General features: G+C 38.5%; 2 protein-coding genes across 2 annotated transcripts; one reads left to right on the top strand and one right to left on the bottom strand.

Annotated features, from left to right (window-relative positions):
* Positions 1–5,912: 5,912 nt before the first annotated feature.
* Positions 5,913–20,577, bottom strand: ZFAND5 (zinc finger AN1-type containing 5). The gene is made up of 6 exons (XM_066569544.1): positions 20,370–20,577; positions 17,276–17,433; positions 16,744–16,855; positions 16,250–16,347; positions 7,823–7,948; positions 5,913–7,569 (listed from the first exon to the last, which is right to left on the bottom strand). The coding sequence occupies exons 2-6, from the start codon at positions 17,424–17,426 to the stop codon at positions 7,421–7,423; spliced, it is 636 nt and encodes a 211-aa protein (XP_066425641.1). The 5' UTR covers positions 17,427–17,433; positions 20,370–20,577; the 3' UTR covers positions 5,913–7,420.
* Positions 20,578–83,903: 63,326 nt separating this feature from the next.
* On the top strand, positions 83,904–139,267 carry TMC1 (transmembrane channel like 1). Its single transcript, XM_066569537.1, has 20 exons — positions 83,904–83,937; positions 92,195–92,257; positions 92,392–92,761; positions 98,303–98,443; positions 111,190–111,280; positions 112,068–112,149; positions 115,033–115,139; positions 116,607–116,705; positions 120,261–120,403; positions 122,802–122,946; positions 124,921–125,115; positions 127,114–127,293; positions 127,508–127,660; positions 128,841–128,969; positions 131,899–131,966; positions 133,490–133,729; positions 136,192–136,317; positions 137,889–137,967; positions 138,062–138,197; positions 139,002–139,267. Exons 1-20 carry the CDS (start codon positions 83,904–83,906, stop codon positions 139,265–139,267), a joined length of 2,847 nt encoding a protein of 948 aa, XP_066425634.1.
* The last annotated feature ends 4,912 nt before the right edge of the window (positions 139,268–144,179 follow it).

The raw sequence follows: 144,179 nt of genomic DNA, 5'->3' as shown, positions 1-144,179 counted from the left end.
ACCTAGAACAGAACTGGGCAGCAAGCGTGTTTGAACAGACTTTTTAAAAACACAATGAGCAGGTTTGCAAAAACAGAGATTTCAAACAGAATTCTTTGTCTATACTCCACCTAACTGTGCTTAGTTAAAGCAACCCAAACATAAGTTAGCAACTTAACTGATGTTAGTAAATCATTCCCTAAAAAGAAGCATATTTAGCAGAAAGAGAAGTGGAAGTTACCCTGATTGCTTAGGACTTGCAGTCCATAGGGGCATTCTTGCTTTTTTCTTTTCTAAAAACAGTTCTACACTTGTATCCCAAACCAGAATACTACTTATACTGCAGGCTGTGCATATATTAACTTTCTTCAACACTAATAAGGATTGTTGCAAAGATATGTTCTCGGCATAACCTTTTAGTGGAGTTAAAAAACAACACAAACACATACACAGAAATCAGGTTTTCGAATTATGTGAACTGCCTTAAGAAATCAGACATGTTTACTTCAGACTGTTAAAGTGCTTTCACAAGTGGGGATGAAATGAAAGAGCAAAGGCCAGTCAAAGCTTGTGCAGGAGTTAAGTTACAGAGTAAGGGTAAGGCAGCAGAAGTGTATGGGTATTCTTGCCTATTGGTGCTTTTCTTGTTTGGCATTGGTGTGATACAATTGTTACCTGAGCTGAAGTGCTGGTGATTGGAGAATTTTGATAGCCTATGAGTACCAAGTGTGGTGCTGGGTGGATTTTAGCGTCCAGAGAACATGCTGGAGTTCACAAATCTTTTGGGGCAGTTTTTGCTCTAAGGTAAATGTAGAAATGACAGTTCTAGGCTTCATCTGGTTTTGCCCACCAATGTGAGATGGTGGAGTTGTGTCTTGAGTAGTGTCTGTTCAGGACCCAGCCAAGGGCCTGCTGCTCCTCCCCTGTACCACTCTGGAGCTTGGGAAAGCAGGTATGCCACAGTGACACTTGAAGAAGCAAGGAGAGCTGGGTCCAGAATATGGCACTGCTGCTTTTCCCAGACAGGGGCAGTTTAGAACTCAGATGTTGCACTCCTCTTATTGAAAGATGGCGTTTGTTGGAACTTGGGGTACTCCTAGGTGTTGTACCTCTGCTTCTGGTAGTGTAACTCACCCACCCTCCCTGAGATCTGTGATGTTGCTCTTTAAAATGTGGCTTTTTAACTTGGATCACTTCACCAAAACCAAATCAGGGAGCAATTGCAAGAGTTAGGGTAAAACTAATGCTGTAAGACAGTCAAGCAGCTGGTGGCAGTAGTCTGGTAATATGGCACAGCTGGAGCCAGAACTGCCGGACAGTGCCCTCACTGACCCCTTCCATGCTTTGTCCTCCCCTCTGTGCATGAGGACAGCAACCCTTACCCACCAGCATGAGGGGCTCTGGAAAACAAAGAGGCAGATTCAGTAAAAGTCCTGATGCTACTGTTCACTGATATAACCTTTGGCTTCCAGAAGGTATTGCAGAGTGAGTGTTACATGCCTCTATTTACTGAAGGCTGGCCAACACTGAGAAATGACTCTGTGCTGAACTGTGATTCAGCCTCAGCTGATGACAAACACAACCACCCCTGCTTAGGTGAAATGAGGAGCAAATTAACTTGAATCTCTAGGCCATTTCCTAACATAGTACAATTTCAAAACTCTAGCTTAGAAAATGTTGCTGAGAAGCCAGTGAACTGCTGCTCCCGTTGGACCTTTATCTATTGGCAGGTCCAGACATGTAATTACTAACTAGTTTCAGTGAAAGTATCCACTTAAATTTAAAGCTATCTCTGCAACCTGCAGGTTACTGGCTCACTCTCAGCTAGCAAACCTAAGTCACAATGGCAAATGCTAATCTTTGCATCACTGCTATGCTTGAAGCTACCAAACTGTTTCAGCACAGAGACTGAAACCGCGATTCCTCACCAGTGTGTGCAAGTCTGTGTGGTCTCACCTCTCCACCTGCCTGTGCATCATCCTCACACTAGACCCAGTACTCAGTGAACTTTCCTTGAGTTGATGTCGTGACTGAATTGACAACAAAACATCCAAGACTTTGGTCAGTCAGGAATTCTAACAGAAATCCACAAATCAGTAAGGGTATTATTCATCATATGAATCCAGCAATCAAAGGAACCAGCTCAGTCTCACTCTGAAGACTGAAACCATACTGAGAGGGATCAAGATTTTTCCAGGGTCATAAATCTACTTTCCCCTCATAAATCCCACGCTACTTAAAATACAACTAAGGAATATCTGCTTTAGCCTAATCCTGTTTAAACCCAATCTGACCTGGTCTCCCAGAAGTATTATCAAAGTCAAATAGTCCTGTGCACAAACTGTGTTTCACAGGCTTTCTTGGGAACTCAGGGGACAGACATCATGCACCCAACTTCTCCCTGATGCATTAAAGAAAATTCAATCACATCTAAAAATGTTTTCCACTCAAGGAAAACCCTAATCAAAAAATGGCAGAGGCTAGGTGGGTTTTAGACAATATATAAGTGCACTGTGGTAAAGAGTAGATGAACAAGAATAAGGGATAGTGAATTAAACTGATTTCCTTTTCCTCAGATTTGTGCTACAATCTCAATGATACTACCAAGTGAAGATTCACAGTGGGACTTTATTTTCTTTTGCTATATTTGAAAATATATTAAACAGGCAAAAATATTAGACACAGGTATTGTAGGTCTCCAAAAGTGAAAGGTCAGAGCTGTAGGTAGCATTTCTTCACCTCCACACTTGCCATGCAATAGCTCAGCAAATCTTTTCTGCTTTTAACACCTCTCACAAGATTATGCCAACAATGTAACAAAAGCTGTAAATATAATTATCCCATTTATTTTTTGTTTTCTCTTCATAGTGAATAAACCTCAGATTGTGATAAACAGGCTTACTGCTGCTTGAAATAAATGCTGGTGAACTAGTTGTAGATAAAGACAGAAAAGAAAGAGCATCACAAGGGGATTTAATGAAGACACAGATATCTCATCAAGGCAGTTTGAACTGAAGTAACACTCACCTGAGAAGCCCATCTTCCAATGCTGCTACAAATCTGGCCATGAGCTTACAACAGAAACACACACTGAAATTAAATAGGCATTAGAAAAAGGATTTGTCATCTGCATCTTACCATCTAGTACAAAAGACATGTACAAGACAACTTCTTCAGGAAGCTATGACACCAATAATTTCAATTATCAACCTTTTTTTTTTAATAGTAGATTCTACCTACACAAATAAAAGTCAAGCCAGTTTTTGATGACTATTGTAGATGTTGATTCTTCCATTTATTTCAGGACTCCCATCTTTACCCCTATTTTAATCTAATTTACATCAAATCACAGGCTGCTGATATTCTGCTAATTTGCCTCCTACAGAACTCAATTCTTCATAATATGAGTGATCCAGTCTTTGGTTTGGCTTTATTAGGCTGATGTGCCCTTTCAAGCAGAAATGGCCTCTGTATTTCCTTTGATGAAAAAAACCCTCCAAACTCCAACCCTGCTTCTTTGGCCATCACTAAATTACTTCAAAAACAAGCAACCTAAAGGCTGAAGCACTTTCTCCTAAGTGTTTACAGTAGATTAAGTGACAACACAGGTTTGCAAAATGGCATTTAAAACTCTCTGTGGTGATAACTCTCACTGCACTTACAGACAGAACTTTGTTCCTGCACTGTATTTCAGCATACAGTCACTCATTATTTTTCCAGCTGTAAAATAATTTCTAACTATTCATTTATTTTCTAACTATTCATGTTCGTCATATGTCAATTCCAATGCCATCCAGGTATGCTGCCAAAGCTCTTTATGTCCTAAATCAGAAAGCAGTCCATCAACATCCTGGGTATTTAATTACAGAAAAAGATCAAGGGAGCCAGTAATATGTTACTTGTGAGAAAACCTGTTATTTCTGGCTGACAGAGAAACTAATGAAAGAAGCAGAAAAATCACACATCTATACAGAGAGCAAAGTTCCATTTCTGACTGAGTCATAGCTACTTAACACACCTGGATACCTGAAACAAACCAATTCCTTATTTGCTGTACATTTCCTCCTTCAAGCAGATGCATCAGATGATACTGTAGAGCAGCTCAGGAACACGGGAAAAATGACATGCATTTTGACTCATCAGTGACATCAGACCTGAGTCAAATCCTTAAGTACCCTTTCAGTGACTCGAAGCATCTAAGACATTCCGTTACACCTGTGAATAATGACCTTCCAAAGCAGAGTCAGCAGTGATCAAGGGCACGGTTTCAAAGATCTAAGCACCATGTCAGGGGTGTTGGTAGTCAGGGGTTCCTGACCCCATGGCATCCTTATGCATCACAACCAACAATCAACCAAAGCATCTGGCAGCTCATCAGCATTGGAACCACCACAGGAAGGCAATCCTTACATTCCAAATTTCAGGTTTAACAGTAACAACTGTCAGTAAATTTGCCCAGAATCCTGTGGAACATAGTACTGCAGAGCCATAACACTTGGGGCTAGGCAAGCATTTCACAGATTGAAGATTATGAAATGATGACCTAGGTGTTTTCATTTATTCACGTTTACATAGCCCTTTTTGTTTCCCAACTAAAAAGTCACCGCCATCTAGTAATATTGTTTAGAACAGAGTAAGACTTTTCCCAGAATTTGTGTTTATGCAAGAGTTAAAAAGATCTCTGTCTAACAAGCAAATGTTAAGGAGGATCAGTGACACATGAAGCAATTATGTTTCTTTCTTGGAAAATGTACCAGGTGTTTGCACTTCAGTCTGAATAGTGTCCCCATCCACATACTTTGTCAATACCTGCTCTTTTCAAACAACCTTCCCCTCCTTTGTTTCGTGAGCATCAACAGAATCAGAGCTCAGGACATACACTATTAAAAGAACAAAGCACTGGCCAACTTGCTGACTTGAGGAGAGGCTCATACTCCACTTAAGTGTAATTTACATGACAGGGTTAATGATTTTACAAGAAAAAGAAGGGTTTTCATTCCATACTTTGCTGTACAGATGTACCAAGATCAAATTATTTCAACAAGTGTTTGCAAGTACAACCTTTGTACCAAAAAAAAATCAGACTGAGATTGAGACCACCATAATCATAAAACAACAATATCAGTACTAGTACCAGTCCTAAACCATTCTAGCCAAGCAAGTATCAAAACCAGACAGTTCTTCAAACACCCAGCTACAGGGCATTCTCAGGTAAAAAACAACAAAAAAAAGCCAACATCTTTATGCTGAAATGCAGTTGCAGATGTTGCTTTAATACAAAAGGTAGTAATACTGTTATTTTGGTGCTTTAAAGCAGTTCCATGGCAAAGTCCTGGAGCATGCCTGTGTTCCCTTACTAGAAGTACACACAGTGGCTGGAGTATTAACTTATCACGTTGACTATCAGCTGACTGGTGGAATACACATTATCCATTTCTGATATGAGCAATTTTTATGTATCATCCAGTATTGAAGATGTCTTTCTCCACTGCAACGTGTGCTGTGTACTGTATCCTTTTCCTTCCCACTGGAAAGGATAAACCAGGTGTATTTACCACCTGTATTGGGTTGCTGACACTAACTGATGAGGTCTGCTGGTGAAGATGTGGACAGAACAGTTTAGTCAGTGTTCTGGCTCTATCATGACAAATCTACTGGAAGTAAGTGAGACGTTCATTGCTAATACTTTTCTCCCTTTAAAGCACATTGTTATTTGCTGGCATTTTTGTCAGGTCATCAAGTAGCTACCTCTACCCCAGTTGCCCATGGCTATTTGTCTCAAAAAAGCTGGTATATCCAAGTAAGGACATAGGCAAGCTTACGCATAGGACAATATCTGTAAGAACTTGTATTAAACCTTGCACTCGCTCCTCTACAAGGTCATATTCTCATTACACCGAGAACTAAAACCAGTGAACTACCATAAAAGGAAGTATTTCCTTCTGTACATTATTTTTATTATTTACATAATACAATATAGCATAGATGCTGGGTAGCTTATGTGCAATACATAAATATGAACTATCTGTACATGTTTGCATATCTAATAACTCAGAAGAACAAAGTTAGAAGCGAAAACCTGATGCTTTTAATAGTGAAGTAAAAATCAAGACTGAACACTGGCAACAAAAATCAGGTAGGAGTAGTGCCTTGTGTATGTATGTAACTATTTACAAATGAGAACAGGCATTACCACAACACTAGTCTAAACCGTATTTGTTTATATAAAAAACACAAGTTTCATACATCACAAAAACCCCTTCCATTATAACACAGAAGTGATATATATTACCAGACAAGCATCAGTGAAGAATACTGCCTTTTCTAGAGTTGTTATTGTACAATGCCGTAGATAACGCAGCCCATGCAATACACCCAAGAACACTACAGTCCTATACCCAAGTACAATTAAAAATGATAAAGCAGCCCTCCAAGAGTGGTTCCAGCTACCATTTAAGTCTACAGCAGCCATGTTAGGTATGGTTTTCCATGCAGAACAGTGCAACTGTTACATTTAAAACTAGAAAAATTAATTTCTAATATTCTTTTGAACTTGGAACACACAGAACATAAGTAGTACATGAATAATAAACCGCTCTAGTATTTCAGCAACTTATTCAGACCTGTGTTGCTTGATAGAGATGCTGTGATATGTCTAGAAACATTTGTAACTGTGTTTTGAAAACCAATCTTACAATATTGTGCTACACAACATTTTTAGCTAGGCAAGGAAAAGCGGACAACTCTTTTGCAGGCCAGTTCTTAAGCTCCTAATGGGACACCTCCTTTGGGAACTTTTTTCAGGATTCTTAAGTTAATGTAATCTTTTTTCAAAACAATTTTCTTCTCATATGTATCTGATTTTTTTCCATTTTTCTCAGTGCAGTTGTTAAGTGACTTAAATACAGCAAAGACGCTCATCTTACTGTGATGGTAGACCCCTCAACACAGCTTGCATTCTGCTGGAAAACTAAAATGGGAGTGTGGCAACTAAAAGTAGAATGAGATTTTAAATGATAGAAGTAGACTGCCAACTGTTTTGATGTATCCTTCTCCAAAACAGGCATATAACATTAGCCAAACATTAAACACCTCATGCACATCTCAAAAGGCAGAGCTGCTGCACACATGCAGACCGCATACATCTGTTTGGCACATGTGAACTGGAGTCTGTCCTCTGTGCATGTGTATTCCTGTGCAGGTTTCTGATCATCCATCTATTCTGGGGAGGGCATATACATTTTCAAGGGCTGTATCTATCCAATTCTGCCTGTAACAAACACCCAAACATTTGAAATATCATTTAGAGAGACAGGACTAGAAGTAAAACTTTAGAAAACAAAGGAAAATGACCATGCACCTGCTCTTTTCATGGTTTTTAGGATGTATTGAAAAAAAAGCCCCACAAAAAGTCAGTCAGTCTTTTCACAAGCACATTAATTTATATTCTCTGAATTTTTTCAGCCACCACAACTGGATTCTCTTTTCTGATTTTTGCTGCAGCTTCTGCTTTGTAATCATATGGGCAGTTATGCTTGTCAGAATAACGGTGAAGTCCACAAAATAGGTTTCCACATCGACAGTCAAATCCTGTACACAGAAAAAGAAGAAACATAACTAGGAATTAGTTTTTAAGTAAGGTGTTAATTAAGGGTGCAGTTACTACAAAGGGGATATGTTTGTCTACTATGACATACACAGTAAGAAAAATAAATGGACTTACTAAGTTGTGTGAATTGTGAAAAAGCTGATAAATCGAATAAAACACAAATTTTGTCAAGTTTAATCTAGCAAGAGGTAACTAATCATGCAACTTTGTTTAAAATTGACAGTATTCTCATACCTGTAAGGCCAACCTTCTTCCTGCACATGAAACATCTGTTCTTCTTTGGTTTCGGCAGTTCAGCAGCTCTCTCCTCACTCTCTGAAGTACTAGGCTGAGAAACTGATGGGCTTGGTTGAGTAACAACTGTTAAAAGCACACAAAGGAAATAAGGGTTAAATTTGCTTTTCTTGACTTCATGAGGTATCCAATAGTATGCATACAGTAAGGATTAATTCAACCACTAAGATCCTGACACCTGTTGATTACAGTACTACGCTGAATAGTCTAAAAACATGAATCAGAAATAAGGATTTTTATCCACGCCTTCCGACTACTTGAGACACTCAGATTATTCCCCACATTTCAACCAGCTAGAAAATATATGGCACTACTCTATATATCTATACAGGCTTGAAAAGCGTGACAGAAATTCCATGTACACCTTTTATATTTAAATAAATCATATGATTAAGTAATACTTAATCTAAAATCTAAAAAGTAACAATAATGTCACAGCTAAAGTTGCTGAATACAGATACCTCTGTAGAAGATATAACTAACAGGAACATATTTTAGGAAAAAAAAAAAAAAAAAAGAAATTCAGTAATGTGTTCCTGCTGTAGTACTAGGTTGTTTTGCCACTTCTGCAGTGAAGTCAGGTATCTAAGGCAGTGCACCAAGACAGCAGCTAGGAAGCTGTTAATTCTATGACAGATCCAGACCACAGTTACAAAATACACAGTTCTAAAGAGCCCTCATTTAAATAACAAAGTGCAAATTTGCATTGCATATTTGTATTTTTTGCAATTTATTCAGTTTTGGTGTTCAAGCAGGTATAGTCAAAATGAATACTTTTTCAATTGCCTCTTTAGACATCTTTAGACATGGCTGTTTTATTGAAAAAAGTGTTTTATCCCAAGAATTTAATTTTTTTAATTTATATCATCTTCATATCCAAAACTGGAACTAAGGAAAGCTGAGAGATGCACTTGTACACAAGTGTAATACCTGCTCTTGGTACAAGTTTGCTGAACACTCTCAGACCATGATAACATCTATCATAACGTCTTTAAATTACAAAATGCATTTCACAATAAATGGAATACATAAGCCTCAAGGACGTATTTGCAGTCAACTTCATACAAATATGGTTTGTTAGACAAGATTCTTTTAAATAGTACTTGCTTTTTAAAATTGTGTTTGCATTGTCATAGAAAACTTCACAATTCACTGTGCAAGAAAGGCCCCAGGCAAGACTTCATAATCTAAATAAGACTTATAAGCAACAAATTCTCAGAAGTAACAGGGAACCTTCAGTGCTCATCGCCAAGAAATTTCATGCAGTAAAACAAATGACTGCTACCATTTTTTTATACCTCTACATCATAGCAACAGTGCTAATGAACAACCAAGGTCATTTACAACCTGGTTTGGTTTTTTTTGTCACATTGCAGATATTTTATAACCCTTTTTTGGTGAAAACTATTTGTTCTGATCAAGATTTTCTAGATGAACAAATATGACACTCTGAACCTGTCTTTAAATCCTAAGAAAATCAGTGTTCAGTACCAGTTTGTCTACTAGAGAGCCTGTGACCAAAAACTGGCCTAACAGCCAGCAACATCACAAACTGAGTATACCTGTTAGATGTTATGCGCCTTAGCTAAGAGCTGTCAGCTATGGCCTTAAAAAAAATACAAAGACTGAACACCTCCCCAAAAGTGCAGTCAAATCTCTTTTTAAGATTTGTTATATTGCTAGTTTGTTTCAAAATGAAATGCTACTGCAAGCCCAAACAGATGAAAAAGAGGAACCAGAAACACACACATTGCAATTTGGTGTGTAGTTAGTAAAGAGAAATCTTCATCTGTGTCAGAAGTAATTTAAAAATTTGAGCCCTGGGAGCATGCATGCTGTTTCAATCATATGCTAAAGAAAATATAGAGGGTGGCAAATCAACACTGACATAAAGTCACTCACAACATACACTAAGAAAAAATGAAAATGAGAAGAGAACCATTATATCACTGCCAAACACATGTCAACAAGGAAGCAAAAATTAAAACTTCCCAGGAATTACCAAGGCAAAAAGACAGCCTAGTAGATCACTCCACCACAAAACAAAGCCTCTGAGAACAAATTAATCTAGGGAAAATGTTACCAATTACTACAAGTATACTTCCATCTTTGCATCAAGAAACTGCAACAATGGCAGCCCACAACGTGTAAAGCGACGAAAGTGATTCTAAGAAACTGCAGCACCATGTTCCCTGAAAGGGCTGCTGAACAGGATCCTTCCCCCACAACTAACACATCTTCCAAGGAGGAAAAGCAGGACACAACATGCAGTAATAGTCACTAAAAGGTAACAAGCCAAGAGGGGACATAGCTCACTAAATTCAAACTAAAATGTTCCATTTATTACTCTCCAAGAATAAAGTATTCTGCTGTTATTTTATGCCAGCAGACTTTAGTCTTATTGGCTTTTACGATGTTAAATGTTCTTAAATGTGCTTCTGAGTAATGGTGAGGACAGACGAAAAAGCTGCCTGCCCTGTCCCCTAGAGCTCAGAACAAAATTCCTTTTTCATCAACCTGCAGATAAAAAATACTGAAAACTGCAGTTGTTCTGCCATGACATCAGGAGCCTATCTAAATCAAAATACTGTTCTTACAGTTTTTTGCCACAAAAGGCTTCCTTTAACACAAAAGACAAATCCAACTGGGCAAGTACAATTCCGGTCCTCAAGATATTAACTTAAATTCATGCCAGAAATCACAGCGTTAATCAAAGTGCTCAAAATGATTTATGTATCACCATAGAACAAGTAGCTGAAAAAGTGCCAAAAGCTGTAAAATAGTGGCTGCTGGTACCTGTCGAACTGCTTCCTCAGTAACAGCATTCAGATGAAGCAAACTCCTCACACTAAAACTTCTCACCACTGTAAAAGAGCTCTTACTGGTATGATGCACTTTTTCATCCTGATCTCCAAACTGGAGGAACATGGAATTGAAGGATGAACTAGGTGGATAAGGAATTGACTGGATGGACACAGCCAGAGAGGTGTGGTCAGTGGTTCTATGTCCAGGTGGAGACTGGTGATGAGTGGCATCCCTCAGGGCTCTGTCTTGGGAACCCTGCTCTTGCATATCTTAATCAGTTACACAGACAGGGATTAAGTGCATCCTCAGCATGAAGGAGGGGATGCCAGACAGGGAGATCTGGACAAACTTGAGAAATGGGCTCAAGACTTGTCCATCTACTCTGCTACTGTAGACCCCATCTGGAGTGCTGAATCCAGCTCTGGGGTCCTCAGCACAGGAAAGATGTAAATCTGCGGAGTTAACCAGAGGAGGGCCACAAAGATGATCAGGAGGCTGAAGCACCTCTCCTATGAAGCTGAGCTGAGAGAGATGGGGTTGTTCAGCATGGAGATGACAAGGCTCTAGGAATACCTTACTGAAACCTTTCCAAGTTTAGAGGGATAATAAAAAAATAATAAAAAAAAGAGGGATAGATTTATATGTGGGCAGATAGTGATAGGATCAGGGGAAACACTTTTAATTACAAGATAGATATATATTAGATGTTAGGCAGAAATTCTTTACTCTAAGAGTAGTGATGCCCAGGAACAGAGGACTTGGAACTAGATGATCTATAAAGCCCTTTCCAACCCAAATGGTTCCATGGTCCTGTGTAGCCCCCTCCATCACCCTGGTCATGTCCCCTCCTGTCTCTGGCTCAAGACCTGCAAAGATTTACTTCACTCAAATTTTACCAGATCAGTTCTCCTAGTACAATGCCAAAAACTTTAGGGACAACTGATTTTCAGAACTGGGTAGGCTTCTATTAACACTATTTTGGTCCTACATGATTGCCTGAAGGCACTCTAAATATGCATTACCATCATGAACAATGATGGTTATTATCCTAGCAAATTAAAGACTAACCTAATCCTATACTGGATGTGTCTGCCTGAAAAAGTCTACACAAATGCAGGCATTTCATCACGAATTTTGGAAAATTTTCTTCAAATGTAGCCTAAAGATAAGATGCATCCTTACAAAAGGAACAGCAAGGCCACTGATGGAACCAGTCAGCCACAGGACAAAGTACAACAGCTACTCAATCTACATGCAAAAAGGTTCTACGAACTGAAGAATAAAGTTCTTAGACTCATGGGAATGCCATTCGAAATTAAAAACCACTCTAAGAACACTCAAAGCTGTCAGTAGCTTTCTTATATAAAACAGTATAGCTACTTAAAAAAAAAACATGCATCATCAGTATCAGTATTACAGAGCTTTCACTCTGAAAAGGAATGAATCCAATATTTCAGTTGAAGAAAACACATTTTCATCAATCAGTACTATTTTCTAACATTCCCCATATCTAAAGTGACCAGAAAGGAATACAAAAGTAACAGAATAAAGTTTTTAGAAGCTTCTCTGACTGAAGAAAAATTCACCAAAATAAAATCTAAACACCTTAAACTTCAAGGATAACAGTGGCACAAATTCTTGAAACTGCAGGGAAAGAAATTGATTTAAAGAATGTGACTCAATGAAGCTAACTGCTAACTCCCAGCATCGAGGAAACAGAAAAAACAAAACAAGAGAGAGAAAAGGTCAAGTCAGAAGTAATCGAAAATACTTTAGATGCATTTCTGCAGCTATGGAGCTGAAGCAATAGTAGTAACAGTAGTACTAGACACAATACAATCCTTAGACTGCATATGAGCGCAACTGCCCTGGTTTCAGCTGGGATAGACTTATTTTATTCACAGTAGCTGGTACAGTGCTGCATTTTGGATTCAGTATGAGAATAATGCTGATATATTACTAGTGTCAAATAATAAAACTAGTGTTTTAAATATTGCTAAATAGTGCTTTTACTTTAAAACAGAGACTTCTCAGTTTCATGTGCTCGGCAAGCAAACAGGTGCACAAAAAGCCAGGAGAGAGAATCACTGGGACAGCTGACCTGAATGAACAAGCATTGCCTGCTGTCTCTAATACTGCTGATGCTGAATGAAAGGGTAAGTTACAGCATGGATGGAAGTTGACAGTATTTAAGTATTTTTAAAATATGTAACTTACACAATACCATTATCAGTTCAACTTCTGGTTTACTTTTTCATAAGCCATACTACTTACATATAACACTACACCCTAAATCAGAGCATTACTGCTTTAAAAAACCCAACCAAAAACAACCACAAAAAGTACTACACTTTTGAGCCAGTGCAGATACTGTGTCTGGAAACACTGACAGACCTAACCAGAAACTGATCATTTAGCAGAGTAATCACCTACAAAAGTCTAAGAAAATGCTAAAAATATGCTGTGCATTAAAACAATACAATTGTTGAAATAAACTTATTTTAAAAACCATTTATTTATAGCGGTGTATTGGTTTTGTATGGCCCGGTTTTGGTAGTGCAAGGCTACAGAGGTGGCTTCTATCAGAAGATGGTAGAAGCTTCTTCCATGTCTGGCAGAGCCGATCCCTGGTAGCTTCAAAGTGGGATGTGTCGCCTTCTGGCCAATCAGAAATGGTGGTAACACCTCTGTGGTAACATATTTAAGTAGAAAGAAATACAGAAGTTGTTGCACAGCATCAGCTGTAATCACTTGTGAGAAGAACGACTCTGCAGACATCAAGGTCAGTGAAAGAGGGGCAGGAGGTGCTCCAGGCATTGGAGCTGAGATTCCCCTGCAGCCTGTGGTACAGACCGTGGTGAAAAGCTGTGCCCCTGCAGCCATGGAGGTCTATGGGGATGCAGAGATCCATGTGCAGCCCAGGAAGGAGCCCCACACCAGAGCAGGGGGATACCTGAAGGGAAGCTGTGACCCCATGGGAGACCTGTGGAGAGAGGGGCTCTGCTTCCAGGCTGGAGCAGCCTGTCCTTGAAGACTGCACCCCCTGGAAAAGTGACCCACCCAGAAGCAGTTTGAGGGGTGCCACTGCCCATGGAATGGGCTCATATTGCAGCAGTTCTCAGGGACCTGCTGCTTGCGACATACACTCATGTTGGAGAAATTCATAGAGAGCTCTCCTCAGTGGGAGGGATCCCCACAGTGTAGCAAGAGAATGACTCCTCTCCCTCATCAGGAGGAGCCTTGGGTGATGAACTGACCACAAACCTGGCTCCTGGCCACCACTGGTGTAGGAGGCACAGAGGATGTGGGGGGGGGGAAGGTGTTTTTAAGGTCTGATTTTACTTCTCATTATCTTGCTCTGATCTTGTTAATGATAAACTCCACACCTCTATTTCAAGTCTGTTTTGCCTCTGACAGGTATCTGGGGAGGGATCTCTCTCCATCCTTATCTCAACCCATTAACCCCTCATTTTATTTTCTCTCCCCTGTCCGGCTGTGGAGGTGAGTGAGGCTTTGATGGGTGCCTGGAATTCAGTCAAGACTCAGAGCACTTCAACAAGTTACAAGAAAACAATCATGTGAGTTACAACGGAGTTACATCCACCATGCCTTTCTTCAGATGTTAAGGTACAATTGTCTTAGCACCAGCTTTGCTCTGAAGGCGAATCTAGGTTGCAACCTCAACCTGAGCAAAGAAAAAACAAAAAATCCCAACAAAATCAATAGAAACAAGCTTGTTAAACTTCATAGTTAATTTTTTTGTCAACTTCTCCACTTTCTAGTCAGTTGTTTCAATTCCAAAAGCAAAAAAGTATAATTTTACACTACAAGATTAAAAAAAAAAAAAGAATTACCAGATGTAATCCTTCTTTTAAACTTTCTGATTCGTAAGGGAAGCATACAAAATCTCTTTTGCTAATGAAAAGCTGGCAAAAGAGAATGTGACTTTATACTGTTGAAGATACAGCTCATGATCTAGTACTGTCTGGTTATGAAATTGTCTCTAGTGTCAGCCTATGCTTACAGCTACACAGTTATTTCATTAACAACTCCATGACTGCATTATTTTAGAGAATCATATCTCAAAGAAAGTATTAACTTTTGTTGCTATCAGGTGATGCAAATTATTTACAATTGTTCCAGTTTGTCTTCAAGAGACCAACACATAACAGATGCTACTGGAAAAAAGGAAGATAAAAAATCTGCCTAGTCCAGACACATCAGGAATTTTTAATAAAAAGTCTAGGCCAGCTTCTCTTGCCTGCAAGACACCGAGTAATGCACCGCTAAATATAGCCAATACTGTTAAATTAAGATGTCCAACAAACCCTAAGAATAGTATATAAGGACATTATCTTACACTGTCTAGAATCTATGCTAAACAATAACACTTAAAAGGGAACTTGGGCATCATAGCAGCTGAGGCTGCCTCATGAATTTACAGCTATGTTCTCTCAGAAGGCAGTTTTTTCAAGTTTTCAAGTTTTTCCAGAGCCATTTAAGTTCTCTGGTTGTATTTCCAGCCATCTCTACACAAGTTTGTGACAGCTTTTACTGAAAATGGTAAAAATCCTTTGTACAAATACTGAGCAAATTAACATCAAGTGTCAGACCAGTCTTTGTTGGCAAAGATATAACTAGATAAAACCCACTTTGATACAGGCTTAGTAGCATCTGATGCCATTTTTATCTCAATGACTTCAAAACTCGAGAAACAGATTTTACCTTCAGCTTGAGTAAATAGATTTCCTTACTACACATCAGTTTTTAGTTTTTAAAACTGTTTCAGAGCTGGTAAATTAAATAAAAAACTCTGGAATTGTTAAGAACAAAACAAGTGCATTAAGATATCCATTTGAACAAATTGGTACAAATTCAGTTGTTCACTAGTTAGGTTAAGCAAGCTGCCCTCCCTCCCTGCCTCACTACAAGAAATAGCTCAGTCATCGAAGTTTTACTACTCCAGCTACAACAATCCAGCATGAGAATAAAACTGTTAAACGGACAACAATTAGAGCTCCAACTACCCTACATCCCTGAAACAATGCATTGAGTATATCTACAGATTACTCAATTAGTTCAAGAACCCTAAGCAACTTCTGTTAATGGTTCTAAACCACCTATTCTCCCCACCCCAACAGCCTCACTTCTCTGTAGAATGGAATTTATTAAGGACTCTTCTCCAAACACAACAAGCCATTTTGACTGCCATGAGTCAGCTGGAATTTTTCTGCTAGATAACATACCAAATCCCAACAGTTCCACTTCAAAACAGAACACCTTGTCCTAATATGATTTTAGAGTGCCTCACCTTTAAAAACAAGTGTTAGGGATCTAAAAACACCCTCATAAGTGTAAATTCTTTTACTAACAATTAACATATATTTTAAAGCTGTTCTGGAACTAGTCCTTTTTCTTTATTCTGAGGAGACTGTATTCAAAAAGCATCCTAAACACATTTCTTAAGACCACCACCACAACAGGAGATGGCTACTCAGAAAGTAAACACACCCTGCACTCATGTTAAAACACTGGTTATGCCCAGTGCCGCTGAGAACATACCTGGCTCAGTCTCTGTTTTCGGTTTTAATTCTTCCTCTCTTGAAATGCTCATTTCTGTCATTTGCTGTGTTACAGGCAAAGCGGCAACAGGCACGTTTCTGTTTAAGCACAGCGAAACACAAAATTTACAACAGTTTTACATTAGTAATAAAAGCTTGAACTGTTCAGACCCATTAATGAACTACTGGTTCAGTCGCTATTGATACATTTTCCTGACCTATGCTTCTACTATCTTCAAAATACACTTCTTTATTCTATTTTAGATTCTCTAGAAAAAAAACAGGCAAGCCTGTAACAAATTAGTTCCGTAGAAAAAAAACCCATTCATTTTACTGCAGTACTACAACACCAAATATCTGAATGATTTTTCAATTTACATGGATTCATAGAGCCCTGTCAGGCCCATTTTCTTCTGCAGGCACTCACTGCAACAGGGCAGGCCTTCTAGCACACTCACAGCTCATTCAACCGTCACAGTACAACCTTAATTTTACCTTGTTTTTTCAGATGTGCTGCCAGCAGCACCTTCACAGTTGTTTAAGCTAGTGTCTGCTCTCTGTACAGATGCAGAGTCTGAGGTAGGAGTGTTTGAACCACTGGTTGTTCCTATGTAACAAGAATGTGACAAGTTATGAACAAAGCACAGAAAACACATTAATCAAATAGTCTCCTATACAGCTATGAACTGCCTGCATACAATTTTCAATGCTACTGCTTATTACTTTTTACTAAAAGACACTTTTACTTAATAACCAAAATAGAGATTGCATTAAAAAATGCTAACAGGAGTGGCTAAGTGGGAAAGCAAGTTATGATTGAATGCCAAGCAAACCAGAACACATTACACAGAAATTATTTTTAACTTTACTGTGCTTTTAAGTAGCATTTTCTTTGAATATTCATTCTTTTAGTTCAGCTTTCAGAAGTTCTCCAACAAAACGTTCTAATACTCCTTGTAATCCTCTGTATATTTCATTTCTACAGAAAGAGAGATACCCAATCCCAAACAATTCCCCACATCCTTACCCATTGGGCTGATTCTACCACTATTCTGCTGTCGCTGAAGATGTTCTTTGTAGCAAACTGAACACATCCCATTTGTCCTAGGATTTCCATAAAACCCACATCCTGTACTACACAGCATAGGCCCTGGGGTCTGGTTTGTCTCCTGAGTCATCTCGATGCTGTAAATAAAATCAAAAACTGCATTAGGAGCTGGCATGTCACCAAAATCAATTACAGGGTTAAACGTATTAAGAATTAAAAGAATTTTAAGTATGTCTGCTCACCCTGCCTCACCGAGTGATATCACCATTCTTAAAGAGGGTTATATGAACATTAATATACCATTCAAGACCGCAATTTATTGCTAAGTAACATCATTACGAACCTTTAAGACAAGGCAAAGTGTCATCATACTGAGAAATAATATACTTGTTGAGCACTGAAGCATGTGCAGGTTAATTGACAGCCAAAAAACCTCCTTAAGTGCCAGCTTCTGAGCTCCAACAGGGATATGCAGAATAAGTAAGACTAAGCTCATACCCACAAAACAGTTCTGGCAAATAACATAGCTTATTTTTCTGGATTCCAGCAGAAAAGCCCTGCTTTTTCAGCACTGATCTTACATCATTTTGAGGCTAATTTCACAATTACTCTCACAACACTCTTCCAAGGGAGATAACAATAACTCCAAACTATTGAGTATGATCTGTTGCATAGCTTACACATTTACAGAAGACAAAATTCCTTCTCTAATCAGGTTGTGTCAAGACTTCTAAGCCCTCCAGAACCAGTCAGTGCTAAGCATGTTAGAAATAATATCTTCACCTTCTCCGCCTGTTAACCTCTGAAAAGCAAGGTTAGTAGAAAAAGGCATAGCAGCCAAATCCTTGACTCCCAAGGGCAATAAAACTGGAACACAGTAATCATGCATTTGCTACAAATTCAAGTAATGTAATAATATTGCACTAAAATTTAAATTTAGTAGAAGCTGCGCATATGGCATCTGAAGACATTTTAGTATAAACTTTGGATTGCTGTTTTCCTATTCAGAAACTGTCACAGTAAGAGATATTTGACAGCTGAGATTTGCTAGAAGTCAAAAATGCCAAAAGTAAATTCGTTACAGCGTAAAGAAAAATGATTCTAATTAAGAGAGCTCACACGGCGAGTAGTACTTATGTTTCCCTAGTGCAACTGCAACTGACAGGTGCCTTTAGCTAAACTAAACTTATAGGATGACAGTAAGTAAAACCGGGAGAAAGTAAACAAGCAAAATTCATCCTGTCAGCTAGTGGTCACAGGACCTAATTTTCCAGGTATAAATAGCTGTACTATTTATAGGTGTGTAACACCTTCCAGGTATAAATAGCATTCTTTCTGGCTACAACATGACTTCACACTTTATCTGATACAGTTTTACAGCCAAACGCACGAGCAAAGGAGCTACAAGAAATCCCGACCTACCTACAGGAAATCTAAAAAAAATCTTGTCATCTTTGACAAGACACAGAACTATGTCTATATAACACAGAAAAATAATACTTCTGCCCTTTTGTTACTAGCCAGGTAAAATCAATATGCTATCAAACACACTGCCAACATCAACTGACCTGTTTAATTTCCGAGTTAGTGCCCTAAAATTTCACCACTTACTAAATGTTGCTTTAGGCACCAACTATAATATTCCAGCACAAACTCAGCAGCTCCTCTGGTCGGCAGAGTCTTACACTACTTGAAATGCACGCCCCTAACGGAACGATCAAGTCGTTGCTACCCAACGCTGAACAAACAAGTCATGCTTTTTTACAGGCTCCGGGAGACGGCCGGGGTTTCACCCGCGTTCATTTTCAAGGTGCCGCCCGACAAGGGGAACCCCGCTACGGCTGACGCCCCCCGACCGACCCCTTACCGCAGCTCCGGGCCGGGCCCTGCCCGCTCGGCGGTGCCGCTGCGGCGGGTCCGTCACATGGCGGACGAGCGCCTGCGCTTCCGCCTGTCAGGCGGCGGCGTGACGGGCCTGGGCCGCCCGCTGAAGTCAGCCCCTATTTATATCTCCCGCAGGCCGCCGGCTCCGGGAGGAGGCGCCGGTGAAACCCGACTGCCCTTCCCTTCCAGGGAGGAGCGGGGAGAGCGGGTGCTGACCTGCAGCCCAGAAAATGCGGCATTGCCAGCCCGCCGCCTCCCGCGATGGGCGCCCCAAAGCAACCATCGCCCCACCAATGCGCCCCGCAACCCGCGGCGAACAGGGTTACACCCAACCGCTCCACTTCGAGAGGAGGGAAAAAGATAATTGAAAAAGGTCTCCTTCCACCGGGACCACGCCGTCATCAGCCCAACTCGGAGAAAGAGGACGGCAAATCCCGTTAGCGGCCCCGGCCGCGCACCTCAGTCACCCCCTCGGCTCCGATGCCATGGCCGGGCTGCCGCCGTCCGGCCGGGCGATCCCACACTGGCGGCGTAACGACAAAAACGAGGGCCCCAACGCGCGCTGAAACCAGCCCGAAAACCTGGGCACTGCGTTAGCAACGGGCTCACTGACCTACATAGCGAATGGCCTTAACATCCTCCTTCCGAAGAGGGATCACGATAAACACGAGAAACAAAACAAAAGGAGGACGCACAAAGGCTGCGCGGGTCACTCGTCGCTCACTCGCGTTCGGCAGAGCCCAGTGTCGGTACCGGGGAACCGAACCGGAGCAGGGCGCTCGCCAGGCGGCTGCAGTCCGGCGGCTGACTCAGACAAAGCGGGGGCCCCGCCAAGCGCCCGCAGTGCCGCGCGTCTTAACTGCGTCTCCCACCCCCTCCGTCTCCCCCGACACCCGGACAGAAAAGACCCGCGAGGCTGCCGGGCTGAGCAGCGGCGGCAGCGGACGGGGGTCTCCGGCCCGGCGGCCCGGCCGCTCCTCGCAACCGCCTGAGTCACGGTCGGCCCCGCCGCCGGCAGGCCCCACGCCGCCGGCAGACACAGGAACCTCATTGTCTCGCCGCCTGCGCTGCCCCGCAGCGGCCCCGCCGAAGGCCGAACGCAACGCAGCCGGCCGAGAGGAGACCCGGGCACACCCCGCCGCGGTGAAGGCCCCGCGGAGCCGAGCCCAGCCTGCCACCCCTCACCCACCTGTTCCCGGCGGGGGCCACAAACCCCGCGGCCGGTGCCGTAGAAGGCGCCGCGGACAGCTCCGGGCGGCTGCGGGGGTTGCGGGGGGCGCCGGGCTGGCGGCCGCGCCGCCGCCGCTTCTCTCCTTTGTTCCCGCAGCGGCAGCGGCGGCCGTGTCGGCAGCGGCGCGAGGCGGGACCCGCCGTGCGTGGAAGGCGGGCGGCGGGAAAGCGCTGGAGGCGGGTGGGTGGAGAGGGGGAAGAAGAAGACGGCGACGAGGAGGAGGAGGAGGAGGAGGAGGAGGAGGAGGAGGAGGGAGGAGCCCAGCCCGCCCGGCGGACGCGGCTCCTCCCTCTGCCCACCCGCCGGTGCATGCGTGCTGCCGGGCCGCGCTCCGCCCGTTGCCGCTTTGGGGCAGGGCGCTCCCGGTACCCGCCCGCCGTTCTGTCCCCAAGCCACGTCACCGAGCGCGGGAGCCCCAGGCGGGGAAGGCTCCTCGCTGCCGGAGCGCCTGCTTACCGCTAGGTGTCCGAGGGACGGAGCGCCTCAGCGCCGGCACACTGCGGCACTCTTGGAGTCTTAGAGAACGTAGATTGCCTTTAAAACATATTTTTCTTGGGTATTTCTTTCTTTTTATTTCACCTAAATTTGCCTACAAGATTCAGCCGTCTTGTGAGATGGAATGCAAAAATGCAGGAGCATTGCATCGGAAGGGAAGAGAACGTCCAATTTAAACTGCCGATTATAAATTTAATTGCCAGTTGTCTGATAACAGTTCTTTCACTGCTCTGAAGAGCTGAGTTTCACAGGACAGAATGAATAAGGAAATAACTATACATTTTACTTAATCCAATGATAATAAGCTAGTTCCCATATACCATTTTGGACCGAATCTTATCCTCTAAGAGGTTACTACCTTCAAAAATACTGTGAGATTCACAAAAAACTGCCTTGGAGACCTTTTCTAACTTGTGATGTTTGGAATGTCAGGGACCCGTAAAAGGAGGACACCCCCAGGGTAACCCTATGATTTCATTACAAGGAGCAAAAGAATATGTGTATCCTTAGAACCCATAGCTTCAAACGACAATGATTTTGGACCTCCTGTTGTTTACTTAGCAGCATCACAAGCAAGCTGCCTTCTGAGGAAATAGGTGACTGGTTTGAAGGACACACTTTTAAAGAAGTCTTCTCTGATGGACATATTCATTGTAGAGGAGAAACATACTGCTTCCATTGTTTTAGAGCTGTTGTTTCTTGTTGCATGTTGTGAGTTCTTCAAGAATGTGGGTACCTAGAACTCAGCAGATGAGGCAAGCAGGAAATAAGTGGTTTGGGAATCTGAGCAGGGTTCCAGAAGCTCCTTTGAAACACTGTAAGCTCACCTCCTGATGAAGGGCATCTGCCCTCTGAAAAGACTTGAGGTGTAGCATTCCTGAAACGTTTTGGTGCAGATACATTGTTTTTAGATATTTATGGGGTGCAGTCCAACAGAGGACAGAGTGACCATCTTTCCCACCCATTCTTCTCTAAAATATGTTGGACTATTTTATGGTATATAATTTTAGGCTTTCACCTAAGAAGGACAGTAAAAGACTGCCAGTACTTTCTCCCTGCTACGTTGTTCTGTAATGCTGACATTTGAGTATCTCACCTCCGTTGTAGGGACTAAAATAAATTTAGAAGATGACTAGACTACAGGGTCCTCATGTTCTTTTTCTGTGTCCTACTGAAAATATTGTAAACTCCTGTTCCAAGGTACAACAAAATAATAGTTAATTATTTTTATAATTATACATATTATAATATTGGAATTATCATTACTATGGTGTAATTTAAGGCATGCTGAATTGTGAATCTCTGTGACTGTGGTGAATAAGTGCCTCAATGAAGCTGGCTGCGTTGATCCTGGCCAGTGCTTCTCAATTTCCCCTCCTTGTTGTGCCAGTGACACACCATTGTCCAGACTCATTTTAATCTTCAGAGTTTACTGTGCTCCCAAAAGTTGTGTCAGTTCATGGACTATTCTGCATAGTATTTTCTTTGTGCAAATGCTCACATTCTGCTCTCATAGCTTTAATTTTCAACTCTCAAGACCTCTTTTTAATATATGATACTTTTTGTACCTTGCTTTCTGATGGTCCTTTAAATAGTTTTTCATCAACTGATTACCCAGTGGCTGGGCCAGCTACTAGTTTAATTTCTCTAATGACTGAATTACTTTAAAACTGAAATCAATGCACAGAATATAATCCGTGGTTTGATAGTCTTTACTTGTGACTGGAAAACTATATCTGACCATAAGTAATAGAGGTTTCTCCATCCAACCCTTTTCTGCAACATTTTAAGAAAGAAGCCCACATGTTTGGATGTTTCTGACCTCCAAAGCACTGCAGTTGTTTAAGATACTTACATGATCTAAATCAGTGGTGTCCAAAGTGGCCCACATGAGACGATATGGGGTGCCAGAAGGAAATATTAGAACTTTAGTAATGTATGTATACAACTGATAAAATAAATATATGTACGCTAGGCGTGTGTGCTCAAAAATGCTTTTCTAATAGGGATGCACAAAAAAAGGTGAAGTTGTAGGAATCTTTTTATGTCACACAGAAATCTAAGTAATTGCTGTACCTTGATAAATTTATCAGTGGAGACCACTGATCTAAACTATGCCAGGTTTCTTTTGTTGTTGTTGTGGTTGGGGTTTTTTTTTTAATGCAATAAGAGGATAGATTATTTGCTTTACTTGGCCATGTATCTTCCTCTCAGTTATTTTCCTGAGAAAAATTGCAATGGTGTATATCTACTTCTCTTGATAATCCTGATTTCATTTTTTTTTTCCTTCCTACATTTAAATAGGAGTCAGATAGGGTCATTCAGACTGCAGGGAATTTCTGCCCAGTCTAGTACTTTATTTATGTATCTAACAATTAAAACCTAATTGTTGCCCTAATTTGCCTTGTTGGATTTCTCTGTATTTTTGAGCATCTTCTAAGCAAAGACCAAACTGTAGTTGTGTTGTGGTCCTGATACAAGGAATCTGCAAAGTGACCAGTTCTTAGTCCTGGAGAATCAACAAATGTGTTTTAATTTTTCACAAAAGAGATGAGCATTTGGAGGTGGATGTTGTAGCTGCAGTGTTGGTCGGTAGAGAGGTCGGAGGGGTGAGGTAGCAGAGAAGCTGCAACATGAAAGCAGGTGAATCTGCAGCACCTGTTTTTTCAATACAGGCGAGCAGTGTCCTTGTTCACATAATGCTCATGGTGGTGGCAACATTCTTTTGTCTGTGTAGCTGTACAGAGCCTGTTAAGCTACCCAGCTCTACCTGTGGACAGAGTGTGCCTTTCTTAGTACATTTCCTTATGCCTGATGTAATTGTAAACTGGGTTTTTTTGACTGATACAAGGACATATGTCATACAAAATATAAGCTTGTCAGGGCGCAGCAATCACTTGGATTTCTGTGTGACATAAAAGCATTCCTACAACTTGGAGCAGTTCACCTTTTTATCTTTTCAATGCTTTTGAGCAAATTTGGATCTGTGGATTATAATTTGCTTACCACAAATATGTAAACATTTGGCAGGATATTACAATAGTGGTCTATGAATGCCCTCATTAGGTCTAAGGAAAAACACCCAACCCCCCTCCAACTACCCCCAAAAAGCAGCATAAGTTTAACTCTCTCCTCATAGGAGTTTTCAGGACAATACTATTTTTGTTTTTAACTTCCTCAGAAAAATGTCTTCTCTCCCTTCCCTGTGTCCCAATACTTTCATATGGTGTTCTTTGGGAACCCCATAAATATTAGAGTATTGTGTCAAAACCAGCCTACAGTAAATTTCCTCAGAGAATGAAAATTGGTGAGAATTTCAGAGAATGAAATTCAGAGAATGAATTGGTGGAACCATAAAAGAAATTTACCTTTTTAAGCTGCTTAGGTCCTTCATACAAAAGAGCCCAAGGAATTCTTATGCCTTGAAGCTAAGACTGGATCAAGGACATAGAAAGGAATAAACTTTACATCTGGTGCAATATGGAGACTCATTAAATGCTAGCAACATTGTAATGAATGGGTTTACATGGTAAATATAAACCTGGTTTACATTTAGGTTTAGGGTATTGGGTGTAAAGGAACCAAAATTATTTTATGACAAGTATGGAATATTTTAAAGGATGGAATTTTAAGGGCATAACTGAAACTTGCATATCAGGACAAAAATGTTCCTCAGAACAGGAATAAGACAGCGTACTGCCAACTTCAGAAGACTAGAGCTAATATGAGGCATTACTCAGAGTTACTGGTCTTTTAAAATTTTCTTCTGTTTACTTTTTTAACAGACCTTAACTGAGCAGTAGGGTTTATGCTTACTTTTCACTGAAAGATGCCTTTTGTAGGAAAACTGATTGATAGCCCCTGATTCTAATAGTTATTTATATTATTGTATTGTTTTATAGCATTACTTAAATTGTGTATTATATGTTATTTATAGTTTTATTTGGATTTCATGGCTACATATGGATACCTAACAGTCCATGCAATTTGTGACTATAGGAAATAGTAATCATGACTTAAAAGAAGACTATTAAATACAGTTTGATTTCAAAGGAAAATAAACACACTGCAATAAATATATTCAGATGCTTTAGATGGACATACATTTTAATAGAAGGGCAGATTTTCCATTCTGATATACCCTTTTTCTTTTTTACATCTTTGCACTGAAGAGAGACTACCTCTGAGTACTGGAAGCTTAAAAGCAATTTGTTTGGTCTTTGGTTCAGTTCTCAGGGGTGTCCACAAATACCTGCATACCTGCAAAACTGGATAAAAATGGATCAGTACACAAATAATTTCTTTCTGCAAATTTAGTGGGTTTTATGTTAAAATGTTCTTCTGGGACAGTAAGGATTGATTGAAAATTTGATCTATATTATGTAAAGCATATCACCTTCAGACTGCACAAGTTGCTTGGTGAAGCATCCAAGACTCCCATCTAGCTAAAATTCTAACATGCTTCTGAGGTCTTGCTTATTTTCTGGATTTTTTAGATGTTCAGTGCCTATGGAATATGGAGTTATGGTATTTCAGTGTGCTGTAGTGCATGAATGTCCATGAAGGGGCATCGTGGCAGTTACTGCAATTTAAGAAGACATAAAGACACTGCTCTGTAATCACAGGTACTCATTAGCAGAATTTCATTAACCGATAACACCAAATTTCTATGTATCACTAGATTTGCAAGCACACCAGAAATCTCAAATATCTCCATTGCATCCCCTCGTTATTCTGCTGTAACTCACACAGAGGTTAACAATACATCCCTAGAGAAGCCAGCTGTCTGATGCATAGACAGTCTGAAACAGTCTTTAAGGAACATGCTTTGGCAAAGTTCCTGTAAGCTCCACCCTGAACAGAAGCCTAATGTGTCCTTCAAGGTGTCCAAGTTACAACACCTAGAGATCCATTTACCTAAAATTCTTAAAATCTTTTGAACGTCTTGATTTAAGTGACTTTTGAGAAGTATGTAGCAACTCAAGAAAACCAAGATGCACATTAGTCTGATTTCCATAATGACTTGTTTCATGTAGTGGCCAGTTTCGGCTTCTGCAAAGGGATTAATTGCATGCTAAACCAGTATTCTTGCTGTGGCAGCCTTAGATGATGTTTCCTCAATTTGTGAATGTAAAAACGTTAATGAAAAGCTTTCTCTCATTAGCCATTTGCATCAGACTCTTTTCAGAACTGTCCATGTTCTTGTTTTGGCAAGTCTTTAAATTCTCTGTAACACTGTATTTTAAAAGCCTTGTAAATGTGAACAAACACAGGTAATTTTGATTAAGATAGTAGTATTCATGTTTCATATCTAGAAGTAAGATACGTTTGGAAAAAAACATGCTGCCAACTGCTAAGAATGCAGTTTGAAACATAAAGAATATGCAGAATTACCAACTCTGAGAAAGCATTTACTTCATGGCCCTCCAAAGTCACCACAAGCCTTTATGTACCTGCTTATTCATTTCTCAGCAATTGAAGATTTGTCTGTGCATTCCTGACCCATTTTCATATACCTGCTGGCACCAGTTTCTATAGTTTCTACCTTCTGCTTGTCCCTTTGAAAGTCTTAATAAAAAAAAAAAAAAAGAGAGAGAGAGAGGGAGGGAGAATTAAATTATAAAAGAATAAGGGTAGTGTTTACCTAGAATATAGGATAATGGTGATACAGAAGGGAATGCAGATGGCAGCAGGGAGAACTGTCCATACACGTGCTCTTGCTAGAGTATCTTGCCATTTTGGGTAACTTGCATGCTATTTTAACCCGAATTAAAATGCAAAAAAATCCAATTATTGTAACATTGATTTATTATATTGATACATAAAACATGTAGCATTTTTCTTGCTGATCTCATTACATTTGCTGCTTCTTTTATAAAGCTCCCACTCTTAGCAGAAGATGCATTTCTCTCCTGGGATGAAGAGGGCCTGCTGTACTGGGATGAAAGTGGGAATTACGCTGAACCTTTCTAGAAATCAGATCAATACCTAAGTGTGGATTTATGTACAAACTTTCAAACATATTTATCTAATAGACTGGGACAAGAGCATGTGTGGTGACAGTGGAAGAATCAAAGGATCCTTGGTGCCCTGCCGTTTTTTTAATCCTTTGGAGACTACATCAGTGCTCACAGTACTCTCCTTGTTAAATATTAGCCCAGCCTGCCAAGCTAGTTCACAGACTCAGTTAAACCTGTTTCTAGACATACAGCCTGAGAAGCAAATTTACTGATGTGAATGTCTCCCCATGGCGTCTGATTGCTTTTTCTACTGTGCTGAAAGGTGGGATTGGCCAGTTTAGTTTGTTTTCTTCATGATCTGGAGGTTGAAGGCTGCAGAGGCAGGGAGAATCTCCAGTGAGAGTGGGCCCTCAATGTGACAGTATTAAGGGAGATTTCCAGGTGTATCATGAGCAACCCCAGGGGATACCGTCCTAGACAATTTGGCTTCGTTTATTGAGGCTCACCAGTGATCTTGCAAACTCAGTCACCATAGGTCTGAAAATCCCTATAATAGTCCTTTAATAAAATATGCATTAAAAAAATACAATATTATACAATATGATACAACACATTACCATATGATACAGCACAGTACAATACAGTATAATAAAATAATGTTATAAACATTTCTTAATCTGGGAAAATATATTTCTGTGTGGCATAGAAATTCTAAGTAAGTATTAATTCTTTCTTGCTTCTTTCTCCAGTATGCCTAAGCATGCTGTATGTCATATATATCTTTTCATCCTGTTAGATTTTCAGTACCTGGGCTTTATTTATTTGTTTTAAACACTTTTTAATTATTAGCATTATTCTTTCTGACGGGTTTCCATTGATAACCTTTCTATTATCCTCTGGTTTCAATATCATATTTTTTTCTTAAATCTCACAGTTTATGACTAAGGCAGATTTTAAAGTTAGGTAGTCATGGGGAAGTTTACAGAAAGTGTTCATATTGGACTGAATTTTTGGAGCTTTGGATTCTCAGTTCAGTGGAATTTGAAGTCCTTTCTTGTCCATCCAATTCTGTGTCCTCATGGTCACAGTAGTGGTATTTTCAGAACATTTACAAAAGATATTTTCTCTATCATCAGAATCCCATCAGAAAGAAGCTGTGCAAGGTTCTTTTGTACATGTTGAAGAAAGCCTTCTTTACAGTGTGTTCCAAAATTCACACGTAAGAGAAACTAATTATTTTTTTTCCTGAAAAGAAATGCAGTGGACAGCAGATACTTTTTTTTAAGCGGTCAGTTTTTAAGAAGTAATTGACTTTCACCTCATTAGCTTGGTCTTGTCCCTTCTTTCCCATGAGCCAGACTGTGATAGATGAGTAATGTGATGGCTGACTTTCACAATTAAAATGCAAATATCATGTATATATGTTAAGAGAAGTTTTCTAGACTTATGTTTTACCCCCCTTGCATTGTTATCATGGGGTGGTCTGGGTTTGGGACATTTGGGAGGGTCTGCTTCTTACTATGGCAGCACCTGACTTCCAATCAAGATTTAAGGAAGTGAACTCCACCACTGGACAGTGAAGAAGGAGTCAATGGACAGAACTTTGGGAGGAGCTGAAGGGCTAAAAGGCAAAACCTCCGTGGTGTGGATGAGCATATGGTGGGAAAAATCCTCTGCTCCCAGCACTGAAATATTTTCTCTATGCAGTCTTCTGTTGTATTTTTGATAAGGTTTTAATAAACCTTTTACATTTTTTGGAAGTTAGTAGCATTTCTCACTAAACTATTTGTTGAAGGAGTTTAGGTTTTGGTTTTAGACAAGTTACGGGAGTGCACAGTCTAAAGTGAATTACCTCCCCTGTAGTTTAGCCAATCCCTTTCCACCAGTAAGGGGAAGGAAATGTGAGTAGATGTAAGTGACAAAAGAACAGTTTACAAAAAACCCTCAGAACAACAGCAGGTGAAAAACATCAGTAACCGACACTAGTTACTAAGGTGCTGAAATCTCAGTGACCCCGGGCACAGAGTGACACTCAGCTGGCAGAGCGGCCCCACTGCCGAGGCTGTGGGAGGGCAGAGGGAAGCGGCGGCAGCCCTGCCCTCCCCGTCCATCTGTCAGGCGGCAGCAGCTCTGTCTGCGAGTGCTGCTGGCAGCTCTGGCGGCTGGTACTCGCTCAAGGGCTGGAACTCACGGAGGGATGATGTTCTACTGTCGGCAGCAGAGAGCAAGCAGCCGGCTTGGGCAAGTCAGACTGTGTCTCGCCTCCTCCTCCTGTGCTCCATACCTGTCAATGCTGCGGTTCACAGGGGTGTGTCGCAGGGGCAAAAACAAGCACTGAAAATGGTACACTCTGGCCGCTACTGCTGCAAATTCACTCTGAAACAGTTTTTGATTGTGAAATGCAGCTTCTTGGGTTGCTGCCGCTGCCAGTAGAGCCAAGAGGCAAGAAGCAAGAGAGGCGAGATGCAAGAGAGAGCCTAAGAGTTAAGCCAACAAACAGGAAAACTCAGCTTGGGCGGGTCTGACTTGTGTAAGAGACCAGCACACCCGTGCGCTGCCCGGTGGTTTAATTTCTGGCTGCAGGGTTTTGAAGAGACAGTAACAATTTTAAGCACAGGTAGATAAGAAATACAATAACATTGTATTGCTTTGGTTACCTCGAACTTTGGTTACCCCAAAAATGGTAACCCAAGGGGGGTTTATCTCACCCCTATTATTCAACTTCACTTGATTTATCTCTTCAACATTTGAAAAGCACAACAGAGCATAATTACACCTAAGAGTGTAGTTTAATATTGAAAACATTTATTTCCTTTGTTCAAAGGAGCTAGCTTTTGCAAGACAGAAGCAATATACCTATGAGCAGTGTTTTGACAAAAATGATTACTACAGCTAATAAAACACAAAACTGAGATATGGAGAATGGGAGAGCTTAATGAAGTCTGATTTCACTGGCAAAAAACTAATAATCTGAATTTATATTTGTGTAATCTTTGGTGGGGTTTTTGTTTGTTTGTTTGTTTGTTTGTTTTTTGTTTTAACTCGTAGCTTTATATTTGGGAAATTTTCCCTCTCCCAGTGCACAGAAAGTCATGCACACAGCCAGTGGGTATTTAAATAGACAGTCTGTTAATAATGTTCTGTAGGTACAACTGCTAATTTTGAAACCTTATTTTTTGACTGCCTCTTAGCCAAATTAGGAATTAGATAATTGTGATGCAAGTTTATTCAACAGATACATCTTGATGTTATCTCTGACTGAGTCTGTGCTACAGACTCTTCTGGTGCACACGCCTTTTAATGCCAAAACTGTGTTTTTGTACCTGTGGCTTTGTTCATCTGTAGGAGAAACAGGAAAGCAGATTTATTTTACTAATACCAGAAATATTTTGGTGGAACAGGAGTGATTTTTCAGTACAGTATAGCAGACTTGCTGTATTATGCTTTGTTTCCCTGGCAAGACAGAGCTACCTGTTTCCAGACTTAACTGTAGCACGGCATCTTGTAATCTGTTTTGATGCACTTGGCAATCTCAAACTTCTTCCCATATGCTCTGAAAATTAAGAAACCATTTGGGATCAAAAATGCTTTTCTAATGTCAATGAAAATGTGCAATTTTTGACAAAAAAGAGAGTTGAGAGTGGATGTGTAGGATGGGGTCACGGGGAGAAGGGACATCATACAGGGAACCAGGCATCTGTGTGCTACGGAGGCAGTGCAATGCATGAAGGCAGACGGGAAATCTACCAGTGAATGCACTAATTAAACATCTCTACTTGCCTAAATTCCAGCTAACAGGTCACAGGACTGTTTCTGTTTCTTCCACAGGACTGTTTGTCAATTACAAACTGGAACAATGCTGAGGCATGGGATTCAACCTGGCATTCCACATCACTTGAGGTATAACATGTATAGCCCAGTTAGTTGACCTACATACTCAGCAATATTGGAGCCATATTGAGAAAAGTGGAATTGAAGCCAGTTCTTGATAGGATCAAAGCCAGGGGTGAGGAAATTGGTGCGCTTAGGAAATTGGCTGAGTTACTCAAGGAACCAAAAGAAACATAACTGTGATTGACATCAGTCTCAAAATGATAACCTCAAAGTAGTTAAAATTATGTAGCTGAGAATAAGGAATAGTTATAAAAGGTGAGTCAACAGAGGAGCACAATTAGCCCTAATATATTATAACATATTTTACTCATGTCCTTTGATTATGAAACTCTAACTGTTTGTAATGGAACAAAATGTAAACAATATGAGCATTGCATACTTGCAATTAGGGCAACAGAATGAGGCCAAGGATGGAAAATTGTAGTAGTTACTAAGCATAACCTGAACCTTGTAGAAATACCTGTGGATGATACCAAATACCAGTTTTTCTCTTTTGGGGAAGCTGGTTTTATGGCAAATAGATAATCAAGATGAATATTTCTTCCCAAGGAAGGTACCAAGGATGTACAGGTGACAGAACATAGAAAATGGTTTCAGGGTATCAGGACAATTGAACCATGAAGAGAATATAGTTTGCATTTTTCCATTCTCTGTTTCTCTTTGCTATTCTTTGGGAAAAAATACCAGTGTTTTTTTTTTATATAGAAAAGAGCGTGTTTACCCTCTAGACTTCAGGCTGTCTATCCCAGAACATTTTAAATGTAGTCTAAGTGTCATTAGTGATAAAATTCCAAAATATTATGAAATAACGAAACTGGTAATGAGAGGAAAATACAAAAAATCTATGGAAATTCTGCCTACAGATTTTCTTCTTTGTGTCTTGCTTGTTGTTTCAGCCTCTCACAGGAATTCACCTGGAAACTATTGATGACTTTTCAGTCATGATACGTCACCATGTCCTGCAGACAGACACTTAGAAAATGTTGTGTCTGAACATTGGGTATTAATCCCTTCTCTCTGCATAGCAAAATTAACCTAGGTGTTATGTGCAATTTTATTGGCTTCTACAACTAAATAAGGTTCTGTGACTTTGCTCTGTAGCAGAAAGACAGGAGAGAGTGGCCAGGCCTTTCATTGGGTACAGGTAAGCCCTGATGTGAGCCAGGACACAAGCAGGGGTTGCCTGTGGGTGGTTAAGCTGTGAGTTAAGCAGTTCAGAGCAGCCTTTTGGTGATTACCTGCTGGAGATCTGATTTATACTACCAGCAAGACAATATTATAGGAGCAGGAGGGAAGGTCCTGAACTGTTCTTCCTCTGTGTTTGCTCAACGGCACAATGGGAAAACCTTAATCGTGTTTGTTTACCCACAGCCTAACCAGCTTAGCTGGCTTTGTTTCAGTTTAGACATCAGTGGTCTTTCAAACTGTACTGACTGAGCTACACTGAGTGGAAAATAATCTTGTTTTAGGTTTCTAGCCTGGGCCTAGATTTTTATAAGTCTAGTGCATAAGCAGTAGCAATGTGGTAAGTTAGGAGAAGTTTTAAAGATTTATACCAGTGGTATTTCTGTGGAGATTCTGAGAATGGCACAAGTGACTTGTGACCTCTCTATCTGGGAGTATACCAGAAGTTTTTCATTGATGTTTTATCATGGGATTTTTTAAGATGTCTCTCCCATAAGCTTTGCTGCAAACGGGAGCATGGAAAGGCAGTGGTGAGGTACAGCATGGCTCTGTTGTCTCTTTCACATGGTGGCTGGGGCCTGCCTAGGATTCTTGCCCACTAGCATGTGGTGACCAGAGCATTGCTTTCCCATTTTCTTCTTTTCTCATCCTCCCGAAAAGGATGCAAGCCTCCACAGTAGAGGGTCATGATGATTCTGTCCCTGTACTCCTCCTGTGACACAGAAATCACAACAACCCTGCTATTTAACTCACACATTTCATTCATGTCATTAGGAAGGCTTTCTACTTGGTCTTAGAGCAGCCCTGCAACCATTAGAAAATATATTGGAAAAAATTTTAAAAGCCCCACCAAAAAAAGGTGTCATAGCTTATGGCTTTGAAACTCAGCCTGGCACATCCACTGTTGAATTGATTTATTTTACCATTCTCTCTATAAAGAGAGAACTAGCACACACTCAAGCCCACCTCTGATTTTTGCTTTTCTCCAATTGCCTTTAAATATCCAGGAATGAGTGAACATTTCTAGCTTGACTTCTGGCTGAGCGGATGAATGTGAGTGCGCTGATTTTTGCTTTCCAGCTTGCAGCTGTCTTGTAGAAGTGCTAGTGTGTGCTCTAGGAAAAAAGCAGACAAAGAATTGGCTTGTCTGCATGCCGCTGTCTTGTCTTGTGCCCAGATTTGGGCAGGAGGGTGGTGGAAGGGTTTCTATGCTTTTGGCTCTCATCCCCCCTTTGTGCAAGGACTCTTCGCATTTCAACTGTGAAATTTGTCATTCTTTTAAATGCTTGTGCCAAACCAATGGTGACGTTAGGGAGGTTACAATCATGAACCCTGGCTTTTATTAAAGGATTTGAATGGATTGCTGGCTGCATACAGGCTCAAAACTGCAGAAAATAGGAATGGAGAGCCCATGGGCTGTATTTGTATACATTGATGTGTCATCTTCCCTGGTGCCAGGGTCTGGACATTCTGAATGTTCCTATTCCTCTCAAAATTTCAAATAAAAATTTATTATTTCTTATTGAAAAATTTCTTATTCAGAATTTATTATTTATTATTCAAAAATATTTCTTATGTGTAGGCAGTGGATTTTATATTTTTAGATTAATTTCTCCTCCTTGTGTTTTAACCATGGTTTATACGTTGGATGAGAGAAGCAACTCATTCCTCTTGGGTCTAAAATACCTTTTGGGAAGGCTTTTTGTGATCCCTTCCTTTTCTGTTCTTTAGCTATTGGTGTCAAGTCCCATCCCCATCCCACTGTAGTACAATTAATTATTTCTTCTTTTAACTCTGGCATGTAAAAATTCCTCTCTCTTTTCTTTCCTGTGGTCAAGGTAGTGTGAAATTACATCACATTAACAGGGTACCAGGGTGCATATGTGGGGCACAAGGAAAGCCAACCTGTTGTAAGGTAGTTAAGGGCTGACAAAAGGTCCAAGTGAGGCTGGGGTCACACCCTGTCAATTGAAGGAGTTACCTGGCAGCTCAGAGGAGCTGGTCGTAGAAATAATCCTGTGGACCATTTTTCTAGAAAACACGACATTATAAAAATGCACATTTAACTGAGTCTCTAAAGGGTGAAATGATAAGAACAAAACAGCTGCAAAGGTTTATATTAATCTTTGAGGTACTGTCTTATTGCAACATGTGGCATATGTAAAAGTTTTCTTAAGAAAGGATGTTCTTTGATGTTTGATCTTTGTATGCTTTCAAGCCTAATCAACAAGAAGGGAGATTTAATCTGTGAAACAGATAGCAGCTAACAAGCAAACTCTAAATGATGCCCATGTACCAGAAAAATAAATTCTTGTTTAAGTTTAGGGCATGACATGCTTCAATGATCTCAGATCTAGGGGGAGGTTTAACAAGGCTTGGGAAGAAACGATGTTTGCTAATATTGGACACAAAGAATGCAGAATTTATGTGACATCTGGTAGAACTCCCAAGATAAGGGAGAAACTAATAAAGCCAACTCAGCAACTGTGCTGAAATTAGCTCTGACTGGGTAAAAGGTAATTCCTGCAGGGGAACCTGAGACCACCAGCTCAGACCGCAAACCCAAGAAACCCACTGACTCAAGAGAAGAGTAAGAATGAGCAGATAGACGAATTAGCATGAGAAGCAAGAGAATCATTACCCAGTAGAAGATAGGACATTAATTAATAAGAACAATGTAACAAATTTGTATTGTGGCATTGTGGCAAATTCCTTTGTTTACTAAAAATGTATCAATACTAAACAGCTTTAATAGGTGAAATGTTTGATTTGTGGAATGCACCAGGCATCTAGGCTTGTGCAACCTTGAAATAAACAATCAATGTCCCTCTAGAGTGTAATTATTGGCTTGTTGCACACCACATAATGAATCAGTTTCTTTCGCAGAACAGTCTGTTAGTAAACAGTCTGTTGTCACTGAGCCACTGTATATGACTGCATGTCAAACAATGACTTTTTCTTTCCCTTTTTTTTTTTAAAAAAAAAGCTTATATTAATGATTTTCAGTGTATAGTACCACTTACATTACTGAAAATAAAATTTTAGGTAAAGTCTTACAGTATCTTGTAACTTTAGGAATCACAAGACCATTAATCCACACATCATTTCATGTCTGATATGATTTCTTACTGATTAGGAGAATTAACCGGAACTGTCTGTTAGTGTTTATCACTCACTGAAGAATCTTAGCATTTGCTAATAGAAATTTTGGTTTTTCTGAAAATTATCTGTGCACCATCTTCATCAATGTCCCTTTGCTCAGGAGGTCCAGCATTACACAGATCTTTTTCATCTGCTTTTTCTAAGGTCACATGAGCACTTCCTAATTTTCACACGTTTTCAGTTCCAGTTGATGGTGAAAGAAGAGCTGGAGATGTGCCCATGAATATATGTTTAGATGGTGTGTCACAAAGAATTACACATCTTTAGATTAGCAGATTGCTTTTGCTGAGCCTTGTGCATGCTCACCTTTTCAGAAAGGAGAAAAGCACTGTGAGGAACTTCTGCTGCTGTTGAGTGCTAGTGGCTTCATTCCTCAGCTCAGCAGAAGGTTGCAAGACAAGGCAAGAGGTCACAGGAGATGTTTTTGTACTCAAAATGCTGTGGTTTCAAGTAGCAATGATTAGCAGTGGTTAGGTTTGCAACTTAAGGACAGACAGTTAAGATGTAGTTTTCTTGTAAGAAGGTTTTGTGACTTTCAAAAGTCATTTTATGACTTTCAAAAGTGAGATCTAATTATTGTACCTTTCCATGGCCACTGTAACAAAAGCACTTTGCTCATCTTTAGGAACAGGGAGACTTCATTGAACTTTAAACTTTGCCAACTCATGTCAATTTTTGCTTTCTTTTATTTTTTCTTTTCCCCTGCTAAAATAAATTATAATATTTTTAAAATTAATATTTTTCAAGGTTGTCTTTGAAGGCCGGGTTTTACAAAAATTATCTTTTCCATAACCAGAAACAAAGCTTTCCATAAAGCTTTGTTAAGTGAATACTTGGTAGCCCAGAAGTTTCTGAGAAAGAAATATCAACTTTGTGAAATGTAGTGTTGGAAAGTCAAAGTTGCCAGGGTAGCCTTAGTTCAGGCCCTTTGAGGTATTAAGCATTATGATGCCAGCTTTAATGACATTGCTGCATACATTTTTTGCTACTTAAAATTTCATCTACTGTCATGCTAATGTTAATAAATCTTCCAGTGTTTGATTTTAATGGTCCCTTACCCTCCAACTCTGGCTGCTCTACATCCCAGGAATTCTCTATGGGCGTCCACCTTGATTGATGGGCTGTAAGCTCCCTTTGAGCTTATCAGAAATAGTGTTCCTTGGGAATTCTCCTGCCTAACCAACTGCTGTTGTCTAACTCCTTGGAATGTTATGTACCATTTGCCTTCATGAAACAATATGATATTTACTGGACTTCTGAGGAAAATTCCAACCCAGTCTATGGCCAAGGGGAGGACTGACAGACAGACTGACCCTAAGCAGCAGTCCTGAATGAGGCTCTTGGAGCTCTGCTGGGCCACAGTAGCTGCCCCAGCACCTCTGTCCCATTACAGCACCCCTTGGAATTCAGCAATTTTGCAATTTATAGCCCTCGGGCCACCAAAACCTGGCATTAGGGTCTGGGCTGATACTTCCTTCATCGAATCTCAACCCTCACCTGTTGAATGGTGCAAAGACATCCAAAATGAGTATTTCACTGAACTTGAGGTGAATTTTTAACAGGTATATACCTCTGTACATACTTCTTTGTGCTTATATGCATGCATGAATTGATTTAAATATAATTTCCCTTTGTATGTTTCATTCAGGTAATACAGTGAACCTTACATTGAATTTTGTTAAGTTATACTTTTGGAAATTTATATTTAACCTTTTTTTAACTGTGATGATGATTCTTTAAGTGACATAAATCACTCATTAATGACAGATGTGGAGAAAGCTGGAAAAGTAAGGACGTAACTCCTTGGGATTTTTAAAAAGGAAGCCACCCTTTAAACTAAATAATTGTCTTGAGATCTCCTGACCATCTTTCACATGGGTCTTTAGCAGAGATAAGGAGTGCTGACACTTTTCTCATTATTTGAATCAAAGGAGTGACTGGTGGTGGTAGAAGCTCAATTGACTTGAGTTTCCTAAAACACTAAACAACAAAACCACAGACATGTATTGCAGCTTGAGCTCCTGGCCTGTCTTCCCTGATGACATACAGCATACTCTCCTTTTCCTTTCCTTTTCCAGTCTGAGATGCTGAGTATTAAATGTGAAGGTGCTCAGAGAAGAATCTAAGTCCCAGGCCTATAGTACTGTATTTTTAATTTGGTTCTGCCAGCGAACACAGGCTTTGTTCTCGCAGCAGCTATTCATCTGCTTTTAAGATGGATGGGAATTGAAATCAGCCTTTTCCTGGTTCCTTCTCAGTGCTGTTTGTGGGATGCTGTCTTGGACCTCCCTTATGAGGAGCTAAGCACTCACACTTTTCAGGAGCTGCTCAATTTCTCAGAGGACACAGACCATGCAACAAATGACAGAGTATTTTTCTAATGAAAAGAATATGTTGGAGGACAAAATAAATTACTGCTTAAACAAGGCCTTTGAGTTTGTTCTTACAGAAACACAGACATTGGAAAAGAGGAACAATAAGAACATATTTTTTAAATCAAAATCTCATGGAAAAAGATCTTTGTGGTTGAGGGGATGGAATACAGACTCCAGTTTCACCAGCTCTAATTAAAACCATAAACTTCTGTTGTGATCTGATTAAAAAAAATATCTAGAAATCCTTATGTATGTCATTATTCAACCTCTTGGTGCACCACTGAAAGAGGGAGGAAAGCTCCAGTGTCACATGTTATTCCACATGGGCAACCTCCTTTACCTTCCATGAGTTCCACTAATATTAGTAATTAGTAGGGTAACATTGTTGTCTCAGATATGAGCTTGTTACCTGATGCATAGCACCAATTCACACACTGAGGTGAGGAATTTCTATCTTTTATTCTAAATTTTATTCTAAGTAGTGAGCTTGGTGGTAGCCCATGATATCCTGGCTCATGGATCACTAAAACTTTACACTATTCATGCATTTTAACAATGTATAAATCAGTATTCATTGGTTACAATTACATAACTTTTTCATTTTTTAATACTCAAACCCCTATTTATTAGTTATATCTCTTGTTTTCTATGCTTCTTAGTCTGTAGGTGCAGTTGTTCCCTTTGCTTGAATCTGGGGTCTGAATAGGTGGACAGTGGCTATGATGGCTCTCTGCTGGAATAATCTTTCCCCCAGTTTCTGCTTAGTTCTGCTGGCTTTACCCTGGTGGCTCTCATCCACACACCCCATTCACCTTGGGATTGCCATCAATTTCCCTTAAAACGAAGGATTAGCCAAGCATACAACATTCACAGTGCAATTGCTTAATCATAACTGTCTAGCTATAGCTACTGATTAACAAATAAAGCTTTGGTTCAAATTTTGAGATGCTTAAATCTTGCTGGGCTTGATATCAAGGTCTTAAAGGAAAATTACTGGCAGCTTTGGGGAGCATCAGTGCTTGGCTTGGTCTCTGCTTTTTAGTTTTATCAGCATGGATACATTGGCAGGATGATGGCAGCAGCACTAGGATGGGTTGGTGAGTCAAGCAGATGGAGGAGCTTTGCCCAGCCCAGCACCTGCAGTGTGTGATCTGCTGTGATCTGCTCTGTGCGTCACTAACACTGTGCAACATGGCTGTGTGGGCTTTGCCATGCATTCAGGGAGTTCAGCAGTGCTGGCTCTGTTCCCTAAAATTGTGCTTCAGCACAGCAGGGTCCTGGGTCTGCATCAGCCCATCTGCCATCCCCACCCAAGGTGTACCTGCCCATCCATACTGCTGTTTCAGTATGAAGGTGTCAAATATACAGACAGTGTCAAACCATGAGTAACTGCAGAGATTTCCCAGCATTTATGAAAGAATGCCTGTATATAATCAATAAGGATCCACCCTTTGAACTCTCTATCTGTGCAGGTAAGAGATATGTTATGAAAAGGGTACCCTTTTGGACCATTATAACTATAATTATGTCTTCTTTACCCTTCTCTTTTTTGAAAATACGTAGGCAGACATTGCCTCAAGAAAGAGAGAGACCAAGAGCAAAAAATGTCCAGTGAAAAGGGTTTTCTTTTCTTAACTTTCTGTCCATGAAAGAGTTCATTGTTCCACCTCCACACTTCATTGCTGCTGGTAAAGAAAGGAGCAAATTACTGAGTGCCAGCAGAGGAAAAGAATGGTATTGAACTGAGATGAACAGGGGGTTTCATCATGAAAAGTACAGGACAGATAAGAAATCAGTTGATTTGTGTCGATGGCTGATGTTATATTTTAATGTTCCAGTAGTGGCTGTGCTGTCTCTGATGCCTTTTGGAACTGTTTATACTTTGATTTAATCGAGAATTAAAGCTTTAAAGCAGATTCAGTAAGCCCCCGGGGAGAAGAGCTACTTGTCAGCTGTGATTACATTTAATTAGTGCAAGAGTGAAGTTTTGAAATACCATTTTTCCCCTTAATCTTAGCTCACTGAGACCTATTGAGTCTCTTTGGAGTTCCATATTCCCTTTTCAATGGATTCTGAGTTATGCTATACTACCATATTTCTGATGTGAAGTTTTTTAGCAATCCTTGTTGACACAGAAAAAGATATAAACCCAGCCAATATAAAAAAAAAAAATCATGTTGCGTGACCAGGTCATAGCAGAATGGGAAATATGATAAGGGAAAATTTATTTTGTGGACGAGTATTAATTGTATCTGGGACTTTTGTGCATGTTGAATTAACTTAGTAATAACCAAAGCTACATTGATATAGAGATCTGCATTTGGCAGTGTATTACTCTAGTTTAACATGATTGCCAGCAGCTATTTTGCTGGGGTCTTTTGTGCTTGGCTGTGCTATCAAGAAGTCTGAATGATTAGGATCAGAAAATTTACATTCAAAATGCACCAGAGCTTTCTTGGAACACTGCTGCTGAACATTACACAGTATCTGCAAACTGTTTGATATATTTATAACCTTTGTGAGTACAGGCAAATGGAAGGAAGAGGCTTGTCTTTGGAGGAGTTAGACATGGAGGACAACCAGCAAAGTAGCAGGCCAATCAGATGAAACCTGGGAATTGTTGAAGAAGGGAAATTGGTATATTCAGGGAGCTTTAAAGGTATTGCAGAAACAGATCTTATGGCTAACAAAGCATGCTGTCTTCCACTTTGGTGTCTGACTGCCTGTACATTAACCTGAAGTCACATCAGTGGCAGGCCCTGAAAACCCTGTGCATGAGGAACAGCTGCCCATAAGAATCTGTGACTCAGAAACTCCAACAACACTGCCTCAAAGGGAAGAAAAATTCAGGGCTGTATACAGATAGTCTTCATGGAGCTAGGCACTGGGAAGTGTCCAGCAAATTTAGGGGCTGGAGAGGAATTTCTTGCCACTCTGCAAAAGATCTGTACAAGGACTGGTGCTGCTGGGCAGAGAATTTTCTTTTGGCAGGCATGAATTATTATTCTGTTTCCTCCCAGAAACATGCCTTGAAGTGTCATAACCATTCAGCTAGAGATTTCTTTTGTAGTAAAAACAGTGACCCATGGAAACTGAGTTGCTTTGATTCTTCTGGAGGTGAAGGCGGTGCTTTATTAACTCCTTCAGCCTTCGGAGTTCCCAAGGGGGTTCCAAGATGTAAGAAACTTTGAATCCAAAAATTGAGATTTTCAAACCAAGATCTTACTGATACTACAGAGCCCGCACTATTTGCACAGCGTGTAAGCAGTTGCAGTTTAAGAGAGAGCTATTGTTTGTGCAAATGTAATTTAATTTTCTCGTTTTGCCCATTAAACCAAATGTTACTGCCCAGAAACAGCTGGAAAATACCATTTTACAAAGCATGAGGAGAAATTCCATGGACAGAAGTCTTTGAGTCAACAGGCCAAAATGTTTAAATAAAATGATGGCATGTGACTTCAATAAGACACACTGAAGGTGAAGCAAAAGTGTGCTCTCAGGAGACTTTAGCTAGTGGTTCACACCCCACAAACTAGGACACCTGACCCAATATGCTAGTCAAGGTTTCTTTTGCCAAATGGATGTCTTCATGTCTGTGTGAGATGTCTCTGACACCATATTCCTAGCAATTCTCCTTTAGGAAGTGGGACTTCCTTGTGCAATGAGACTTGCCTGGAAAATTGATGTCTTTCTCTTTCTGCAATGCATCCTGGACTGCTTCAGACAATTTTGGAGCCAGTATTTCAGAGCTGGATTCTGGGGTTGATATGACACATCAAGGATCACTTTTTCCCTAGAACATGCTTGTGGTTCCCCTGCATCTGTTTTGGTGACTGTTAGTTTCTGATGTAATCAAGTCTTCATCAGCTGTTGTAGATGGAAGAAAAGGAAGATTCAGAAGGCAGGAAAATACACACTGTCATCCATAAATTTTGTCAGCAGCTGTCTTGAGGACTGTTGGAGGGAAAACGGTGGCAATAACTAATTCAAGAGATGTGCTCACCTTTGTCATGAGTTCTGCTTGCCAGGCTATCAGCATTGTATTAATTAGCCCCTGCAGGCACCAGTTGAACATCATGAGCTTCCAGGTGCTCTAAGTGTTTGCAGGAGCTCTCCTATGTGTATGTCCCTGTCTCTGAAACTCACAGCTCTTTGTCTTCTGCAGCCATGCTCTCTTCTCCCTGATGATGTCTCTTTTCTTCTCCCTGATGATGTCTCTTTTCTGTTCCCAGAACCATTATGTGCTAAATGAAGCTATTCTGTGTTTTTCTTGCTGAACCAGGCTTCTCTTTTCTTGGTCTCATGCTTGTTCTCTTTCTTGTGAAGCTGCAGAGGACACAGAGTGTGACTTCCCATGTATCCCCAATCTGCTCACCAGCATGGCAGGATGAAAATCAGAAATCACTGTGTAAGCTCTGCTTGACAAGAAGAAAAATATCTCTCTATTACCAACCCTGTGTTCTACACAAATCCAAAACAGCCCCATGCCAGCCACTGTGAGGCAAATTAGCTCTACCCCAGCCAAAACCAGTGCAGGCCTCTAAAGCTGCTGTCACAGCTGCTGATTAGCACAATGCCTGGCTCGCAGACAGCTTGCAATGACCCTGGTACACACACCATGGGTGTAGTGCGTCTGCCTGACTATCAGACAAGTGTGGGTTGCCTTTCTGTGGTTGTGGCTGTCCACTGGCACTCGCTGTTTGAAGGAGTCAGATATGAGACAGCAGGAGAACATCCCAGGATTTTTCTTGTGCAATCTTAAGGTGGGGCATAGCATTTCTTAGTTGCTCCATGGCCTATGTCTGAATACTAGGAAAACGCCACTGGGGATGAAGGTCAGCACTATTACAAGCAAGTGAAACCATCAGAGGAAACCTGCTTTGTCTGAAAGCACCAACTCACTGCTGGAGTGCTGCCACTGTGTGCCTGCTCAGATGGTATACTCACCATGAAGTACATGACTTTGATATAACTCAAAGAAAGCAGAAAACCTCTAAACAATTTTCTGCGTTCAGTTGGCTTGTGTTGGTGTCACTAAAATAAATGGAGTTGCACAAGTGAGGTGTACATATTCGTTGCAACTGCTCTAGACTACTTTTTAGAGAATTTGTTTTCCTATTTTATATGATCCCCAAACTACAATAATTCTGATCATGACACTAGAACTTAGCTTCTCTTTAGAAAATAATATTATATAAGCATGTTCTATAGCAGTCTGGGCGTAGTCCTGCCTTTTTGCACCAAAGCTCCATTTATAAGCTGGTGGTGAAGTCCTTTAACATTACAAAAATATCTCAGAAAAAAAAATCAGTTACCAATCCTAGACTAATTATAAGTTGTGTTGTTGTCTCAGTTCTTCCAAGTTATGACCTAACTGCAAAATGGCAAGATTTCTATTCTATGTCATAAAATGCCATAGACCAGAGTTAGAGCCATGTCAGGGCGCAGAGTTTGAACTGCCAGGCTGGTTAACTCCACTGCTGTACTCAGAGATGCTGCTAGGTCAGCAGACTGCCAATATCCTGAATACTAATTCAAAAAGTCTGTAAGCAATTGGCTGGAAAATGCAGGATATTTATCTCACTGTTTCATTATTGCTTCACAAGTGTCACAATTCTTTTTCTTCATCAGTGGTGGTTGGCTGACCCTGGCTAGGTGCCAGGCACCCACCAAAGCAGCTCTCTCACTCCCCTCTGCAGGTGGACAGGGGAGAGATAATATAACAAAGTTATATTCACGAGGTGAGATAAGGACTGGGACAGATCAGTCGCCAAATACCATCACAGGCAAAACAGGCTAGATTTACAGATATTAATTTAATTTATTACTAACAAAATCAGAGCAGGATAATGAGAAGTAAAACAGACTTTAAAAACACCTTCCCCTCATGCCTCCCTCCTTCCCAGCTCTACCGCTCCCCCAGCAGCGCAGGGACACAGGGAATGGGAGTTATGCTCAGTTCATCCCATGTTGTTTCTCTCGCTGTTCGGGGTGAGGAGTCCTTCCCCAGCTCACCATGGCATCCCCCTCATAGGAAGCCGTTCTCCATGAACTTCTCTGATGTCCCTGTCCCACAGGCAACAGTCCCCCTCACGCTGCTGCAGGGTGGGTCGCTCTTCCATGGGGTGCAGTCTCCTCAAGGACAGGCTGCTCCAGCGTGTGCTCCTCTCTCCACAGGTCTCCCATGGGGTCACAACCTCCCTTCAGGCATCCCCCTGCTCTGGTGTGGGCCTCCTCTGGTGCCTGGAGCACCTCCTGCCCGTCCTTCCCACTGACCCTGGTGTCTGCAGGGCTGTTCCCATCACATGTTCTCCTTTCACTCTTTTCTGGCCATGATTACAATGGTGCAATTACTTTTTTTGTCGTTTGTAATTTCTGATCTGCCCAACCTTGGCCAGCAGCATGTTGGCCTTTGGAGCCGCTTGGCATTTGCTCTGCTGGGCATGGAGGAAGCCTCTGGCAGCTTCTCACAGAAGCCACCTTGGTGGCTTTTGTAGCCACCCTGCTACAAAATCTTGGCCATGCAAACCCAATACAAGTAGTTAAGTGAGGGAAATAATAATTTAAGGACATGGAAGTAGAACCAGACTGCCACTCTGGGCACTGATAGAGACAATGCTGAGATTATGGTAACAATGGGGAGCAAACTCCTTTCTTCTCTTCACAATTTTCTCATCTTCATTTCATTGTCCATCTTTCTTTGTAATGAAACCCAAAATTTAATGAAGAGCAGCTATATTTACTCAGTTGGACTATGTGAGATCAAATTACTTTTTGTCTTACAGTTAGCTGCTGCTTATTTATTTGCTGTACATTATGTAAGGCCACAATTTCAATACTCTCCCCAGCTGCATGAAAGAAGACTGTGTGTGTGCATGTGTGTGTTCAAACTGTCTTTTCTCTGTGTGTGGTGAATGGATGCCAAATACATTGTCCTCATTACCAAAATACAATTGAATAAAAATAATGCAGTACTCAATAATCTGTTTTTCATGTGCATGAGGTGTGCAGGCAGACCTATTTGGTGCAGCTTATCAGCCCAAGCTTTAAAGATTTACTCTGCAGTGTCTTGACACAAAGCTTTCTGTAAACTAGATTGCAGGCTGATGCCTTGTTATTGATTGGTGCAGAATATAAAGACACCAAGTATCTTTCTCATGTAACTCCCCGGGTAAGAGGAAGCAGGTGTAACTGCTATGGTCTTGCAGTAATGAGTATCTCCATTATGGGAATGGAGAGAAATACAGCAATCAGAAACTTGCTATATCTGGTTAATAATCCACCTTAGTCCTGTATCTGAAAATGATTGTTAATTTTTTAAAATCAGAACACATTTTCAAAGTTCAGGGCTCTTTACTGTCCTTCCTTGAACTGACAATATGAGAAAATAAAACCCTGGACAATTTTTGTCCTCCAAGGCTACTCTCTGTTTTCTCAGGAACACACAGCTTGCGTGGACTCTTAAAAGAAATGTTGTAAATATAAACAATTAAAGGTGGAGCCTAACCTACCAGCACTGTTTAACTCATGCTAATAGCTGAACATTTTTTACAACTGTCAGTGCAGTTCTTCTGTGACCCTCACCAGTACTCATAGTCCCTTAGGGAACTGTATTTTAAAACAAAAGCAGTACTTAACACTTGGAAAAGTGACAAGTCTCTGTGGAACCATAAAATTACAGGCAGTTTTGCACAAGTGTCTGAAAGGCAGCAGAGCATCCCTCCTTCTTCCATGCAAAACTGAGTAAAAAATTTCTGCCCATACCTCTTCCCTGCTTTTAAACTAGAACACCATGTGGTTTTCTCTCTCTTGAGTAAAATTTATGTTAAGAAGGTGTGCACATCAAGTTTGTGTGTCTGATGACTTGGAAAATATTTATACTTCTATTCAGAACATGTTGGAGTCCACTAAGAGGCATACACTGTGCATACTTTAGTATACATGAAAGGAACAAAATAGAAATGTATTTGGCATATGTCTAGATGTCATTTACTGCCGTTGAGCAAAGTAAACATAAAAAGTGCCAGACTACATTTCTGACAAGCATTTTTTAGAAAATGTGCCACAAAAGTGTGGTAATATCAAATTTCGGAGGAAATCAAGCTATTTTGCAAGCTGGCATTCCTCTTCAACAAAGTGAACAGGAAAATGTTTGAATCTCATGAAGATTTCCCCATCAATATTTAAGTGGAACAGTTACAGGATGTAATGCATACCTTTATCTCTCTTAAGTATGTGTACAATATTCTTTATATTATGTATAATTCAACATAGCAGTCGAAAAATTGACAGTAATACAGTAATATTTTAAGATATCTTGACGATTCCAATAGTTTATCCCTAGGTCCTTGAATTTCCTTTCTGAAGAATTTTGAAACTTTGGGTTGTTGGCAATATAAAAGAGTAAAAACTTGAAGATTCTTCATAAAACTGCCACTGCACAGTACTAGTGATGATTGCTTTATTGACAGAGCTCTGGTGCCAATTAGAGATAAGATATAACACTTCAGAGAAAGTGGAGGAAACTGATTTGAGACAGCTACAAACTAGAAAATATTGTTCAGCTGATCAGAGAGCATGGTGCTAATAATGCCAGGATGTGGGTTTGATCCCTGTACAGGCCATTCTGAAGAGCTGGACGTGATGATCCTTGTGGGTCCCTTCCAACTCAGATTATTCTGTGATTCTGTAATGTAGTGTTCTTGAGATTCATGGTGAAAATACTGTCTCACTTTCATATGTACAGTGAATTTGTTGATAGAGGATAGCTTAAGACTGGACAAAGAATATGTCTTTCCTATCTTCTATTTTTCTGATACTGTGAAACAATACCATGGGCTGTTAAGCTATGAAAATAAGCTTTGTGTGCTCACCTTCAATTTCCAGCTCTACGTTCAATAATTGCAAAATGTGGGGCATTACTCAGGCTCAGACTGCTGCCTGGCACTAGTGGGTGTAGTGTGACCTGACACAGTCAGAAAATGATCAGTCCTGATTCTGAGCCTCCCCCCAAGGCCATGCAATTTAGAAGGTACAATTGAGTAGTAAAATCTTCCTACCTTCCTTTTTGTCAGGTAAGGGCAACTTTTTTCATGAAGAAAGAAGATGGAGGCAGCTGAAGATTTCAGTTAAATCAAATGCTGAATCGCCTCAGGGCAAATGTTGAACCACACAAGTGCTTCAGATTTCTATGGCATCACCACCTTTGCAGTTTGCTACAAGGGGACCTTCCCTCACCTTTCTTTGGAGGAAAGAGGTTCAGGTAGGAAGAGAATCTAGAGTCTGGTTCTTGACACTGGGCTTCAGCGTACTGAGCAACTGGCATGGTCTAAGTGGCATAGTTTTTTCAGGGCATGCAATTTCATTTTTAACCACCAGTACAGATTGTAAGAGAAAATGCATTCTACAGGAAGCTACCTGTGTACTTGAAACCAACATATACAATTACCCATGGATGAAACTGACATTTTAAGAATGCAGAAGACTTGTCCAGTTACACAAATCTTTCAGTTTTCATTTTGTCTTTCATCTCATTTCATCTTTCATTTTCATTTCATCTTTCAGTAGAAAGGCTTAAACAGCAAGAGAAAACCTTAAATTTTGACTTATTGGGGGTTTTTAAATACATTGTTTTTAACATTTCATAAACAGACTGCACGAAATATAGAAGCATTCAGGAAAGCTCACTGTTCATCAGTAATGGTTCAGTCATGCCTCCACTAGCAGAAGTCTGTTGCTGCACTTTTGTATAATTCTGATTTCTTTTTAATAGCTGCTCACTAGCAGCCATTTGGTCGTATACAGAGGTGCTCAGAAAAATTTTGAGGATGCTAAAAAATGCTGCCTTTGCAAATATGCTCCTTTGCATTTGGCAGGAACAATGTGGCAAAAGTGAAAACAAACAGAAAGAGACTTAAAAGTATACCAAGGACAGGCCAAGGGGATAATGCCATGAAATTAAACAAAAGTTGCACTTTAGAAAGGGTTTTCTAACTGGGGAAGGGTCAGACTTGTGCATTGGCAAAGAATTGGTGGAAGTCTGTATGCACCTTTCATGAAAGGACTTGAAGGTAATGCTGAATGCAAGTGAGGGAATAAGAGTGGCCCGGGAGCAGAAGGATTGCATGAGTTAATAGATCCTTTCTGTCTTTAATGTCTGTCATTCACACTCTATCAGTCAACACATGGTAGGTATATGGAGAGAAAATGCGGTGCAGCCAAATTGGTTTTACAGATGAGATTGTTTTCAACAGTTATTTCACACCTGCCAAGAACCACTTGAGTAAAGTCCTCAAACCATCAAACATGGGCACATTTCAGCCTGCAGGGCTCATTGACACTAAGGGAAAAAGAAATCCACCTTTTTGTGAACTCACTGCTTTCCTTCTTGAGGGATGGTTCTGCCCTTTGCATGCAAAATGGTTGTGCCAGCCCTGTAGTGTTGACTTGCATTTAAAAATCAAAAAGACCTCTAAGTAATGGCACAACTGTAATATACTTTGGCTTCCTTGAATGTTTATTCTAGCTTTAAACTCTAAAAGTGTTTACACTTTTATTATTTTTCTTCCTCAGGAAAAAAGCTAATCTCTTTCAGAAAATCAGGGATCTCTGTAATAAGTGCATACACCAGGAACTAAATATCCATCATTATATCAGACATGACTGTGAGTTGCACAGTTCACTTACCTGCATGAACAAACATTTTACTTATGGGTAAAACAAGACTCCTGGTGTAGACTTCTGCATGATTTAGGAATGCAGAATAGAATTTTACTTTTGAACATGGACCATTTCAGTCCATATTATTTTAACCTGTGCTGATGGCAAGGAACAGCATTATTCTGGAGCCCCAGAGCCCACCAGGGGATTGGGAAGAAAGAATTAAGTCACAGCATGGGATGAAGGTCGGCAGGAGTGTGCAGAGTTAGTTGTCACTGGTACATCTTGACCTTCACTTTAAAACAGAGAGGCCGTTGTCACCCCACACTAATCTGCATGACATCTCATGGATCAGGAGTCTGATCACAGCTGCCTACTGACTGAAGTACTTGAGAGGATCAGCTGGGCTTGCAGTCCCGTTGGAGGGGACTCTGTGTGGAATGGACATGGCTTGGGTCCTGTCTGCCTGGGCGGCCAAGTCGGAGGTCAGCCCACTATCAACAGCTCTCTTGTTGCCCTACTGCCACAAGATGCTCCCAGACAGGTAGAGTTGTACCTTTTGAGGTGAAAGACAGCAGAGATAAAAGTGTGCTGCAATAATTTGTTTTCTCCTGTGCAATGTCATTCACTCGTGTCCAGAAATTCTGGTCTGTTAACACTCAAAAAATGTGCATGTTTGAGCAGTGTTTTCCTTCTCAGCAGATCCAAGGTTCCTCCATAGCAAAATAACCTGGCAATGACAGGGTGTTTAAATGGACAAATAGCAGGCAAGAAACTAAGCAAAGCAATCAGTGTCACTAAGGAGGTGACGATTCGTACTCCACCCTTCCATCAAGCTGCCACCTTTTCAGATTTTGAAATAAACTCTACTCTCAGTCTTCTGTAAACCCCAATGTTCATATCTGTTCTGCTAGTGTTGAAGCAAATATATGTGTCAAAATATTCCAGTTGTCTGGGCTGAACTGATCTGCATGTTAGGAATTTAAAATTATGAATTTGTCTATAAATTGATTTGGATAAAGGTCCAAATAATTGCATGAGGAAACTTTATGTGAGAAAAACCACAAAAATTCTCATTAAATTATTCGCTAAGATCCGTGTTATTTCCTTTTCTACAAGAAAGAGAGTTCTTTCCTTCGTCCTCTATCCTTCTTTTGTAGAAGGCTGTCCTTCATTTTGCAATCCTGGATTTTGTGTTATCCACAAGTGGAGTGGAAGGGTGAGTCATGAAACATAGCTCTGCTTGACAAATACAGAAGGGAAATTGAGGCTGATAATTCATTAATAATTTATTTCTCACTCAACAGATATTTTTAACACAAACTGTGGGAACGCTGGAGAATATGGATCAGCCTAGAAAATGACTTGTCCAAATAAGGTTAGTGGAATGATTTGCATGGATAAAGCGCACTCATGATACTACAGGCTGTACTCTATAGCATGGGTTTTGCAGCTGTGCAGTCTGAAGTCCTGGTCTCAACAGGCACTGGTCAGAGTGAAGGAAAAGACAATATCTCCCCATACTACTACAACTCTATCCTTTTGGTTTGAAAATTGAACAGAGGGTTTTTGGATATTTTTTAAATTTTCTTTTTCCTGACCTTAACTATGCCTTATTCTTTTGAAAAAGCAAAACATTAGGCCAGAAAGCATTTTTTTTCAGGATTTTTTCTACAGTGACAATAATAGTAAGATTTGAAACATAACCTATTCAGTAATTTCTTTGCAATTTTAAATTTGGAATACTTCTTGTAGAATATACCTACAAAAATTTGGGTTTTCCCGGGTAATTTTCAACCAGTGTAAGTAGTCTCTGTGGTTCTAAATATTTTGGAAGCCTGTTCAAACCCAAAGCTTTTCTATTGAAAGTCAGAGCAAGGTTGTACTACTTTAAAACAAACTTATTAACAGTCGACAGAGCTCGCTGCTTGGTAAGAACTATTTGCCATCTTCTGCTAGTTGTTGGACTAACAATTTTCCTATATAAGTAGATGCAATAAGAGTGGTTGAACAAGCCTGCAGCCTGATCATGTGTGCAGGCGGTCTGGGAGCTGGGGACCCGAAGGCACTGGTCACCTGTTTCCTGGGACGCAGCTTTGGAGCCGGAACAACTCTGCTTGTCACCATGATTGCCTCAGCCAAGTGCAAGTCATCAGCAGAAGGAAGGAAAATTCTTTTACTGAAATCTGAGTCTGGCAACTCTCAGAATTCAGGAACTGTCTGCTCTGTGACAATGGTATGTTTGATTCCTCAGCCTCTTGGTTTGCAGGTATAAATTTGAGGGTCTCAAAAGTTTTAGACTGCTCATTCATCTGTAGATGTTAACATTTTAAAGAATCTGACTCTTTTCACACATAATGCTGACAGGAAGCAGAATGTTGACTGATGCTGGCACTCTGTGAAGATTCTTGGGCCTGCTGCCTTCATTCACTACAGAATTCCTCTAAACAGAATGTTCCAATTGTTTTGAAACAATATTGTGAAGTGTGGCTATTTTCCCTGCAACAGATAATATAAAACCATTATATTAGCCGGTTTCTGTGGTTCCACAAACTGTTAGTGGAAGTTAAGTGGAAAGCATTTTTAAAATTTCAAGTGTAATGATCTTTATCCAGTTGTAGCTCCTGGCTGATGGTGGTGCCAGGAAAGGAATTGTGTCTGGCCTATCACCAGGGTGTGACTGGGGGGACTAGTGGCGTGCATGTAGGGCTTAGATTTGACTTGGTAACTGCAGAAGAGGATGACACAGCTATACAGTGAACAAGTGTGAATGCAGGTGTATGACATCCCTTGAGCTCTATGGAATAAACACCACAAAGTACAAGTGGAGGAGCAATTGTGGGCTTACAGATATGTCAAGGCCATTTATTCTGCAAATTTTGCACAGAAAGCACTGAGGGCAAACTCAGAACTCTTCTGATGTAATGCTGGGCTACAAATAGCTGAATTATAGACATTATTCTTTTAGTTTGTGCTCTAGTTTCTTAGGATGGTGAAGCTTCTGTAACACAAGGGAACAGTAAGTTATTAAAAAACTCAAGAAAATTCATTCACCAAGCAGCAATATTTGAACCACCACTAACCTGAATGACAACATTCTCTACTTAATTCATAAGGGTACTGTGTCAGGGGAGGTTTATGCTGGATATCAGGAAAAGGATTTTCACCCAGAGGGTGACTGGGCACCGGAACAGACTTCCCAGGGAAGTGCAAGCCTGTCTGAATTCCAGAAGTGTTTGGGCAATGCTCTCAGGCACAGGGTGTGACTCTTGGGATGTCCTGTGCAGGACCAGGAGATGGACTTTGATGATCCTGATGGGTGCCTTCCAGCACAGGATATTCTGTGATTCTGTGACTTAATTGGCACACACACTTGACAGCAAGTAAGTGTTTGTGTCTGTCTGCAAGCAAAGATGAGTAATCAGTATTGCAGATCTGACACATTCATAACAATGTAAGTTTCATCCAGCACACACAACACACATGCACACAATGTTATGTTGACCTAGTTGATAATTAGTCAAAACTTGTTTATGCCTTATCAGGCTCATCCTGAACCAGCTCATTGAATAATCTTACACTACAAATATTAACCTATTATTTCTCTAGTATAATCCCTTGAAATAACAATAACTAAGTTGCAGTCTTGTCATGAATGTCAATTTGCAATTGTTGAAGAACCAGTTTACTGCCTGAAACATCTTTTTTTTAATAGTTTTTTGCAGCTTTTGCTGTACTAAACTCCTACAAGTTGATATTTGGATATATTCAATGAGACTACGTATGAACAGCAGTTCAAACAGAACAATGTCAGTTTGGCATTTCTTCTGGAAAAATTAGGTATTTTTATTTGGTGATAATGACAATTAAACTTATATACTTAATATGTGGTTGTTACAGCAAGAAATTTGGATCAATTCTAAAAATGGCAAAGTAATTGTCTTTCTCCTCCCTTTCCAGAGAGTAATGGGCATCAGGGAGCATTTCTTTCCTTCAATAATGTACATAACTATGACAGTAATGGAAAGGAGGCAATACCATAGTGAGAGGTGTGTTTTTGTGAAAGTATGGTGTTGCAGTGACCTTGTTGTGAACTGCACTCACAAACTATTCTCACTTCAGCTGGCAATTATGTACAGCCTTCATCCTTCTCCTGTTAAAATTTTTGTCATGATTTTGACTATATGAATAATCTTTCCACTCCAACAGTGAAACTGGGGCATTTTGACATAGTCTGATCTCAGCAGGAAAATATATGTACCAGGTTGCTGTAAACAAATTCCTTCAGATTTTAATTTTAGATAGCTTCTGAGTTCAGTTGTGAAATGGGGCAGATATCACCAAACTATTTTAAGTGACCTGAGATGCAGCAGGAGTAAGCCATTAGGTGGGCTTAGAGCACTACAGGAGTTTTAATTTGACATGATCATTACAGCTTGGCTTTACTACTGGGATTTGAGAGGTTTATTAGTGCAGTGAAATAGTTTACTCTTTTTTCTCACTTCTAGTATTTCCCTCCTTAAAATTTATAATGAAAACATGTTAGAATATAGATAATATCTGCAGACGAGTAAATTTCATTGATGAAATGTGTGAATATCCACTATTCAGAAGCTGACTGGAAAAAGAATCATAAAGGAATAACATCCTATTGTTTTAGAGATTGTTTAAAGCTCTTCTTCTAGGAGAGTGCTTTTTGTTTTAGCTTGGGTTTTTTTCCACATTTATTCAGGGTGGTTTCACTGGTGCCCAGTGCTATTTTTTTCTGCAGTTTTTGCCAAATATGTGTTTCCAGCAACAAAATGTCAAGTTCATAGGTCATGACATGGGCAGAGAAGGAAAACAAGAGGGAGAGGAGATGCTGAGAAAAATAAATGAGAAATTCCAAAGCAGTGTGTCCCACCTTCCTTTCCATTATTAGTCCTGGGCTGTACCAAACATGTGGTGTGTAAAAAAGGGTGGATGTGCATGCTGTTTTTCAGGACCATTCTCACCTGTCAGAGGAGAATGTATTTCCCCGGGGTTAAGGGTTTTTTTGTTTGATCATCCCAGCCCTTGGTGGAGAGGTGTGGGAGAGCAGGTTGCTTAGTGTTAGTAACTAGGGAGTAACCTTCATGTCTTGCATCTGCCTCCAGCTTTGAGATATTTAACCAACAGAAATGTGTACTGGGTTCACAGGGTTCAAATAAACAAGTTTCAGCTCATGCACGTTGTGTTAGTCAGCTATCTTGGGGGAAGTTATTTACAGCTAGTTCTGCCTACCTTTTGACCTCACTAGCTTTCTGCCCCCCTTCCCCAAATTCTTGATTAGTTTCCAAGGTATGACTAATGCATTTCTCTAAATGCTTTGGGCTGCACACCCCAGCTCTTTTACTTCGATGATTTGTTTCATCATAGTCCTGTTTACTAGTGTTTCAGTCAACAAGGCTTGCTTGCTCCCTGAGGAGAACACAGGAGTAACAATGCCTAAAATTATTCCTAATCAAGTTTCAACTACTACATCATGAGAAAGATGAGAGATTTATTATTGTTAATATAATCTTGTCAGACCTCAAATGTTTTGGTAAAGGGCATCAAGATAAGCACCCAGATACTTAACAGAGAAGGAGATTAAAGAATGGTGATACAGTTGAGAGAACAGTTGCAAATATTTTCTGTTGTTTCATTTAAACTTGTCTAGGCTAGCATTTATCTAGAGATTTACAAGTGTTACACCTTCATTAAAAGTTTCATAGTGTAGGAAAAATAAAGTTAATTAATCAGTTCTAGCCCTGGTTTAAATACCATTGGTTTCTGTCTGGTCAGCTGGTGGCAGGCAGAGCAGGAAAGCTACCCCAAGGAGACACAGCAAAGAAGCTGCAAACACTGGAAAATGACCATCCCATCTGTGTCTCCCATCTGTGTCCAACATAAAGGGGAGGTTGGGTTCTGGCAGGGATTAATTGCTGGAAGGAGGTCTTTGTGGAAGTGCAAAGGAGCCCTGGAACTCCCTTTAATCCTTGGAGAGGTTCCTGTGGGTGTGGGGTGATGGGTATGACTATGAGTGGGAGCTAAGATCAGGGAATGGAGAGGTCACTGTGACTTTATGTTCCTCTATACCTACTCTCTTGTACTTGGCTGAAGTGAGAATCTTTCTCCATCCAGCATGTGCATGACTAGTTATGTTCTTTGTGCCCTGTGTCACCCCAAAATCCCAAATTGGGATCCTGCTGAGTTGTTCACAGAGGCACTATCATTATGAGGATTTTGTTGGAGGTCCACAATGTTATGATCAAGATATTCTGCTCACGATATGTGGAAAAGTTAATTTATTTCAACACAAAAGAATAATATGTTGAACTCACCTATTCATCTGAAAACCCAAGTGGACTAAGAGGATTTTTATGTAGTTTATTTTTAATATCTCAATGTAGGGAGATGTAATATTCCATCCTACAGACACGGGAGAGAAAGTGACAGTCTGGAATAAGACTCAAACACAGTCTTGTGCAACCAGGCTGACTATAACAATGTGGGCAGTTATCTGGGAAGGATCCTAAGCCTTTGCTGGAATTCCATAAGCTGGCCCATAAGCTGGTTTTGTGTAAGAACTGTTCTCACAGTTTTCTAAATCCTAACCTGTTTTTTTATGGTAATCTAGGTAATTAAGAAAAGGCACACTTTTTCTCTTGTTGACATCCAAAAATCAAATGTTCATTTCTTGTTTTGCAGATATCATAGAGCTGATAAGTAAACACTGATAAAATCAAGTGAAGTTTCAGCTGCTTTCTCCAAAACATACTGAATCCCAGTGCTCACAAAACAGTAACTATAACAAAGTTTCAGTCACATCTAACCTAGTTTGAATCTTAAATGCTGGTAGCAGTGTTATGTCACCTTTTGGAAAAAAAGGTGTCTTGCTTGATATTAATTAGGTGACATTCTATATTTGAAAGTTATGCCCCAGATATTTTAAAGTCTGTCTGATGTTTTTGATATTCCTCTGATTTGAAAATTGCTTGATATGAAAGTAGTTTTTTTTTTGTAGTATTTTCCTTGCCAGGGAAAAAAAAATTGCTCCATCTTTGTGTGTTTCAATTGGCATTTAAAATATAATCTTTATTTAATACTTATTTCATTAAATTGCACATGTTTAACAACAAAGGAAGTACATATTTTGCCATACAATGTGCTAAAATACCCTAGTACATGTTGCTTCAGGCCTGTATGGTACTTGATAAAGAATAAATTGTTCAGGGAGTTGTTTCTCTTCTATTCTCAAGCATTTATTACAAACAAGCAAACAAACAAATAAACAACTCCCAAATAGCAAAACCCAAATCCAAAATAGAACCTCCCTGCCCCCAAGCTCATGAAAAAACCCCAAAACAAACCTCCCTCCCCAAACCAAAACCCAAACTAAAGAAAAGTTACTCAGTGAGAATGACAAAGACAAGATGTACACAGCCTGGACTCAATGTCCTCATCATTTAGAGTCCTTATCCAGCACAATCTTCCTCCATTATCACATGTTTGTGCATGGAAGGATGAAGTTTGCCTCACGCAAACAGTTCCCAAATTCCATCAAATTTGAGTATGGACAAGTTGGAGTTGAAAACTGAGTATTCTTTTGTTGAGCACTTGAGACAAAATTCCCCAATATGAGTGTGAGGAGTGGGTGAACCCAGGTAGACAGGGATTTCCCTACTGGGTTTCCACTCTTTCCCTTCAGTCTTTTCCAATTACAGTTAAACTGTGTGAACGGCTCTGGAGAAAAACAAGAAAAAGAAAAGGGTTATAAATCGCATGATGGGATACACTGGGGGAGCACTGTAGTCTGCTCCAGAGCTGCTGGCTGCTAGGAGTCCAGCTTGACCTGCTGAGCATGTGAGCATGGGGGGTGATTTCAGTCCAGCAGACATGAGCTGCTGAGCTGGGAAGAGCCCAGCACACAAGCAGGAAAAGGACTTATGTTCTTGTCAGGAGCAGATTTCCAGGAAGTCGCTCAGCTGGTAAGGAACACTTGATGGATTTCTTATGAAGGCTGACAGGATTTTAGAGGAGTGGTACGGTGCTCCAGTACCTAAAGGGGGCCTGCTGAGAGAAAGGTGGAGAGGGACTTTTTACAAGGGCATGTAGTGATAGTACAAGGGTAATGGTTTTAAACTGAAAGAGAGCAGGTTTACATTAGATATTAGGGAGTAATTCTTTTTGGTGAGGGTAATGAGGCACTGGCACAGCTTGCCCAGAGAAGATGTAGATGTTCCGTATCTGGAAGTGTTCAAGGCCAGGCTGGACAAGGCTTTGGGAAATCTGGAGAAGTAGAAGGTGTCCCTGCCCATGGCAGGAGAGTTGGAATTAGACGATCTTCAGTGTCCCTTCCAATTAAAGCCATTCTATGTTTCTATTGACTCTGATTTACTCAGGCACATAAAAAGGTTGCTCTTCAATGAATTTTTTTAGAAGAGAATTCCTGTAGAAGAATGACACCAAGTGAGTGAATGAGGAGTTAGGATGTTACTGACTGTTGTTAGCCTGGGCTGTTCATAGCAAGGATGATTCAAATCATTGAATACAACAAAGATTTTTGTTCAAAGTAAATTGACAGCTCACAACACTCTCCCAAACCAAAGCCAAAGTTCTTCAGTTAAGTGATGTCTGACAGGCTGTTTCAACTAAAGAAGTACAGTTAGTAGCTGTTTCTTGGATCTTATTTATAAAGAAATCTGTATAACATGAAAAAGGAAAGAGGTATGTCCCTATAGAAATATTGATGCTTCTTAGAAATCCTTCTGTTTGGATACCCTACATTTAGAAATGAAGTATTAAAGTAAACCATCTGCACTAGATACCAAGTTATGATACTAATGTATTTACTTGACTGACTGAACTTGCTACAAATATAATTTCTGCTTTATGTGTTTCCTCTGAATTTTTGTGGATTGACTGGTTAAGACTCAGGTGACCGTAGAAATTTCAGGAAATAACATGGCATGATATTTCCTAAGCAATAAATTAAGACCTTTTTCTTACAGCAGTGGCAATGATGTGCAGTGACAGTGACATGCTAGGTACTCTCCAAACACACAATGGAATGTGTGCAATGGAGTAACATTTAGGAGGAAGACCAAGTGAAACAAAAGAGGGAAGTAAAACAATAAAAGCTAATTGCTATTGAAACAAACAAGATTCTCCACAAGAAAAAACAAGATTAACAGAAATCCCTAAAGACATTGGTAGTTTGTTTGGTGTTGGGGATTAAAAACAAAGTTAAAAGTGGAGATAATGGCCTGTAGAGAAATTAACAGTAACAGTGAGAACGCTAGTGCAAGTAATACACCACTAAAATTGCTGCCAAAATCTTCCCTGTTTTCAGAGGCAAATCACCTTCAGATAGGGTACACAGACATGAGAAGGGGTGGGTGGTTCCCTGGGAGGACCTGGAGAGGCCTTGCAATTAAAAAAGGCAGGATGTTGTGAAGCCAAATAAACAACTCACTGACATCACTGTTTCTGTTCTAGGTGAGTCATCTGTATCTTCCTCACCTTTACAAGTGCTTTTATGCAGACCTCATCTGTAGAGGAAAAATGTTCATGTCAAACCACCAGGGACAAGGATCTTCATTTGCTCCAAAGGTTGTTAAAAGCACTTTCTGAATGCCTCCAGCCCACTTTTTCCTCCTTCCATTTTGCATCCTTTCCTACCGCTCTTTGAAAAAAGCCTTGGTTATTAAGAGTGAATTGGAGTCAGGATGGAGTAAGAGCCACTTCAGTGTTCAGCTGCTTTGATACTATTCCTTGTGGCCTGCAGGAGCAAAGTTTATTCCTGCCATTAGTCCTGGCACTTTATTCCACATACATTGTCATGACTTCCATGGTAAGTGGATGCTGGTCAGTGCACACAGCAGCAGCAGCAGCAGCAGCAGCAGCAGCAGCAGCTACAGCAGCACCATTTGGAGCAGTCTGATCTGTGTGAGAAAGTGTTTTGTGCAGCCTGAAGGGGCTATCAAAGAAGAGCTGTCAGAGTAGGAATCTCTTTCTACATGAAAGGAAATGAAAAAAATGTCACAAAAGCAAATTGAAAAGAGAACAGAAGGCGAGGGTTGCACGTACTTGAACATAACACAGCAAAGCTCAAAGTTTTAAACAAATGTAACAGCAAGGTTACATTTGTAAGCAGGGAACCATTTTTTTGGTGATGAAGAAGGTGTGGTCATAGGAGAGGCTTTTGTTTTTCAGACATAACCGGAATAAAGGCAACAATATAGCAGTCTGCCTTCCTCCTATAGCTCAAGACAGTAGCTCAGGATGCATAAAAGGTTGTCTCAGTAAGGCCATACTCACCATGGGAGAGCAGCAGAGGTGTGGAAGTGGAGATCCTGTCAATGGGTGAGAAGTGTTGACTGAAAAATACACTGGAAGCCTTTGGTGCCTCAGTGAGAGTGGGAGAGGAAAGGGGAGTAGGGCCCACTGAGGAATCATAGCAGGAACTTCACTGCATCTTGCCATAGTGTGCTTAATTCTACTTATTTCAAATGTGTTGCAGAAAGGAATTCCTAGAATAACTGACTGCATCTATAAGTAGCCTCATGATTGGTTTTTTTTTTTTTTTAATCAAAGATTCTGCTGGAAGTATTAAGGTATTATAAATATCTGCTGAAAGGAATTCTTTTTTAAAAATAAAAACAATAATATTGTTGAGAGGAGAAGAGAAAATGAGGCAATGAAAAAAGCTTGTTATAACTAATTATGTTACAAAATTTCTTAAACTTAGGTGATTCTTAAACTATTGCTTTCTGGACAAAAAGGACTGCCAAATCAGCCATTTATTTACTTTGGTTATTAGGGTACACATCTTTTAAGCTGTGTAAAGAACAATAGTGTATCACAATTGCTTTCAAGAGTAAATAAAGTTTGGTTGCCATCTCCTCAAGGCAGGAATTTTATGGCCTGTGCAGTGCTTGACTGAAGAAGCCTTGGTAGAGCAGCATTTATGCTTGTGATGCTATCAAAATGAAACGCTTCTTCTTCTTCTTCTTCTTCTTCTTCTTCTTCTTCTTCTTCTTCTTCTTCTTCTTCTTCTTCTAATAATAATAATAATAATAATAATAATAATAATAATAATAATAATAATAATTTTAGTTTATTGAACCTTTTTTCTCTATTGAATTAAGTGTCTGAGGTATCTTGAAAATATACCCTGCCTTGGGAAGGATTTTTTCTTTTCTGTAGTGAATTCAGTGTTCAGGGTCCACAGATTTAAGGATTGCAAATATTTTGTCTCCCAGAAAATACTGAAAGCCAATAACTGATAACATTTTCTAGGTAATGAAAAACAGTAAGTGCTCATCCTACCTCCTTGTATGTTCATATTGTTGTATTCTATTGTAATGCTCTAACTACATTTGCTTGACAAATCTGTGACTCTCTGGAGGAGCCTGCTGTATAATGTCCTCTTAATTTCAAGATGCTCCTTTAGGGACTTGGCAAGTCTATTAGGATCTGAAAGAATGTGGGTTTATATTATTGGGGAGGATCTCTCTTGGCATTTCTCTGATTTCTCTTGGCATTCAGGGTAGGTAGTGTACTTTGGTCAGCAGCTGCTGACCATCATCCCCAAAAGCTCTGGATCATCCAGAAGGGGGTCTGCCCGCTTCTGGACATATCTCTTTTAGGTGAAGAGCCAGTTCTGCTACCATCAGCCAAGAAAAGGTTGCTCTAGTTGAAGGAATCTCATGAACTGTGAATCATCCATATGAGGAAAAGTCAGGTAGATCAATTAAAATTGGCTGTCTGGATAAACCAATTCTGAATGGACAGGAGAGTGTTCCTGTAATCCATTTTCCAGTGTTGTTTATAAGTTGCAGAGAATGGTAAAAACCAACCATGAACCAGAACACCCATTTGTCAGCTAAGCATTTCTCTAGTCCCCTGCACAATTAACTTGGGTTTTTGGTTTTCCCTGAGCAATCTGTGTGCCAGGAATGCCAAAGAAAAGTCTTCTGTAAATGAGCTATCCCCGTATGATGTGAGTTTTCTGCTGTTTCCTGACAGTTTATTCATATTTAATTGCATTTGCCATATTCAGGAAAGCTGAGAATGAAATCTAAGTTAAAATGCTCATGTAAGTCACAATGGATTTGGTTGCCAAAACAATGCTTAGAAAAATTAAATGCAGGCTAATAATCTGTTTCCTTGAAATCTTAGAAGGATGATGGAAGGAACAATGTAAGAGCTAAAGTCCACATGGAATCAAACATATTTTTATCAAGTAACCACTTACTGTCACACTCAAGGCTGGATTTTGTGAGTGTCTGTACAGGTTTAGGGACAGTAGAAGAAACAGGTGCTGTTTGCACACAGCAAGGCCCTTTATATTACCATTGCTCTCCAGTCAGTGCTAATAAGCAGATGCATTACCCAATAGTCCTGGTAATTAGCCTATCATCAGAAGGAGCTGGTGTTGCAAGTATGAGTAAAGATGAGGAAGATAAAGATAACTCATTTAGAGCAGGAAGGCAATGTGCTTGGTGACTGTCATCACTGCACATCCACTCTACAGGGAGAAAAATAGTTGCTAAACACAAGGACGTTTTTAACTGCTGCAGAAGATTTTACTGGACGACTAATAATAGAAAAACCAGTTCATTTACATTGTTACATTTTCTAGGTTACTAGCTATGAGAAGCGCCCATTTTCTCTGCAACTGCACCTGTGGTGTTAAGTTTAATTTCTGATCAGTAAACAGAGACAGTAATTGAGGTCAAACCCGCAAATTGTAGTGCCAGTTTGAGTAGCTGTTGTCTTCTTTAAGAAGCTGCTAATCGATTTATTGTTTTCCTACTGATCCTCACTGTTTTTTTCTTTAGCAGTTCTCTTTTCTGCAGAGAATAAATAATTGATCACCTGGCATTTACTTTTCCCTCCCGGCCCTATGTGTGATATTTAGAATAAGCTTAAATGTCTCAAAAGCTTTACATTATTTTTTCAACTTTAAAAACCTATCCAGTTGATTTTTTCTCCCCAGAGAAAATTTTGTTGAAGACCTTGAGGCTATTCAGTTTTGCCACTTGAGGAAACATGTAGAAGACATGTAGAACGTTTTTCAGCTTGTTGACTGAAGCTGATTATAACTGCTGGGGCTTTTTGAAGTATATAATCACATTACATTTCAAGTTTTGTTCTGCTTTTTTTAATACCACCTGTTACAGACTCTCAGTAAACAATAGAAATATGTGATACAGTTCTTTAGCCAGTTAATCATGGCTACATTTGCATGGCATGAACTATTAATAACTGGTCTTTGGAAAAGAGGAAAAAAAACCATTTAATGAAAGGTATTGTTCATAAAGAAACTTTGACTTAACAAGTATTTCTTTTAAGCAGTGGTGTTGTTGTTAAAGACTGTTACCCCTAGCCTTTATTCTCAGCCTATGCTTGAATAGCTTTAACTCCACCCTTCTTTGTCACAGAGGATATGAGTTTCCAAGCCAAATTTGCCTTTATGAATGGGGTTAGCTCAATTTATTTATATACACTCTCAGTTGTACAGATATCACTGGTTGTGAGATCATACAGTGGCTTGGATTACAGAGCTCGTCTGTGACAAAAGCTGGAAAAAATACAGAAAAAATATTTCACAACCAAATTATCTTAAGGAGCTGTAACAACTGAAGAGCTGAAACAAGGATGCTGTGGGCCCAGGCTGGATATCATGTCCCATAGCTATTCTCATTCTGTAATTGAAGACTATTAAAGGTAAACCTTAACATTCTGAAAGTGAAGAATAAAGTCATTAATTTTCACCACTTTTCTGAGCAGGCACTTCAGTAACCCCTTCTTTCGGGCTGCAGATCAGACTATGGAATTTCTGTTTGCCAAAAAAAAGGCATGTGGTACACAACTGTTGAAACTCAGTATGTAAAGTTATGAGACAGATTTCAGCCTGGACTGAAGTGGTCCCTTCTGTCCCTAGCCTGACTACATTTTGGGCAGGATTCACAAAGTGGGGACACTGGTGAAGGAGTTGTGAGAACCACCAGTGTTTTTATGGACAAAAATGAATGAACCTGCTTTGGAGAGGTTTTTAGTAGCTCATATCCGACTGATATTTCATATTCAGAAGGTGCAATTTTCTATTGTAATAATTCACTTGCTCTTGTCATTTTCTTTCTGTGATCTGTTTGGACAGTGTTTATCAAATAATTATATTTATTTTTCAAATTGATTTACTTGATCTCTCTGCAGATGAATGTCTTTGATGAAAATAAGATCAACAAGAAATAGGAAGTCTGGTATTTCCAAACACAGAAATGAGATAATCTTTTGTAAGATGGAAACTTGTAAACATCCAAGAATACTAGGGGTACTAGCAGTTTGAGTCACAGTCTGTCTCCTCATTCAGAAAAAAATGTGAAATGATTGCTACTCTCACAAAAATTTAGCAGCTCTAAAACCTGTCCTGTAGTTGAAAACCAATTTGTCAAATGAGGTGACCCTGTTCTTGAGAGAAAAACTTTCTAAAGGTACTCTCTTCAGAAGCTATATGTACAAGAAACCATTTCACATGACTCTTGACAATAGAAGATAAGAAGTGTGTTGTGCTTCCTAATTCACAAGAATAACTTGTGGTTTTATTTGTTCTTCTCTGCTGACTTAAAAGAACAGCTATGTGTTCCCTCATCCAGTGTTGCCATTCTCTAAGTAATGGTTATAGTATTTTGTTTTTCACTCTGACTAAGTTTTATTTTTTAAATGCAGGTAAGTCAACTGTACAGTTTTAGGTCCCATTCGATGTGACTGCTTTGTCAATGGTACTATGATGAGGAAAAGATGAGTTGCTTTGATATTAAACAAACATACTGTCAGGGTGTGAAGGGCTTTCTCCCCTGTGATGTGCTTTTGTGAGTTGGAATTGTCATTCAGTATGGCTCAGGTGTAGGGTCGCCACTGAGCACCACTGCCCTTCCCTACCAGTGTCCTAGTGAGTCCACTTGTGTGGCTTTACTAAAGAGATAAAGCCTTGGTGATTGCTGTGACGTCAGTGAAGTCCAGTCTGGAGAAATTTGACAAGTTGTTTTTATGAACACTGTACACACTGGAGGTTTCCTTGAGATGTAGCCATATCAAGTTTTAAAACAGACTTACAATTTGGGGATAATTTCTCCTGCATTAACTCAGACTTGGTAAAAACAAGGAAATAAAGATGCTCTTTGGTTTGTGATATCTGAGTCAGTGCATGGAGCAATTTTGCATGTGGGTAGTACTTCAACAATATGACACAAAAAAAAAGACAATTAAAAAAATCACTACTAGAAGGAATAATTTCCTTGAGGAGGCTGGGTGAATGAAAGAAAGCAGAACCATAACTCTATTTACTAGTGGAATTGCTTACTTATTGGAAGCTGCAAGCAAGTATGGCTTGATAATTTCTGTATTTTCTTACTTTTATTAAAAGGGAAGGAAGACAGTATGAAATGAAAAAAATTTTTTTCGCAGGCTCAGAAATGTCAATTACTGTTGTAAATTATAGATGTTGCTACACAGCTGATAAGAGACAATGGAAAATAGTCTGAAGGATACGATGGATTCTGAACTATACAGGTATCTAGGAGAGATCTGTGTGCTCCTCATGCCTGTGCCTAGAGCACCACGTGGCATTTTGCTGTCTTTTTCAGTTTACATCCTTCCCTTCACAACAGTATCTTAACAATGTAATAAAGGTCTTAGATTCACCCTCCTTGTGTGTGTTGAAAAAAGATAAATTTTTCTTTATCTTATTTAATCTAGTGCATAGGTGAGGATTTCTTACAGATCACACTACAGTGTAAAATCTGAGCACTCATCTTCTGCCTAAGAAGTAAGGGCTTTAACTCAGAGAAGCCAGACACCATTTTAAGAACATTATTAGAAGCTTGCTTTAGGCATATTTTTAACAGAAGTTTTCTGTGTCATAACATTTGGCACATTACAAACTACTATCTCATTTATTTTAGCAGAGAGTGTCTAAATCAGATAGCTGAAGATCTAGTGAATAAATTCAAAAGCATGTGAGTTCTTCAGGCTTTCTGAAGGAGAAGTCAGGAGCTCAAATCTGTGTCAGAATTTCAAAACAAATATTAAGCAACATAAGAAATGACTTTCTAAAATCAGGCTTTCTAAAAAGAGTTTACTAAATGCTATAAGGTCTGCGAATCAAAATTGTTAGTATTAGAGCCATACTGAATGGGACACAAGAAGAAGAAGGTGCATCATATGACCACAAATGTATTAACCATATTCAGCATGAATACTTAGAAAAAGAGGGAAATTGGGCTTTTCACAGAGAAGAATTTTCAAGCTCACATATATTGAAAACAAGAACTACTGCCTTAACCCTGGTTGCCTGTAGTGTCCTGTCCCGCAGGACCAGCCCTAGTGGAATGAGTAAGAGATTACTGGGTGCACAGAGTCTTCAGCTGCTGCAAAAAGAATTAGTTTTGCTTAGTTCAGCTACACTAACTTTTCAACGGAACTAAGTCACACCAAGACCAGTGACTTCATCAGAGCCCTTTTCTTGTCCATATCATATAGTAAAACCTCTTAGCTTTTCCTCTTCTTTTAGCTACTAACAAATAACCTGCTTTGGAGATAGCTCTGCGTTAATAATTCAGCTTTACTTTATGCTCATCCCCAATACAAGCAGAAAACTTGACTGGTGCCTCTCCTTTGTCCTATCCAATGCTTCCAGGGAGCCTGCAGCCAGAAATGGTCCAGAGAGGGAAGGAAGGATGGCAGCAGTGACCACACTTTTCTCAGTCTAACACTGAGCACAGCTTTAGCAATTTAGAGCATGAGAAGACATATTTTGTTATCAAAGACATAATAGGTAATTACAGAGTGTGTGGAAAGTAGATATTTTCAGTATTCCCTCCACTAGGTTTATTTAATATGCAGAGTTATTGAGAGCATCTTCTGATATCAGCTCCAGGGATATAGATTTCCTTTGTTTAAAAATAGGTCAGAAGGAAACCTGACACTTCCTTGGCTACCTGATTGCTTTGTCTGCAAGTCCAGAATATCATCTGGAAATAAGAAATAAAAAAGTGCCAAAGGGCCTTTAGTAACTTTTAGTACTAAATTTATTCATTGCTCTTCCCCCCCCCCCCGCAAGAACAATAGAAGTTCACAGGTTTTTCAGCAGCAGTGTTATAAGCATCTAATTGATTTCTTGTGTAGTCCAGAGCAGATAGGGGAAGTAGTTTGTTGGAGAGGATGGTTTCTTACTGGTGGGGAAGGTCCTGCAAGATGTGCCTCTGATGGCAGCTTCACATGTGATGGAGCAGATACTGCTATTGTGTCTGAGTTGAAAAAATCATTGAAAAGCAGCTCATGCTTCTCTTCCTCTTTTTATTCACTTCATCCAGCTGCACCAGTGAGGAGCCCTGTAATAACATGAATGAGTAATTTCTTATGTTGCTTAATATTTGTTTTGAAATTCTGACACAGATTTGAGCTCCTGACTTCTTCTTCTATGATGACTTGGTTTTAAAATCAGTTGTGGAGCTGTTAACACTTGATTTAAGGAGTAAGAACAGGTGCCAGCTCTGATCAAGCAGAGACATGCTTCTGAGCATTTGAGAGCAGAGTTAGTCTCTGGAATGGCTCAAGGATTTTTTGTGTATGGTGCAGTGATTCTCTGTCTGTAGTCTCAAAAATATTTTTGTGTTCCTGAGGCATACATAGAGACAGCATCTTTGCACGCAAACAAAGGGAACTTGTTTTTGTACCCTGACACTGAGTCTCAGTCAGGGACACCATCCAAGGTGGAGAAATGGGAACAGGAGGAAGAGAAAACTTCATAGGCTCTATCAAGCAGGATTTTTTCCAGTGTGCATGCTCTGGCTCAGGGTGTTAGAAGGGAGCTTCGAAAAATCCCACTCCCATTGCCTGCACACATGAATGTCAAAGGGTGAAACAGATTGCTTTAGCTATTCTATTTTTTGGCATGTAAAAAGCCAAACTCTTCCTCATCTCTTGTAGAAGAAAAGAACATTGCTCTTTAGTCTATGTAGGTGCTGGTTTTGGCTTTTCCCCCCAATTTTTAACAGTCAGTGAAAGCATAAAGGCATCAAGAATGAACAAATAAACAAACAAATGCAACAAACAAGAGCCATATTCTTAATTCCAAGTGGCAATGTGTGACTTTTCTTCTGGGAATCCCACTTATCTCTACAGAGATGTCCCAAGGGTCCAAACTGCCCCTGCTCCACTTTTCAGCAGGTCTCTCTCACTGTAACTTGTGGTGACTTATCCTACTTTGTCCCCACAGGATCTCACTGTTACTACGCAAGGAAAACCTAGCCCAAGTTCCTCAATGGTAAACCTCCAGCTGGCCTGTGTGGCATGCATGGCACAGTGAGTGGCAGGCTCAGCAGAGGTTGGCCGTGGCTGAGATATGTGAGAAAGCTGGGAAGGCTTTTCCTCAGGAATCTATTGAATCATAAATGCAATGTACCTGGCAGGAACATCTGTTTGCTGTCTCTTCCAAAATGGATGTTGGGAGGAATCAACAAGCAGAACTGCTGGTTCATCAGACTGATAGGGGTCAGGGTGTGAAAGGGCACCTAAATCATGCATGGGTTGATGAACAAATTAATGGAAAAGAATTCTCTGGAGGATTGGCTAATGCACAGTGACTGTGTCAGGTTTGGGAGGTCTGTCAACTGGAAAAGGTGAGAGGCTGTGAGGAGGACACTAGAGGGAAGAGGCAGAGATGCCTGTGTTCCACAGCTGGATGTGCTTATGTGGTCATAGAGTTTACAGCCACAGGAGGAACCTTCAGTCCAGTCCAGGAGAACTGTTCTTATTTATATTTATGCAAAAGTACAAGAACTATTTTGAAATAGCAAACCATTAGAAGAGTGGTTTGCTCTTTGAAAAATGTTCTAGGAATATTTTTGAAGGTGGCAAAAATGACAGGGGATATTGTTTTTCCCAGTGCATTTTAACAATACTACTCTCTGCTCACTCATCTAAAATGTTTCTAACATGTTCATGCATAGTCAGGGATATTGACATTGCTGGGAACAGTGGGGCTTGTCCATCTCAGATGGGTGACTTCCTCCTTTGTCATGGGGAAGAATTTTAACTCAGAATTCTTGTATGGGCTCTTAGCACTAAGTCATACATTATCTTTTAGGAATTCTGTGAGGTAGAAGGAAATTACAAACTGTAGGTAGAAGAGGTGACTTCAGTCTTGCAAGAAACCTTCCCTATAGATGTTTTAGTACTTGTGACTTACACTGGAGTGTGATACTAATTGTTAGTGCCTCTCATGTTTTCATGAGAGCCCACTAATCCAGTGTGGCTCCATGTTTGGGCCATCAGATGAGAATGTTCTTGGAAACTTCCTCTAATTAAGTCCCACTAGCTCCAGTGGGTGTTAAGAGCCGTTCTACATAAACATGTGAGTCTCACTGGCTGTTCTGCATTCTAATGAATATTTTCATTTGAGCTCTCTCTTCTGTCCTGAAGAAAAACAAAGATGTCTAAAGGACTTCATTTGCCTGGACAGATGCCTCTGCTATGGAAACTGTCTGTAGAATGTCCCCATAGCCTCAGCTCACCAAGCATTGATTTAGGTGAGGCCTCTGTCAGGGCACGGACAGTCCAGCACAATGTTTTCTTAGCTCACGAGGCAATGAGTAACTTAGATACACTTGGCACCCTCTACCAGAGTGGCACAGCTCTCACATGACAGATCAGTGTGGTTAAAAACAGGAAGGTCAGCTTCCATTTTTAAACCATGGGGTGCAGTACAAACACTAGGATATATGAACTTGTCATATCTAGCAGTGATCAGTGCAGTTAAATGATGCAACTGGCATAATGTCAGGAGCTGGTAATTAATCTGAAACACATTCAACCATGGTTAACAGTCTTTACATTGACTGACAATAAACCAGCACATATAAAGAGAGCCACGATACAAAATGCATACATTTTTTGTTACATGCATTTTTGTGTTGACAAAAGAAAACCTAGGTGCTGGATTGTTTGCTGTTTGAATAATGAGAAACCAGAGACAGAGCACAAACCATATCTCCTCTTTGTGGTTTTGTTCTTGTGCTTCCTGCCAGTTGGGAAGACAGCAGTTTCTTGAGCAAACTCTTTATACAAACAACCAAGGGTTGATCACTGGCAATCTTGTACAACCTCTGTGCACCATATTAGTTTGATTGACCTGCTGACAGTAATAATTTAATTACTCTGACAGGCACAGAATCCAGGTTGCAAATTGTGGGTGTGTATGAACAAGTTATTTTTTAATGATGAATGTAAAGCCAACAAGTAGAGAAACAGTCATCAATTGTACATGCCGATAAGGCTTCTGCTGATGGAGGACCATCTCTGTTCCCTACTGTACAGAAAGAATACAAAAAGATAAAGTAATGATGTTAGCTCCTTAAAATACTGAAATTTGACTTATATATATATACACAGAATTTAACTATTATCATTAAAAAATGGAATTTTGTATTATTTTTTCTTATCTGCATAATTTGCCAGTGAAATTTTGACTTTAAAAATTTACCCCAAAAAAGTAGCATATTAGTACAAAAAATACAATAATAAAATCTATTCTAGTTTAATCTCATCAAAGTCAATCTTTTTGGTTGAAAATATCTGCTGTGTGTAGTATTTTTAAAAACTAAATTATAAGAGAAGAAAAAGAAGTGAAAATTAGCAGGACTAAATCTGCTAATAAGAGACTAAGCTGCAAATTAGTTTAGGCAGAAATATCTATTAGGTTCATCATAAAGCCTAACTGAGTAACATGTTAAAATAAGGAAAAAAATTGCCACAAAAGATCTGATATTTTCTTGCTGCTGAATTACATAACTTGTACAGGTTCAAAACTGTATTTCAAGGGATTTAGGTGTACAAAACCAGAATAATGATGAATGACATGGTGAATTGTAATAGTGTCCTGTCATGTGTGTGGGGACTTCCCCAAACCTCCAGAGTCTGATTTGAATACTGTTTGAAGAAAATGGTTGGGGTGCTCTCTAGTCACTGGCCTTAACATGGTCTATTCTTGATGGGGGTTTAGCTTCTGGCTTTACTGAGAAACAAACACCTCATGCTTATGCCATTTGGTAAGGAGAAACATGATTAGTCATTTAAACATCTGATGGCCAATTTTTTTCATGGATGAGGCTGCTGAAGTGCCTCACATGAGCATGTGCTTCAATGTTCACCTGAGCTAGTATCTCCACTAGTCATCTGGACAACCTCTACAGCAGTCTGCTGGCTCCGGTCAACAGTGACTCTTTTTAGTCCTGGAGAAGCTTGATACATTTTATGCTCATTTTATGCTCACAGAATCTCAGAAAAAAAATTACATTATTGCATTCTTCAGTTAATTCCTAGAAAAACACCATGAAATGATAATAGAAGATACAGAAACAGAAATAAAAGAAGAAACAAAAAAATTGCAAAATTTTCTTATTCACCAGTACAACCAGGCTGGAAACTTGCTGGGTAAGGAATGCTGACTACAGCTTGTATATAGAACCTAGCTTGTACAAATGTAGTGTCCTGTCAGAATATCTCAAGGTATTGATTTGCACAATTTACTAGAGTATGTTCTTTAGAGTGCATAAGATTGGCATCAGGTCCCACACAACCCCAGTAATGACCACCCCACTTCCTATTCTTTTATGAGATATACACGCTATTTCTCTCTTAGTCTATGGACCACCCCTGAAAAATGCACATAAAGTGTCCACCAAATATCTGTTGAATTAAATTAATTCATGATTTTGGGGTCCATCTTTTGTGGTGGTTCCTCAGGACAAGAGAGGTGGTGTGTTGGATGGACTTACTGAGCAGCAATGCCGCCTCAGGTTGGGTCACTGCTGCGCTGCAACTGCTTCTTGTAAGGCTTCTCCTCCATTGTTTTGGGAAGTTTCTCTTATCATAAGTCCTGAAACATGCAACTCTACTCATGGCTTACAATAATTTAAAGCTCTATCCATTACATTCTCCACCCCTGTTCCTTTTAGACCAGGTTGTCTGGTTTAACCCTGCAACAAACCCCTCCCCTTATTTTCAGCTTGGCTGAAATGAGGGGTTCCTTCCAGAGTCCACCAGTAGTAGCACAGTTCACATCCTAGTCTTCCGTGGGCTGCAGGTGATCTCTGCTCCATCATAGTGTCATTGACACCACAGTCCCTTCAATTCTTCCCAGGAGCTCCATCCTGTCCAGTCTCCCAGCACGGAAAGCAGCAGCACCACACTGGCACAGGCAGCACTGGTGCTTCACCATGGTCATAATCAAGGAGTTCCCAGGCAGAACACAGGTAGGTGATGAGCACTACAGCAGCAGCAAAAGCAAAAAGTGGCCACTGACAATCTCTAGATTCTAATATTTAGTCAGGAAATACAGCCCTGTGGCGAGCACAGGAGCCTGCTCTTTTCCAGCTGAATACCACTAGCTGAATGTAAGTTCCATCTAGTACATTGCAATCAAATCTGCCATTGTCTCCAATCCCTCAAGCCCCACATGGGGAATCAAAAAGGATTGTGGTTGACTGACCTTGGCTGGATGCCATGCACCCACCAAGCTGTTCTATTGTTCCCCTCCCCAGCTAGACAGGGTAGAGAAAATAAGAAAATGAGGCATAGGCTGAGATAAGGCAATTTACTGAAGCAAAGTGAAAGTTTGTGCACGCACAAGAAAGAAGAAAAAGAAAAAAGGTTTATTATCTACTTCCCATCAGCAAGCAATGTTCAGCCGCTTCCCAGGAAGCAGGGCTTCAGCATATGCAACAGTTGCTCCAGAAGGCAAATATTGTAAACAATGAATGCCTGCCTTCCTTCCCCTTTCCTTTTCTCTTATGTCTGAGATGATATCATTTGGTATGGAACATCCCTTGGTTAAGTTTTGATCAGGTGGCTTAATTGCGTGTCCTCCAAGGATCTTGCTCACTGCGGCCTCTTGATGGGAGAGAATGTTGGAGAGGGAGTGCTGTGCCAGCCCTGCTCAGCAGCACCAAAACACTGCTGTGTTATCAACCACCTTCCAACCAATGCAGGGAACAGAACTGTGAGGGCTGATATGAGACAAGGAACTCCAGCTCAGTCCAACCCAACACAAATGATTTGCCCTTAGAGAAATATTATTGACTGTCAATTATTACCTCTTTTAACATGTGGGAGAATCTGCTTCATGGTCTTGCTGGACACAAAGGTGGGACTGGGAGGTCTGTGGTGGTTCTTGGATCTTCTTTTTTTCCTTTTTAAAAAGGGACCTTATATCCCTCTTTCAGTGAGTGGGATCTTCACCAGGCTATGCCCTGCCTAGACATTCAGACCTGACAAATGGTGGCTTAGACATCTCATCTGCCAGTTTCCTCAGGATCTGTGGATGCATGTCATGGGGTACCATGGATATGTGCACCTTCAGCTTCCTTAGATGGCCTTGAACTTGATTTTCAACAGCTCTTCATTCTCCCAGCCCCTGCCCTTTCCTTCTGCATCTCAGATGATGTGGCTGGTGTACTTGACAGGGAAGATTGAGGCAGAACTTTGTTGAGTGCCTCAGTCTTCTTCATATCCCAGCTAATCAGGGATTTCCCAGGAAATCTCCAATTTCCTTCTTGAGTGACTCCACTATTTCCCCTACTCTTTCTTTTACCACCATCGTACTTGTAGAAATTTTTCTTGTTGGTCTTGATGTCCCTGCCAAGGTTTAATTCTATCATGGCTGTAGATTTTCCAATCCTTATTTTCCCCAGGCTATCTATCCCTGTTTCTATCCTCTGTAGGTTTCCCTTTTGTGTTTGAGTTTTTCCAGGAGCTTCTTGCTCATATATACACGCCTTCTGGAATTTTTGGAAGGATACATCACTCCTTAAGTCCAGGGCAGTGAGCTTGTTTCCCGTCATCCTCACTGCTGCAAGGATCTTGAACTGCACCATTTCGTGGTCACTTAGCCCAGGCTGCTCTTGAGCTTCACCTTCCTTGTCAGCCCCTCCTTGTTGTTGAGAACAAAGTTCAGCACGGCACCTCTGCTTGTTCTCACTTGGAGAAGGCAGTTGTCATCACTGTATGGTGGGAGACTCCTGGATTGCCCTGCTGTGCTGTCCCTACAACAGATGTCAGGGTGATTGGAGTCCCCCATGAGGACCAGGACTTGACATTCATCTGTCAATAGGAGCAATAGGCCTCATCCTCTTGGTCTTGCTGGTCAGGCAGTCTGTAGCAGACCCACATTACGTCATCTGTCCCTGCCCTCCCTTTAGTCCTGAGCCATGAGCTCTCAGTTGGCCCCTCATCCATCCCCAAACAGAGCTCCATATACTCCATCAGGTCATTGACATGAAGAGAGACACCCCCTCCTCATCTCCACTGCCTGTCCCTCCTACACAGCCTGTGCCCATCCATTCCAACACTGGAATGAATCATAGGAGTCATCCCACTACATCTCTGTGATTCCAGTAAGATCACAGTTCTGCTGACATGTGCATATCTCTAATCCCTCTTGTTTATTCTCCATGTTGTGTGCATTTGCACAGGGGCATTTAGATATGACTCCAATGAAGCTGACTTACTAACTGCAGTGGTTGGAATTCTTTTGAACTGTCTCAGCTCTCCTGCTGACCTGCGATCCCTCTCTAGACTGTGAGCATCTGTTGCTGGTCCTGACATGAGACTGGTAGGAATGGGATGGATTGAGGTTCCCCTCTTCTGGCAACTTCAGTTTAAAGCAACACCACTGTTCTCCACTCCACTGCTTTGTTTCTTTGTCTTAAATTGATAACTTCTGCTTGAATGAAGGCAATGAAAAATATTCTTTACAATTAGAACAAGAAAAAAAGTTTAAAGAGGAAATAAGTCTTCAGCAGGACTTCATTATTAAGATGAAAAAAACCCAAAAAGGATAAGACATAATATGTTGTGTTAAAGAGTCTGGAAGAAACATTATACTTGACAAAAAACCTCATTGCCTCCACAATTTTTTATTGATTCACTTCACAAAGCACAAAATTCAATGTGAGCATTTTAACGTCAGTTTCTTCATTAAAGGTATCAGAGCTCATTGGAAAGGTTTAGTGAGGCCTGGGGATGCTCCAGTGCCAGGTCTCCACCTTTGGCTAGGCAGAGGCACAGCAGGCTGAATCTAAAGTGCATTGCTTCTGCCCGTTTAACTACTTCATACAGCCCAATCTGTGCTGCTCCACAGGAGAAAATAATAACGGCCAGCTGAAATTTTGAACTCATTGATGTTGGTAAACAACACTCCTTAAGGAAACACTGTAAAATGTTGAATCCTGTCAGAAGACAAGAATGTTCTGTGCATTCACAGTACAGATATCCTCTTGTAACTTTTCTGAAACACTTTCCTCTGTTAAGTCCTAGATGACTCTGGTTCCTGTGAACATCTTGACTAACTGATTTCTGTAGCTTGTCCAGCTGAAGCGAAGAAAATTCTGTGGTTCAGTGTAGAGGTCACAGCATCCACGAGCACCCTGGGGACTGTGGAGACTTCCAGGAACACTTATGCTGACTGCCAGGGAGATGCCCCTTTCCTGCACGTGCGTTTGCGACATCACCAAGAGATTCAGATTCTCCTTTGAGAATGATAAGTAGCACATCATCATCATATCATTAGGCAAGTAAAACAGCAGGCGTTACATTCCTTTTCAACCCCAAGAAGTGTGTTACATGTACTGGAGTGCCATCTACTGGCTCCTTTCCTCTGTAATAATTAGACAAAAGCGCCAGCCTTGCGTGTGTTGCTTCATCCAGGACTATAATGTAAGTTGCATCCCAAAGAGGATTTCTCACTTCTCCTTCTGCGTCCAGGACCCAGACCCTCAGAGACTTTCACCCAGCTCCTAGACCTTCAAAGTCTTCATGCTGGTATTCAGGCCAACCCTATACATACCTCAGCATCCTAGTTCTTCCTGCTCCTTACCATTTCTGCTGCCTTTGAAGGTATCTCGGGAGAGAAGCTCATGTGCTTCCACTGAAACATTCAAACACTGTACATGCAAGTAACAGCAAAACTGTTAATCACAGAATCACAGAAGTGTGGAATATTTCAGATCAGAAGATAGCCATAAGTATCATTGAGTGCGTCTCCCTGCTCCTCTCAGGACTAACCATACAACTAGAGCATTATCCATAATGTATCTCCTTGACCTCTGATAGACTTGGTGCTGTGACCTCTTCCTAGGAGAGATGTTTCAGTGACTGGCAATGCTTTCAGTGAAGAATCTTTCCCAAAACACCAATCTGAACTTCCTCTTAAGCAGCTTCATTCCTCTAAAGTAGCTCTGATTCCCAGAGAGAGGAAGTCAGCAGTCACCCCCCATTGCTACACTTCAATGGGGTCTCCCCAAGCATTCATTTCTCCAAGATTCACAAGACAAATGACCTCAATGCTCCTCTTAAATCTTGCCCTTGAGTTCTTTCACCCTCAGCTTGGTCACCCTCCAGAACTGACACAGGATTCAAGGTGAGGCCACCCCAGTGCAGTGTAGAGTGGGACAATCACATCCCTTGACCAGCCAGTGATTCTGTGCTTGATGCGCTCCTGGGAATGGTTGGCTCTTTTGGCTGCCATGGGACACTTCTGACTCATGTTCAACTTGCCACCAATCCAAATCCCTAAGTCTCTTTTGTTGGGTGGCTTCCCTGCCTCTTATCCCCCAGTTTGTACATACCCCCAGGATTTTTCCATCCTCGATGCAGAATCCAGCATTTTCTCTTTTTTTCATTTTCATATGTTCATGATTGTTCAGTTCTCTAGTCCATCCAGATCTCTCTCTAAACCTCTCTACCCTCAAAGGAGTTCACAGTTACTCCCAGTTTAGTATGGAAGGCAAAATTATTAAGTGAATTTACATTTGATTCCTGTGTCCAGATAATTTATAAAAGACATTAAAGAGCACTGGCCCTAAATGCCAACCTGTTCTAATCCCAATTAATAAAATCCTTTGAACCCAACCCATCAGACAATTGGTCACCCAAAGTATCATTAAGTCCAACTTGCTGGCAGTTTATCAGTAATGATACTGAGAGATACAAAGAGAGACATTACTAAAGTCTTTGCTGAAATTAAAAACCACACACTTTTTTTGGCTTCCCTTAGTCAACTACTAGCATGACTTTGTCATAAAAGGAAATTAATGTAGTTCAGCAGCACATTCCCTTTGTTAACTTGTGCTGGCTGTGACCAATGATTTTGTTGTCTCTCAAGTGTTTTTCAGTAGCTCAAAGAGTAACAACCTTCTCCATAATTTCAGCAGGCACTATGAGACTGACAGACCTGTAATTATCAGCCTTCCTTCTTTCCCTTCTTGAAAACTCAGGCAACATTTGCTAGTTTCCAGTCCACTGGGACATCTCCAGACTCCCAAGATGTTGAAAATAATGGAGAGAAGTCAAGGGATACTATCAGCCAGCTCTCTCAGTACCCTGGAATGAGCCCCCTTGGAGTGGTTTACGTGAGTCCAGGTGAGGAAGCAAGTCTGGAAAAAGTTTGGAGTTGACAGAGAGTGTATCTTGCCCCCAGTCATGGTCTTCTAGCACTGGACTCTGAGGGCACCAGGGCCCACTACTGGTGTTGAAGACAAGAGCTGAAAAAGGCTTTAGTTTTTGCTTTGTCCATATCCCTATTTATGACCAGCCTTGTCAAGCAATGGACCAGTGTTACTTCTGATCCTCCTTTAGCTTTTCAAATACTTGTAAAGCCCTTTTTGTTGTGCTTCACAGTGCTAAGCAGCCTGAACTCCAATCAAACTTTGCATGCAGGAGAAACACAGCTTCTCTTACAACAGGGAACAGCCTTGCTGTAGCTGCCCTGTGTTGTTTGTCCCCATTTTCAATGTCAGCGCACCTTCATTTTCTGCCTAAGTTCTGGAAGCACATCCCTGCTTAGCCAAGCTGGTATTCTGCCCTGCTAGCTTGACTTCTGACACTTTGAAATTGCCTGCTCCTATGAAATTGTCACTCATTAGAGTTGACAGAAAAGCAACCAGCATGGACCCAAGTAAATTCAAAAGCAGATCCTCAGAGGACCTTCCTAAGTAGCTCCTTCTGCACCCTGAAGTTTGCTCTCCCTGTATCCTCTTTATTTTATTTCCCCTTCGTTCTTACACAAAGGGTCTCCACAGTGTCACCTCCAGATGCAAGAGCCATTCATTCCAGCCCATCCAGTACATAAAACACAACCCCTTCACCTTACCTGTTCTGTCTATGCCTCCTGAAGGAGGCTGTAACCCTCCAGCAAGGAACCCCAGTTACAGGATTCATCTTACCATGTTTTGCTTTTGCTAATGATGTGTTTTTTCTAGGACTGGCCGAAAACCTAGTCCTACATTCTCCTGCATTTTCCTTATATATATTTACAGACTTAATATGATAGTAAGGATGGGAGTAATAGCCATAGTTTTGAAGGGAGGATATAGCCATATAAATAAATTTATATGATTGATCATTAGAAGAAAACTGGACTTTATTTAAAAAGAGGGGACAGGTGAAAGGCAAGGTCAGTATATTTGAAAATATTTATTTATTCGTGTCCACCTGTCTCTGTAGTTGTGTTTGTCTTCTCTGTTGGTATATGCTGCTCCTGTAGTGATGAGTTCACAAAATTATTTGCAGGTGTTTACGTTTTACAGCCACATTTATGTTTTTGATTCATGTGCCTTTTGAATACATGGAGATAGAATTAAGCTTCTACTTTTTCCTCCTGGATGGAAGAAGAGATGGAATAAAGCATATAGATCTCCTTGCTTTCTTCTGTAGTTATTCTTTGCTTTGTTGAGTGGTACAATTTGTGCACATTAGCATCCATTTACTGTCAGAAACACCAGCCAAAAAGTGAGGTTTGCATGTCATACCAGAAGTTGACTGTTTCCAGAGCCTTTTTCTCCTGCAGTTAGCTGCTCGCTGGGTGTTGCTTTGAAATTATTCTCAGACAATGAAACAAAAGAGTGCATTGTTTATATCACTGACAGATTGACCAAGAATGGTATTTTATCTCTACCATCCAAACAGTTGATTAATTTAGATGTAACAAGTCATAGGAAGAACAGATATAACTGACACCATGCAAGATTAATGCAGTTTAATTTCATGCTCTCTCTTTTGCTTATTTTTAGCAAAACATCTGTTGAGTGGTCCACTGCTTTCCTAAGTAATGAGACTGTTCTTTTCCTTTGATGCTGGTTTTGCTGTGTGGGGAGCTCCTGCATTAAGGTGCAGCTGGTTGGCACGCGTTGCCATCTGTTGATAGCTGAAACTGCAGAACCACAGGAGAGGTCATAGAAAGACAGAATCACAGAATAAGCTGAGTTGGAAGAACCCCATCCAGATAATTTAGTCCAACTCCTGGCCCTGCACAAGACATCCTAAGAATCATGCTGTGGGCCTGATAGCATTGCCCAAACACTCCTTGAACTCTGTCAGGTTTGGTGCTGTGACCACTTCCCTCGGGAGCCTGTTCCAGTGCTCAACAGCATTCTGGGGGAAAAATTTTTCCTGATATCCAACGTAAATGTCCCCTGACACAGCTTTGTGCTGTTTTCTTGAGTCCTCTCACTGGTCGCAAGAGTGCGGAGATCAGTGCCTGCCTCTTCACTTCTTCTTGTGAGGCTGTTGAAGACCACTATGAGATCTTCCCTCATCCTCCTCTTCCCCAGACTGAAGAGACAAAGCACCTCAGCTACTCCTCATATAGCTTCCCCTCCTTCACCATCCTCCTTGCCCTCCTTTGGATGCTCTCTAATAGCTCAATGTCTGCTTTATACTGTGGCCCCCAAAACTGCCCCCAGCACTCAAGGTGAGGCTGCCCCAGTGCAGAGCAGAGCAGAGCAGGACAATGCCCTCCCTTGCCTGGCTGGTGATGCTGTTCCTGATGCACCCCAGGACAGGCTTGGCCCTCCTGGCTGCCAGGGCACTGCCCTTGTTAAACTTCATGTGGTTGTTAACTGCTCAGCTCTCTTGCTTGTCAAGGTCTTTCTGCACTTGAAGGAGTTGACAGTCCTTCCAATTAAGTATCATCTGCAAGTATTCCTTTGAGTTCCGCATCCAGGTTGTTAATGAAGACCTTGAAGGGCACGGGGCCGAGGATGGAGCCCTGCTGGTCCTCACTGGTGTCCCCACCAATATCTGGTGTTACCCTGCTGCTCCAGTGCCTGTCCACTGGAGTTTTTTGCCAGTAATTCAAATTTCTATCTGACTCTCTGTTGTATGCATGTATGTATGTATGTGTGTATGGCCAAAAAGTGATGGAAATAATAAAATAATTTTTCCACTTCTGCATAAATGAGGAGCATTAAGTCAATTAATATAATTTGGCAGACATGAACATGTGTGTGTGTAAAATTGCAATTAATGAGTGAGTATTGCATCACATAATGAAGACAAGTGTGAGCTAACAGAATTGTAGAAATTTTTCCCAGAATTTGGCTGAGAGGCCAGGACTGTGCAACATGGCACGTTACCCACAGAAAATGGATACTGAAACCTCTGAGATATTAAGAAACTTTAGGAAGTAAAGAAAGTTCTTTCCATGGCTCACACTCAGCTGTCTCACCTCCTCTTGGGGATAATTAGAAGGCTGAGCCAGGGCTTGGAGGACCAGGAGCACCATAGATTTAAAATGTTGATTGAAGCCTTTTGTCACAGTGATGGAAATCTTTGTGCTCAGGAATATGAGGTGGCGTTTTTCCCAAGGATCTTGTGTTGCTAAATGATGATGCAACGGTGTTTTGTTAAGACAAGGAGACAAGGGTATTCTGAAAAAAGTCTTGCAAAGTTACCTTTGTTTTCCAGTAAATTCCAGAGATTATGTGAAGAGAACTCAGCAGCATGTCATAATGGTGTCATTTTCTGTAAGATTTTAGAATATTAGCTGATGATCTGAATTTTGTCCAAATCATAGTAACTTTAAGACAGGTTTTAGTGCCTATTTCATTTAATGATGAGGTTTTTTTTCCTCAAAGGATCTTTTACATTACAAGTAATTCTTTAAAGAGTACTTAACTTTATAGCTTTGGTTTTTAGGAGAATGTGATTTTATGGTTTTAAGCATGTATTTCAAGGCTCAGTCTGTGTATCCAGGGTTTGAGCATGGCAGTATTTTTCCAATCATGGAAATAAATCTGGAGTTGCTCCACCAGGTCCAGCCAAAACTAAGTAGTAAATGCAATTATTTGAGCAGTGTGCCAATTTGTCAGCACAGCAGGTGCTAGGACCAGTCACACAGGCAATCTCTGCTGCCATTGTGTACTACTGGATATTAATAAAGAAAGGTCAATTAATGACCATTCATTCAACCATTAATTTCGGCTAGAAGAAAGACAAGAATATGATACTTAGTAGAATTATTTAATTCTAAGTAATATTATCATTAGAGGAAATATATATTTGCTTATCTTCACATGAAATTCCTGAACATTTCCAGCTAAAAATTTTCAGAAGTGGTGCAAAGAACAGAATATATGGATCTGCAGAAACTCTTCTAAATATATTCTTTTCTAATTAAAAAAATAATTAGAGAATTTTAGTGAATATTTAGGATTTTAAAGTGGGTTTTAAAGGATTTTAAAGTGAGTTTTGAGGCTATAATAAGACAATCTAATTCATTGACCAAGACCAATTTGGACAAATTCCTCTAAATCATACCACCCAAATAAATTTATTCACATAAATTGATTAGAATTTTTTTTATGACTTCTTTGTGAGGCTTTTGATGTTTTTTCTTTCAACCCAGTTCTTTTGTCTACCATGAGACTCTAATGAAGATTACATCCTGCTATACTTTTGGTTTAAATTCCAGTTTTTTAGAAAAACTTGAAATATAATATTTGAGAAATGTCAGAGAAATTACTAGTGGGTTTAGAAACAGTAATTGTAAAAGTGTGTTGGCATTCCCTGTAGTTTTTTGACTTGGTTATTAGATTTCCTTTCCAAAGGGGCTCAGAGATCTCTATACAAATAAAGACCTTTCTACAAGTAGATTTAAGCTGTAACTCCTTTCTCAGTCAATACCAGAGAGGCATCAGAGCAATGTTACTTGTGTTTCTGTTTATGACATTCCCTAGTCAATGTTCAGCAGCTGAACTCGTTGACTTGGGAATTAGTATTTGAAAAGAATGCAAGTCTGCCTTTGGAAGTTTCTGGCATGAAATGAATCAATCTGATTTGTCATCTGATGGTGGCTTTCACCCTTACCAGGGTCTCCTCAGTGCCAGTGTCACCTCCCTGCTCTGCTAGCACTGCTGCAGGCTGGTGCCCCTAGGGGAAATTTTGACCCCCATCCCACCTCAGCTGCTTCCTGCTGAGTCTCCTGCTGCTCCCAGACTGATTGGCAAAATCGTCCACTCAGCTGTGAAAAGATGTGGGATAATGAGGGTAGTAGGCATAGACTTACCAGTTAATGCTGTTCAGACTCATCGGAGTCATTTGAATGTGGAGTCAGGGAAAGATTGACATTAAGTAGGACATTAGGATGAAAAAGGTTTCTGCCAGCAAGGTGATAGTGCCATACCTTCAGACTGTTTTTGTATCTACTTCCAGAACTGCCTGATTTTATCATGTCCTTTGACAGGCAGAATATACATTTTGCATGCCTCTAGACAAAATGGCATTATAAAATCCCATCCTGAAAAGAGTAACTTTTAGCAAAGTCTGACAGGAAAAAAATGATTGCCTTATGTTTTGCATTAAGTTTAGAAACAGAGGAAAACTTCACCTTGAAATATGTAAAAAACAACATTCAGTGCACTTCATGGTTGTAGAAAGGGTTTTCAGCTGCTCTGTATAAGTGTGAAGAGGGAAATTACAGAGGTTCTTTGTGCATAAGTTGTGCCATTGTAACTTAAAAGATGCTTACAAGCAAAATTGATGCTTGCAGATTTACTGAGGCATTAATGTTTATACAAAACATGGTTAAGTCATCATTCTTTGGTGTCATTGCTCTTTTCCCTAGCTGGATGTATGTGTTTGGCAGATGGCTATCACTTCAGCAGTGTGCAGAAGAGTATGCAGACCAGTACTTTCCACTTCTTCGTTATGGGTCTTCAGCTGAGGTAGGGATAATTGTGTATTGCCATCCTCAGCTTTTGCCTACTATGCATGCTTCAGCATGCATACTATACATTCAGAATGTATAGTAACTGTTTTCTGACAAAGAGATGGACATTTGAACAAAGGGAATAAAATGTGACATGTTTGCCAACATGGACACTTTCACAGTGTTCGACAAATTCCACCAGGACTAAGACGAGTTCTCTAAACTTGTCTGCAATGAGACTATTTTAATATATTTTTATTTATCAATAGCATTCTGTATGTTCTGATTTCATTGCTATTGTATAGAGCTAAATTAAAGTAGTTTGGGTTTTTTGTTTGTTTGGGTTTTAGTTTGTCTATTTGGTTTGGTTAGGAGTTTTTTTTTGAGTTCTCTGTTTTTTGTCTTTCAAGCCTCGTATGCTGTAAAGAGAACCCAGTGTAAATGAAAACTGTTCTCAATCTCTGATTAGTATTTTAACCCCCAGGGTAAAGGGAAATCTAGCACATATCTCCTTGCTATGTTAGCTCCAGTGATAAGTCTCTCTTCAAAGTTTTGCAGCCTCTTCCTGTCTCCTGTCTCTTGACCCTGGCTGCCCTTTCTTTCCCACATCATGTCAAAATTTGACTACTTCTTGTGCTAATACAATTGTTTGTGGACTGTGCTGTGGATGGGATCACTGCACTAAGCTGACTTAAGAAACTGACTATTTGCTTTGATTAGTGATCCAGTCTGCGCTGCAGCCCCACAGTGACATACTGATGAAGGCAGCAAGAAGGAACTTAAAGAAACATTTAACTGTACAAATACAAATATAAACTACAAATGAGACTAGATACACTAACAAGCTATGCTGTGAAAAAAGGATTTAATAAAATCTAGTTGCTAACTGACTCAGGAGACCTTAAGAAACAAAACTAAATGTTCACAATTCATGTACATTATAGCAAATATTCACCCACAGACAACATCAGACTGCATATTTAACTCTTTTATTTATGTATCTTTTAAAATATTGCCTTTGCATCTCTGATTTTTGTGTTTTGCAGTTGTTTTGGGTAAGATTGATAAGTCAGCCTTCAATATTTTTCCCTTTCCTTTTCATATATCCAGTAAAATATTTTCCAATGTGGCTAATAGATGTAAGTGAATTTTCTTGTTTAAATTCTGAAGAAAACTTATAGGACCAGTGCTCTGGTCTCATTTTGACTGCAACTGCAAAATACCTTGTTAGAATTTTTTGACTGCTTCTTTTTGCAAGTACTTGCAAATCCATGCTCATCAGTCTTCCCAAGATATTCCTCTTTCTGTTATTAAAGAAGTACAGAAGTCTACCAACTGAATTTTAAGAACATGATTATTACTTTCTGAATACTTGCAACATAGTATAACTAGGGATATTCAGAGATTATTTTAATGTTTTCCTAAATTTCTTGGTTTTTATTACAAGTCTTTCCCAAGTAAATAAAACCACAGCATCTAGGATATTATGAAATGACTAATATAAGAATGCAGCAAAAGAGAAAGATACTAGTTCAGAAAAAATGTTATATAAGACAGGGACTCTTACAACTGTGAAGGCAGGCTTAATCTCTCGGGGAATATTTCAAACATACAATGTTAATACTCTAAGAGAAATAGCAATATGTTTCAAAACAAAACAAAAAACCCATGCAGCTCCATGCTAAAAGAAAATGAAAAGGTAAGGTAGTCAGCCTCACTGGATTAATTTCCAGATAAACTTCCTTCAGACACCTGAATGACAGCTCCAAAGAAAAAAATGGCTTTCACAGTCCTGTATGTAAGAGGATCCAGACACCACTCAGGAGCATCTGAGAAGGTAGGCTGTTCTGCAGATGGTCACACTCTTTTTCAGCTGGGTCACACTGAAAGAATTTCAGTTAAAGAGTTATGATGGAATTATGTAGTTAATTACAAATACTTAATGCAAGAATTGTATTTAGTGTTGTTTTTATTTGTAACATATTCTTTCAGATTTTTATTTCCAAACCTGACTTGTCTTGTAAAGTACATTTTGGGTTTCTTCCACTGTTAATTTAGATCAAAGGCCAGTCTGCATAAAACTGGTAATCTCAGTGTGTAATATCTGGATATAAAGGCAGAAACAAGAGTCCTACAGAACTGCAAGGAGGTGCAAATGCAAACCAGCAGATAAGTCAGAATATACCTCATTTTGCAAAGATTTTTTAAATCAGTGTCAGGGTATTCTATTAAAGCTATGCAATTTAAGCATGTCTTTGGTAAAATCTGAGTTTTGTGACAGAAGAATATTCTATGTAATTTTCTCCATGTGCAGAACTGTAGATCTGAATACAGCATGAGAGCATACTCATGTGGACACTGTGCAACCTCCTTTCTCAGTAAGGCACTTATGCACTTAAACCTATGTTTGTCATAGGTAAGTAGATTGCAGAAGAGCTTTTTCAGCAATAAGAATAAAGAAAATAAATAACTTCTTTGACTCTTTTAATCCTAGTATGCCAAACCTAAATAGTAAACTAAACACTCATGAAAGATTTATCACTTACGAAATTAGTATCTTCTTATATTTCAGTGAGTGAAACTTCACCAGCGCCACCCATTCAATGACAGGCAGGATGATATTGTGGGATGCTTCATCTTGAACCACCCAGCCTTCAGATGCTCTCCTGTATATCCAGCACCTGCAGCAGCCCTGTGAAACACCACAATGACTAAACAGGACAAGTCCACAGAGGGAAACGGTAATTGCAAATATCATTATGCAACTTAAACACATATTTATTTTCTACATGTAGCTCAATAGTGTGAAAACTCTGTTTTCTTCTACTTCTCTTTAATATAAAATCTTGTTAGTCACAATTCATTATCTTTTGTTCAGAAATGTGTTTTACTTGGAAGTTGACTAGTTGTAGCATGATAGTGTTTTTTTCCACTGATTAGTAAATCAAAAGATTGTGACTACAGCCCTGTTATTTGTCTTATACTTACATGTAGTTTGTAGGAAATACTAAGAAAACAGTGTTACTTTGTGGCTTCTGTAAGGTGCATAAAAATTGCCTCTTTTTCTTACCGCTTTCTATATTTAGTATGAAACGTCAAACATTCTACAGAGTAAGATTAACAGTATTTCTATATTAATACTACACTATTCTGGATCTAAGAAATGTTTTTTGTAGGATAATAATGCCTAATGGCTTGTTCTGGCGATGTGCAAGTCTAATATGAGAAGTGTTCTCAGTTCTCATTAGCAGTGCTACTCTTTCTAAAGCAAGGATCTCTATTGTATGCATGATGTTTCTTGTCTTCAGCGTGGGAGAAAATAAGAGACTTACTCTTTAGGTCTTGATAAGTACCAGAGCTGTTATTACTTAACAGGGCTTCCTAGATTTTTAATCCATAACTGTAACACTCAATATTAATAAAATATATTCTGCTTCAATAGAAAAAATCATAAGGGACTGCTGAGCATTTTTACAGAATATAAAAAGCAGTTCAGTTTAAAATTTCATCTTATTTGCTTTCCTTTTATTGTCTGAGATCCTCTTATTTTTCTCCACCTCATTTTTTTTTCTACAACACCCTTTATTGATCAATTTAATTTTCCAGCAGTATATGCTAATGGAACTCATTTTAACACAAGAGAATCACAGAATTTAATTCAGCATAGGCAAAATACTTAATGGCTACAAAAGAATTTTTATCTCCATAAGAAACCTTATGAGCATGACCATAGAACATACACATTTTTATTATAAATTTATTATGAACAAATTTTATGACTAACAAGGTTCTAAGTTTGCCATTAACATCTGCATTTTACTTGAAAATACCTGACTGAATTGACTTGTATTGATTCAGTGATTGTATTATTCATTTGAATTATAGAGGATATCATTCCCATGGCAAGCCAATACTGTACACTTTTTATCTGGAGAAGTTGAAGTTTTTTATTGCTGAATCATGATCACTCCTTGACACTTCTTGTTTTTCCATGGAAATTTATCTTGTACATATAATTTACAGTAAAACCTAGCAATGACAGTTATGTGTGTCTTTGGAGATGAGATCATGTGAGTAAGCTTAGGACTGCATTACGATTTCAGAACATATGAAAAGCTGAACCTCCATTAAAAGTAACCATGAGACACTTCCAGAATGTAGTTCTCCATCCACTCCTAACTTAAAAAGTCCAGGGGCTGGAGCTATATAGCACAGAGTTCAGGAGCTAATCTAGTTGCAGTTTCTTTACAGGAGGTTTTATGTCATCACTGCTGACAGTCCCGAGGAATATTCTTGCAACAGTGTCAAATAATGCATTTTTTCTTTATGATATCTTTATCTCTAGTGAAACCATTCTTGGTATGGTGATTCTCCATGTTTCACAGCATGTCTGCTGTAAAATCTAAGATAGTAGGATATGTATTATTATTATGATTGAACTCATGAACTCATATTCATGAACTCATTATGATGAGCTCATGAATGTGAATTCATTGTTCCTCGCATCTCATACAGGAAAAGACAACCTAGGTCAAAAATCTTCATAGTGGATTTTCAAAAGGGAGCAGTTGGAAAGTGCCTATTAGCCTCTAAATATAGTAAAAAGAATATGTGGTGAGCTGGTCAGCTCTAGTTATCAACCTTAAAATACCTTTCTTCTCATGAATAATAAAAAATACGATTGACTTCATACCTACTAAAAACCCTTCATTTTTAACTTGAATATAAACTCTTTTCTCCATATACATATGTGTTCTTCCCATTTTAACAGCATTGGAAGTGAATGACAATGAGCTAAATAAATCCCATTTCAGAACTGGAAAAGGCCAGATTGGTACAGTTTACTGCAGTCTCAGTCTTTTTTCCTCAGGGTGCACTGAACACTTAATATTCTGATCCTAATTCTTGCAGTAAAGCCTGCAACGAAAACGGAAAATTGCTCACCCACTGCCTCATTGTGGGATGAAGACCAAGTGCAAATGCTGTGTCTTGTTTTATTACAGTAACCAATGTGCCCTGCAAGCTGGTCAGCTGGTCAGCTCGCTAGCCTTGGATAAGTAGAAGCACCCCAAGGTTAGACCTTTGTAGGGCACAGATAGGAGAACACATAGATGAAGTGAGTTACAGAGGCCTGGAAACTTTTGCACATATCCCTGAAGGGGGTGAAATACTGAGGGGCTTCTCATTGATCCGTCTTTATAACAATAAAATCAGATTTTAGAATCCTTGCACTGAAATAATGCAATAAACAACTCGTTTATCGCTGAGGGGAGGATTAGCCTAGAAGAAGTCCTGACCCTCAAACTGAGAGACAGCTATCAAACCTTGCCATGTGTAAGTACAGCCCAGCAGAAAGCTGGGAAGAAAGAGAGCGCAATCAGATGATGTATACTGTACTAGCTACAGTGTCAACATGACCTATGTGAGCTCAGTCTCTGACCTTTCAGTAGAAAATCAGTAATTTTTTCTTACAAATGGAGAAGAAATGAGCTATTTATGGATGTGAATTGAATGGATTTCATTTGCTCCCTGTGGTCTCCAGCTGTAGTCTTCAAATACTAATTTAAAACATTTCAAATATTAGGTGGGCAAATTTTCTTTCCTGCAGTGGGAAAGCTCATTGCCCCAGAGACAATTTCTGGAAACGATTCAGGTACACAGGCCTGCAGGGCACAACATTGTACATTAAGGTCAGTAAGTCTTCCAAGACCCTGGTATTCTTATGACATTGAAGCATAAATATTCTACCTACTTTGGTATTTATGATATTGCCAATTTTGATGGAAAAAACAAGCAATATATTAGCCAGTTTGTGTGTAACTGAATAGTTATTATTATTTTACTTTATAAATCCATAGGTATTGCTGGTCAGGATGCACTTCTTGAGTTGTGTTTTGTGATCGTTATGTTTGTTCATTGGAAGTAAAATTTGTGACACTTACTGGGAAAAAACAGAGGAAAAATAAAGCATAGTCTGAAATACCAAGTGTTATGGTTGCTCTATAAATGTAATTTTTATTTGAGATTTCTGTGTTTCAAGCTTTCTTCTTTTGTGCCCAAGGTGAGCCAAGGTGCTCTTCCCAAAGTCTGGAAAGACACTAAGAGGTTGAGGTCTCTAGTGTTAAAGTCACAAATCTTACATGGTGAAGCCTTCACTAATTCACTTTTCCAACAGACTTTCTGTGATAGCGATATAGTATATCTGGTGTATTTCACAGGTGTTACTTCCAGTGATATTTATTGTTACTTCCAGTGATATTTATTGTGAGATACTCTCATATAAACATGATTAGAAAGAATAATATAGAAATATATGTAAATAGATAGAACTGAGTGTTACATAACACTACCCTTTTTTGACTAGTACTTGCCAGGCATTTATTGTCTAATACAATCTTGCATTTCTGACATTTCCTCTTGTTGAACACTTAGTTTATTATCTACCTAGGCTGATGTCTTTCCAGCACTTACAGGACATGGTCCAGTTCAGAGACAAACACAGTAGTTGCTTACAGGTCTCTGTTGGCAGATGATCCATTTCATTGTCTTGACACTTAATTAAGTAGAAATTTGTTTTCATAATATATACAAAAAAAGTCAGACAGCATTTTTGATATACATGTTACTTTGCATTCCACTGAATTTTTTGTAGCACCAAAATGCAGAATTGCTTAGCAGCAGTCAGCTTTACACAGTAGTAGTGGGAGCACAGGTATTACTAGAGTGTGGCCATGTTTTATGAGTTAGTTTCAAGAATTATTATCCCTCTCACAGTGAAAAGTCCATAAAACTATGTCAGTGTAGAATAAGTTTAAAAAAATTCAAAGCATGAAATCTGGGTAATAGCTTCTGATAGAAGGTATAAAAACAACTTGGGAAATCAAGGTAAGGGTAAAACTATTCTTATGATCTGCTAAACAGACACCTGATAGAACAAAAACTAGAGTGTTATGCATTTTTTCCTGCCCTTAGTTTCCTCAGCAGCCAACATGTCAATGTTTAGAGCCCTCTCCCTGAGCTGTCTGATATTCTGCCTGTGTCTGTTACTTGCAGGTTGGTCTGAGTCCATATTCAGGACACCTTCTTTAAGTCTTGTAGTCTTACTTATGGCTATAGTCTAAATAAGACTTGGGGTAAAACGATAGCTTACTTAGATTACACTATCACTGCCCTTAATCTAGAAAGATGAGAAAGTTTCCCTTAAACTACTTGGAAAAAAAATAAAAATGTGATTGGATTTCCTGGACTAAAAGGAGTTATGGACTATATCTTCAAATATACTTAAAGATACATATGCAAGTATACAGTCATTAGGACAAGACGATGTATCCTGGAAGCTGTAGCAGTTGAGCTTTTGCTCTGAGTCAGACTAACTCAAGTTAGCTGAGTCAAAGGCTCCTATTAGCCCTATGAATATTAACACTGTGAAGATAAGGGGTTCTATCAACCCTTTTCTGGAAAAATTGGTAATTGTAGACAGTGCTTTTGTGACACTTGTTTTTACAGGAGGATTAACTGAACTTTTGATAAGTGGGATCACATGATCTGTTTAAAAATTCTCAAGATTAGTTTACAAATTTCTCATATAGTGAGGATTTTTTTTCCTGCAACGAATAGTACAATTTTACAAACCAAAGTATAAAAAAAATGCATTCTGGCTCCCCGTAGGATGAAAATACAGTGCCTGAGGAATGAACTCTACTGTTTGTCTATGTTGTGGTTTACAGCAGAACATTTAAATGAAGTACTAAACTGCATTTAGATATAGTGTCATCAAAACCCTTATCTGTGTTTGAAAATTGTAGAAATGCTTCTCTGGTAATTCATTGAAACAGGCTTTTACACAAGCACTAGTTGTGTACAATTGCTGCATTGTGAGCTGCCTAGCCTGTTCCTTTCCTCTTTGAAAAGTATAATGGAGTTTATAACCTGAAATAGTATAGTAGTAGTAGTAATAATAATAATAATAATAATAATAATAATAATAATAATAATAATAATAATAATAATAATAATAATAATAATAATAATTTTTATCTTATTACTCAAGTACCCAGCTAACTATCAACACTGGTCTTTCAATAGTAAGTACAAAACAATCAGACACAAAAGTTCTTAATGCAGCTTGTCTGAAGTACAAATTGTCAGGGGTAGCTGCAATGTGGGAGCAGTGTGGGGTGGCTGTGTAACTTACATGAACCCATACATATATGTGGTTCAGCACAGTTCTTCCATTCTTTCTCCTCGGTGATTTTTTTCTCTTCTAAACAGCACCAACTGCTATCAGTGCTGTCACAATAACTTTTAGTTCTACCTTGAGCTTCAGCAAAATGTTCTCTGCATGTACCTCTGACCTGGAAGAGATGTCTTTTTTTATAGACATACCAGAATGAGAAGGGCACACCTTGAACAGTCTTCATGTTAACACACTTTTTCTCCATATGAAGTTCAGTTTGGAGATACAATTTTAAATCTTTGCAGACATAAATTTTGAAGGTGCACTAGTGCTTGCTGGACATGTCTATAATACCCATTTCTAGCTGATAGCCCCATGTAATCACTGGTCATGCGTTCTAGGTTTGTTTTATGGCAATATTTATTTCTGTTTGATTTTTGGCTTTTTCCTTATTTTTTAAAAAATTATTCTTTATTACTCAGGTGCCTGATAATTCAGATGAAAAAAACCTATTAACATACAGAACTTAATATTCAGATACACTCACCCACAGCAGTGTTTTCAATGCTTTTTCCGAGCAGTCTGAAATCTGTAAATTACCTTAGAATTTTATCTCAAATTTTCAGTGTAGTGAATTTGCTATCCTTATGCTACTAGAATTAAACAGATTCCAGCAGATATCTTCTACCTTGTTTAAGTCTCTGTGTCTCACAATCCCTTGTCACTGTCATTGTTATGTCAATATGACATCTACTCAAGCTTGGTAGACTTCACTGCTGATGCACGTTTCAGTATATATGATAAACTTCCATTTGTTTGCTTGTTGTATGGGCTCATCAGGGTGCACTGAGGCCAATATCTAACCAAAAAATTGCTTTCCTGGGAATTTCTGTTCGGCCATAGGAGATCAGCCACAACATTAGTTTTGATAATAGGCAGTGCCCTACCGCTGCATGCAAAGTATCTCTTTAGAGGTGTTTGTCTTCATCTTTGCAAGCTTTCAATAGCAGCACAATGGTCTTTATCAACAGAGATCCTGTTACTGTCAGCAGCAGAAGGCATGTGTCCAGGCAGGACAAAGGAGCACTTACTGTCACATTCCAATGATGATATCGAATGACAATATTTTTGCATAATCTTAAAAATTATGGTGCAGATGCTGTCAGACTGGTAGAAAGTGCTAATTATAATTAGATATTTTGTGTAGGGAAGTTAGACTCATTTTTAATATGCCAGTTAAAATCTGGTTAATACAATTTTGCCTGTTACGGCACATAGTGAAAGAAGACCCTGGACTCCTTGTTTGCAGCCTGACATACTCTTCATTTTACTCCTTTTCTTTGATACTAGGCAAAGTCAAGAAGTTAGCCACAGCAGTCCCTAAATAAATCAATTTGTGTATAAATTTTCAATTAATTGGTAGTGGTTTAGTAAAATTTATAAGAGAAACTGGGCAACCAGGGAATGCGTGAAGAAAGAATATAAAGAAAAATTCAGAAATGTTAGAGATGATTGAAAAAGGAAGATACTGCAGTTTCTTACCTAAAAAATGCTACTATAAGGATCAGCACCTATCACCTGTCCACAGGGGAAACTGGACAATACATACATGGAACATTCAGATTATATAGGAGTGGAACAACTACTGGCTACTTCTACTGTTTCATGGTAATCTCTGTTAGTCTTCTCATTAATTTCCTACTACCACCTATTTCTATAAATACCAATAAAGTGTCTAAAGTGTTTAGCCACACATACAAGCTCAAAAATACCTCAGAAGGGCTCATTAGAACTTGGCTTCTCAGATATTTCTTCTGAAGAATCTTTCCTAGGGAATATCAGGAGTAGTTTCAGAAGCAGTTTCAGATTACTTAGAAGTTAAGTGATATATTCATACCAATGTAAAGAATACATTGTTATGAAAATTATTATTTGTAATAATATGTATGAATACATATTATTTAGATATTAATTAGATATTATGATGGATATAATACATATGAGAGTATTTTTATTATTTACTTTATTCTCTATAAATCCATGATCACAGCTTCAAAGTGTACCAGGCAAATGAAGTGGATAATTTTCTGCTTATTGATAGGTAGCACAGACATTGTCTCTCATTGAGCTTATTGAGAATGATTGAGAATGAAAAATTAAGCAAGACATTTCTAAGGAGAAACGTCTATAATAACTATAATTTTCTAAAAATAGACTATCCCTCTAAAGCCTTCAATGTTAAAAACCTCTTGTGTGGTAGAGTGGTAGAATAGAACTTGTATGTGGTAGAACGTAGAAGTGAGTTGAACAAGTTTTCTCCCTGTGCTTAGAGAGTTGATTGCTGGAACTTCCTCTTTCTTCAGGAATGGCTTTCTTCAGCTATGCTGCGAGTCTGGAGCTTCATGCCCTCCAGTCAAATCAGAAAATGGTTCTTTTAGTATTTTTTTAATTTCAGCAAGTTATTTATCTCTCATATTTAAGAAAATCTCAGAGAATTGTCTGAGAAGCATTTTCATCCTTGTTCTCCAAATTTTAGGTTTTTTTTAGCATCCTCTTTTCCTATATATTGCTTCCATAAAAAGAGTTCTTCCCAGTGTCCCTTTGAGGTGTATTTATTTGAGTGCTGAAGGAAAGTGTAACTGGTTTTTCTGTCTTCATCTTACCTCTTGAAAACTGTTTGCCATATTTCTGAAAGCCTGGGTTCATAAAATATTGTAAAGAAGTACAAAGCAGTGGTTGCCAAGAATTTCTTGAAACCCCTGAATTTCTAATCGTTGATCTACCCTTCATATCCACTGGACTTTTTTTTTTTCACTTGACAGATGGCAGTGATGACATTGAAGGGGGCAGTGCAGTTGAGAATGAAGAAAATACCAAAGAAACAGGTCAGTGACCTGGATTGCTTTGAGGCTGGACACGGAGGTTTTCTGATCATTACTAAGAATGAAGGAGCAGGAAAGGTCTCCTTCTTACATACACCCTCCTCTCATGTGTTTTTATGTTTTTTAATCAATCACAGATAAAGGGAAGAAGCAAGCAACACCAAGAACCAGAAGAGGACATGCCAGAGGGAGAGACAGGCATGGTGATGAAGACGATGAGGATGATGAAGGTGGGATGAGGAGAGCTGGGCCTCGCAGGCACAGAAGCCGTAGACGAGGACGAGCAGCTGGAAATGAGGCCAGTGATTCTGATATGGAACCTGTAAAAGCCAGGAAGAATCAAGCAAATCAGAAATCCAAAGAAGATGATGAAGAAGATGAAGATGAAAAAGGGGGTAAAAGTGGGAAAGGTAAAAATGAGAAGAAAGGGGACAAAAAGTCTGATAAAAAAGGGAAAAAAGAGAAGGCCAACAAGAAGAAAAAAGACAAAAAGAAATCAGGATCAGGGTAATTAAGTTTTTTTCCCTTATAATAAAACTATAGTTGTCCTAGATAAAACCTGTTTTCTCTTATAGCTGAGAAATACCAAGAGTCAATATGACTCCCTTACTTGTGACAGTCAAATTGGAGCTGGACAGATATTCTTTATCCTGCAAAGAAGAAATGACAGCTGAGTGAAATGGAAACTTTCTGGAAAATCATATCTAGTTATATTCCAAGTATGTGAGCTGCTTTCTAGAGAAAGGGAGTGAAAATGACAGAGGAGAAGATAAAGTGGTAGAGGTGGTAGAAAGTGGTGAGATCTGACCCGTTTTTTTCTTTTTGTGAAACTAAAATGCCACAAACTCCAAGCTGATTACCTTCCAAGAAAGCCAAGTTTTATTTCCAGTATAGAACTAAAATCTTGATGCTTCTCAGAAGATCACATTCTTGTTTCCCAGCCAGTTTTGAGCCAACTATTTAAGATCAGTGTCCAAATTTCAAGAACCTGGAACCAAAAACTAAAATGGGATTTTCCAATCTGTCTCCCACTCACTTCCTCTGAAATATCACTTTTCAATTTTCCAAAGTATCTAATGCAACCTGGGGTCTTTATAAGACTCCAGTGACAGGGAGCCCTTCAGAAAAATATTTCTATTTCTCTGCCATCCTAGCATTCCCTTGCTCCTTGTCCCTTCTTGTGCTTTTGAAAGGAAGCAACCCTGGGAGCCATGTATAAGGGAGCAAATGGAGCTATCTCAATGGAGAGGGAGAGAAACTCCCATTCCTCAGTCATCACTTGTTACAGCTGTTTCTGTTCCCAGAGGCATCACTGGAGAGCACAGCAGGACTAAAAGGAAAATATACAGTAAGATATGCTGTTGTATTAATTTGTCTGTGATCCCATTTCCATACCTTTCTACCTAATTTCCCTTCCCAATGAGAATGAGAAACCCTAAAATTTTTCTTTCTGCTGGCTCTTCACTGTGATGGCAATTATACTCCTGTGTGCAGTTTTCTGTACTAACAGAGCAACAGCTCTGACTGTGTGAACCTATGTTCCTTTGCTTATTTTTGTCTTCATTGCAAACATTTACTCAGTGTTAATTAAAAAAGGCCACTGAAAATAGAAAACTGAACAAAGGCACAATGTTTTTCATTGTCTTCCAAAGTTTTTAATATTAAAATACATAATTTTGGGCTAAGTAACTTGAAATTGCTGCCTGAACAAAACATTGATCTTAAAGTATTAAGCCTAACAATATTTGAGGAAAAACTGAGGACACTCTCAAAGATAACTCAAGAGTATTATATTTTTAGACTTACGGGAGCTTCTGAAAAGATTGAAGAATAATATTTTAAAATATTATCAAAAGAAAAGACAAAATAATGTAAGAATGAAGGATAGCAGGCTGGTGATCAGTTTGGCTGTGATTGAGATAAAGGTTTTGTAAGACTTCAGAATGGAAAGTAAGGTTGGCAGTATAGAAATACAGCCACTCTAGCAAGTCCAGGAGGACCTATCACAACAAATTCTCTATACTGCTTAAGCATAGACCTTGCTGATGCAGTTTTTTAACTGCCAAAGTGTTTCAGCATGAAATAGCAGGAAAACAGTGAAATCAGAAGTTGAGAAAGAAAATACAAGAAAAATTTCCCTAAATGAAAAGTGGAACTATTTGGCAGAGAGATAATATTGTATTTACCGCTGTCATGGTGGCTTTTGCTAAACTCCAGCAACATGCCCCATTTTCATGAGATCACAGTACAAGTCAATAGAATCTGCTACAGTTGCCCTTTTCCCCGTCTGTACTTTTCATTTAAATCAGGAAAACCTCTTCATGCACTGCTTAGTCTACATAAACGACATAAGGGAATGCTAGAAGAACTCTGCATTGATTTTCTGGTTTAGTTGTTTTGTTTTTTCAAAACTTAAATATTCCACTCTTGGTTAATTTGTGGTAGTGAGTTTCCCAGGGTAATGCCATGATCAAAGGAGTTCTTTCTCGGTGAGTTTTAAATCTTCTGTTCTTAGATGTTAATGATTGTTGATGACGCTGATTGTTGCCTGTTATTGAGGGTGTGAGGAGAGCCTGCTTTACCCTGTTCATAATCATCAACCCCAAAATATCAATGATAAGTTGCTCCTTTAATCTCACTGTGAGGGTTGGAGATGTTCATGGGTTAGAAAATGGTTTAGTTCTTTACTGCTTTGTTTCATTTTGTCTGATTGATTTTAGAAACTCTGTGCTGTCACATAAAAAAAGAAAAGAATGGCATAATATTCTTCCTACTGCATAGCTCTATCTGTGAGTAAATTGACTTTTATTAAGTTCACTTGAGAGTATAAAACTTCTGCAAAAGCTTGGAGGTACATGGAAGATTAAGACACTACTTTTTGTAACTGAATAGTATTAACTGACAGGCAATGCTATAGGGATTATCTGCATAAATAGAATTTACAATTTACACAAAAAAACTAGAAAGAAAGATTTCAAATTTAGTAAAATTTATTAAATTGTCATGCTATACTCTCAAAGTCTTACCAGTCTTATCATGTAACATCCTTGCTCAAAGAAAACATTTTCATCCTAATTTTTAATGCTATACACAGAAATAATGAGAAAAGTCGATTACATCCATAAAGAGGAGATGAAACTAAAACCAAAATAGAGATGTATAATAAGGCCGTAAAACCAAACTAGAATGAAGAAATTTGTTGTGTGTTCAACTCGGAAGAATCACTTGATTTCAAGAACTCCATTGACTTAGATGTGTATTGAATTGGAGCCAAGGAGGATGGGGTCTTTATGTCAAGATATTTATTGACACTTGGTGCTTTATGTTAGCCTGCAGGTCACAATGAACCCTTCTGACTTTCAAATGTGTGAATAAAAACCTTTCATGAAAGGCTAAGACTTTTTAATGCAGAAGACAGAATTTTGGTTTCCTGACAGAATTTTGGTTTCAAGTGTTCCACCACTTGAGCTGAAGGGAAAGTATGCTGCTACTCCACCAAGTTTGGCTGCATAATGTAAACACACTAGAAAATTCTGATTTCTTAAAGAAACTCTGGAATTTGGATTTTTTATTATTTTTCTGGTTCCAAAGGAAGGTGAAGAATGTAAGATGAGACATGTTTGTAAAGACAAACAAAGCAGTAGCTGGCAAAGGGCACAAAGCCTGTATTATCCTGAGTTGACCTCCTGTGTTCTGTTAAGCTTCCTTTTCTCAGTAAGCTCACTACATTAGCACAAAGCCTTCATGTTTCCCACTCTCTCACTGCAGCATTGCAAACCAGCAAATTCCAGCTTTGCATAATCCAGCAATCTTCCGTCAAAGGACATGTTTAATTTCAGGCACATCACTCTTCTTAGTAAAATGGAGAACAGCTGATTGCAACAATGGATTCTGAGCTCTCTCAAATCAGACTTTTAATCCTTCTGTTCATCATGAAGACATGACTCTCTTTGCATTTTGTCTCAAAATTTTATGCACAAATCACTTTGTTATCCTTTATCCATTTGACTTCAGTTTTCATGCCATTCTTAACTTGCTCTTCACAATTCTGGTGTGCCAATAAATAGATGTGGTTCTCAGTAGCAGTTTTTGTTCATGTAGCTTCAAGCTTTCTGTGATACTGTTTTTTGCCATGTAAAGCCCAACACAGTAAGACTGATGGGTACAACTTTCTAAGGTGACAGTCTATTCACTATGGGCCACAATGATGCTCAGAGGGTTGGAGTACCTCTCCTACAGGACAGGCTGAGAGAATTGCAATTGTTCATCCTAGAGAAGAGAAGGTTCTAGGGAGATCTGCTTTAGGGGAGCTTATGAAAAGGAGAAAGAAATTTAATATGGCCAGACAGTGACAGACCAGGGGACAAAGGTTTTAAACTGAAAGGGAACACATTTATATTAGATGTTAGGAAGAAATTCTTTACTCCGAGTGTGGTGTAACACTGGATCAAGTTGCTCAGAGAAGCTGTGGGTGCTCCACAGCTGGGGAGTGTTCAAGGCCAGACTGGATGGGGTCCTGAGCAACCTGATCTAGTGAATGGCATGCTTGCATATGGCAGAGAGGGTTAGAGAGAGATGATTTTTGAGGTTCCTTCCAACCTGGACCATTCTGTGATTCTATGGCTCTATGATAATAAATAGGATTTTAACCTTTAAGAGCAAGGTGACCCTTAGCTATGGAAGCTTCTTTCTTTCCTTTGCTAACTTCTGTGCTAACTTCTGCCTGAAAGTTTTCAGCTTATCCCCTAATCTTTCCCTATAATTAAGTAAAATTAATGAAGACTATAGGCAGATGACCAATAACAAACTTGTATTTTTCTGTGTTTCAAAAAGTATTTTGCTTCTATTTTATGTCTTTATTTTGAATCCTTTAAGTATTCTTGCTGGTAAACTCTTGTGTCATTTATGCCATTTAGATCTCTAAAAAGACCTGTGTTACCTGTTTTGGTAGAGGAAAAGTTTTATAATTTCTAAACTTTTCAGGAGATAGAACCTATACATTAGGTAATGAATAATACAGCTCTCACATCAGATCTTGGATATCAAATTCTCAGAAAGGTGAAGTATGAGCTAAAGAGCCTGAAAACTATTGGCTTGATCAAGTCAGAATTAATTTTTCTCCAATCAAGCCAAAAAACCATTAAAAAACCCCAAACAAATCTTCAGTACAGTTTCAAACATTCATAAGACAAAGAAACAGGCAAGCAAATCAACAAAAGAAGCTAAAGAAAGCACAACAAGAACAGACAGAAATGCATCAAACTGTTATCATCAAGAGATCACTTAGTGGTAGTTGTCACTGTCAGCTTTTTAGGACAGAAAGTCAGTCTATTGATTTCATTTTTATAATTTTTCTGTTCACTTGCATAAAAAGAAGAAACACTTGTTGCCAATGAATAGCTACATGCTATTATATGAGATGCAAGATTGCTCAAAAGAAAAGGTTATCTATGCAGAATTTAGAAATGTGAATATTGTTTTAATTAGCAATTCTTTGCAAAGATACAACAAACTGATATATGGATAATGAGTTCAGATCACAGACACAACATACCTGGAGATGCCATTACAATTGCACCTCCTTTCCTTGAATGCTTGCTGAAATGTGGCTTTGAATTTTTTCCCATCTATGAAATATTATTGACTTGGTAAGTGTATGGGCTGTCATTTGTCTCTCTACTGTGACATACTGAGGTGAAGGAGTTTGCTTTTATGGCTGTAGCTAGAGCATCCTCACTTGACCATAGTGAGTTTGGGTGGGACTCTAAGAAGGCTAATTACAGCTGCAGAAACAATAAGTGACTGTCAGATTTTACCTCAAGAGTGCTGCTCACTGTCCCCCAGCTCTGCATTTTGTATGCAGGCTTTGCCTTTCATAATAAAACTAATAACAAGTCTAAAGGAAGGGTGTCCTCCCTTCTGTGCAAGTGTGAAGGCATTAATATAGCCTCAAATTTAACAGAAATTAACACGAAGTATGTTTTTCTGTGGAAACATCTGTCCTATCTGAGGTTTGGTGATGTTTTTTGTTCCTGCTTTTGTTCGAAGCTCTGATTCTGAATCTGAGGAGGAGCCAATTACAGAGGAGGAATTGGCCAAGCTGAAAGAAGAGGTAGAAGAAAAAAAGAAACTTATTGCCACGCTACGAAACAAGCCATGGAAGATGAAAAAGAAGTTGTCTGTCTTGAAGTATGGTTTGATTTCCATAATGAATGTCTGTTGTCTTGTTCTGCACTGTTTTTCTGAATTTTCACTTTAGTTCTGTACCTACTCACAAAATTAACTTCAGACCACATCTAATCTCTCTTCCCTAGGAGGTATGCTCACCGAAAGTGGAGGTAAAGTGTGCTGCAGATCACTGCTTTCTTGTCCCAGTAGAACTGAAATCAAATATGGAAAGCTAAACTTTTTCTTTTCAAAATTTCCATTACAACCCAGAGCAAATCTTTTCCTTTTCTTCAGTTAGGTTGATGTTGATGAATTCTTCCACTGGTGAGATTAATAGCTCATTAATATCTCTCGGAAAAATTATGAAACTGCAGAACTACTTCAAGATTGCTAGAGAGAAAGGAGAGGATTTTTATCCCTAATCTGACTTTAAAGAAAGGAAAAAAAAATAGCTTATGGAAAAGCAAACTCTTTGGAAGCAGAACTTGTACTTTCATGTATTTTTATTTATGCCACATAGAAAACTGCATTTTGCCCTAGCATACCTATCGCTATATTTACTTGGAAGGCAATAATGAAGTATTTCTTTACATTTAAATTTCCACCAAGCACAGGAACTGAGTAAATGGAGAGAATTTTATTCTTTTCACAAAACTGCTATGCTCCCCTGTTTTTGATAACTAATTTGCTGCAGCAATACCAAGACACCAACAAAACATATCTAGCAGAGAAAGGATGGTCTGTCCTGCAGAGAGTTTTTAATATGAAGAGAAATCACAGATGTGAAATATGGTGTGGAAAGTCTATAGATTTATCCTTTTAGAAGGTAAGGTAATTTTGGAAAGGGTAAACTTACAAAGAGGTAGTGAAAAGAATCAAACTAGGTAAAAGGAAACAGTACCTGGGAGATGTAGAGTAGAATTGTGAAGGTCAGACAATTTTCACAAAATATAAATGAGCAGATTAGGTTTTGGATAGTCTACAGCTGAAGGATCCCCATGTACATAAACTTAACATTTGATTAGAGTCTTCCTATGGAGAAAGCTTCCATTTTTACAGCCATTCTTCTATCCCATAATTCATAGCAATTCCAAGGAAAACTTCATGACTTGGTATGTCCCTTAGACTATTTTCCATTATTGCTTTTCTATGTGGGCAGTGATGATGCTGCAACTTGTAGCTCAAGGATGATCAAGAGACACCTCTGGGCCATGGGATATCTGGCAAAGAAAGCTGGCACAGAAGTAATTTTTTCCTCTATACTTCTGGTTGTGAGCACTGGTATTGGAGGAAACACTCTATTAATACAATAATTCACAGAAAAATCCTCCTAGAAACTCTGCTAAGGCTCTTGGAGGATGGGGAGGTGATTTGAGACAATAAACACTTCTTCACCAGGGAAGGAACTGCCTGAACAAACCAGCAAACCTTCTGTGATGAAGTTACTACATCAGTGGGCAAAGGAAGGGCTGTGGATGTCATTCAGCTGGACTTCTGTAAGGTCTTTGACAGAGTACCCCACAAAATCCTTCTCCTCAAATTTTAAAGATATGGATTAAATGTGTGGACTATAAGGTTGCTAAGAAATTGTCTGAATTTGTCTGACCAGCTCCCTAGGTCACACCTAGGGAGTTGGTGGTCAATGTCTGCTTGGACAGCCCTTTGGGGGACTTGGGTGTGCTGGTGGATGGAAAGTCAAAGGAAAGCCTACAACGTGGGTTTGCAGCCCAGCAAACCAAACCCAAAGCAGCGTGGCCAAAAGGATGAGGGAAGGGATTCTGCTCCTCTAAACCACTCTAATGAGACCCCACCTGGAATGTGGGGTCCTCAGTACAGGAAAGGCATGAACCTGCTTGAACGGGTCCAGAGGAGGGCCACAGAAATAGTCAGGAGACTGGAACATCTTTCCTATGGACACAGGCTATGAGAGTTGGGTTGTTCACCCTGGAGAAGAGAAGGCCCTGGAGACACCTTATAGCAACCTTTCCATACTTAAAGGGGGTTTTTAAGAAAGATGGGAACAGATTTTTATAAGAAGATATGGTAATTAGACAAGAAGTAATAAAACCTTAAAGAAAAATGGTAATAAAAACTTAGAGAATTTAGTTTCAGACTATGTGTAAGGAAGATATTCTCTATAGTGAGGGTGGAGGGACGCTGGATGAATCCGCCCAGAGAAGCTGTGGATGCCCCATTCGGGAAATGTCCAAGGACAAGCTGGATGGAGCTCTGCTCAACCTGGCCTAGTAAGAGGTGTTCTGCTCATGGCAGAGGGTCTGGAAATACCTGATCTATAAGATTCCTTACAGCCTAAACCATTTAATTATTTTCTGATCCCAGGATATACATGCCAAAATACAGTTATAGAGTGTATTTTCTAGACTCCCTGCTTTTGTAATTGTTTATTTGGAGCCTAAGTTCAACTGAGTTGCAAGACAAGCCTGGAGTTTTTATGCTACTTGAAGTAAAATTTTTATCTTATAAATGGGCACTCTATTGTGATTACAGTTACAATAGTATCAGCATATTTTAAAGTATCTATGTTCTGTATTTTAGCAAGTAATTTAAGATTCATAACAGAATCATTAGTCTAACAGATTTGCATTATTGGCATTGTTCTTGTATGTAAGAAAAATGGACACATGCTGGCTGTAAGTGCCTTAAACTTTTAAATCAATTATGTGACTTTTGAATAACCTTGTCTTAGCATTTCTGGCTCTTGAAACTCTTATTGAAACATTGTTAGTAGTAAGTATTTCCTCCTGTCATCTGCTTCTTTCTCTGTGAAGGATTTAGAATATTGTGTGATTTGTGGTGAAAAAACCAAACTATCTCCTTACAGGTAGAAGAGCAAATTGCCCTATTTCTGTAAGTCTTCCAGCTTTCACAATTGAGAGATGCTTCATTGGAGGTTTCTTCTCACCCTTAAGATGAATGTTATGTAATCATATAAGTCAACCCCCACTTCCATGTTTGTTCTGTATCAGCATCTTTATTTCCAAAAGTGGAAGAAAAGTGCTATCCAGTAATACTCTTATACATGACAAAACAAGACCAAAAAATACTTTTTTATATTATTTTGAATGGTTAATATTAACATCAGTTGGGACTTCTAATTTTAAATATTGTTTTTTTAAAAGAAGTCAAAACAAACAATTTTGGGAGAAAGATTTAATTTCCAATGAAATTTGTGGTTATAAGAGAGCAAGGCATTTTTTACAATTAAAAATGTTGTTTAAGCATTTTCGAAGGAAAAAATTTTCATGGCTTAAACTGTATATGGTGGGAAAGATGATTTATGCTTAACTCTAGTGATTACTTTGGAGAATGTTAAATATTTTCCTTCATTCTTTGGAAAAATGCATGAATGAACAATCATTTTAGAGCACAGATGTAGAACTAGTTATTCTGCAGAGGATGCCTTCTGTTAAAAAATGGCTGAGTGCTCATTGCAGAAGTGGCATTCTTAGTAGAACTACATTGGCGATTTAGATCAACTCTAACTTCTAATTTACATCCCTGTGTCTAAAAAGATGCATTTCAAACAGCCCATGATTATTCTCTGAAGAACCGTGACTTGATGAGGATACTGCTCTGATACAGTGTCCCTCTGCAGTTTCAAGTTGAGCTGTATTGATACTGTCAGACTCTAAGCTCACCTTGAGACATGGTGGTCAGATCTTCACATGTCTGGAGATGTGAAAAAAGAGAGGAAGAAGACATGGAGATGAGTGAAAAGATGTTACAACAGCATCCCCACTCTCCTAGGCCCAAAGCAATAGACTTGTGGGCTGGGGACACGCTGGTCTGTGCTGCTGAGTATAGAGTGTGCCTAGAGTCCAGACTTTTTGTCATTTCTAAGACAAATATTCACCTTCAGAAGAGTTTTCTTCTTCTAGTAATTTTCCTTCTACTGGTTTACATGGTTTGTGAGTATTGTTGCTCTACCTTTTCTACGGGAGAAGAGAACTTGTGACATTTCTTCTTGACACTGCCTACTCAGGTCAGCACAAAGTTACCTGAAGAACCACCAGGTGAAAATGATCATTAATTATTACTTGAGAGACTGAAATTTAGAGAGGAATAAACTGATTGATTGACTGATTGACAGAGACCCTTGGGAGTCAGTCCTGAAGGGCAAAGAAGTCCAGGAAGGATGAATATGCTTTAAAAAGGAAATTGTTAAATATTCAGGAACAGGCTGTCCCCATATGCAGGAAGGGAAAAGGCCAGGTCATTAGGGAAAAGGCCAGGCTGGTTAATATTAGGCCTGATCTCAGGACAAAAAGAGAATCTATTTTTTCTGGAAGGAGGGACAGATAACTTGGGAGGTCTACCAGGATGCCACAAGTTCATGTAGGGAGAACAGCCAAAGCCTTACTAGAACCTGATTGGCCTCTACTTTTAAAGACAATAAAATTTTTCTATAAAGACTTTTGAAGTAATTGGAAGGTAAAAGAGTGTCTCCATTGCTTGTTGAATGCGAAGGGTAGTGTACTGACAGGGAGTGAGAAAAAGGCAGAGGTACTTAATGCCTTCTTTGTCTCAGTCATCAGTATCAAAACCAGTTTTCCTTATGATAGCCAGGTCCTTGAGCAGGAAGTTGGTGATGGGGAAATGAGTGACACCGCCACAATACAGGAGGAGATGGTTAGTGTCCTGCTATGCCAATTAGATGTGCACAAGTCTACGTGTTCTGGTGGGATCCACCCCACAGGAATAAGAGAAGTGGTGACAGAACCAAAACACATTCAATCACCTACCAGCAGTCCTGGTTAACTGGAGAAGTTTGAGCTGACTAACACTCAACATGTAACACTCGTCTACAAGAAGGATCAGAAGGATGATCTGGGGAACTACAGGCCTGTCAGCCTAACCTCAGCTCCTGGAAATTTATGGAAAACATTGTCCTGAGTGCTGTTATGCAGGACAATCAGGAGATCAAGCCCAGATGACATGGATTGATGAAAAGGCAGGTTGTGGTTGGCCAAACTGATCACTTTCTATGACAAAGTGACCTGCTTAGTATAAGAAGGGAAGCCTGTGGATGTCATCTATCTAGACTTCAATAAAGCATTTGATAAAGTCTCCCAAAGCATCCTTCCAGAAAAATGGGCTTGGATGGGTGCACTAGGGTAAAAACTAGCTGTTTTTCTGGGCCCTGAGAGTGGTGGTGAGTGGAGCTAAACCCAACTGATGGCCAGTCACTAGTGGTGCTCCCCACAGCTGTGTTTTGGGGTCACTATTGTCAAACATTTTTATTGATGATCTGGGCATGAGAATTGACTGTACCCTCATTGAATTTGCAGATGATATTGAGTTGGGTGGGGGTGCTGGTCTGCTTGAGGGCAGGAAGGCTCTGCAGAGGGACAGGTTCAATCAGGGGGCTGAGGACAGCTGCAGGAGGTTCAACAAGGCCAAGTGCTGTGTCTTGCGCCGGGGCTGCAGCAGCCCCTGTGCAGTGCTACAATCTTGGGGTGAGGTGGCTCGAGAGCTGATCTTCGGAAAGGAACTTGGGGGCTGCTGTTTGAACATGAGCCAGCAGTGTGCCCAGTGGCCAAGAAGGCCAGTGGCACCCTGGCCTGTGTCTAGAACAGCGTGGCCAGCAGGACAAGGGCAGGGATTGAACCCTGGGACCGGGCACTGGGGAGGCCTCACCTCAAGTCTGTGCTCAGTTCTGGGCCCCTCACTTTAAAAGGGACACTGAGGGGCTGGAGCCTGTCCAGTGAAGGGCAACGAGGCTCCTGAAAGGACTGGAGAACATCTCTCATGAGGGACAGCTGAGGGAGCTGGGGTTATTTAGTCTCAAGAAGAGGAGGCTCAGGGGGGACCTCATTGCTTTTTGCAGCTCCCTGCAAGGGGCTGAGGTGAGTCAGGGCCTAAATCTGCTACAGTGCCTGCAGTGAGAGGACAAGAGGGAATGGCCTCAGGCTGAGACAAGGGAGAGTCAGATTAGATACTAGAAAAAGCTTTTTTGCTGTTAGGGTGGTCATGCTTTGGAATAGGATGCACCAGGGAGGTGGTGGAGTCACCATCCCTGGAGGTGTTCAAGAGGCATCTGGATCTGGTGTTTGGTGATGTGGTTTAGTGGTTTTGGGGTTACAGTGGTAGTGCTGGGTTGATGGATGCGCCATAATGTCCCTTAAAGGGCTCTCCCGACCTTGACCATTCTATGATTCTGTGATTTTTTGATTAGAAGAAGGCACTGAAAAAAACCCCAAAGAAACTAATGGGCCAGAGCTTCAGCTGTTGCAAGCTGAAAATCTTCAGGGAAATCTATCAGTTTCAGTCTGGATTTTGGAAACCACATGCTTGTTTGTACATTTTTCTGATGGAGTTTTGCACCAATATGAAGAAAAGGGAAGAGTTTAAATACTGTGCTTGCCTCTGGTATACTCATCTCACTTCTCTTATTAGTGTTCATGGCACTTTAGACAGACAAAATTCTGTGCTACAAAAGCACAAATTCCATTAGTAACTGAACAGTTTGTATCCAGCAGCAATGCTTATTATGGTAACATATAATTAGAGAACTGAGTGCATGAACTCAGAGATGTGCCAACTTGTTCTCTAAAGTTACACCACAAGACAGTTAGTACACTATCAAAACAAGTGAAATAACAAGTTACATAAAAAAAGATAGTAAAACATCAAATTTAGGCTTTTTGAAGGGCTTCCAATTAAACACATGTCATAAGGAAAGATGGGAGAACTATCTTTTTTCCCCTAGAAAAATCAGTGCAGTGCAGAATCTGTTCTTCGCTTAGAATTATAGGACAGTTTGAGTTGGAAGGGCCCTTAAAATTAAATTTATTCCAACCCACCTGCCATTGGAAGGGACACCTTTCCGTAGACCAGGTTGCTCAGAGCCCCATCCAGCCTGGCCACAAATACTTCTAGGAATAGAGCATCCACAACTTTTCTAGACAACCTGTGACAACATTTCACCATCCTCACAGTAAAGAATTTCTTCCTAATATCTAATACAAACTTACTCTATCTCAGTTGAAAGACTTTCCCCCATGACCCATCACTACAGCCTCTCACAAGAAGTCCCTCCCCTTTCTCACAGGTCCCCTTCAGGTACTAGGAGGCTGTAATTTGGTCACCTTGAAACATTTTCTTTTCCAGGCTATGCAAACCCAGTTCTTTCAGGCTTTCCTCATAGGAGGCTGGCTCCATCCTTCTAACCAAGTTACTCTAGGAGCAACCTGGCAGTTCTCCTTTGGACTAGCTCCAACACGTTGATGTGCTTCCCTTTTCCACTGATGTGGTCACTGCATCATAGCAGATCACATGCTAGGGACAGAATACATTACGGTGATTGTTCAGTATTTTTCTAGCATAATTAATTTTATTACAGGACTTGGACTCCCCATCAAGATAAATGAATTGGAAATAAGAACTTTTATAAGCATACAAACCCAAAGATGTATGAGATGCATGTGGGAGATGGTGGAAATTTCTCATCTTTTGTTGGACTCTTTGTAATCCCATCAATCAGTATTTCATCTCTCTTACTGTGGATATATTGACAGTCCTGGAGGCCAGACTGGCTGTCTTGGAGGCCAGCTGGGTACTAAATAACAATATAATTTGCCCACTATTATTGCTGAGCTGCTTTTCAAGTGATCTGTGCCCAACATTTGTTTTGAAGTCTGTTTTCAGCCAATCTTCTAAGACTTACAAAAGTCCTGGACGATCAACATTTCTTTTTATTGCACTTTTAGTTCTTAGAGTCTGAAACTTTCCTGAACTGTTACTGAAAAATGTGATTAGTCCACTCAAATCATATTCATTAGCAACAAGCTCTAAGAGCTGTAATGCATCCCCTCTGCAGCACAGAAGTGCCGGAGGCACTGTACACCTAGCACTTTGGAAGCTGTAACTCCACACCTTGTATTAATAATTAACTCAGGATTCTCTGGGACAATAATGCCTGGCCCCCTGAAACATTTATTGGTTCTTGCATCTATAATTCAATTAATAAGCTTTCTCTAAAGCTTCTGTAAATTCACAGTTAGCTAGTGGGGGACACTTTGGCCTATCTTGTGATACAGATAATTTACCTCTAACACATGATACCAGTGATTACAAAGCTTGGTTTTGTTGGTCTGCGTTGTTTTTGACACATCCTCATGTTTGTTAAATCACAATACTTCCAAGTGGGCATGAATATGTATACATGTACTTTTGTTTTTTGTTGTGGCTTCTAAAGTATTTCTAAGAGTTGCCTATTCTTCCTGTTATTTATAGCACAAAAGAAATGGAGGAAAGGTAAAAATTTGACAGAAATCCACAGGGTTGTACAAATAGAGGTATTAGACATCAAGGTAGAAACCTTAGTTAAGTAATCTGTTGAACTATATTTAACATGAACATGTATCACAGACATGGAAAGGACATGGCAAGCCTCGTCCCTGACTGAATGGTGCCAAGTTGATGCTGAACTTTTAAGGTCAGGAGATTTAAGTAACTTACAAACAGAAGTCAGGAGTAAGTACTCAGTGGAGTAATTATTTAGTTTCCACTAATCTGCTGCAGAGCTGGTGGGGGAAGATAAGATGAGGAGAGAAAACGCATATTCTGTTTGATGACTCCAGCATCATAAGCAATATGAAAATGTTATTTAGAATCTTATTGGTAAAACTACGAAAATGTAAGATATGCCTGTAGAACATCAAAGGTAACTTGATTTCTTTTATTCCAACAGTGAAAAAATACTTCCACTATTCTTTCACAAAGTAATTTCTGTAATTTTTCAATTTCATAACAATAATACAAAACAATTTACATTGGAAAAGAGCCTTATGACCATCAAGTCCAGCCATTAACACAGCACTGTCAAGTCCATCTCTAGTCCAAGTCCCTCATCATGACATTTACACATTTTTTCAAAACCTCCAGGGATGGTGATTCAACCACTTACCTGGGCAGCCTGTTCCAATGCTTGACAACTTTTGGTGAAGAAACTTTCTGTAATATCTAATCTAAACGTCCTCTGAAACCATTTGAGACTGTTTCTTGTCCTGTTTCTTGTACCTGGAAGAAAAGACTGATTCCCTCTTCACTACAACCTCCTTTGAGGAGGGAAACTGGCTGAGGGTGCCCTTGATCTCCTCCTCCAGATATCAATAGAGCAGGACTGCCCTCAGTACTGAGCCCTGGCGAGCACTAGTGCAACTGGATGACAGATGGATTTAATTCCAGTCACTCTGTTCTCTTTTGCCCATATAGCACGTGCTACTCTTTTATTAATTATGTGGTGATTATTAACTATTGTGATGATTTTGGCCATTACTTCACAAGAATTGGAAACATTATTGCTGCCATTTTTAATGCATGTTTGAAATATCTTCTTGTCATGATCTGTGTGCATTAATGGTCAATGCATTAATACCAGCAATTCTACTAATAAAAAAAATAAATTAAAGTTCATTGTTATTAGACCAGAATAAAAGAAAATGAAAGTGAAAATGATACTGCAAGTCCACCATTCGGACTTAGCAATTATACAACAAACTTTTCAGAATGGGAAAGCAATTTATTAAGAAAATGAAAGTGTAAGTTGCTTCATGCTTCTATGATGAAACATGAAAATATCTTCATAAATATTGTGCACATGTGGATCCAACAGTTTTCTTGGTCCAGTCTTTCTTGTGCAACTCAGTTGACTGCACTTGAAACCACTCAGTAAGAAATGGCTGTTTGTGATGCAATGATGAACTTAATCCAATGCAGAGAAACCAAATGAAAATCAGTGAAAATAATGTTATAAAACATTTAGGAATGATGGGGTGCAAGGAGAGAGGAAATTTCAGCCACTGGTAAAGCAGAATCCAGGGAAGCATTCAAGGAGCATCAGCAGCATAAGATCTATAGTCCAGATCACCACCTCCAGAAAGCAATTTCTTGGTTTGTCCCGAAGAAAAAGCTTAAATACTGATTACACTTGAAAGATTGCATTATAGGGGTCCAGGAGGCAGATGAGGATAAGAAAAACTAATTCCAGTAGAAAACCTTACAGTATTAATTTAAAACAATTCAAAAAGGGGTTTAAGATAAATTTTTTTTAGGAATTTGATAGTGGAAAATTCCTTCCTGTTTTGGCTTAGCTTTATTTTGTATCAGAACAAGTTTGTGGAGAGCTTGAGTGTTTCACCTATAGATGTAAAAAGTACTCATATATGCTATTAAGGATTTTTTAACGTATTTATTGCTGTTTTCACATAATGTTCTTAAATTTCTAACTTATTGCTCCACTCTAAAAAAAACCCTGACTTAAAATTTGAAAATTTCATATTCTGCAGCATAACATAACCAATGACTGAAAACACAAGATTTCTACTCTATAGGTTTTGATTTCAGAAAATTTTCATGAACAAGCCTGAATTACCCAGTGATAGAAGTGATCGTAGAATATAGTATGCTGACCAGGGAGATTGGTAGGTATGCAGTTTATTGAGTCTTCCTGCTTTTATGGCACTGTTCCAGCACTGTCTGCTGAATTTGGGAGGAAGCTGCCATCTGCTGTCAGGACGCCCTTATATCTGTTGACAAAGCAGTAAGATTTTGGATCCTGAGGCTTGGGTTTAAAGGCAACCCTTGGACACAGGTTTCCTGAAGCAGAATTAATCTGTTTTCTACTACTTACTTGGAAGTGCTGAAATGTAATTGATTTTTCTGAGAATCAAAATGAAAAAATGATATGTGAGCAGTGTGTTGTAAAGGACTCAGAGTGGCTTGGAAAATAAAGAATCATCAATCAGTGTCAGTACTAGCTAAATACAGAAAGATCAGACGTAACGATCCAGAATACAAATGTGATCTAGAAGCACAAGATTGGAAATAAAGGATCTACGCCCTTAAAGGTACACTGACTTGATCCTCAAGAAACATGTTTGATGTGATCAATAGGTGGGCTCTGTGGCTGTGGGGGTGGCTGGGTATTTTTATCTTTTCTAATCTGAATCTTTACTTTTGCTATAGAGAGAAAAAAAAGGTGATTAGATTAGCATTTATAATTTCAAATGCTGGAAAATGCATGCAGTAGTCCTGAGAAGGCCAGGTGAACTTACACTGGCCCTGATGTTTCACCAGCAGAGTTTGGGTGAAAGCACATGGAAGGGGAGAGTTCTCGGAGGACTCTCAAATAAGGAAAGTTCTCAATGGCTGAAAATTAAATTCAATAACTCAATTTTGCACTTATGTGTGCTTATCCTTGGTACTGCAAGTTAAAGCAACTGTTGCAGTGGATGTCTAAGCTGTGAAAAGCTTTGATAGATCTTCAGACTGAAGATTACCCTAAGCATTTGCAGTTACTAAAAATACACAGCTACTTTTATAGATGCTGAGATTTTTAACCATTAAATTAGAAAAGTTATGTCATGGCTAATGGCCTTCCTCTCATATAATTTTAATTCTCTTGTATCTCAACTACACTGCTATATTGTCATTAGCGCTGCCAGATTTTGCTGTTTAAAACTATGTTTTTCCTTTCTTGTATAAAATATATGAGCAGAAAATAGTAGCATGATAATTAATTTCACTTGGTAAACTTATCTGTAGCAGTTCTGGAAAGAAAGAAAAGTGCATCAGCATCAATATGCATCACAATTAGTATTTTCCCAATAGTCTACCTTCTCCCAGATGCTTTGGGCAATACCATATAATAATAATAATAAACATAATATAGAGTGCTTTGAAGTTATACAGTGTGACAACAAAACAGTTTACAGCATTGTATGTACACTGAGAGTAAAGAATCCTTAGTCTGTTGTCCAGTGGTTTAGGACATTTAGCCTATAGAGCACATTTTCTCAGGAGAGACATAGTGGAAAGTCATACATGAAAATTGGATTAAATAGAGGAAACATTAGAGTGCACTGGACCTCATTTCTTTATTGTTTTTATCCATGGGATTTATGCATTTTAAAAAGAGTTTCAAACTCTTCGTTTCATCTTTATATTATTTAAATTATATCTCTATAGGCAAAATTTTAGCCTTTTGGGGACCAGTGTCTGAAAGAAATTACTGTGGGAATGGTACAGCTGGAGAAGATACATACAGAAATTCAGAAGGGCTAAATTAAATGTAGTATTGAGAGGGGTGGACAAAGGGAACCAAAATTCTAGTGTACACATCTCTGTCCATGGGAATAAATCCTAAGCTGAGAAAACAGAGGGGAGAGGGTCAAAGGTATCCAGAGCATAACTAAGACACAAAAGAGATAAAATGTTGGTAATTAAAATGGTTATTCACTTTTATTCACTATCAAAGAAGAGAACAAGGAAGAAATTAGAAGAGTAGGAAAAAGCAAAGGATTACAGAAAGCAAGAAAGGTGATCACAGCCAAGGACCCACAATGTCTCGTGAAGATGCTTCTTTCTTCTTTTGGAATAACTGTCAGAATAACAGGAATAACTGTTTGTGCATCACATAAATAGGCAGTAGCTGAACTGCAAAAGGCAGATTACTGACTTACTGTGATTAAACATATATAGTAACCTTAACTGGACAAAGGCAGATCTGAGAGCTCCAAATATGTTTGTATTAGATCAGGTGAATTAAGTTGCTTGTATTTTTGCATTACATAGACATTTCATATAGAGTCTTCTGCAAAATACAAAAATACTGAGCTTTTAGTTCAAACATTACTAAGGTAACAAGATTTTATGAGGAGTAAAAAGAAAACATTATTATGATAGAGACAATATAAAATTTACTATAACATAATCTATATCTCTCTTTTGCCTTCATTTTCCAGGGAAGCACAGCTTTTTGTTGAGAAGTTTGAAGGTGCTCTTGGAAAAGGAAAAGGAAAAAAATTCTATGCATACAAAGTGATGATGACCAAGGTAAACTGATTGTTTCACTAACTTCCTGTAAAGCTAATGGGAAGCCTTCTGGAGATTATTGCCATGGGTACTCATCTTCCACAGTAGAGTTCCTTGTCTCTCTATGGATTTTAAACTTTTGTTTTCACTGCTCTTGCATGAAAATATTTCTAATGAAAGCTTATGGTTTGATTTTTGAAACTTGTCATCAAAACAAAAATCAGCTGTTTTACAGGAGTTTGCAAGGGTTCAATATCTTGTGAAAGCTAATTTGTCTTTGTGTGGATTGGGTGTTTGTGTGAACTGAATCCAAAGTTCAGTTTTTCCCTTGAGACAGCCTTCTGTAAAAGACAAAGATAAAGAGAAAGAGAAAGAGAAAGAGAAAGAGAAAGAGAAAGAGAAAGAGAAAGAGAAAGAGAAGAAAAAAATGAGAAAAAATGAAAAAGAGAAAAAAGAAAAAGAAAAAGAAAATGAAAATGAAAAAGAGAAAAAGGAAAAAGAAAAAAGAAAAAAAAAGAAAAAGAAAAGAAAAAGAAAAAGAGAAAAAGAAAAAAAAGATTTTCATGAAAGGAAGTGATTAGGCAATAATTCTTCTTGTGGTAGAAATAGGAACTTCACACAAATCCAGTAGAAGACATTAAAATAAACAAAAGGACATGGCTCTTCACAAACAATTACTTTGTGGATTCTGCCAATGGATTTTGTGGATGATTAAGGGGTTACATTAGCTCAAGAAGAACTGAGCATCTGGGCACTGAGATGATGCTGTGGTTTTTGTTTTTTTTTCCTTTTCTGTGACTCTTTCCAGAAATGGATGAAATTTCAAAGAGATTTTGAAAATTTTAAGACAGCCTGCATACCCTGGGAAATGAAAATTAAGGAGATTGAAAGTAAGTAAGAATAGGATCTAGCATGATATTTCTGATGTCTGCCAAATGATAATTTTTTTTAGTATATGCATCTGTATTCAATGTATAGTTTAAAATCAATGAGTATTTATTTTTTCACTAATATTTATTAAGCTTGATAATATAACTAGTTGAAAATTTTCTTCAGAGGATATCACTTTACAGATTAAAATTGTCACTATATAGGTAGCAGTTAAAGAGCCAGTGTTGAAATTAATCCTAGAAAAGTTTAATTGGGATTTAGCCATTCACTTTATTCACCTTCACTTTATTTTGTCTGTATTTATTTTTTAGAGATTATACTATATAGACTACATATATACTGGAAATATTTCAATTATTTCTGCCTCTTTTTTTCATTATCTTGAGCTTCATGTAAGTTTTCTTTCTCTCATTGTCAGGCACATAACAAAACACAGAGAGTGCAATATTGGTCTTGGATGCCCCATATAGGAATGAGGCAGTGTAATTAGTACTAAGGGTAGATTTGAGAGTAGGGGTCTGTCACAATTCAGTTTTGTGTTCAAGTTCCAGTGATGAATGGTGGGCTCCCTTCTTCAAGATGCAAGTCCCTTATAGAACAGGGAGACTGGTTTCAGAACAAAGGGCATCAAGCTCTGCTGTGCTGAATCCTCATGCGGACAATAAATGATCTAATGCTGGGGCTCTGATGTTTAAAGGAGAAGTTGACTAATGTATGATATATTTATATTTAAAAAATTCAAATGCTTCTTTTCTTTACAAAACAGATATTCAGTATTATCTGTGCAAAAGGACTTTATGGGAATCACACAGACCTGTGTTGGGACAGGGCGACTCCTATTCCACTGATGAAATTTATAAAATGCACACCAATCTTCATGCCAATGCCTTATGTGGTGAGGCTGTGGGTGCAGGAAATGATGGCTAAAGTCTACTTAGAACTATTTAATTCATACGCAGAACATGTTGCACCTCAGAGTGGATTAAAAATACAGGTGAAACTTGGACTGGTTTTGTTCACAGCTAGTGCAGTCCATTTGTGACATTTTCCGTGTTCCCTGTCGCAGGCCCCTGTTTGGCCCTGCCCACTCTGAAAATGCAGCTGAGGGCAGTCATGGCGAAATTGTCCTCATCCATAGTTAAGCTTTTTACTTACCAGAGGTGTCTGTTCTTGCCTGATTGGTGAAAAAGAATAAAGCACATGAGTTGTCTGTGCATTGGCTTGCAGTAACTATACCGATGCAGGTATTCCAACACATTACCTCACTGTAAATGTTCCAAATGGATGCATAGCAGAGGTTTCATCAGGGTAACTGATACAAGAACCATAACTCAATGCATGAAAAGAAGGTATTCCCAATACTACAGGGCTATTAGGATTTGAGCACAAGAAATAATGGGGCATGGAGAGGTCTACAAAAGTAACCTAAAATCAGAAATATTCATAATTTCCTGTACTGTATTTTTTGAGTCCGTAGTGTCCCCCAAGGGCTATAGTTTGGTTATAATTGGGTAATCTGCATCTCACAACCAGATAGACTAACTCAAAGTCTCTTGATTTATACCTCTCCCCAGACTTCCCAGTATGTTGGTTGCTGCTAAGATTGGCCACTTCACACAAAATTACAAAATGATGGTTTAATTCTGAACCATGAATAAAGCAGATTCAAAATACTGAAATTCTTGACAGAATGGCTTGTTCCTCCCTTTGCAGAGCTGTCCTCCTCTTTTTATATTTTGGTATTATACCCATTTAAGTGTATTAAATTTTCTACCAACTGAGCTGTTACAGTAATACATGCATATATGAATATATGCATCCCAAATAGCACAAGATATATTAACTTCATATTACAGACTGAAAGAATGTGTTATATATCTGCAAAAGAGTTTGGAAATAATGATATAAATAAATGTCTCTGAACAGAGAGATTTATTTTTCATTTGCAATCGGTGTGCTCCAGGCTGCCAAACTAGACTGTGTATGAAAAACCAATTTAAAGGTCATTTTTTCCTGTGAAAATGAATGGTAATGGAACTGAAACCTAATACTTTTCTAACTGACAGCTCTCCTATAGTCAGCAGAACTGTGTTAAAGCAAGCTGGGGTTGAATTTGAGCTTTTATTTTTGTTTGGCCTGACTTACAGAGCATGGGTCAAAACAGGATTTTGGTTCTCAGTGCTTCCCCTCCAGCCTGTAATCTGTGCACAGGTCTGGATCAGGGGTGTCTCAGGTCAAAAACTTGACCTAGAGGTGGGACTGCCTGCACACCTGGCTACAGATGGAGCACATAAACAGAAGATAAGAGAAAGAAAGGGTACAAACACTTGCAGATAATGTTTTTCATCTCTAGTGAAAAAAATCTGGTCAGCACTCTTATAACAGCACTGACAACTGTTTTATCATCTTGGAAAGACTTTCCTTGCTGGCTAATTCTGCACTGCTTCCCATTAAAACTGGGCTGGTTCTGGTTTAGTATGTCAAGAATGCTTAAAATCCACATCAGACAGAAAAAAAGATAAAAATTGAAACATACTTCTAGAGATTACTTAATAATAGCAAGCATCACAGCTTTTGTATGACCCTAGAAAGTCTATTTAACTAATAGTTTTATATTTTTGTTCTTGTTTTTCCAGCCATCTCAAGATATCTAGTATGCAATATGCAAAAAATTATTAGAACTATGGTAATAAAGAAAATAATTAAAATAAATTAAATTTAGAATTAATTAGAATTTAAAATTAATTAAAATTTGAATCCATCAAATGTGTAAAAGCCTCTCCTGATTTTACTTCTTTTTAATAAATTTTGTGCATCCTTAGATAAAATAACTTCAAAGAACCAGTTTATCTGCCTTTTAATCTCATCTCGTATTTTCACAGGTCACTTTGGCTCATCAGTAGCATCTTATTTCATATTCTTGCGTTGGATGTATGGAATAAATATGATTCTCTTTGGATTGACCTTTGGTCTTGTAATGGTGCCTGAGGTGGGAGTCTTTTAAATTATCTTTGAGGATTGCCCAAAGGATTTCTGTCTTTGCAGTGAGATTTCATAGGCCTGCAGCTTTAAACAGGTTTTTAGTCTCTTTATGCTCCATTTGCAAGTATTAGACTGTACTAAACCTGTAAAAATGGGCTTCCTTTGTGGACAGTTGTCTCTACAGAGAGAGGTCTTGAATTAAACAGGACAGAAGAATGTAAAAATATATTCAGGGTTGTCTTCTGAAATGGTTTTTGCAGTCTGGGATGACATAGATATGGGGATTTTTTGTTGTCTGGGGAAGTGGATTTGTTTATTTGTTTGTTTGTTTGGTTTTGGTGGTTCTGTGCATAACAAAGTAGAGGAACTGAGACTAAGAAAACTCCAGGGGGACTATTTTGTCTAAATGTGAATTGCAATAGAAAGATGCATCCACATGAGGCTCAGAGGATCCTTCCAGATGTAACACTCACATGTTGATAAGGCGTAACAGGGTTATAAAGTCACAAGAGACCTCTCATATTTCACACTGTGAAACATCTCTTTTAAGAGTGGTACATAGAGCAGATATTGGACTCAGACATAAATTACTTCTATGAAATGCGATACTTCCTATTCTTTGTAATACTTCCAAAGAAACTCAAAGATGGTTTCTTTGAGCCACCATATTGCCCTTCTAAAAGCAGGGCTTTTAGGTTTAGGTTACATATCAGAAAAAGATTCTTCACCCAGAGGATGGCTGGGCACTGGAACAGGCTCCCCAGAGCCTGTCCCCAAATGGTCACAACTCCCAGTCTGACAGCATTCAATAAGCTTTTGGAAAATACTTTCAGGCACATGATGTGACTCTTTGAGATGATCTTTTGCAGGCCCAGGAGTTGGACTTGATAATCTTTGTGGGTCCACTTCAACTCAGCATATTCTTGCATTGTCATTTTGTGATCTTCCTTAGAAGCCAAAACTATTGGACAAATGTCCAATAGTTTTCAGAGTGAACCTCAAAAGGACCCCATGAGGAGATATACTGTGCCTGAATAAGCATCTTGCCAACAGGAGGGAAAATGTCAAAATCCAAAAACTGATTCCCTAGCATCTTCCCATACTTTTCATTTGAAATATCCCAGTAAAATCCATAATGCAAGAAAAATTAAAATTTTGGCCTTTGTAAGATAAACACCACTCATTGGAGAAATATGGATGCACTTCTCTCTTGCCTTTGAATGTAAGAGGCACAGTTAACAATCCATTGATACTAGTGGAACCTTAAATTTAGAACACATCCCTGAATATATATGCTAACACAGTTGCAATCAATAACGTGAGGAGCAGTGAAAGGAATTGTAGAAGTAGGACTTTCTCATTAGAGAGTTTAGGAAGATAAAACCAGTCTTTCAAAGAAATGACAGTTTACTGTCCATTTTTTTTGCTGCTATTTTTCTTTAAAATAGAAATGACTCTCATTTTTTGGTTTCAGGCTTTGATGGGTAAGCCATATGGCTCTTTGCCTAGAAAAACTGTCCCAAGAGCTGAAGAAGCAACTGCTATGAATTTTGCTACCCTCTGGGATTTTAGTGTAAGTGCATGATCTTGCAATATAATTAATTCATTATTTAATGCTCAGTTGTTTATATGAAGTATTTCAGGAGATAATTCACATGAAAATTATTTTTCATATTTTTTTCCCAAGCTCTCTGTATAGAGGTTTCTTTCAGACAAAACGCATAATGAAGCTTGATATTCACAAGCATGTCTCAGTATATGTAGCAATCCAAAATTACATGGGGAAATATCTCAAAGCTAGTTTGTCATTCTGGGGTACTGGGTTTCCATTTCTGAAGTGTGAATTTGGTCTTCTGCTTTTATATAATTAAGATTCTGAATTTTAAAATGCAATATGAGATAGAAAAAAAAGAAAAGAAAATACATTAAAAATAATAGTGAACTCCACACATTTTATCCCTTTGATTGCATACAATGCCAGTGATGGATTCTCCTTGGAAAAAAAGCATTGGAAGATCTTTCTGAAAACATATGTATATAACATTTTGCAGTGACTACTTCTTAAAATTTCATTTCATCTAGTGCATTAGAGGTTGTGTATTTGAGTGACAGTAAAAATAAATCTAAACATGTGGCTAGTGAGTTAGATAATACTGAAGTATTATCAGTTAGATGATACTGAAATTATAAAATGAGAAAGAAATATATCAGGGAAATATTGGAGAAAAAAGGAATTACAGCAACTTGATGATTTTGCCAAGAGAATAGGCTAGAAGGGCTTTATACAGAATATCAGAACAAAGCTTGTAAAATAAATGTGTTCCAGAGAAGATAGATGAAGGCATGGTGGAAAGACAGGAAAAGTTTTTAAAAATTGTCAGAAATAAAATGACAGGTGTGAAGAAAAAAATACAATAATTAACAATGTAGCAGTTAACAAAAGGAGCAAATGCAAACATAATAAACATAGAATAAGGCAATGAAAGACATGAAAGATTGAGGGGAAAAAAATTCTTGAGGTATGTCAGAATGTCATATGTTCCCTGAAGACAATGACATCTGTGTCTTGTCATCTCTGTACTTTAAACATCACAGGAAATAGTACCTTTCATCTGCTAGCAACACCTGTATGCTACCAGGTAATTTAGAAATAAATGATCACACATCACTGATCAATATTTTATCCTAAACAAAACACCAACAAAATCCAAGAACTTGAAGCCCTACGTAAGGGTATTAAAAAATGCAGCAGGAAACACTGTCCCCACTAGATAAGCCAACATAATGGAACCTGAGATGAGCACAGATGCTGCAGTAGTTAATTCCAGGCCTAAGGGAGGTAAAGGTTTGGTTAGCATCTGGACAAAAATTCCCACTGTGGCAAACAGCAAGAAAGGAAGCACATGCCATCCCAAGTTATGGGAACCTCGTGGACACTTGGAACTTGGACTGTATAAAGAAGAATGTCTTGGGACTCCCCCACTGAGAAGACCAGGGTGAAAAAGGACTGGCAGGGTGCCACATGAATCCATGTGGTGATAGTGATATCTTTACCTTTCTACTCAATCTCTGTCTCTGTCTCTCCATTCCTCTTTCTCTCTCTCTGTCTCTTACACCCCCTCACTCCCATTTCTTTCTCTCTCTCTCTCTGTGTCTCTCTCCCCCTCACACTTACCATTAAGTAAAAACTGTGCTGTTGAATTCAGAGTATGGTCTCTTATGGTCACCTTATTTTGGGAAGAGACATCTCTTTATAAATGGATCATAACACCTAACCACTCTCTAAGACAAGAAAAGATGAGCTCAACATGCCCATTCTGCTTTCTCTTGTGCTTGATTCACATTACTGACATGGCAAAGGGAAGTGTATTTGGATTGTGATATATTCTACTTGGAATTCAGTTTTAACATATAGTTTTCAGATTATAATCCAGTCATAAAATATTAGAGTCTCAAGCTTTATTGCAATAACATATTCCATCAGTAGTCTTTTATGTTAGGCTCAGAAAGGAGTGAAAGACATCTTCCATGCACACTTCTACAGAATTGAAGTTATTTTTAATCTTATGGTGAAGTGCTGTGGAATCAACAAACTGAATGATACACAGTGCAGGAATTACCCTTGACTTGCAGAACACAGAGACTAAAAAGGCATTTTAATGATTTTTGAGGATCCAAAAGGCTTTGCAGAGTGCATTAGGCTATATTGAAACCCGGGCTAAAATGGAATTATAGGATGCTATAGGTGACCAAAAATATGCAATATACATACTATTGAATTTGAATGTGTCCTGACTGGTGTAGATGTTTTACTAGTACTTAGCAAGAAATGTGCTCCATTAGAATACTTGCCTTATTAGAGATGAGCATATTTTTATCCCTCATGCATAAGCACATCTCTCAAATCTAGTCAGAGATGAAGAAAAATGAGATATGTGGATCAAGATATTTTGAATAATATTTATGTGTGCCATATATTAATATTTAATTTTCGGCTTAGAATTGTGAATTAGGTTTTTCATATAGGCCTGAGACTCATTTTCAAATAAGTCTGAGACTCATTTCATGTATAGGAAAAGCTTCAATAAATCAAGTGCATGTTTTGAAAAAATAAAAGAGGAAGATGTTACTAATTTTAAGGGAAGTAGGCAACTGAAAAACAAGGGTAGCAAATGGTTTTTTATTTCACCAACCCTTCCTATTATTGAATTACTGTCAAAATTATGCATGGTTTATCCTCCAACTTTGCAGTGAAATACTAGATATTGCACTTGGAATTCTTACATCCAGCTGGAGGTTTGCCACTGTTGTGGATGCACTGAGCTGTCCTGGTAAAGGCTCTGGTTTTGGCCTTCTTCTAAGAGATCAGTTCTTGCACTAACCTGAGAATTACCAGGAAGATTTAACTATTTTATCCATGCAGACACCAGCAATTTTTTACAGTCAATAATGTACTGTTGAAATTTAGAAAAATCATCTGTCTGAGCCGTAGAAGAGAGGGAAATTCATATTAGGATATTTAGAAGAGAGACTTTGAATTGCAGAGAAAGATAGTGAACTTATAGTGCATTTTTTACAGCCTTAGAACTGAGTTTAAGTGTGCAAAAGAATTACATACTGAATAATCTCCTATAAAATGCCCCTACCTATTGGTTATCATATATACTGAATGATCAACCAATGAACAGCAGACAACTGTTATTAGACAAAGAAGGCATACGAGACTTTCATATCAAATTCAGGCAAATAAATTTTAGAAAGGTGAAAATTAAGTTAAAAAAATGTGATTTTATCTGCAAGTAATCTGAAAAACAATTTTTGTAAGACAATATGTTTCTTTCTTTACAAGAAGTATGTTGATGATGAAGTTTTGACTCATTAAATTGTAGAGGGATTGTTAATGACCAGTTCTAAAAGATTTTGAAGTTGCTACGAAATATCCTATGTCTTTTTAAAATAAAGGTACACTATTCCTATCCTGTGAGCTTTATTATAGTGATATTTGTAACTAATTTGAATTCAATGAAATGAATGTTTTAATATATTGCTATTGACACATTTACTGATTATATACATTATATATAAAAGTATAACAAAGTAACATTATAATTTTTTTCTGACTTTTCAGGGCTTTGCACAGTATTCTGTACTCTTTTATGGTTATTACAATAACCAGAGGACAATCGGGTGGCTCAAGTTCAGGATGCCGCTTTCATATTTCCTTGTTGGAGTTGGGTCTATTGGCTATAGCTTTATGATTGTCACTCGAACGTAAGTTCTCCTTGACTCTGGAAAAAAGTACATTCAAAAAGGCAGGTAATTCCACTGTTGACCCTGGAGACTGTCTTTTTTAAAAATGCAGTAATTCTAAGTACAGGACAATGTAAGACCAAGTGCAAGGTCAAAGTTATGTAAGACGTGTTCAACCTGTATTTTTTTATCTATTCTTCACCAGAAGTTGTGTTACAGTGTTGTGAAAGTGTGAATAAATCTTTACTGAAATAACAAAATACTTCCCTCCTGAACTTCAAAATTAAAAATGAATGCGTAAAGTGAGGAAGAGATCTGTCAGCCCATCTTTTCATAATACTTGGCATCCAGTAGATTCTCAGCTAAAATCCAGGAAATTCCATAATTCTACCTTCAGTGGTACTTTATGTGAGTTAAACACTTTTATGAAGGAAGAAGCATATGGCAAATAATTCTGCATGTAGCTCACACTCCACAGTAAATGCTGCCAGTTAATATAATCTTTAATACCCTTGGTTCAAGCAAGATGACCATCTAACACAGTAGTACATGTCTAGCAGTGGTTTTATAAAAAGCCTGTTGTGAAAAAAATAAGAAGCTTGCAGTTCAAGACTCAAAGACACTTTCAAACATAGAGAAAAATGCAGTTAATGTACTTCCATTGTTTTGTTCTGAAGCCAGTATTTTTCACTTGCATGAGCGCTAGATTAATTCATGTTCTATTTTCAAATTGTCTTCCTGCATAAGACAACAATCATTTGAGGAAAAAAATGTCTTCAGTCACATATACGTATTTTTGAAGAGGAAACAAACTAGTACAATAAAATAGCAATTGAGTTCAAAAATAGGTTTTTAAATATTTTTGATAAAACAACTACCAAGATTAGAAAAGTCTTAGTCTCAGACAATTTTATTTCAATGACTCTCACTCAGACAAAAAAATATTCCTGATAGCAGGAAAACCCCATAGCCCAAAACAAAGGAATATCCTTAAGAAAAAAAAAAACATTGTATGTGCTAATTTTCCATCTGGCCATATGGCACTAATGATGACCAATATTTCGTGAGTCATATGAGAGTTCTTGCCATCTTCTGCTCTTTTCTGTTTCTCCAGAAATAAGCACAGTGAGCACAGATGCTAAAAGCAATGTAGCAGGAGGTACTATAATTTCTCTGCTGTTGACTGAGAATAGAGAAAGGTCTATGTGAAAGAGATATTGAGGATTATAAGCACTATTATTTTATTTAGGGGAAATATTTAGATGTAGGGCTCCTCTCTTCAACTCCTGTAGTGTATAACATAAAATCAAAACGTTTGTGATGGCAAAGAAATTATATTCTTACTACAATGTTCATAATTTCATTAGAAACTCTTGAGAAGGAAATGCCTTAGCCTATAAATCAGAAGTTGGGTAGACTTCATGAACCTGTTGTGATGTCTGACTTTTATGGGTAAGACCAACCTTGGTACTGATTTTTGGCATCTCAGAAAGGTTTTCTGTATTTACTTATTATTCTCAATCTAGATTTCAGAGCACGTATTTTACTGAACTTTTAAAAATGTAGTACATAGAATGCATTATTATTAATAGCATAGCTGTGGTGGATTATTAGGATTTAAAATAAGTGCTACCTTTTCCTGACCAGCAATACTGATGACTAAGTTGTGTGTATCTTATCAGCACACTATTTCCTTGTGTTTAATGACTTGAATTAGGTGACAAAGTATGCAAAGCAATACCATGGTTTTTACATGAATGAAACTCCTCTAAAAAAGAGAGAGCTTTGAAGACAAGATTAAGTTTAATCTGAAGAAATACTTCTCTGAAGAAATAATCTGATGTTTCTGGACACTGTAATAAATATATTAGTATATGCATAGGAGATGATAGGGAAGATTGTTGTTTGATTGCTATTTTATATGTTAAAACCACTTTTTCTTCTGTCTTGTTATTTTAGAATATTTCTTATATTCTTTGTTATATGTTTTGCTTTATTTATGCATTGATTTTTAAATTTTTTTTAAAAAGATTTTGCTTATTCCATTTTTCTTCTTTTTCTATTTGCGAATTCTCTGATAAAGTCTATTGCAGTTCAGGATGCTCTGCACCTTTCTATTTAAGAATTTTTCTCAATATTATTTTTCTATTAAGCTTATCCAGCAGAGTTTCTCTGAGAGGTTAATGAAATGCATTCATTCTTTCTCATCAAAATGTTTGTTGTGAGCTCATAAAGCTCATAAATCTCCATATTGCTCACTTGTTTCAGAAAAAAAGATTTAATAAAGCATAACTGACAGCAAGAATGATGTAGAATTTTTTCAGGAAAAAAGTTAGAAATTAGGAACCATTTAAAAGTCATGCTCACAAAGCAGAGCTAGTGCTAACAAGGTCTTCCTGTGTCTTTGTGTTTTCTGTAGAATGGCAAAGAATGCAAATGATGACGGTGGTGGGGATGACACTAGTTTTAATTTCAGCTGGAAAATGTTCACAAGCTGGGACTACCTGATTGGCAATCCTGAGACAGCAGATAATAAGTTTGCCTCCATCACAACAAGCTTTAAGGTAAAACAGAGTTTACTAAGGAGAGGCAATACAATTTGGCTTTCACACTGGTGTGAATCAGGTGGAATTGAGGTCAAGAGTAAGGTGTGCTGAGGCTTAGAAACATGTACTCAAATTGGCATCTGTACACCCTTCTGGGTCTCTGTGTCCTGCTATCAGATTTTTTCCCTTTGGAATTGTGAAAGAAATAACAGTAGCATCGTTTGTGTCCTCTCTGCTGACAGTAGCAGTTTTAGAAAACTGATTCTACTGTAAAAATAATATTTTCTTTTTTCTCATCTCTGATGGCTTCCAGTTTCTATGGTGTTTGTCTGAAAAACTTTTTTCAAAATGTTGCTCCCCTTTTGGGAACCTCACATTGTCAACTTCTCTTGTTACAGAGAAGAGATATAAGGCAAAATAATAGAATAATCTGTATAGGGCTATTTATCAGACGAACTGACCTCAGAATTTTGAGTTTCTACTTGCTTTTAGATAAGAAAATGTCTTACTTTCAAATTAATTATAAAATATAGCCCAATATGCAATGCAATGTTCTTAGGTCTTTTTCCAGTGTCTAGGGTATATTGATTTCAAGAGTAGTCATGTAAGGAATCTGGGGCAAGATGTAAGATGCAGGGCTGTGAAAACAGTGGATGGGATATATTCTATATGTTGAATGCTAATGAATGTGTTTATGCTGTGGGGTGGCTGGGATACACCAGTGTAGCATGCAAAAGAAGATTTAATTTTCAATGTAATGTACAGGGAACAACAGGTGTAGTGTTGTGAGACAATGAAGAAGGTGCCAGGCTTGCAGTCACACTGACAAGTGTGACACTGCGACACTGGCTGCTCTGCTCAGCTGAGCACTCCTCCTGTCCACAGTAGTGCCACAGCCAGCACACCCCCTTCACCCTACCCGCCTCCTCAGCTGCAGGCATAACAGAGAACTGCCCTCAAGTGTAAGCCATCAAGAGAAGATTCCAAGAAAGCAATTACGGGAGAAATACTGATTGAAAGTGCTGAATCTTGAGCTTGCCTGCCTGCCAAATTAGAGCAGATGCTGAAAGCTATTTGGGAAAGAATACAAATCTGTCGAGAAAAGGCTTAATTTTGAGAAATAAACTCATGAAGATTTATTGTAATTGTTGCAAACAAGCAAGGAACCTCAGAGAGAAAGGATGAAATTTTGGCTTGGGTGAGGTCATGGGAGTTTTGTTTGAAAGCTGTTGCAGTCTCCTGTCATTTATGTGACGAACACATGCTGTAAAAGGAGCAGGGCCATGAAAGGCAGTTAATACAATGCCAATCATCTTCCCCTCTGGGAAACAGATCTCTAAATGAAGGTAGAAGCTGTAACAAAACTTTCTTTCATGGGGATACTCCAGACCAAAAGCTCTTTCACCTGGAAAGAGTAAAAACTGGAGATTATAGTTGCTTTAGAGTCTTAATATTTATCAGCTATGATCAAGGGTAAATGTGGGGTAAACATTTTGTTGTGCAGTCTGAAGCTCTGAATTGCCCAATTTTTTGGGGGGATTCCCACATCTTTTCATTCTTTCTGAGTTGCTGACTTTCAGAGTAAAGCATTTACCTCTTTTCTCACAAATGCACATTTCAAAAACATGACATTTCCTTTTCTGACAGACAATCACACATTTATGTTGCTGTATCACTCAACCTTATTTCACCTTGCAAGCTGAAAGAATGTGCTAGGTTTTTTTTTGACATAGTGTACAAGTGTGAGTACAGGTGCAACAAGACTCATTGTGGGCACACTCAACAGGGGCAAAGGAAACCCTGGCAAAACTCCAGAATTGTCCAGGACCTGAACAGGATTTTATGAGACAATATACATTCATCTCAAAACACGAAGCCCAGATGTCCATTTGCATCTTTGTAATTTATTTAACTGACTTCTAACAATTGAAGCAATGTGAGGCCTTGACCAATAAAGTATTGATAATATTCTTCTCTTTCTAACAAGTGCAGGAAGCAATTGTGGAGGAGCAGGAGAGCCGAAAAGAAGAAAATATTCATTTGACTCGATTCTTAAGGGTTCTTGCTAACTTCTTAGCCCTATGCACACTTGCTGGAAGTGGCTACCTTATCTTTTTTGTTGTCAGAAGATCCCAGCAATTTGCCTTGGAAGGTCTGGAGAACTACGGGTGGTGGGAAAGAAATGAAGTTCGTGCTATTTCTATAATAGATGTGGTTTGAAATTGTGTTCCTCTGCTTTGCATGTTGCCTTTTTTCCCCCCAGTAGTTTAAATACTCTGTGTGGATGAGAAATATCTAACATAAGAATTGCTTATGTCTCTCTGCTTCCATCAAATTTCTACTTTGCTTCTTTCAAATATCCCTCAGTATTTAGCTTTAGCTCATTTGAGGCCTTTACATTTCCTCCTCTGTGCTCTTAGGGTTGTTTTCCAGATACTCTATGGATTCGAGATCTTTTCAAAGAACCCAATCTCTTCTTGCTTTTCTCCTGAGACTGGCCCAAACAGACTGATTGATCTGTGGGCACAGAGAAAGTTATTTGAGACATCATGGATACAACTCTGCAGTGTAGCACAGGTTGACGCTAATGCCTTCCAGTTCCACTTGCCCTGTCCAAGTGTCCTGTGCAATTTTTTTGTCCTAATCTGTGCCTAATGCTTTCCTCAAAAGCAGATGCACCCTGCCTGATAGGGGTGTATAGTGAAGATGGTGATTTTGTTTGCTACAGCAGCGTATGTATGCACCTGAAGTCAGCGTGCTCTTTGAAAACCTCTTTGGAAAGTTTTACTTTGTTAGCAAAAATGCTACTGTGTGTGTTGTAAAACTAGTTTGTTACTTCAAGATTATCTTCTGAGGTGGAGTGTAAAGTGCATATCTGACTTAAAAGTAAGGCAAGAAAGGTGTTAGTCTCACAAAGTTGGTGAGATGGGTGATGATGGAACAAGGAAAATCAATCCAGAATTTTCAACACCAAAGCCTGACTGAGAAAGTAACATTAAAATATCAAATATCAAAAAAAATCAAATAATTTTCTGGAATCCAGAGAAATAGGACTTTTGAGAGTGGATTAAGTTAGTTGTTATCACATTTTATTTTGATAGGAAAGAAAAAATTGTGTACAAAACTTTTTGATTTAAGGCAACACAAGCTCTGAGACAACAGAGCTTGGAGGAATTCAGCTTTCTCTCAGTTTAAAGGTGTGGTAACGGATTTGTACTAACAGGAACTGGGCTACCAAAGGCTGTTATATTTGTTTATGCTGTAATCTGGAAAGTTGGTAATATTTGTCTTTATGTTCATAGTTTTTCTTTTCTTTCTGTAATAAAAATATGCTTCTAAGGTGACAGAACTAAGATCTGGAGCAGGTGTGTCTCTAAAGCAGAGTAGATAAAACAATACTGACATTATTTGCTAAAAATTTTTCCTATTGATAGGTAATTAACATATTTGTGAGTACAAAACATGCCCTTGATTGGATATTAATATTTTACAATAAATATATTTGGCTTTGAGTGAAATTCACACATTTTTCTTATTCTATAGATCGAATTTTCTTATGTTTGCATCATTAATATATGAATTGAGGATTTGATCAGAAAAAAATCCCAACACCTAATGTACAATTTTAAATTTAAAAAAAAGTGCAGTTCCTATGTAAAAGGAAGAAGAAAGCTCTAAAAATTTACATTCTTCATGAAAGTATTAATCTGCTTGTGTAGAAAATTTCATTACACTAGAGTCATTAAGGAACTGAACACAGCTTATATGTGATGGAGAAATCCCGGGTAAATATATTTTTTGCCATGTGTTCCTGAAATTCACAGCAAAATAGCAGGATGCTGATGAATTTGTGGAAAAGATATTTTTCTCTCTGACTCCCCTTCTCTCTCTTTAATGTTGTAAATTTTTTTATCTCACTCTCCATATCAGCAGTTCCTAGTTCTCTCAGAACGCAGTTCAGATACAATTGTCTAGTGAGTCATGGAATAGGGAATTAGTTGAAAGAGGCAGACTGGGACTGTGTGTGGATTTCATCAACTTGTGATACTCAGAGCGGATTTTGGTTTTTATTAAATCAAATACCAAATAAAAAGTAGTAATGGAAATATATTTTTCACCCAAATCAGAATTAATAGATTAATTTGTCTCTAACATTTCACTGTAAACTTTTTTCCCCCTCCTCAGGTGAACACGGTTATGTCACTTTTAGGAATGTTCTGTCCAACTTTATTTGATGTAATCAGTTCTCTGGAAAATTACCACCCTCGAATAGCTCTAAGATGGCAGCTGGGAAGAATCTTTGCTCTTTTTCTTGGCAATCTCTACACTTTCATTATTGCCCTAATGGATGAAATCAACCTCAAGGCAAGATATTTTCTTCCCTTCACTATGTTTGACAGGTCGCTGGGCAACACTGAGGCACTCCAGTCAGCCACAGGCACATCAGTGAAAGGCATTTTAGTTCTGTTCTGCAAATTACATTTACCTAAGTTAGCAATGGGAATTTTGGGATAGACAATCTTGAGGGTTGGTAACAAGCTCATTTGATTTTTTCCCCCTGATTTATTTCTTTACTTAGCTGGAAGAAGAAAAGATAGTCAAATATAACATGACAATATGGGAAGCCAGTCTGTACAATGGTACTATTCCAGAGAATTCAACTGCTCCTCCAATACAGGTGGATCCTGCTGATGTCCCCAGAGGACCATGTTGGGAAACAATGGTAGGACAGGTAATGTAGCTGCTTGGAGCTCAGCTTTGAAAATAGATCATACAGTCTCTTAGAGGATATGATATTTAAATTCTGTTTATTTTGGCTAACAAGTGAGACAGTGTGAGGAGAAGCAGATGTGGGACTTTCTCTTGAACTAAAAGTTTTTTAAAAATTATTTTATTTTCTTTGAATCCTGTTTAACAGGAAATTCTTTCTTCTGTTAGTTGATAGAATGGAAAACATTTATTTTTTCCCTCTCCTTTCCTCTATCCCCTAATTTATTTTCATCTTCCTGATGCCATCTTTGCCTTGCTTGTCTACTAATTTTGAAAAAATAAAGGAGTAACTCAGAAGGGACATGTATGTAAGACAGCTCTTAAAACAGTATGCTTTTGAGAAGACATCTCTGTCTTTAGCCAAGTAAAATAATGCCAAAGGACAATAAAAGTTTAGTGGAAAATCTGTTCAAATATTTTATTTGATTCAGTTGGACATTCATTCTTATTGACCCACTAATATAAAATGTGGTTTCCAAACAATTTTCTAACCTACCCTTTTCCTCTAGTTGATCTTACTTCATTGTTGTTGATTTGTCCATGACAACAAACTCAATATTGAATAAATTTTGCTGTTTCTCCACCACTCTGACAATCTGTCCTCCTAAATGAATAAATCTCTAGCAGGGACCATTAAGACAGAAAAATCAGCCCCTCTCGTTTCAATGATGCTGAATAAGAAGCTAAGAACACCAAGTGCTCATAACTGAAATAATTTTACCCTTAATTTCATATCAGGTAGAGTAATAGCTTTCTGGGCTGTCAGGGTAAGGCCTGTTACAGCAGGTTTTAATGAAACAAAAAGCCTAAAATAAAAGGAGAGGCTCATATGAGGATTTGCATTTGGGCTTTCTTCCTTTCTCTCCAGATCCACTGGACATTGAAACTCTTTGAGAAAGAAGCCGTTCACTTTTTTTTTTAATTTTTAATCTTCTCAAAGAGGTCAAAACCATTTTAAGAACTCTAGAAAATGAGGGGCAGTAGTTCTAGCACATTACAGAATCAGTGAATGCAGGAAGGTCAAGAGTTTTGTCCATATTGGAGCAGGATAAACACAATTAAAGATCTAGTACAGTATTTAATTATTATTGTAACTATTAATTGCTTAAATGTATTCTTAAAAGAGAATATTGCTCTAACAGGAATTTGTGCGCCTGACAGTCTCTGACATGATGACAACATACATCACAATTCTAATTGGCGATTTTTTGAGAGCTGTCTTTGTTAGGTTTTTCAATTATTGCTGGTGCTGGGATTTGGAGTACGGATTTGTAAGTATCTGATTTTAAATGTCTTTGTTACCCATCAGTTCACAATTTAGTAACAAAGTTCATTTTCCTTTCAATGCTTTAGAGTTAACTTTGGTTAGATACACCAACTTCAAAATCCCTGAAACATATGGTGTTAGGTTTGTTTTGCATTTTGCTTATGTCTTAATATTTTTCTTCTTCTTTAGACTTTGGTAACTTTAGGACATCTGTAATTTATTTTATTTTATAAGAGAAAATTTTATTTTCTTTGTAAGAACACACATTTTTCACACATATACTATTTGAATATTTCACAGAGTATTATCTCATTCATTGGATAGGGTCTTCAAGCACATCGTTCTTGTGGAGAAAATTATGAAAGATCCTGTTCTAGAAGTATTATTATATGTATAAATGTATATGCATATAGATATAGATATATAAATATATCTGTATTTTATTAGAATTAGTTTAGCTGATGTAAAATTAGTAAGGTCCATAACATAAGTAGTCATAGAACTCCTCACTTGGAAGTTGAGACTTGCCGTCTCACACTGACTTGATCCAAGTTAAATTTGTCAGCTACTTATGCTTTCAGGGTCTGATGCTGTTTTTCATTTTTTAAGTAATAGTCATGGTATTGTCAGAGCTTGTGAAACTCCTGAAGCCTGTTTTGTACTTACTGAGAAGTACAGAAAAAGGCTACATAATTTAAGACTATCAAGGGTATCTCTACATAAGCAGTCATAGCTGTAATTTTCACTTCTTTTATCAAAATTTTATCTACATACATGTAAAAAATTCTCACATTGCTAAGAACTGCATCTTGGGAAGTCCAGTTTTCCAGAGGAAGTGAAAGTTTTCATGTTTTCTGTTAAAAAACTCTTGCTTCTGGTGCAGCAATCTCATTCTTACTTGCTGACTCCCATGAAATTTCAGCATTATTTTTATGTTTTACCTTCCAGCAGGACTAGTGTGGGGATGGATGCAAAGGTTAGACAGGTTGTAGTCAAACAGGTAATAACTGTTGCAATATCAAAATGAAATGGAAAGAGTTTGAATCTAGCATGAAAAGAAAAATTAACAACACATCTGCTTGTAGGGGATCCTCAAACCATTTTATAATTGACATTTTTATTTGGCAGAATATAGGAATGTCTGTAATGTTCTGGTCCATTGTGGTCCCCAGGTCCAGTAAGCTGCCTGAAACAACAAGTGGAAGTTGAAACTGGAAATCACTGAATTTCTGGAAATAGCTCATTTGAAAATCTTTCTTAGGAAGTAGCTATACCTATGTCTCTGTGGTTAGTGGCCATGGATATATATCCATTAATTTTAAGCCTTTTGCTAAAAGAAAAGTATTTTCGATTATCAAGATGTCCTTTGGTGAAGAATTCCAGAGTTTAACTTGCATGTTGTGTGGGAAGACCTTATTTTTATTTGTTTAAAAATTGGATTTCAAATTATTTAATCTGTTAATGTTAGCACCTATGTTAAAAAAAGCAGTCATACATTATTTGATTCTCTATATCTTATTAATATCTCCATGTTTCGTTTGATATTCTAACCTATAAAGATCTCTTTAGTCAACTGCTTTTCAAGTGTAATATTAGTAATCTCTTTAATTGTTCCCCTTATGTTAGCAGATTCATAAATACATGTGACATAAATATATCACTTCACTGTAAACATATATATATATGTGTATATGTATAAAATTACACAGAAAAAGTGCAGAAACTTCAGATATTCCAAAAGCACAGCACAGTACAAGTCAAAATTGTGGCTTTAATTGAAGACTTCAGTAGAACGACTTTGTCTTGTTTCAGCTGTAAGGGAATTGTTACTTTTGCATCTCATGCCTCTCTTACCCTCTATCAGTTATAAATATAATTATTAACTGGAATATATGTATTATTCATGGTCTTTTTGTCCATCATTATGGTGAATCATGCAAGACACCTGTTACGGTGTATAAATATATAAATAATATTAATAAATATATAAATAATATATTTGAAACAGACATTCAGGTACAAACCAAATATTTAAAGCCATCAATTTCTTAGCAGGAAGTTTTGATCTGGTGCATATGGATGCAGAATAACATCTGTTGCCTTTCAATCGTTGCTTAAATTCAGTGTATTCAATGTTTACAACTGGAAATTGTAATAAATAAGAAATAAATAATTAAGGTAAAATAAGAGATTAGTAAGTGATTAAAGATTTGAAAAACCAAAATGAAAGGTCAAATTATTAGTTCAGAAATAAAAGACTAAACAATTTTTATGGTATTTATGTGTCCATACTGGAAATAAAAATGTATGATACAGGGCTTTCTTCAGCAAAGAAAGAGATAATGAGACCCTATAAAGTTCTTAAAGTTCTGAATCCTAAAGGAAAAATTAGAATCAAATACTGAAATTAGAAATATGGTATCCATAAAAGAAAATGATTGGCAACCTCTATCAATGCAAAAGGAAAACTAAAGTGCAATTGCTGGAATATGAAAAAAAAAGAAAAATAGTGCAAGAGTTCAACTGGGTATTAAATCAATTAAATCACATTCATCACATGAAATTTCACTGCTGCTGCAGTATTGGAGGACAAAATATTTTGAAAACCAGAGGCCACTCCAATGGAAATTTTCTGAATTGTTGCTTTAAAATTTACCCAGTACCCAGAATGATTTTGAATTTTCCATTAACACCTACCTCTGAACAAATGTTGGAAAGATTTTCAGTAAAATGCTGCAAACTATATTAGAGACTACCTTGTAGCCTTGAGTTATATAATTTATTTCATTATTCACTGATAAGATGCAACAAGAGACCTTGCAACATGATGCCAGTGTGGTGCTACTCCTCAAAGTGACAGTCTTTATCTGCTCTAACTCATTTTAAAACACTTTGTGCAAACCTAATGAAAACATCTGTATAATTTCTTTCAGCCATCATATTCTGAGTTTGATATAAGTGGCAATGTGCTGGGACTGATCTTTAACCAAGGCATGATCTGGTAGGTGTGGCAAAGCATGTTGTATCTGCAGGATGGTGGGATTTATCTGTATCTGTGAAGGATTTTTCTGAAATCCTGACCCTATCCCATTTCTTTAATCTGATGGAAGTATATGCAATATATACCAAACTATGGTACATTGCAATCAGTTGGAACAATTCAAAACTAGTTATGGACTGAGATTATTGGACCACATATATCAAGATTTTGCACTGAGTTGATAAGACCAACCAGTAAAATCTGCATAGATTAAATTTACGCTTTGGTCACTGACTACTTGCTGTAGTGTTTTGCTTTGAAATTTAGCCTTTCAGTGAACCTTACCATTCTTTTCCCCTGTTCCTATGCAAAAAGGCCTTAAAGCAAATGTATTTATACTTATCTGTGCAGTCACATGAATGTGTAAACAATGCTACTGCTGGAGCATTAGTCCTTAGATGTAGAGGAGGAAAGGTGTAGGTTTTCATTCTATTTTTGGACTTTACATGACTGGTAAAGAGCACCAGCATGTAGAGTCCTCATGCAACATGCTCAGTCTTCCAAAGGAACTGTTCTCTGCAAGCATTTGACTTCTCAGTTCTTGATAAGGCCTAATTTTTTACATTTAATTTAACTTGGCTGATTGGACTTTTTTTGTGGTAAAAGCCGTCCCTTCAGTAAAGCCCTTTATCTTTTCATTTAAGATACATGAAAAGAGGAAGAGGATACATTAATATAATAAAGCCTGTCATTCTTCTGTACTCAGAAGGTCTTTCCAACCCTAATGTAAATATATTTCCTGTTTCCAAATAGAATGTCTGAGGCACTCAGGGGCAAAGCAGCTTAGCTTGCTCACCTTGTCACCTGATCACAAGAGCAAGGATTAAGGAAGAAGCAAGTTCCCAATCTCTTGTATTCTGTACTATTTGGCCAGGAAAATTAATTCAGATGCTCTTCAGTCAGCATGACATAAGAAACCAGGTGTGATGAAAATAAAAATGTGCCAAATATTTCGGTGTCATAACCATGCAACCATATATAATAAGGAAAAAAACCATATTTAACTGAGTCAATAAACAGATAGTTTGCATGAAGCACTAAATCAACCCAGAAATATCAGCTAAAATAAATGTCAATTAAGAAAAGATATCCTTCAAAAAAAAAGTATATCAATAAAAATAATAAATTATGAATGAAATAATATTGTTCATACCTAGCTGTAGGAATTGGTCATACCTAGTTTTTTAACAAAAGGCTATCCTTTTTTGACACAACACAAGCAAGATGCTACCTGGAAAAATTAAGAGTGAATAACATTTCACCAAGTCCTCACTTAATTTGCAGAGAAAGAGAACTTTGAAACAGAAAGTTCATACAGATAATTATCTTTGTACTCATTCAATCTTTTAAAAAAAAAGATCAAAGACCAGTTTAAAAACCCCATAAAGTTGGCTACATTAATTTCTAAGTGCACAGTGTGCAAAACACATTGACAGAGGGAATCTGTCAGTAGTGGTTATCTTATTTATTTGCTTCTCTTCTAGGATGGGATCTTTTTATGCTCCATGTCTCCCAGCAATCAATGTGTTCCGCCTCCACACATCAATGTATCTGCAGTGCTGGGCAGTGATGTGCTGCAATGTCCCCCAGGAACGAGTCTTCAAGGCTTCCAGATCCAATAACTTCTACATGGCCATGCTGCTTTTCATCCTTTTTCTCTCCACACTGCCTGCTGTGTACACCATTGTCTCCATCCCACCATCCTTTGACTGTGGTCCTTTCAGGTTCTTTGCATTTTACCACCATCTTTTGCAATTGTTGTAATGACCTGCTTCCACACATCACAGTGAATGAGGCAGTAATGAAAAAGTGCCTCTATAATAAGCATTAGCACCTGATATGCTGAGTGTTTAATTGAGATGCATTTCTCATTGTGGATAACTCCCAAAGTGGGAATCTTGGAAAACTGACTAATTCTTTAGCAAGTTTTATCTGACGTGTAGAACAGAAAAGCTTTTCTTTTTGTTAATTTCAATGAAAAAAAAAATTACTGTTGCACTGAAGAAAAATTATTCTTACGGAGTAGAGCAGTGACCTGTTGTGTTTGAAAGAGATGGCTTTCAGGAAATGTCTGTATGCCCTGTATGAAGGGCAGATCAGAATGCTTGAGGGTGTGATAAATATGCAGTGGTTCAGTCATTGAATGCCTTGCCTCTCTCCAGAATTTCATGAGTCTGTACTACCACTGTGAAGCTGAATTTGTTTCTGAAGTCTTCAAGGCCTCCATAGACATGGATCTTTCCTAAAAACCTAGGCCTGCCCTGAAAACACATCTTGAATTCAAGGTAGTTTAGACTTTGCCACACTTTCTCCTTCTGTGCACAGTACCTGGAAAGTCTAGGATCATTTGAATCATCTTTACCTGCCAGGTAGCATGAGATAAATTTATAATGAGTTGTATCACTTGACAATAGAAAAGACAAGAAATTAAAAATTTGAAAAGTCTCTTGCCTTTATTTCTGAACAAAATATTAACAAAGCAAGAGTGGGAGAACTGTAAAAGAGGCATTCTGGTTGCAAGGAAAGGTTTAAATAATACATTACTGCTGTAGAATGACATCTGTATGATCCCCAGTGCACTTTGTAAAGGAGCAGAAGTCTCACCACATTAAATTTGGTGAAAGGCAGAATAACAGAGATTGTCATTACAATAGTTGTAGGTAGCTAAAAGAGAGAACCACATGACATGACAAAAATTCTGATGACACAGAAAATTGTTTGAATTTAGAGAAGAATTTACAACAAAATAAGCGATGAAAATTATGATTTTTTTTGAGTCCTAGCAAAACTATATTGAAGGAAATATTTGTGGTCAGATCTCAGTAGCAGCAATTATTGAATTGGGTATTAACTAAATGGTGAGATTACTCTTCAAAATGAGAAGGATAATTCTTGCCATTTTTTCTCTGTCATGTTCTTCATCAAAAAGTGAAATCTTCAATATAACTTTTGATGAGGAGCACTTGAAACTGATGAAGGTTCATTCAGCCTCAGTCTAGGTAATACTACAGTGGAATAGCCAGTGAAAAAATACTGGTAGAGCATTCCTCTACATTTAAAAACCAAAACATTTTCCTGATGGTAACTCAGAGTCCCATCCTTTTTGAAATTTGTGAATCATTCAGGGTTTAGTTTTGGTTTGGTTTTTTTTTTTAATTATAGTCCATTCATTAAAGCAACATACACAATTCAACAGAGACCTGTCAGGAGTAGGGAAGAAAGGACAGAATTATCAACAGCACCACAGAAAAAGCTTTGTGCATGCTGAAGAGCATGAGGAGAGCAGAGGATGGAATTTCTCATCTACTATGAGTACGCAAATAAAGAGAAAGAAGAATTTTACCTGCAAAATTTTTATATTAATTGAAAGAATGTAAACATTGAGAATGAGTTTAGAAAAAGACCCATTTGTAAGAAATTCTTTACCAGACTGAAAAGCAGTGACAGAAAACTTCAATGACTGGACAATCACATGGCAATTTGGTGACAATTCCTACAACTAAGTAAAACTACTAATTAGAATTGATACACAGAGACCCATTCTACCAATCTTGTTCAGGTTAAAAATTACAAACTTCTGTGCCCTGAGGCATAGAAAAAGGCAAAATAAACAGAAAGGGATTTTCAGAACATCTATTGATACACTTCAGAAGGAAAATCATCTAAGGAGAAAATAATAAATAAGCTGGAACAATTACATATGAGGTAACTAGATTGCTGCAACAACAGCAAAAATATCCTGAAACACAGCCACTGACTTGTGTAGCATTGGTCACACATCAAAGACGAGAAGAACTGGGTGGAACAAAAAATAATTGCAGACCACTTTTTGCTTGTCAAACATAAAAACCAGGATTTGAATTTTTTCCCCCACGTCTTCATAGAGCACAAATAATGCTTTGTTTGTTGGTTGGTGGTATGGAGTTCATAACACATACACTGATTCACTGAGGAATAATTTGGGTGGCAACCTGGCAAAATCTATTAGCATACAATAAGAATTTTGGTGTCTTTTTCCCCCCATAGAATACATAAATACTACTTTAAACAACATTCCCTCCAGAGTGTAAAATGTTAACATACCTTATATTATCCTTTTTCCAGGTTTGATGTGACGTGATTAGCTTATATATTCATGGTTGCCATAATAATTGTATGTGATATTGTCAACTTTTCTGTTTAATAGTGGGAAGACTAGAATGTTTGAAGTCATATCAGAAACTCTGGAGCACGACTTTCCTTCCTGGTTTGGGAAGGTATTTGGTTATGCCTCTAACCCTGGACTTATCCTACCCTTTATATTGCTGATGGTGTACGTACAGAATATTAACTCAATGCTTGCTGTATCTAAGGTCTGATAAGTTTCTTTCACTCTGAATCATCACTGCTTGAATATCTAAGAAATGCAGCGCTAATTGTGCAGTGATGAGAGACTTGAACAATTCATGAGCCTTTTCTTTGAACATACTTAATGCGCATTTGCAGAAGCGCTGATATCTCTTTTTTGTTCAATGGCTTTCTTTTTTGTTTAGTTATGCTTTTAAAAAATGTTGTTCCTGCCACAAAAGATAGAAAACTATTAAAATGCAAAAGGCCATAGGGAATTTGTAATGCTGTGACATTGATCATCTTGTCCAGAGTGCACAACAGCACATTGTAAATCCTTAGCAAGTTCAATAGAAATATGAACATCATGGAGGAAAGTTATTCTCAGTAACTTTCAGTGAACCTGCTCTTCAGTGCCTTTAACTGATAAACACTGTACTCTATATTATTGGGACAGGGACGTGAGACAGAGTTTCAGAGACTGTGAAACAAGGCTAGTAGAGGTTTTTGTAACTCAGTAATTGGTAAAGAAGAATGGCCCTGGAATATTTGCTCTTGGAGATTTTATTGAGTCCTATTTTATCATGACATTTTAACTTGCTTCATAGGGTTATTATATCCAGTATTTAGCATACTGCTGAACTAGAATTTAATTCTATACAAAGATACACTGGGATTTAACTTTGCATTGCAGAACTGCAAGTAAATGTAGACATTACAGAGCACAATATAAATTACAAAAGGATTTTATATGAGCAATATAAAATATTGAGACAAAATTTTGACAAGGTTTTCTTGATGCCATATTCTATTTTAACCCTTAGCTGTAAAGGGTAAGGACACTAAAAATAAACAGAAGAAAAAAAAAAGAAAGAGGAAAAATACAAGACAAAATCAGGCAAAGCAGAGGAAACAGCATGTACTGATTAACTATTTACTCCTTATGTCAATTAAAGACTTCATAGCAGATGTTTTCTTATTAAATCAGGACAGTGAAAACTACTAATTTCATAAAGTTGTCACAATAGTAATTCTATATGCTGAAAAATGAAAATATTATGTTTTTTCTTAGTAGAAGAAGGAAGTAATAACTGGAAAAAACCAAAAGGAATGTGATTTTGGTTGTTTTCTTGACAGTATTTCCGATTGTTTACTATATTTGTTCAGGAGTTTTCATAAATATGATTTACTCATTTTTAAGGTATGTCATGAGACTTAGTTAACTTTTGTAAGTTATTCTATAGAAGTAATTTCAGAGTTAAGCACTACTTAATTAAACATGTTTCTTAAATACTATAAGATTGAATGTAGAATATTAATGGATAGAATAATTTCTTTCATTTTCCCCCCTGAAATAACAGTGCCTTCTGAAGAAGGAATAATGTAAGGAAGCACATAGTTCATTATAGTTCAAAATACTAGTACTGATTAAGCACAATAAAGGAGAAAAAGATACCACTCTTATATTACCACAACTGTAATGGTTGCTAAAGGAATATTCTGAGTCTTTCTAATTAAATCATTGTCTAACAAGAAACTCTTATTTTTTAAATTTAGCCTGAGCATTTATTATCTCAACGCAACATCCAAATCCTACAAGGAAGCTAACTTGGAACTTAAAAAGAAGTTACAAAGTGTAAGAATAGAGAATTACTGATTTTTTGTATTTTACTAAATACTAGAGAGACTTTGGGGTCACTGAAAAATGCCATCTCTCTCCCTGTCATTAGCAAGCAGAAGAAAATAAAAGAAGAAATAAACAAAAGGCACAAAAATCAAATGAACAAGAGGAAAATCCATTTGAGACAGAACCGCCACCGGCAAAGCCTAAAGGAGACAAGCAAGATGAGTCGACTCCAAACAAAGGTAAGAATTGGTCTGAATGTCTCAGGATGAGTAATTCATGCATGGGTGATCCTTTGCTATAATCTCCTAAAACACCTTTATGATCACAAGTATTAGCCTATTTCTTTCTTTGGCTTGTTTAAGAAATACTGCAACATTATTCCATACCTAGCAACATTAAAGTAAAAAGCTGAACTATATTGAACTGAAAGTCACAACCCTGCTGAAAAAAGCCTGGTCTAAGCTCCAGTGATCCTTCTTCTCTATCACATACCAGTCAAAGTCTACATCTTCTAGCCTTCTGTGGCGTTTTGTCGATGCAGAGCTATGCAGGAAAGTATTTATCACCAGTGCCAGGTTCACCTGGAGAAGTTGTAGTAAGAACACATTAAGCAACTCTTATCAGAAAGCCTGGCTGGGGCAGGTGGGTGTCAAGTCTGTCCTGAGGGATTTTGCTGGCTGTTTCCTTTCCCTCATCATGCACACATGCCCTACAGCCACTAAACAGCCTCAAGCCTAGGAGAGAAGCCCAGGTGAGAGATGATTGTCTTTGGAAGAGCCATGCGTAATAACTGCCTTCATTGATAGATGATATCTAAGTGCATTTTGACAAATTGCCCACATATCCACATGGGAGCCTTGCAGAAAAAATGGATGGAAAATACAGCACAAAGGTCATGAAGGAGCATTAGCCCAGGTTTGGGTAGGGGAGCCCCAGATTTTCTACTGCAATCTAGGATAGTCAGGCAGCTGCTGGATTTCCCTGTCAGGGAGCTTCGGATTTGCATGATCGTTTGTTAATTCTGTCCTCCAAACACATTTCAGACAGCAAGAAAGGACAGGATGGCAATGGATCAAAGATGGGCCAGCCACAAGAAGCCAGCTCATCTCAGACTCTCCAACATCCTGGCCCTGTCCTGAATGGCCACTATCCTCCACAGAGCCGAGGAGGAAACCTTCCTCCACCATCCATAGCTGTGACAAGGCCACCAGGGCCCAGAAGGCCGGGAATGCCAGGCTATCCACCTGGAAATCCATGCCTCCCAGGGATGCAGCCAGGAATGCCTAGGGGCCCTCCCATGTACAGATAAGGAGCCTTAAGAATATATAAGAAGACACTGAAGAATAGAAGTGTGGTCATAAACCCACCACCATCCTGTAAGAGCAGAACCTTGCTATGTTTGTCATAAATCTTCATGTGCATAGAAGAAACCCATGTGCTTCAGTTTTCTGCAGCATGGGAGCATCAGAAGAAAACGTGGCATACACCTTCTCGCATTTGAAGGCATTGTGAAAATGTGTTGTCTGTATCAACAAATTGCTAAAATTACAGATTTTTTTGGGGATACTTGTTAGAATAGTGGAAAACAATTTGTATTCAGCTGACTTTTTTTAAAAGCTTGAAATTTTATCCCTATTATCTTTTCCTTTTCCTAAGAAGAGCATTTCACTGAAAGCACAGCTTTGTATAAAGCCTATGAGAGTCAGGTAAACCTTGCATGCATCTTGTCCTCCTAAGCAGTTCAAATATGCTTAGCCAAAGATTTCAGATTGTACATGGGGGAAACTAGGACCAAAACTAGGGAAATCTGCACGATTCCATCTAAAGTCTCTGTAAAAGGGTTAAAAAAGAAAAGGAAAAGCAGTGGTTCACCTGTAACTATGAAGAAAATTTAACTCCTATTACACTACCACTTTCAGCTACTATTAGTTTTATCACGTTCTTGAAGACTAGAAATACATTTTAAAAATCAATGTGGTAAAGGAGTATCTCCTGTGCTAGAAAAGATATTTGGGAAATAGAGATAAGACAATTAATGAGTAATTTCTCCTAAATACCCTAGTAGTATAGAGATACTTAACATTATATAAAAGTATGTACTGCATAATCTTCTCTGTGAATTTATGACTGGATGCCTGTATTGGTCTCTATGTAGTCTGAAGTGGAACAGGTTATTTTCCTGACAGATCTTGTGGAAGCACAGGATAGATATAAGCCCAGGGGCAAGTTGATGTTACCTAATTCAATAAGATAGATTGATTTTTTTTATTCTGATCTTATTTCTTTTTTCAGAACATTGGTCTTAATAATTATTTTAAGACTCACAATCTTAATAGAAACAAAATTAATCAACTTACTATCTTCCAAAAAAATACATGTAATTCCTTCGAGGGCCTTCTGTAAAACAGAGATTCATTTAGTGTAGTAGAAAAATCTTAACCATATCCTTGTACAAAACAAGTTTGTGACATCACAAAACAACCTCCATCTAATTAAATTGTGGATCTTGTTTAAAAGAGGCTTACAAAACCCCTCAGCATAGTCTGTTTATCCCCATAAACCACAGTGATCCAACCTCCAGCTCAAGCAGTCTTTAAATCAATTGCCAGAGCTTGGAAGGATTAAACAAAGGAAAGTTCAGTTTATACTTGGCTGTTGTATTGCTTCCATGAGCAGATACTAGATGTATCTGCAACTGAGGTGCTGTGAGTCTTATATTTTAAGTCAGAGAGAGTACAGATAAGTGCAGCGTAAGTTGTTTCACCTTTCTTCTCATCTATGAACTTCAGACTCATGGAACAAGTATAGCAATTCAAACTGTTTATTAACTGGTAATTTTTCTAATAGGATTTGTTTTTAAACTGCATATGTCTCTAGCCCAGAAACAAAATGTTGCCAGTTTTCTTACTGAAGCTAAGCATGAAACCCAGTATGGCAATGCTTTCATGCTTTTAACAAGCTTTTTCCTAACGATCTTTTTCCTATCAGTTGGGCTTGATCTATCTTGAAATATTGATTTACACAGACATTTTAGTTCATTGTTTGTTAGCATTTCATAATAAGAAAACTCTGGATATTCCTCAGAAAATACATGATTTTTTATAGAAAAGTTGAAGAAATTGAGTTTAAAGATATGTTAGAGCTTGGGGAGTTTTTCAAGAGGTGTTGGAGTAAATTAGACTTGTAAGAACCATGCAGTCTGGTTCCCTAAAATGTAGAGGGATGTTTATATCACATCTAGAGACCTTAATAATGATTCCTTGCTCTGTCAGGAGTGAAAATTTTCTGAGGATCCTGAAGGCTTTCTCCTTGTTAGTGGTTTTAGTATTTCATTCAGTGGGGTTGCTTTACGTTGTGAATGGAAGAGAGACACAGCAAAGAATCTCCAGCTGAAATTGTTCTGGGGAGCTTTCTGTTAGATCTGTATTCTGTACTGATTTTTAACAATCACTGTGTTCTCATAAAATACATGTATTTGCAGAGATGAGCATGTAATAGCCAATGTGAATAACAATAGCAAAGCTAGATGTTGTTCTGTGATTGAAAATGAAATATTTATTTTTATTCTTTGGTACTTAAAAGTAAAGATATTTCATCACTCTATTTTATGACACTTTTATTTTTCAGTACAACATGGAAATGTAGCTAATGTTAGGATGCAAAATACTACCAGTATCATATTTGGGTGTAAACATTCTCTGTGGAGTATTTGCTTGTACTTACATTATTAGAAGCATAAAAAGCTGAAAGATACTTGGCATTAATAATAATTCAATGTAGAAACAAATATAATCTCCCTGGGTGTCTGGGAAACAGCGGAATGTACTGATCTGCACTTCAAATGTCTTACTATTTTATTCTGCTTAGTATGAAAATTTAAAGAAAAGAGCTAATATATGACATCAGAATATTTTGCTTTCTTTTGAGATGTAACTTCTCAGTTGCAGTGCATAGTCATAGAAAGTTATGAATCACATCTGGTGGTGTGTTAGTAAAATAATAATGAAGAATAGTATTACACACTTTGAGGATTGTTTTAGTCATTGACTTTGTGTTGAAATGTTTTGTGCATTTTTACATAATAGCCTCCGCTCTTAATATCACAGGTATGTAAATTTTCAAAATTATTGTTGGAAATTACAAAAGGAAAGAGAATTTCCAATACCTATGGTTGATTTTCCACTTTGATCCATTCTTATATGTGTACATTGTATCCTGCACAACTAACAATATGTTCAGTAAATAATGTTCACTACTTAGCATTTGTCTCCTTTGTCTGTGTCCTTGCCAGCTCTCCATTGTTGTGGAGAACTTTTAATATTTCACATTCTTAATCCATTGTGAAGAACTTAATAAAAAAATAGACCAAGAACATTTTTTCTGTCTCTTTCTTGGAAATAGATAAGAAAAAAATCCTTTTTGTAATTTGCTGTCAATAATAGTTACAACTAGTTTTCTCAAAATATTGCATCAGTTACATTATAAGAGTTATATTATAAGAGTTATATCCATAATTCTTAGAGCCAATAGTTTTAAATCAATACCAATTTTACCCATAAAAATTATAATTTTAAAGTATTGAACTTTCCAACTACAAAATGGTACACATAGCTATCTCAAGTGATTGATCCACAAACTAAAAACTATTATCATGCAATGAGCTATCCAAAAGAGAGAGAAGTGGCTAACAGAAGACTGGGACAATTAGGTTACATAACTGATAGGGAATGACTCTTGGATTTTTAAACATATATAAGCAAAAAATTTTTTTAAGATCTGGAAAAATTAGTTCAAGAAAGATAAAAAGTAATATGTAATAATAATTATAGGAAACAAAATATTCTAAAATAATTTCATAAGTTCTCAAAGTATGAAGGCCAGCTCTTGAGCAAAACACAAATAACCTCTGGAAAGATATCAATCTAAACCATAACTTATGTAAAGTAACAATCTGATCCTTACAGTGTGAAAATATGTAGCAATATTTCACTGAAATTAGCATGGGATTAATTTCTTGCTAGCTGACAGTAAATGTGATATTTCAAAACTTTTTTTTATTAAATCACCTGAGAACTGCTCTGCAGAGAGAGCCATGGGTCCAGATATTTTGGATAAAAGATAGTTTTAGAAAGTCTGCAAGTCATACTCACTTGTTTAAAGGAACCATATTTAATACACTAAAAATGTTTTCCCCAAAATCTGGTAAGCCTGGTGAGCTGGTTGTTATGATCTGAGTAGTGAGAGATGCCTTTGCCCGAATTAAAGTGTAAATAAGACCATACATTGAAATAAAGAATATCAGAGAATAATAGAATGATCTGAGAATATGGATTTTTTTTAACTCTAAATGTGAGGTAGAGACATAAAATTTATAGAAGAGAGGTCATGTGGGTGGAGATGGGTAGAGAGAAAGACAGAGAGATCAAGCTGAAGATATTCAGCACCCACGGATCCAGGGGCTGGTTCTTCTGTTCTTCGAATCCCACTGGTTCTTCACCCTTGGCTTCCCAGTTGTGGGTATCCAAAAACTGTTCTACTGGGGATTTTTCACCTTTTTACATTCCAATATCTGGAATTCGAGTATCTGTGGGGTAGTAGCAGATGCTGTTCTCATAACTTGGTGTGGTATGTATATGAGAGTTGCTCCCTTTCCCACAGTTTGCCACACTGGGAATTTTTGTTCACATATGTTAGTCATAATGTGATAACCTGATTTCACCTCCCCAGGCCTGGAATTAGTACCTCCCTGTCATAATTTTTTGTCTCAAGTTCTTGCTGCGGTGGTTTATCTTATGGCACATTCCTTCTGTGGCCTTGACAGTTTTTTTGAGACATGGAACTGTGTTTTTAAAGTCCTTAATGTGTAAATACCTAGGAATGAGGGACTCTAAAATCTCTCATACAATTTTTAAGGCATGTTTAAGGCCAGCACCAACATTCTGCCACGTCCTGGTATCTCTAATGAGATACAAAAAACAAATGATGCTGAAGGATCATAATCAGATCTGTTCCAGCCGCAGTTTAAAAATAGAGAGAAGTGTTTATTTTTTTTTTTTAAACAAGCAGTTTCTTACTGTCTATATTGGCCTCAGTCCTACCATGTGAAAGCAGACTGACAGTTTTGTCTGTGCCACTGCTGCTCTTGTGTGCTTCATGCAGATGGGAATTCTCAGTTTAAACTGTGCTCTCTAATATTTGCCAGAATAAGCTCCTTGGCACTT

Source organism: Molothrus aeneus, chromosome Z, assembly GCF_037042795.1.
Source record: "Molothrus aeneus isolate 106 chromosome Z, BPBGC_Maene_1.0, whole genome shotgun sequence".
In the NCBI taxonomy this organism is placed as follows: domain Eukaryota; kingdom Metazoa; phylum Chordata; class Aves; order Passeriformes; family Icteridae; genus Molothrus; species Molothrus aeneus.
Note: the sequence above shows the minus strand (reverse complement) of the source record. Positions and strands in the feature narration are given on the sequence as shown.

What these genes read in the sequence shown, in the direction of transcription:
- ZFAND5 (XM_066569544.1), bottom strand. Translation starts at nt 17,426, where the DNA reads ATGACTCAGGAGACAAACCAGACCCCAGGGCCTATGCTGTGTAGTACA. An exon ending in TGGTAGAATCAGCCCAATGG is followed by an intron (nt 16,856 to 17,275) that starts GTAAGGATGTGG and finishes CTTGTTACATAG; the next exon opens with GAACAACCAGTGGTTCAAAC. An exon ending in GAAGAAGGTTGGCCTTACAG is followed by an intron (nt 7,570 to 7,822) that starts GTATGAGAATAC and finishes TTCTGTGTACAG; the next exon opens with GATTTGACTGTCGATGTGGA.
- TMC1 (XM_066569537.1), top strand. Translation starts at nt 83,904, where the DNA reads ATGACTAAACAGGACAAGTCCACAGAGGGAAACG. An exon ending in TTTAACCAAGGCATGATCTG is followed by an intron (nt 131,967 to 133,489) that starts GTAGGTGTGGCA and finishes CTTCTCTTCTAG; the next exon opens with GATGGGATCTTTTTATGCTC. An exon ending in TTAAAAAGAAGTTACAAAGT is followed by an intron (nt 137,968 to 138,061) that starts GTAAGAATAGAG and finishes CCCTGTCATTAG; the next exon opens with CAAGCAGAAGAAAATAAAAG.